At 42.0% G+C, this 143763-nt stretch overlaps 1 long non-coding RNA gene and 30 other non-coding genes across 34 annotated transcripts; all 31 read left to right on the forward strand.

Moving 5' to 3' along the window:
• Window positions 1-18144: 18144 nt before the first annotated feature.
• Window positions 18145-18222, forward strand: LOC111561134. Its single transcript, XR_002743493.1, has one exon. It is a non-coding gene; the product is annotated as a small nucleolar RNA SNORD115 (small nucleolar RNA).
• A 1682-nt stretch (window positions 18223-19904) lies between these two features.
• Window positions 19905-19985, forward strand: LOC111561132. The gene has a single exon (XR_002743491.1). It is a non-coding gene; the product is annotated as a small nucleolar RNA SNORD115 (small nucleolar RNA).
• Window positions 19986-23177: 3192 nt separating this feature from the next.
• LOC111561131 lies at window positions 23178-23258 on the forward strand. Its single transcript, XR_002743490.1, has one exon. It is a non-coding gene; the product is annotated as a small nucleolar RNA SNORD115 (small nucleolar RNA).
• Window positions 23259-25443: 2185 nt separating this feature from the next.
• LOC111561114 lies at window positions 25444-25524 on the forward strand. Its single transcript, XR_002743473.1, has one exon. It is a non-coding gene; the product is annotated as a small nucleolar RNA SNORD115 (small nucleolar RNA).
• Window positions 25525-27232: 1708 nt separating this feature from the next.
• On the forward strand, window positions 27233-27313 carry LOC111561122. Its single transcript, XR_002743481.1, has one exon. It is a non-coding gene; the product is annotated as a small nucleolar RNA SNORD115 (small nucleolar RNA).
• Window positions 27314-29045: 1732 nt separating this feature from the next.
• Window positions 29046-29126, forward strand: LOC111561125. Its single transcript, XR_002743484.1, has one exon. It is a non-coding gene; the product is annotated as a small nucleolar RNA SNORD115 (small nucleolar RNA).
• Window positions 29127-30847: 1721 nt separating this feature from the next.
• Window positions 30848-30928, forward strand: LOC111561112. The gene has a single exon (XR_002743471.1). It is a non-coding gene; the product is annotated as a small nucleolar RNA SNORD115 (small nucleolar RNA).
• A 1726-nt stretch (window positions 30929-32654) lies between these two features.
• LOC111561127 lies at window positions 32655-32735 on the forward strand. Its single transcript, XR_002743486.2, has one exon. It is a non-coding gene; the product is annotated as a small nucleolar RNA SNORD115 (small nucleolar RNA).
• Window positions 32736-34486: 1751 nt separating this feature from the next.
• LOC111561111 lies at window positions 34487-34567 on the forward strand. The gene has a single exon (XR_002743470.1). It is a non-coding gene; the product is annotated as a small nucleolar RNA SNORD115 (small nucleolar RNA).
• Window positions 34568-36298: 1731 nt separating this feature from the next.
• On the forward strand, window positions 36299-36378 carry LOC111561126. The gene has a single exon (XR_002743485.2). It is a non-coding gene; the product is annotated as a small nucleolar RNA SNORD115 (small nucleolar RNA).
• Window positions 36379-38101: 1723 nt separating this feature from the next.
• On the forward strand, window positions 38102-38181 carry LOC111561118. Its single transcript, XR_002743477.1, has one exon. It is a non-coding gene; the product is annotated as a small nucleolar RNA SNORD115 (small nucleolar RNA).
• A 1621-nt stretch (window positions 38182-39802) lies between these two features.
• Window positions 39803-39883, forward strand: LOC111561099. The gene has a single exon (XR_002743458.1). It is a non-coding gene; the product is annotated as a small nucleolar RNA SNORD115 (small nucleolar RNA).
• A 1422-nt stretch (window positions 39884-41305) lies between these two features.
• Window positions 41306-85710, forward strand: LOC109501093. Of its 4 annotated transcripts, XR_006598976.1 has the most exons (18): window positions 41306-41709; window positions 42952-43069; window positions 44761-44878; window positions 46567-46684; window positions 50204-50321; window positions 50700-50764; window positions 52011-52128; window positions 52508-52574; window positions 53814-53932; window positions 54506-54753; window positions 57657-57774; window positions 61266-61383; window positions 61762-61828; window positions 63090-63206; window positions 70377-70492; window positions 70869-71215; window positions 84479-84542; window positions 85662-85710. It is a non-coding gene; the product is annotated as an uncharacterized LOC109501093 (long non-coding RNA). The 4 variants fall into 4 exon arrangements; XR_006598975.1 differs by lacking the exon at window positions 54506-54753; XR_006598977.1 differs by lacking the exons at window positions 54506-54753; window positions 61762-61828.
• Window positions 41321-41401, forward strand: LOC111561100. Its single transcript, XR_002743459.2, has one exon. It is a non-coding gene; the product is annotated as a small nucleolar RNA SNORD115 (small nucleolar RNA).
• On the forward strand, window positions 43126-43206 carry LOC123386372. Its single transcript, XR_006600161.1, has one exon. It is a non-coding gene; the product is annotated as a small nucleolar RNA SNORD115 (small nucleolar RNA).
• Window positions 44935-45015, forward strand: LOC111561101. Its single transcript, XR_002743460.1, has one exon. It is a non-coding gene; the product is annotated as a small nucleolar RNA SNORD115 (small nucleolar RNA).
• On the forward strand, window positions 46741-46821 carry LOC111561113. Its single transcript, XR_002743472.1, has one exon. It is a non-coding gene; the product is annotated as a small nucleolar RNA SNORD115 (small nucleolar RNA).
• On the forward strand, window positions 48553-48633 carry LOC111561102. Its single transcript, XR_002743461.2, has one exon. It is a non-coding gene; the product is annotated as a small nucleolar RNA SNORD115 (small nucleolar RNA).
• Window positions 50378-50458, forward strand: LOC111561116. Its single transcript, XR_002743475.1, has one exon. It is a non-coding gene; the product is annotated as a small nucleolar RNA SNORD115 (small nucleolar RNA).
• Window positions 52185-52265, forward strand: LOC111561108. Its single transcript, XR_002743467.1, has one exon. It is a non-coding gene; the product is annotated as a small nucleolar RNA SNORD115 (small nucleolar RNA).
• LOC111561103 lies at window positions 53989-54069 on the forward strand. The gene has a single exon (XR_002743462.1). It is a non-coding gene; the product is annotated as a small nucleolar RNA SNORD115 (small nucleolar RNA).
• On the forward strand, window positions 55786-55866 carry LOC111561109. Its single transcript, XR_002743468.1, has one exon. It is a non-coding gene; the product is annotated as a small nucleolar RNA SNORD115 (small nucleolar RNA).
• On the forward strand, window positions 57831-57911 carry LOC111561124. The gene has a single exon (XR_002743483.1). It is a non-coding gene; the product is annotated as a small nucleolar RNA SNORD115 (small nucleolar RNA).
• LOC111561120 lies at window positions 59644-59723 on the forward strand. Its single transcript, XR_002743479.2, has one exon. It is a non-coding gene; the product is annotated as a small nucleolar RNA SNORD115 (small nucleolar RNA).
• Window positions 61440-61520, forward strand: LOC111561123. Its single transcript, XR_002743482.1, has one exon. It is a non-coding gene; the product is annotated as a small nucleolar RNA SNORD115 (small nucleolar RNA).
• LOC111561110 lies at window positions 63263-63343 on the forward strand. Its single transcript, XR_002743469.1, has one exon. It is a non-coding gene; the product is annotated as a small nucleolar RNA SNORD115 (small nucleolar RNA).
• Window positions 65069-65149, forward strand: LOC111561130. The gene has a single exon (XR_002743489.1). It is a non-coding gene; the product is annotated as a small nucleolar RNA SNORD115 (small nucleolar RNA).
• LOC111561115 lies at window positions 66804-66884 on the forward strand. The gene has a single exon (XR_002743474.1). It is a non-coding gene; the product is annotated as a small nucleolar RNA SNORD115 (small nucleolar RNA).
• On the forward strand, window positions 68621-68701 carry LOC111561129. The gene has a single exon (XR_002743488.1). It is a non-coding gene; the product is annotated as a small nucleolar RNA SNORD115 (small nucleolar RNA).
• LOC111561121 lies at window positions 70550-70629 on the forward strand. The gene has a single exon (XR_002743480.2). It is a non-coding gene; the product is annotated as a small nucleolar RNA SNORD115 (small nucleolar RNA).
• On the forward strand, window positions 85148-85214 carry LOC111561245. The gene has a single exon (XR_002743597.1). It is a non-coding gene; the product is annotated as a small nucleolar RNA SNORD109A (small nucleolar RNA).
• Window positions 85711-143763: the final 58053 nt, after the last annotated feature.

Here is a 143763-nt window from a genome sequence, read left to right on the forward strand (position 1 = left end):
TTTTTCCTCAAGATTTCCTCAACTTTCTGAGGAAATTTTCTGTTCTTTATGAACTTTAGAATTGTTTATGTGAAAAATGTAGTTGGAATTTTGTCATAAATTATATTCAATTTGTATATTTCCTTGGATCATCAGGAAATTTTAGCAATATTTATTCTTCTAATCCATGAACATAAAATAACATTTTCACAAAATATGTTTTCATTTAATTATGTTCTTCAATTTATTTAATCAATATTTTATATTTTTTAGTATACATAACTTTTACTCTTTTTGTTTAGGTTTATCTCTAATTATTTTATTATTTTTGGTGCTGTTGTAAAGAAGATTGTTTTCTTATTGAGAGTTCATTGTGTAGAAAAAAACTATTTTTATATGTTGATTTTGTATCCTTCAACTTTACTGAATTCTCTTATTAGTTCTAACAGTATTATGGTGGAGTCCTTAGAGACTTCTATGTATGGATCATGTCATCTGTAAACAGAGTCAATATTACTCCCTCCTTTGTAATTTGATTGTGCTTTTTCTTCTCTTGGCTAATTTCTCTGTCTAGAAATCCAGGAGTATGTTGAATAGAAGTGGAATTGTCATCCTTGTCTAGCTCCTGATGTGAGAGGAAAAGTTTCCAACTTTCCATCTTTGAGTATGATGTTAACTGTGAGTTTGTCATATCTGACCTTAATAATGTTGAGATAATTTCCTTTTAGACAGAATGTGTTGAGTGTGTTTGTTATGAAAGGGTGTTTAATACTTTCAAATGCCTTATCTGCATCTAAAATAGTCAAATATATATTTTTAAATTTTTGATTCCCTTAATATGATGTATCACATTAATTGATTTGCATAAATCAAAAAAAGTTGTCCATCCCAGAGATAAAGTCAGTTTGGTCATAGTGTATGATACATTTAATGTGATATTAAATTTGATTTACTGGTACTTTGTTGAGGATATTTGCATCTGTGTTCATCAGATATAGTATTTTTAATTTTTTTAATATCTTTGTCTGGCTTTGATATCAGGGTGATGCTGGCTTCATAAAATAAGTTCGGGAGTCTTCCCTCCTCTTAAATTGTTAGAAGAGTTTAAGAAAAATGACATTTATTCTTCTCTAAATGTTGCTACAGTGACCAATTCTGTCATTTTTCCTTGGGCTGTTCTTTCTGAGAGGGTTTGAGATTATCATTTCAATCTTCTTATTTACTATTGATCTGTACAGATTTTCTATTTTTTCATGATTAATTCTTGATGGGTTGTATGTTTATAAAAATCAATCCATATTTTCTAGGTGTCTAGTTTATTTTGTTTAAGTTTTTATAGCAGTCTCTGAATTTCTTGTATTTGGTGTCAGTTGTAATGTCTCATTTTTTAATTTATAATTTTTTTGTTTAAAAGTTTTCCCTTTTTCTTAATCAATCTAGCTAAAGGTCTGCCAGTGTGTTTATATTCTCCAAAAACAACTCTTATTTTTAAAAATTGCTTTCTATTTTTTTTTCTAGTCTCTATTTCATGTATTTTTGGCTCTCAGCTTTATAATTACTCCCTTTAACTAACTTGAGATTAGTTTGTTCTTTTTCTCATTCTTTCTTTTTTTCTTAAAGTAAGCATTTATTGCTATAAACTTCTTTCTTAGAACTGCTTTTGCTGCATCTCAAGATTTAGTATGTTGTGTTTCTATTTTCATTTGTCTTAAGGTTATATATATATGTTATATATATACACATAGGTTATATATATGTTATATATATATATAGGTTATGTATATATAGGTTATATATATATATATAGGTTATATATATACAGGTTATATATATATATATATATATATATATATATATATATATATATTTCTTTTAACTTCTTTGTTGCCCCATTGGTTGTTCAAGAATGTGTTCTAATTTCCACATATTTTGGAGTTTTCTAACAATCCTCCTATTATTGATTTCTTGTTTCATACCACTGTATTTGAAAAAGAAACATGATAATCTTAGTAATCTCAAATTTGTTAAAATGTGCTTTGTGGCCTAACATATGATGCACTTTAAGATTTTCCATGTGTGCTTGAAAAGAATGTGTATTCTGAGTTTGTTGGATAGAATGTCCTGTATATATTTGTTAACCCATCTGGTACTAAATCTTATGTTTTCTTACTGATTTTCTGTCTCGATTTTCTATCCCTTATTGAAAGTTGATTATTAAAGTTGACTACTATTATTGAATTATATATTGCACCTTTTAGTTCTATCAAAGTTTACTTTATCTAGGTGTTTTGATGTTGTACACATATATATTTATGATTATTATATCTTTTGTTGAATTTCTCCTTTTCATTGGTCCTTTTTTTTGAATAATCATTTTGCCTTTATTTATTTTATAAGACAAATTGCACCCAACACGTTGGCTTAACATATAATTTACCTTATTGATTAAGTGTAATGTGAGTTAGTATCTTAACAATTAAATCCATTTAGTGGTAAGTTTTTGTGGCCTCTTTGAGTTCATGGACCAGCAATTAGGAAATGCTGGTTTATCTGAACAGAAAATGGTATAACAAGAACAAATAGAAGAATAGCTAAACTTTATAAGTACAAATAATGTGTTAGGCACTATTCTAAGTCTTTGACACAAATTACGCCATGGCTTGCTGGCTTGCTTGCATTTATTTATTTATCTATTTATTTATCTATCTCTTATTACACTTTTTTTCTTGTTGTCTAAAAGTCCATCTTGTCTGATATAAATATAGCCATTCCTATTCTCTTTGGTTATCATTTCCATAAAATATCTTTTATCATTTCTTCACTTTCATCTTATGTATATTATTAAATCTAAGGTGAATCTCTTGTGGACAACATCTGTTTGGGTCTTGTTATTTTATTCATTCAGGTAGTCTATTCTTTTTTATGAGGTTTTTTTGATTTTAATTCCATTTAGTCAACACACAAATTTATATTAGTTTCAGTTGTACAATATACTAATTCAACCCTTTCATACATCATCCTGTGCTCATAACAAGTGTCTTCCTTAATCCTCATCACTTATTTAACCCATCCCCAAACACACCTCCCTCTTGTAATCATCAGTCTGTTCTCTATAATTAAGAGTTGTTTTTTTTTTCTTAACCTGTCTTTCTCATATTTTCCCTTTGTTTGTTTGTTTTGTTTTTTAAATTCCATGTATGAGTGAAATCATATGGGACTCATATTTCTGACCAACTTATCTTTTAACATACTCTCTAGTTCCATCCATGTTATTGCAAATAGCAAGATTTCATTTTTATGACTAATATATAGATAGGTAGATAAAGATATAGATAGATATAGATATAGATATAGATATAGATGATATAGATATAGGTATATAGATACATAGATATGGATATGGATATAGATATAGATATAGATATAGATATAGATATAGATATAGATGATATAGATATAGATATATAGATATACCACATCTTCTTTATCCATTCATCAATAGATGAGCACTTGGACTATCCATATCTTAGCTATTGTAAATAATGTGGCTATAAACAGAAGTGTGCATGTATCCCTTTGAATTAGCCTTTTTGTGTTCTTTGTGAAAATATACAGTAGTGCAATTCCTGGACCAGAAGGAATTTTATTTTTAACTTTTTGAGGAGCTTCCATATTGTTTTCTGCAGTGGATGCACCTGTTTGCATTCCTATCAACAGTACGAGTGTTTCTTTTTCCCCACATCCTTGCCAACACCTGTGGCAAGGTGGTATTGGCAAGGTGATTATCGTGGTATTGTGGTATTGATTTTAGCCATTCTGACTGGTGTGTGATATCTCATTGTAGTTGTGATTTGCATTTCCTTAATGATAAGTGGTCATTAGCATATCTTCATGTGTCAGTTGACCATCTTTATGTCTTTTTTGGAGAAATGTATTTTCATATCGTCTTCCCATTTTTAATTGGATTATTTGGTTTTTAGGTATTGAGTTTAATAAGGTATTTATATAGTTTATAAAGTAACCATTTATTAGATATATCATTTGATGGACCATTTGATAGACCTTCTCTCGGTCCATCGGTTCCCTCTTAGTTTTGTTGATATTTCCTTCATTGTGCAGAAGCTTTTTGTTTTGATGTGGTCCCAATAATTTATTTTTGCTTTTGTTTCCCTTACTTCAGGAGGCATATTTAGAAAGAACTTGATATGGCTTCTGTCAAAGAGGTTACCGCCCGTGTTATCTTCTAGGACATTTATGGTTTCACATTTAGGTCTTTAATCCATTTTGAATTTATTTTATGTGTATGGTGTAAGAAAGTGGTCCAGATTCACTCTTCTGCATGCCACTGTCCAGTTTTCCCAACATTATTGGTTGAAGAAACTGTTATTTTATCCATTGTATATTCTTTCCTGCATTGTCAAAGATTAATGGATCATATATTGTGGGTTTGTTTCTGGATTTTCTATTCTGTTCTATTGATCTATGTGTCTATTTTTGTGGTACTATCACACTGTTTTGACCACAGTAGCTTTACAATATAATGTGAAATCTGGAATTGTGATGTCTCCACTTTTGATTTTCTTTTTCAAAATTGCTTTGGTTATTTGGGATCCTTTGTAGTTCCATACCAATTTTACTATTCTTTGTTCTAGTTCTGTGAAAAATATTCCTGGTATTTTGATAAGAATTGCATTAAATGTGTAAATTGCTTTGGGGAAATATAGACATTTTAACATTATTTGTTAATCCAATTAATGATCATGGAAGGTTTCTCCATTTCTTTGTGTCATCCTCAATTTCTTTAATCTGTGTTTTTATAATTTTCAGAATTATGGATCTTTTATCTCTTTGGTAAGGTTTATTCCTAGGTATCTTATGATTTCTGATGCAATTGTAAATGGGATTGATTCCTTGATTTCCCTTTATGTTGCCCCATCATTGGTATATAGAAATACAACAGATTTCTGTACACGGATTTTTTATCCTGCAACTTTACTGAATTTGGTATCATATGATATGGTCAATTAATCTTTGACAAAGCGGGAAATAATATCCAATAAATATACTGTCTTTTCAACAAGTTGTGTTGGGAAAAGTGGGTAGAAGCATGCAAAAGAATGAATCTGGACCATTTTCTTACACCATACACAAAAACAAATAAAAATGGATTAAAGAACTAAATGTGATACAGGAAACCATTAAAATCCTAGAGAAGAACATAGGCAATAATCTCTTCGACAGAGGACATAGTAACTTCTTTCTAGATATGTCTCCTAAGGCAAGGAACACAAAAGCAAAAAAAAAAAAAAAAAGCAAAACAAAAAAAAAACACAACTATTGGGACTACATCAGAATAAAATTCTTCTGCACAGCAAAGGAAACAATCAACAGAACTAATAGAGAACCTTCTGAAGGGGATATTTGCAAATATTTGCAAATGACATATCCTATAAAGGGTTAGTATCCAAATCTATAAAGAACTTATAAAATTCAACATCCAAAAAACAAACAATCCAGTTTAAAAATGGGCAAAAGACATGAACAGATATTTTTCCAAACATACAGATGGTCAACAGACACATGAAAAGATGCTTATGATCACTCACTATCAGGAAAATACAAATTGCAGCCATAAGGAGGTATCACTTAACACTAGTTAGAATGGCTAAAATTAACAACATAAGAAACAACAAGTGTTGATGAGGATGTAGAGAAAGGGGAATTCCCTTACACTGTTGTTGGGAATGTAAAATGGTGCAGCCAATGTGGAAAGCAGTATGGAGGTTCCTCAAGAAGTTAAAAATAGAACTACCCTATTATCCATCAATTGCCGTATTAGGCACTTACCCAAAGAATACAAAAATACTAATTCAAAGAATACATGTACCTTGATGCATCATTATCTACAATCACAGCATTATCTACAATCTACAATCACCAAATTATGGAAATAGCCCAAACGTCCATTGACTGATGAATTAATAAAGAAGATAAAGAAGTGGTATTATATATATATCTACTATACAATACTATGTATAGTATGAATATATATATATACTATATATATATACATATACTATATTATATACATATACTACACTACATATACTGTATATATATGATGTGTACCATATATATATATATATATATATATAGTGTGTGTGTGTGTGTGTGTATGTATAAACTCCCTTTTCTTGTTTGCTTTCTTTCTTAAATTCCAAGCTAAAGTGTATTATACTAAGTGAAATAAATCAGTCAGACAATGACAAATACCATATGATTTCACTCATATGTGGAATTTAAGATACAAAACAAATGATGATAAAGGATCATAAATGAAAAAAAGAGAGAGGAAAACCAAGAAACAGCTGGTTATCAGTCTGCTCAATTTTTCTATTTCTTCCTTTTTCAGTTTTGGTAGTGTACATGTTTCTAGGTACTTATGCATTTCTTCCAAGTTGTTCTTCCAAGTTATTATTTTTCAAAATATTCTCTTATAATTGTTTGTATTTATGTGCTGTTGGTTATTTCTACTCTAATATTTATGAATTTATTTATTTGAGTTTTTTTCTTTTTTCTTTTTGATAAGTCTGCCTAGGAGTTTATCAATGTTAGAAATTTTTTCAAAGAACCACATCCTGGTTCCCTTGATTTATTCTTTTTTTGTTTGTTTGTTTGTTTCTATATCATTTACTTCTCCTCTAATCTTTATTATTTCCTATATTCTTCTGGCTTTGGGCCTTGTTTGTTCTTTTTCTAGTCCTTTAGGTGAAAGATTAGGTTGTTTATTTGAGATTTTTCTTGCTTCTGGAAGTAGACCTGTATTGCTATAAACTTCTGTCTTGGAACTGCTTTTGTGCCTCCCAGAGGTTTTGGACCATTGTGTTTCCACTTTAATTTGTTTCCATGTACTTTTAAAAAATTGTTTTAATTTTTACTATTTAGTTTTAATAGAGAGATAGAGTGAAAGTGGGGGAGAGTTAGAGAGAGAAGGAAATACAGAATCTGAAGCAGGCTCCAGGCTCTGAGCTGTCCACACAGAGTCTGATGCGGGACCCAAACTCACGAATCATGAGATCATGACCTGAGCTGAAGTTGGACGCTTAAGCAACTGAGCCACCCTGGCACGCCTGCTTTCATGCACTTTTTAGTTTCTTTTTTTATTTCCTGGTTAAAAATCATTCATTATTTAGTAGCATGTCACTTAACCTCCATGTATTTGTGGTCCTTCAAGATTTTTTCTTCATATCATTATAGTCAGAAAAGACGCATGGTTTGACTCTGATTGTCTCGAGATTTTGAGGCTGGTATTGTTGGCTAATATGTGATCTATTCTTTAGAATTTTGCATGTGCAATTGAAAAGATCTATTCTGCTGTTTTAGGATGAAATGTTCTGAATATATCTGTTAAATCTATCTCTTCCAGTGTGCCACTCAAAGTTGTTTCCTTATTTATTTTCTGTTTAGATGATCTACCCATTGATATAAGTGGGGATTTAAAGTCCCCAACTATTATTGTATTGTTAGCAATTAGTTCCTTCATGTTTGTTATGAACTGCTTTATATATTTGGGTGTTCTAGGTTGGGTATATAAATATTTACAATTATTATATTTTCTTGTTGGATTGTCTTCTTTGTTATTATTTAATGTCCTTCTTTGTCTCCTATTATATAAAAATTTTAAAGTTTATTTTGTCTAAAATAAGTACTGCTACTCCAGCTTTCTTTCGACAAATATTTGCATGACAGATGTTTCTCCATTCCCTCGCTTTCAATTTTCAGGTGTCTTTGGGTCTCAAATGAGTCTCTTGTAGGCAACTTATAGATGGGTGTTTTTTAAATCTATTCTGTCATTCTATGTTTCTTTTTTAAGTTTATTTTGAGAGAGAGAGCAGGGGAGGAACAGAGAGAAATAGAAGGGAGAAAATCCAAAGCAGGCTCTGCACTGTCAGCCCAAAGCCCAGTGCAGGGCTTGAAATCACAAACCATGAGATCATGACCTGAGCTAACACCAAGAGTAAGACACTTACCTGACTGAGCCACCCAGGTGCCACAGTCACCCTATGTCTTTTGATTGGAGCATTTAGCCTACTTACATTCAAACTAATTATTGATAGATATATATTTATTGCCATTTTATTATTTGTTTCATGATTGTTTCTGAAGATTTTTTTTATATCCTTTTAGTGTTTTCTGTCGTTCATGTTTTCCTGATTTTCTTTAGTGATATATTTTGATTTTTTTCTCTTTACTCTTTGCATGTTTATAAGTGGTTTTAATATATGGTTACCATTATGTTTGTATATAATGTGAATGTAGAAGTCTATATTAAGTTGATTGTCATTTAAGTTTGAACTCATTCTTTTCACCTCTACTCCCCACATTTTAGGTATATGTTATTATATTTTATATCTTTTTTTAGTTCCTTAACCTATTTTTAACAGAAATATTCATTTCCACTGGTTTTGTTTCCTACCTTCACACTGTCACTTTTGTTCTCTCCTTTCCATTCCAAGAGTCACCTTTAGTATTTCTTGCAGGCTGGTTTAGTGCTCACAAACTACTTTAGCTTTTGTTTAAGAAACTCTTTATCTCTCCTTCTATTCTGAATGACAGCGTTGCTGGATAATATATTCCTGGATGCAGCTTTTTCCCATTTAAATACATCATGTTAATCCCTTCTTGCTTGAAAATTTTCTGATGAAAATATCCTGCTAGTCTTATAAGTTTCCCCTTGTAAGTTAATGACATATTTAATCTTGTTGCTTTTGAGGTTTTTTGTTTATCACTATATTTTGCGAGTTTAATTACAATATGTCTTGGTGTGGGTCTGCTTTGGTTGATTTTGATGGAAGTTCTCTGTATCTCCTGGATCTGGATACCTGTTTCCTTCACTATATTCAAAAAGTTTTCTGCTATTAGTTCTTCAAATAAATTTTCTGCTCCTTTTTCTCTCTATTCTTCCTCTGGAACTCATACAATACAAATGTTATTACATTTGATGGAGTCACTGAGTTCCCTGAATCTATTCTTGTTTTGCGCAACTATTTTTTTTCTCTCTTTTGTTCAGCTTGGTTACTTTCCATTACTTTCTTATCCTCTGCTTCTTCCATATTGCTATCCATTTCATCAAGTGTGTTTCTCATTTTATTTACTTAACCTTTTATCTCTGCTATGTTATTCCTTATCTGTGTTAGGGTCATCACTGACGCATTCTACTCCTTCCTCAAGTCCAGTGAGTATCTTTGTTATCATTACTTTAAATTGTCTATCAGGAATGTTACTTATATCTGTTTTACCCAGATCTCTGGCTGTGGCCTTGTTCTGTTCTTTCATTTGTAAAACATTTTTCTATCTCCTCATTTTGTCTTCCTCTCTGTGTCTGTTTCTGTGTGTTAAGAAAGTCAGCTATGTCTTTTGCTTGTGAAAATAGTGACTTTATGAAGAAGAGGTCTTGGGGTGCCATGCACTACAATGTCTCCTCCTCACCACATGTTGGAACTTCAGGAGGTTACCTAAGTGTGTTGCTTACATCCTGCTGTTGTGTCTGGGTCGCTTTTACTTTCAGTGAGTGTAGTCATCTGCACTTCCTCTCCTCCTATTTTAAGCTGTGATTTCTCTCTGTGGTGTTAGTAGGACCCAATCAGGCCAGGGCTGAGGGGGTGTGCCCACTGGGGAACTTGGGGGTGACTTGGTGGTATTAGCAAAATTTGTTGTTGTTGTGGGCCACTAATCCTATGCCAGATCCCTAGAATTGCTTTGGGAGCTCCACAGCTTCCAGGGTTCACAGCTGGGCATGAAGCAATGGCTGGTCTCAGTGAGGTGGCCAGGTGCCACATGCAGTGGCAGCTGTGCAGCTGGTGGCTGGGCACAACACATGACGGCTGCTGGGGCCCATGTCTTAGTGCAGCCTGGTGTATGTGTGTAGCAAGTGTGGCAGCTGTGTGGCTGAACAGAGTGCATACATGGCTTTTACAAACATTTTCACAGCAAGAACAGCCGGCTTGGAGTGGCCTAGTCCTCAGGAGAACTCAGGGAAATGGTGCACTGCCACTGAATCAGGCAGCAAATGTCTGTGTATCCCTGCCTCTGGCAGGTGGCTCTGTGTTTATGTTGCGGGAAAGGGAGGAAAATGGCATCCGCCAACTCCCTTGTTTTCATAAAAGTTCTTCAACATGCTCCAAAATCTGTATGAGTAGATCTGTCTTCTGTTTTTCCTCAGCATTGTGCAAACTGCCATTTTTTGGTTGCCTCTCCATGCAGGCTGCTGTCTCATTAAAGGCAGTGACCCAGCTATAACTCACCCTCCCTGTTCACCCAGTGCTGAGTCAGCAAACTTTTAAGGCTCTAGGCTCCAAGTATCACTGGTTTTATGAACTCATGGAATTTATAAAACGTTCTGGTTTTTAAAGCAAAGCATTATGAGAATTTGTCTTCCCTGTGTGAACTGCCTGGTGCAAAGGCCCATTTCTCTTCCCCCTCAACATGCACAGCTCCCTCTTTCCTGTGGTCAGCCTCCTTCTACCTTTCTGATCTTCCTAAATTTTAAGCTTCAGCTTCCTGTCTATATTTAGTTGTGAAGTTTGTTCTTCCAGCCCTCAGATTGCTCTCTGGTTTGTTGACTTGGATGTGGATGATATCTAGTTGAAAATGTGGGATGTGATGGGCTCAGGGACCTCCTATTCTGACATCTTCCCAGGAGTTTTTCACTCTATGTCTTTTAACTCATTAGTTTAATTAATTCACATTGAAGGTAATTATTGACAGGTAAGCAATTAATATTGCCATTTTGTTAATTATTCTGTTTTATTTGTAGTTCTTTTGTTCTTGTAACCTTTCTTTGTGGTTTCATGATTTTTTGTCGATATATGGTTTATTTACTCTTCAGTTTTTGTATATTTACCATAAGCTTTCTTTGTGGTCACCATGGGATTCACATTAAACTACTTATAGTTATAATGGTCTGATTTAATCTGATAACAACCTCAATTGTACACTAAATATCTACACTTTTATTACTAGGGTTAAAGTAATATATGTGCCATTGTACAGTATTATAATATTCTATTTGTCTATATACTTACCTTCACTAGTGAGACTTGTATTTTCATATGCTTTTTTGTTTCTGTTGAGTGTTCAGTTTTTAACTTGAAGATTAAGTTGAATCCACCACTTGAAGTGGTGACAAATTCCCTCATTGTTTTGTTTAATTGGGAAAGTATCTCTTCTTTATTAAAAACAATGTTTTATAGGAGATACAGGCTACCAGTTAGGAAGTAAATAAGCCATGGGAATAAAAGTAGAGCAAGAGGAATATAGTCCATTAAATTATAATACTGTTGTATGAAGACAAATTGTAGCTACACTTATGGTAAGAATAGCATAATATATAGAGATGTGGTAGCATTCTGTTGTATAACTGAAACTAACTGTGTGCCAACTATACCCAAATTAAAAAGGGAAAAAAAGTTTATTCTTTTTAAATAAATCTTGCAAATGATACATGTTAAAATGTAAACAAATTTAAAATATTAAAAATTTAAAATTTTTTTCCAGGATTAATATTCTTGGTTAGCAATTTTTTTCTTTTAGTCTTTTAAATACACCATCCCTTTATCTCCTGGCATGCTTGGTTTCTACTGAGAAACTACTTATAGTCTTATGGGAGTTCCCTTGTATATGCTAGGTTGCTTACATATTGCTGCTTTTGAAACTCTGTCTTTGAACTTGACAATTTAATTATGATGTGTTCTAGTATATGCTTATTTGGTCAAATCTGTTTGGTGACTTTTGGGCTTCATTAATTTCTTTTTTAATGTTTATTTATTTTTGAGAGGAGGGGAGACAGAGAGAGGGAGACACAGAATCCAAAGCAGCCTCCAGGCTCCAAGTTGTCAGCACAGATTTTGATATGGGGCTCAAACTCACGAATGGTGAGATCATGACCTGAGTTAAAGTCGGACACTTACCTGACCGAGCCACACAGGCACCCCCATTAATTTCATTTCCCTTCCCAAATTTGGGAATTTTCAGCGAATATTTCTTTAAATAGAATTTCTGCCCCTTTTTTGTCTCTCTTCTTCTGGGACTCCCATAATGTAAATATTGTGTTACTTCATAGAATTCCATACTTCTGTAGGCTTTATTTACCCAGTTTAATTCTTTTATATTTTTGTCCCTCTGACTGGGTAATCTCAAGTGACTAGTCTTCAAGTTCATTAAATCTTTCTTCTGTTAGATTGAATATGCTGTTGAAGTTGTCTATTAAAAATTTTTACTGTGTTATTGTATTATTTATTTCTAAGATTTCTGTTTGATTTTTTATGGCTTTAATTTTTTTGGTTAAATTTTTTTGGTTCATGTATCATTCTCCTGATTTCATTCAGCTGCCTATGTATGTTCTTTTCTAGTTCCCTGAGCTTCTTTTAGACAAGTTTTTTGTGTTCTTTATCAAGCTGTTTGTAGATTTGTTTATTTAAAAATGGTTATTGTAGCTTTATTGGTTTCCCTTGATAGTGTTATATTTCCCTAATCTCCTCTAGTCCTTGTATCCTTGTATTGGTATCTGCACACTTGAGAAAGTAGTCACATCTTATAGTATTTACAGCTTGGCTTAAGAATGAAAAGTCCTTTACCAATAAGTCCAGCCTAAGATTCTGGGTAGACCAGCTCTTAGCATACATGGACCAGCCGGGAAAGCTACCAGTGCTGTTAGTTTCAGTGGGAACATTAGCTGTGCCCTGAAATTGCAGGTGCCCTTGGATGGACTTTGTCTTCAGGTAGGGACATTGAATGGACTGTTCATTAAGATGGTGATCTGGCTGAACTTCTTCATTAGTTGGGTCCCCTCGATGGGCTCTGCAATTTGACATGACTACTGGTTGGGCTCTAAGTTTCACTGGGGTTTCCTGCATAGGCATTACTGCTGGTTGGGTTGCTAGCTTACTTCTACAGGTAGGCAGAGGATCTGGTTGGGCTCTATAGCTGGGATGCAGGTTGGACTCCCTGGTAGGGTAGGGCTGGTTGGAGGCATTCCTTGTTGTAGCAATGTTACTGGCAAGATATCCGATTTTCCAAACTGCTAGTGGGAGCACAGGCCTTCTGCTAAGATTTGCATCACTCATGAACCCATTTCCCTGTGGACCCATGTCCCTTTTCCCTGTTTCTAACAGTCCCCATGTGGTCTGCCAATTCTAATTCCTCCTGTTCCATGTAAGACAAGAGAAGTGGGCATCTCAGTATCCCAAAACACTGGAGAAGTTGGATGTATTCTCCACTTTCCCCCAGTGGAGAAATCATGGGCCAAGGAGATAGTTCCTGAGGAAGATCTGGTACTGTGCCAGCGTGGGGGAAGGTGACAAGAATAAAATGAAACCTTTACTCTGACCCTTTTTAATTTTTTTAATCAATTTTTGTACTCCCAAGTCTGCTAAAACATTACCTGTGAGGCCTGTGATTCTCAGAAAGGCATTTTTTTGTATATTTGCTAAATTGATTTTCCTGTGAGGGAATTAGGGCCAGAGACCTCCTTTTCTGTCATCTTGCTGATGTCACTCCACATTAGCCTTAAGTCTTAAATATGTATACTGATAACAAATTTGTGTTTGTGATCGGTTATGCAACCATCCGACTTTGAAAGAATAGAGGCTTGTGAACACTAATAACAACTAAAATATGACATGCTGATTAACAAGAATCATGGAAATTTCTCTAAAAGATTTATATTATTTATTATAAAATTATACTGGAAGACAAGATAAAATATTTTTTAAAAGGGAATTTTTAGACCAAGCTGTGAAAAGAGTTACTAAGTTTTGGACTGATAAAGTGAAATGTCCATTACTCATATCCAGGAACTTCTAACCATGACTTTAGAAATATTTACCTCTTTAAGAATTAGAAAATTAGATATCAAGAGGAGCTAAGAAGAATACCATTGGAAAATGTGAATTATATTATAGGACTTTTCTTTTACCTCAATCACATATGTTGTGGGTGGCTTTTTCAAACAAGCAGCAAACTCATTCATACAGAAGGAATATGAGGAAAATTTGGGAATTGTGTAACATTTGTATAGGATTAAATAATTTAGGAAATTACACAAATATGTGTTGTTTGACAGGAAAAAAATCTTTATAAGAAACATATAAGTCTAAGGTCAATGTTACCTGAGATATGATGGCAATTGGACTTTATTTAGATTCAAACTTTAGAAAGTTTTACATATTTTTAGTAAAGTTGTATATGATGTCTATATGACCACACATATGTCTGTAAGCTAAAGCTGATGCTTACATTGTGAACAGTGCCTGACTAAATTATACCATCTCAACTTTTGGAATTCCTAAACATGTATAATTCAATAAAAGAAGTCATTTTGTATCTGTGGTAATTCACAGGCTCTGTAATATCTTATAAGGACTCAAAATTTGGTAACTGTTAGTCGTGTGTAATCTGATAGGCAAGTGGAATGAATAAACCATTCCATAAGAAAGTATTTGACTAAATTAAATCAAGCCGCTGACTTGATTCCACTGATTTTATTCAGTGGAATAAACTCCACTGTGACCCAAATTCCACTGATTTTATTAAAAATAATATTAACTCTCTGTTGTAAGTATGTACTTCTTTCTTTGAATTTGGAAAACTTATAAATTTAGGGTTTAAGCCTAACCCTTTATCTGGTACAATGAAAAAATAGTCATAATCAAATATAATAAAGAGTTTGTGGGTTTCCCTGGGCTAATTATGCCATTATGTGACCAGGTGCTGAAAAATATCCCCCTGAGGAAGTGTATTATCATTATGGAACAGGAGGCTTGGTCTGCATTAAAGTATAACAATGACAGACTGGTGATCATCACACTAGACAGAATCCTACCAGGTGATGTTGATAATGTACTACCATCAAGGTAAAGAAGAACCCAAGTGAATGCATGCTTCACATATGAGACCAACACCTACGATTGAGCAAGTTTTAATTATTAAGGATAATTAAGACATTTTAAGGATAAATTATTTAGATAGTTACTTATAATAACATGAAAGCTGAAGAGAAATCTCAGCTTTCTGAAATCAAGAACTTTAAGGATAAATTCTTTACTTACTTACAATAACATGAAAGCTGAAGAGAAATATTTAATAGACAGGATAGATAAGTTGCTTTGTTAATGTCTTCTTATATTATCTTGACCATTATAATTTTGATATTTATTCTAGTTAATATTACTTGTGCATGAAACTTAGAGTATTAACCTTTTAGTTTTGAAATTGTGTCGCTTAAACTTCAAGGAATTTTAAATTATCAGTTGTCTCGAATATGGGTTGAGCACTTCAAGAATCCTCTATTTTTGTCATAGTACATCAGATCCACGAATTTTATCATTTAAATTTATAATAAACAGAAAATTTAAAGTGTCATAAAGTGATCAATATTACCAAAAAAAGCAATCTTAAAAAATAATCTTCAATGTTATTGAATATACTGACAATTCCTGAGCAATGACACAAAATCCAACTTCTTTCTGTCTTATATAGCCATAGGGGGCCCATTTAACCATACTGAAATAGATGTGCAAATGAGGAAGAAACATTCCTACCCAAATATTAAGAGTTAGTTACTTTGGAAGCCCCCAAATATATCATTACATAAAAATGAACCTACAGCGTTTAGGACTTAGCAATCCCCAGTTTCCATACTTTAGATTTATATGATTATTAAATTATGGGGCACCTGGGTGGTTCAGTTGATTGAGCATTGGCTCAGGTCATGATCTCAGTTTGTGAGTTCCAGCCCTGTGTCAGGCTCTGTGCTGACAGCTCAGACCTGGAGCCTGTTTCAGATTCTGTGTCTCCCTCTCTCTGCTCTTTCCCCACTCGTGATCTCTCTCTTTCTCTCTGTCTCAAATAAGTAAACATTAAAAATTTTATATGATTATTAAATGAATACCTTCAAATATTACTAGTGAAAATGTGGATTAATTCAATTCTATTTCTATGCCTTAGGTTTTACCATTATAAAAAGTTCTTATGTGAAGATTAAAATGGTGCCATTATGAAACTAAAAGAGATTTATTAAATACTATATTTGTAAGTAAATATAAAATTGACCAAATTGCAAACCTTATTTGTATAGAAATGATAAAATGCTGAAGAACATATTTAGTGCTTTGGGACAATTGCAGAAACATGTAATTAAGATGCAAACAAGATGAAATAAAAACCTAATGCAGGATACAGCAATAGAGAAAATGGAGAATGGAGTTGGGAAAGAATTTGGAACTGGCCATCCAGAAATGAAATCCTGCTTCAAAAAAATAGCTAAGGAATTTTCATAAACCTTCACTTGTATAACTGAACAACTAGTTATTCAATAACTGCAGTATATACTTAATAGTACTGAACTACAAGATTTTAGCTACTTAGGAAAACCAGATGTTTGGCATGATACTACCTCTGGATTGATAAATAGTGTTGTAAAAAGAGTAATCATATTATAGAAAAAGGTGAAATTTGGCGACTAAAGATTGAAACTCCTAAAAACCAAACTAATAAAATTAATTTTACAAAGAAACATAAATTTCTTCTATATGTATGTGAATCTGATATGCTAGATGGGTGCTTAAACTTCAAATGAAGCAATGAAACATTGAAATCAACTTATTTGGCTGAAACAGTCTACGTGCTTATAAGTGGGTAATGATTTATTTAAATTACCAATAATTCCAGAGATGCCTTGGTGGCTGAGTCTGTTAAGCTTCCGACTTCAGCTCAGGTCATGATCTCCCAGTCCGTGTATTCAAGCCTCACATCAGGCTCTGTGCTGACAGCTCAGAGCCTGCAGCCTACTTCAGATTGTGTGTCTCCCTCTCTTTCTGTCCCTCCCCGACTCATATTCTGTCTCTCTCTCTCTAAAAAATAAACATCAAAAAACTAAATATATAAATATATATTTATATAAATATTATATAAATATATAAATATAATTCCTAATAGTTTCACACATTTGGGTTCCATGCTTGGCTTTTTTGGTGTCTTATAGCAAGACATACTTCTAAGAGTTAGATCTTTGTATTATAAGAGGTGAATGGCATACTTTGGTGACAGATTAATTCCACATAAGCCACTGGACTAGTAAAGATTCATCCTCAAGCAGGGTTTATTCATTAGTCAATCTGGATATTGGGGTGTTCTTATTGAATTACTGGTCTACTTAATGTGATCCTATGACAAAGTTTTTACTTATTACCTGAATTTGATGTGATTAATAGTGAAGAAAATTTTGACTCATTGGTATCCGGATCTATATTTGATACTTATCTGGGTGTCTATGTGACTAAAGCAATATATTTTTAAGCTTAAATGATATTCTAATAGTGGCATGCTGTTTTAAAGTCACTGACGAACTTTTAATAAAGGATCCTGTCAACAATGATAACGAGGTGAAATTAAGTAATTTTCTATCTGTATTAAACCTAAAATTGATTCTACTAATGAGAAACATAGATGAATTTCAGCTCTTAAATATTATGTTAATGTCATATTTTCAGTATAGTAAGTCGTATGCTATGAATTATGGAAACTTCTTGGAAATGAGTACTATTCCCAGTGACCTAATACTTTTTTGTAAATACTGTTTCATGTGGCTTCAAGTGTGTCATTTTAGAAGAGTTCATGTGCAATGGACCATGCCAAATGATATTGTTATAACATCCTTTGAATTTATATATGTATATATATTAAATTACATATATATGTATATATATGTAATGATAAGTGGAATGCTGTGTTTTTCTGACACTATCTGAGTGGCTTTCCAAAAAAACCTGTATTGTGTAATTCATATGTAAGGTGATCAGTAGTCTACAACCTCTGTAATAGGTCATTATTTTGAATACTGACCAAATTGTATCATTAAGGAAAAGCTTTCAAGAACCATACTCCAAGAGAGACTTAGGTTTATGTGTTGATACCTGTCCTGTTCCTGTACACCTAAAATCATCATTGCAGAGAAAGAGCACAGTTTGGCCTTAAACTTGGGGGAATTAATATAAGTCAGGTGCCTAGCACTGAATATATCAAAACTCCTGTCTGAATCAGTACCACAATTGTCTGGTAAACATCTTCAGGTATGAGTGTATGTATGCATTTGGAATGTCATAGCTAGGGTCAAAAGTGAGAACTTATTGTCTTCAAGAGTGATGATGACTGAAAGTCATGATCAAGAGGATTATGATAAAGACAAACTCATCATAGGTGAAGGTAAAATTCTGGGGTAGGATTGTCGGAACATGTTGGAACTCATTACTTTTCTCTAGGCATTTTATTTGGGGCTTGAGACAAGGAATTCTTGAAAGAAACTCATGTTACCCAATCCTGTCTATGGGCTCAAAAGTGAAAAATAAATTTTCTTTCTATAAACTTTGTTTCAGGGATTTATAATTCTTAAGAGCTGGGAACATTCAAGATTCAGTCCTTCCCTGTTTTTCTCTTAATGTGTCTTTGAGTAAGACATCTTACCAAGGGTTGAAACACTGCATTGATAGTATATTTCTGGTTTTCTTTGGTCACAGATATATGTCAAAAAGCAATTGACTGGAGAAGATGCTCTTTTAGGGCATACAAGTTTACACATTAGGTAACTTGGATAGAGATATGGATTTTTTCTGAATAAGTGACTGATAAATGCAATGTGATTCTATTACAAAATCTTTTGTTTGAACTTGAAATTTATATTGAAATTGAGAAAAAAATAGATCCACTGGTTCTCAGTACAATGTTTAATATTCTCATTCTACATACAAGATAAAATCAGTCTCTGTAATTTTATGGGATTTTAACTGCTTTGGGTTACTTTGGAGTCATTGAAAATTTTTCTATATCTAAACTACTATTAAGTAGTTCTACTGGTTATAGGACTAAAATATGAAACTTAAAATTGTGTGTATTCATGAAGAAACACATATAAGAATTCCAGATCCTGATATGATTCCATTATTACATACAATAAGGATATGCAACAAATGATGCTTAAAGTTCTAATTTACACTCTGAATTGGCTAGTGTCACCAAACCAGCATTATGAATTATTATTCTCAATTTAGTGACTATATTACTTGAAGCACTCTCAGGAAAAAAACTACTTTTTTACTGAAAATTTATTGAAAGGATATGAGACTTTTTTGTGCTCTGGTTCTCACTCCATTTTGCAATTTTCTTTGGCCTAAATATACAAGTAAACATATGTACACTAATTATTGTATTTTCCTTGTTCTGCTTTTGTCAAAATTGTGACATTTAAGAGAACTAACAACATAATACAATGGCTTATTGGTCATGATCTGAAAACTCACTTATATAGTTCCAAAGAATTCATAAAATGGTCACAATTTCAATCATCCTGACCTCTTATTAGGTTTTCATGTGGCTGAAAGAGTATGATTTTATGTGAATTTATATGCAATGAACCATGGCAAATACTCTGACATGAACTCTTGACTGGATAGAATATTATTGGCCAATGGATATCTTCCATGTTCACAACCACCACATGAAAGTTTATCCCAAATTAAGAAACCTGTATATATTGTCTTTTTTATGCTTGGTAAATGAAAGATGCATGAAATCTGTAAGAGGTCATTTTTGCAGATATGGTCATAAGACTTCCTTAACATAGAGCATGGATAAATCACAAGCCCAGGACAGATGTAACAATATGTTTTGCAATCCATCTTACAACTAACTACACAGATAATGACTTTGAAAAAGAGCACTGTTTGCTGCCACAGAATGAAGCTATGTGAGTCAGGTGTCCATGATGGTATATGACAAAAGTCATATCTATTTTGGCATCACAAATTACAAAATCTATATCTGATAAACATATACAGGTCAAAGCATATACATGGGTAGGTAATGCCATAGCTAGATCAAAGTTGAGAATTCATATTGTCTTGAAGAGAAATTATGACCTAAAAATCATGCTCCATAAAATTACAATGAAGCCCAATGTAGTCAATAATGCCAAAGCAAAACGTTGAAGTTCCATATTTCCCTTGTAGAGTAATGCGATTTTGTTCTTCAGGCAACCAGTCCCTTCAGGGAATCTCTTATATAGGCTTCATGTCAACAACACATCCTCAAGTTTAAGCTATATTTGGTGAGCTATATTTCATCACAAAAAACTGTTCTTCAGAGCATCCCTTATATTTTTATCATTGTGTTATTCAGTTAGAAATTTTGGAAAGAATTGTGCTGTTTCATTAAAATCTGAAGTGATTGAATATGTTTGGTCATAGATATAGGTGACACAGAAAATTGGATGATACAAAAAGCCTGACTTAAGGAGATAAATAAGTGACTCTTTTCAAAAATGTAAATACTGTAGAGGGTTGATTTATGCCTGGAAATCAGCCCATTGGAATAGTACCCCTGCAAACCTTTTAGTTATACCTAAAATGGGTAAGATTCCAAATGGATGAAATATTTCCTCCACTACCCCTCCACCACAGAAACATTACCATCTGTCTGTGCACAGATTGAAAACTAACCGTAATACATTGATACACTGAAGAGATAATAACTTCTGGGATCTTCACTGCATACTCAAAAGAAAGTCCTAAAAGGAAGGATCATGGCCATGACATCCAAAGAGTGAAATGCAAGAATTAATCTGCCAATTGGTATTGGCTAAAAAAAAACTGTTAAGTATTGAGATAACTACATCGTGACCCCTGAGTATTATTAGGGCTTTAAAATTTCAATTTAAGGAATTGTGGGTTATTGGTGATGACAGTTTTTCCTAATTGGCCCTTTAATCTGTTTGATTTTGCCAAATGAAACACGAGCTTCACATTTGACATTCTTCTCAAGACACAAATCCTTTAGAAGCTGGCACCATAAAGGAAAAAGATTAAAAAAAATTAGGAAGAAAAATTTATCATATATATATACGATATTGAGATCTTTGAAGCTTTGTTCAAAGAAGAGAAATAAAGATATATATTACAAAGAAAACCTTTTGCATTACTGATTGGAAGATCTTGATAACAACATGAAAGAGGAGTCTGAACAAAAAGAATATGTTATTCAGATCATGGCCTAAAAAGCCTTATGCAAGGGTTTGTCTCAGTGATGGGTATTGAGGACATTTTCAAGCCACTGGCTATCTGTCTCAATAAAACTAATTCTACATGATTTTACAGGGTCATTTTATGGGTGTTCATGGCCAATAGTCACGCCCAATTATCCACATACGAGTACTGCTGTCTAGACAAAAAAAGAGCCATAAACTTGATTTTATCAGACATGTCCTGAACTCTTTTCCAATCTAGAAACTTATTTACAAGGACTTCTCTTCGATGTTGAATCAATGGTGCTTAGCATTTTCATAAGCTAAATTTAAATGTATTTCTTAGATATTAATTAATTAACAACTTTATTTTGTATTGATTCATTCATTATTTTATCCATTAATACTAGGTGAATCATGGAATTTCAGACTTAAGATAACAATCCCCTCAAGGCAATCCCTTGTGGTGTACAATGTGTATAAGATTCCATGTACCTCACACTTGCTCATATTTTAAGCTTTGTTTCATGATCCATGATCCATGATACAAAGGAGCCTTTATCTGGGATAATTCTATAGCTTTTTCCCTCCTTGCGTCTTCAGGTGAACGTTTTGTCAATGGTTAACTTAATGATATGAGGTGAGATGATGCCTTTGATGATAGATACAGGCCACAAAGAACATGGACAAAAGGAGAGGCTCACCTAAAGGCAATAAATGTTTGACTCATTTTGGAAAACTAAATAGTAGAGAGTTGATTTTCTTCCTGAATGAAACCCTACAGGATAGAATCTCTAGAAAGCATAACTTTGTCATTTTCAAAGAAATAGGTAACGTGGCAGTGGGGGATATCATTCTTTCATGGCCACTGGGAAACATGGCACAAGTAAGTAGGTGTTCAGGTTGAAGAAAATATCTCAAATACACTTCAAAGATGATAACAGTTGGAGTATGCATTTGAATCTCAGAACACTTCCCCTAGAAAAGGTTCCAAGCATGGTGTTCAGAGGGTAAGATGCAAAACTTTACCACACCCATGGATCTTAGTTGCAGGATACTGAAGAGGATTCAGATAGCTAACTTGTGACTCCATAGATTGATAAAACTTCCAATGACAATTTAACAAATTGTGGGTTATTGTTATTGCTAGCTGTTCATGATGAGAACTCTGACCAGCTAAGTTTCACCCAAGAGGGCACTAGTTTTCATACCATTTGAAGAATTTATTTGGGGAAAAGTTATGTCTTAAAGAACGGACAATCAAGAATACAAAAACTCTGTCAAAAATACTTTCATAGATATAAATTAGAAAAATTCTTCAGAATCATTAAATCAACTCCTTCATGAGATCATGTTTCTTTTATAAAATAACTGGAACCATACACCTGGATTATGAAGTGTAAGCATCGCACTTTAAACAGTGTTAGCAGGATATGGAAGACAATATAAACGAAACATACATGGCTTTTGAAACATGAACTGGAAGTTCTAGTGCAGGGATCTCCCTAGATGATAGGGAGCAAGTATCTTTTAAAGACTTCAGATGTAGGTTTTTCAGAAAACCAATTCCATATCAATTAATATCATCATTTCAAGAGTGTTCCTGAAAAATATTAAATTACTGCTCCAAGAAAATCAAATATAAGCAAGAAAAATTAATGAGCCATAAAAGTAAAATTATGAAAAACATAGAGAGTTTACAAATAAAGAATTCAAAGTCTGGGCCTTTGAATGAGTGTAAATCTATATATATATAAATGAAGACTATTTTCATATTTAACATTTATTTATGAATGAAGATACATATGGATTTGCTAAAGCATTATAATTATACATGAATTTATTGATTTAGTCTAAATACATCATTTATTATGTAATTAATGAAAGTGTAAGAAATATAAAACAAAAATGGCACATATGGGAAGGTGGCTTTGACAACTGTTCTACTTCTCTCTACACAGAACACATCCTCAGATGAAGATTCCCCGCCCCCACATGCACATATGTCAGCTTGGCTCCAGGAATAGGCACAAACTCATGTGGCACCCGGGTTTCCTGCTTTCCAGAAACCATCTCTGGTAAGCATGTTCAGGTGGGAGCACATGGACATGTGGGGAGTGCCTTGGTCAGGTCGATGATAAGAACTTATATTGTCTTTAAGACAGATGATGACCTAAAAATCATATGCAATAAAATCACACTGAGGCTCAGTAGAGAGCACAATCATGGGTAAGAATCCCAGGATGCCATGTAGCACTCAGAGAGTGATAGAATTTGAGGCTTGAGATTACCAATGCCCAGAGGTATCCCCCTGTGTCCATCCACTGTCAGTGGGATTCCACATTCCCAAGATATGCTCATGCTGTAGGCTTTGTATGCAAACACATAGTTCCTCCCAAGATACCTCATTTGGAGCTATTCCTTAGCACCATTGGTCTTCTTGTGTCTTTCAGCGGGATTTCATGACCAGGATCTCATCGTTGACTCCACCATGTGAGGTGAGTGAATGCATCTGACCAGAGACAGAGGCTGCAGAGGATATAGGGTGCATGGGGAGGCTCTCTTCAAGGCAATGCTTGACTTTTAGTCAGGATGGAGACATTCATAGCCTTTGTCATTCTTTGTGACCATCAGCCCTACACAGTAGGAGGTCAAGAAAGTGAAACATTATCATTGCACCTGAAAGGGATCTTAATGTCCAGGGAGGACAATTCTCCTCCATTGGAACACAGGCCACATTAATTTGTATCAGTTTGTACTCAGCGTGAGGCCAATATTGCTAATGCACTTCAGGGACACTAAGTACTAGGTGGGCATTGAAGCCTCATGCAGCATCCAGCAGGGCAAGGGACCAGCCCAGGGCATCCAGAGACAGTGGTGCAGGAATATAACTGGGGGGGGGGGGTCTTCTTAGCTGGACATTAGACAGAATTCTAATAGCAGAAAGATGGCACCTGAGAAGTGCTTAATTCTTCCCCAGGTCTAGAGACATAGCTGTATAGACTAGGTCCTGTGTGGTGTTCCCCATCTGCTCACTGGTGGTGGCTTCTAGGCATAATGGGTCCACTGGTCTCTTACCAATTGATGTGGAGCAGTTCCTGAAGATGCCATCTATGTGGGTAGCCGGACGCCACGGCCGGCAAGGGATTGCGTGGTCCTCCAAGGGATCCTCTTTCCTGCCAGCCTGTAAGCTGTGTTCTCCACTGTAGGAAGGCTGTCAGGTTGATGTCAGAATCACTGAGGCCCTTGGAGGAATGCAAGGTATGGCAGTGGGCATTGGAGCCCCCCACCCATGACCTCCTATGGGGAAAAGTTCCCACCAAAATTTCATGCAATGGGCGATGGAGGAAGATGCTGGGACTGGGGCTACCTGGCTGGACACTAGATAGCTTTGACATAGCGCATAGATGGTGTCCAAAAATTGCTGGAAACATGGACTGGACCTCGGGTGGCATTCGGGCTCCTGACTCCTAGATCTTCACCATTGGCCATGACTTATGGATTCATGTCCTTATGGGGCCTGTGGGAATTCCCCAAACTGGATGGCACTTGGCCTGATGATAGCCTTTTGGTTGGTACCATGAGCCAGGGCATGCTGGGGTTCTTGACTTGTGGCCCAATTCCCAATGAGGTTGAAGTCGCTGGGGAACCATGGTAGCCCCTCTCCTAGCAATAACCTTAAGTGCAAAGACAGGAAAGGATGAGGTGTCCAAATGGGAGACATGGAGGAGCGCTGGTTGGGGATGGTGATGGACACTGGCGGGATGCATGCCATGCCCCAGGACACCCAACTAATTTTTGTGTTGGGTCCCCCGGGCAGCATCTGTGACCTGTTCCAGGACACCATGCCTGCCCATCCGTGGCAAAGCCCAAGGCTGGCCCCGCCAGTGATGTCCCAGGATTCTGCAAGCCCTAGGCCCACAAAGGGGTGTCCCAATTGCACTGTGAGGGTTCATGTGTGGCTGCCCATGTGCCTGATGCTGCAGCCTCCATGATCAGTTTCCTGTGGGGCTCTGATTTCCCTGGTGTCCAGTGGAGCCACTGGACTGAGGCTGAGGGACTTGGCGCCACGCTGGAGCCTTCCTTCCTGCCATCCCAGGATTTTTGCTGGTGTCATGAATTCAGTCCACCACCACCCTTTCTGAGCTCTCTCCCAATGGCAAAAGGTGAAGTACGATGGGGAAGTGCATCCTCATGGCTGAATTGCATCTTTCAGCACAGAGCCCATGACAGGACATAGAACCCACCTGGTTCAGGGAGGGTAGATTGGCCCAGCTTCAGGAATAGGTTGCAAGCCAGAAGAAAAATTGCCAACCTGCGCTTCACAAACAAGCTGTGTTAACCATGTTGAGCCAGAGGGCTGAAGACAGAGGCATGTAGGGACTGCCTTAGTTGGGTCAATAATGAGAATTCATATGGTCATGAACAGAGATGATGACTTAAAAATTATGCTCAATAGGATTCTGCAGAAGCCCAATGGAGGCCATTGCACTGAGGTATGATCCTGGAGAATCCTGTGGCCCTGGATTACCACTGGAACCAGGGGCTCGAGGTGACAAATCCCTCCAGGTTACCGAGGGGGTTCTCCTTGGTCTATGGACCTCCACATGCCTAAGACCTGTTCTGGCCCTGGGGTGTTGTGTGTCCATCACTAGTGATTCTCGACTCATCCCTGGGAACCCAACTAAGCTCCCTCAGCGTCCTTGTGTCTTTCAGTGGGACATCGCTTTGTGACCACTTTCTCACCATTGACCCCACCATGGGAGGAGAGTGGATGCCTGTGTGAGTACCCGGAGACCCAGTGCACATGGGCATTTGGTGAAGCTGACCTCAGGGCAAGGCGAGCCATCTTGTGGGACTGGGGCTCAAACATCGCCCCAGAGAGGTGGCGTGTCCTTGAAACTCTACCCTGGACAGTAGGCTGTCTGGAAAAAACTGGTCACCTGCAACACCTGAAAGGGATGCCACAGTCCCCCGTGGGATCCTCTTAATTGACAGACCATAGGCTATGTTTTCCAGTGTGGGATGGCTCTCAGGTTAATGTCAGAATCACTGTCTCCCTGGGAGGCACCAGAGTTGCTGTGGTGGGCATTGCAGACAGCCAAGGCAACCGACTGTGGGGATTCCGCCGATTTTCCTCACAATGGGCATTGGAGGAAGGGACCGGGCCCAGGGGTTCATGGCTGGACACTAGAACTTTTGGAATAAGGGGTAGAATGTATCTGGAAAATGCTGACAGCTTGCCCGGACCCAGAGTGTCACGTAGGCTTCTGGCTCCGGGTTCTTCACCATTGGCCCAGTCCAATGGTCGTGTGTCCTTAAGGGGCCCATGGGTCATCTCGCAGCTGGATGGGGCTTTGCTTGACAATGGCCCTTGGGTCAGTACCACGAGTCAGGGCAGGCTGGATATCTGGACTGGTGCCCCCGAGTCCCAGTGAGGTTGAAGTCGCTGGGGAAACGTGCTGGCCCCTCACCCTTCCCTCACTGTAATCTCAAAGACAGGAAGGGATGGGGTTTCCACACAGAAGTCATGGAGGAGTGCTGATGGAGACAGTGTTGGACGCTAGTGGGATGCCCATCAGGCCCTGATGCCCCAAGGGATGTTGGCACTGCGTTTGCGTGGTAGCGTTGGTGGGCCCTTCTGGGGCCCCATGCCCGCCCATTCCTGGCAAAACTCAGGGCCACTCCATGAAAGGAAGGCCCAGGTTTCTGCCTGCCACCTACTCGCCAAGGTCTGTCCCAACCACGTTGCAGGAGGACCTGTGCCTGCTGTAGCAGCCTCCATGCTCAGATTCCTGTGGGGTTCTGAATTACCTTTTTTCCAGTGGAGCCACAGACTCTGAGGGCCTTGTGGACACGCTGCAGCCTTCTTTCCTGCCAGGCCAGGATTGCAGAATTGTGTCATGAATGCAATTCCAGCCCCGCACATTCTGAGATCCCTCCCATTGCCACAGGTGAGGTCTGAGGGGGAAGGCGTTTGTCATTGCTGACCTGCCTCTCTCTGCACAGATCCCACACCCCGACCGAGATCCCACCTGGCGCATGGAGGGGAATTTGGCCAATCATCTGGAACAGACCCTGAGCCAGGGGCTCTCATGGCCACCAAGGACATCACAATCCATTTCTGGTAAGCATGTTGAGCTGGTGGGTAGAAAGCAGAGGCGGGTGGGGACTGCCTTGGTTGGGTCAATGATGAGAACTCATAAAGTCTCAAAGACAGATGATTACCTACAAATTATGCTCAATAGGATTAAGCTGAGGCCCAATGGAGGGCAATGCACTGAGGCGGGATCCTGGGGAACCCTGTGGCCCTGGCGTAGCACTGGCACCTGGGGCTCGAGGCGACTGATCCCTCGAGGTTCCTCAGTGCTGCACACCCAGGACTCTGAAACTCGGCACACCTAAGACGTGCTCCCGCCCTGGGGCATTGTGTGCCCATTACTAGTGCTTCCCAGGACTCATCCCTGAGAACCCAACTAAGCTCCTTCGGTGTCCTGGTGTCTTTCAGTGGGACATCATCTTGGCGACCAGGGTCTCACCATTGAGCCCACCATGGGAGGAAAGTGGATGCCTGTGTGAGTACCCAGAGACCCAGTGCCCTTTGGCGGATTGGCGACGCTGCCCTCAGGGCAACTCCAGCCATCTTGTGGGACTGGGGCTTTGTCCTCGCCCCGGAGGGCTGGTGTGTCCCTGAAAGTCTGCCCTGTGCTGTGGGCTGTCTGGAAAACACAGGTCACCAGCGACACCTGCAAGGGATGCCATGATCCCCCATGGGATACTCTTACTTGACAGCCCATGGGCCACATTTCTCAGTGTGGGTGGTGCTTCGGTTGATGTCAGAATCACTAATGCCTTAGTAGGCATGCAAGGTGATGCGGTGGGCAATGCATACGGCCAATGTGACAACCTGTGGGTAAGTGATGCACCCAAATTTCACATTACGGGCTTTGGAGGAAGGGGCCGGGTCCGGGGCTACCTGGCTGGACACTAGACAGCTTTGGCATAAAGGTTAGACGGTATATGAAAAATGCTGGCAGCATGGCCCAGACACCAAGTAGCATGCGGGCTTCTGCCTCTGGATTGTTCAACATTGGCACCGTCTGGTGGTTGCGTGTCCTTATGGGGCCCATGAATCATCCCACAACTGGATGGGGTTTTGCCTGACAATGGCCCTTTGGTTGGTGCCACAAGCCAAGGCACGCTGGGGTTCTTGACTTGTGACCCCGTTTGCCAGTGACTTTGTGGTCGCTGGGGAACCGTGCTGGCCCATCACCCTTACCTCACCATAATCTCAAAGATGGGAAGGGATGAGGTGTCCCCACAGGAGCCATGGAGCAGCGCTGATGAAGACAGTCTTGGATGCTAGTGGGATGCTGGACAAGGCCCTGATCCCCCAAGGGATCTTGTCATTGCATTTGCGTGGTAGCGTTCGTGGGACATTCCGGCGCCTCATGCCTGCCCATTCCTGGCAAAACGCAGGGCTGGTCCCTGCCACCCAAGACCCAGGATTCTGCCTACCAAAGAACCACCAAGGTCTATCCCAATCACACTACGGGAGGACCTGTGCGTGTGGCCTGGTGACTGCTGTGGAGGCCTCCATGCTCAGATTCCTGTTGGGCCCTGAATTCCCTTGTTTCCAGTGGAGCCACAGAGGCTGAAAGCTTTGTGGACTCACTGCAGCCTTTCTTCACAACAGACCAGGATTTTTCTGGCATCATGAATGCAGACCCAGCCCCACCCATTCTGATATCCCTCCAATTGCCACAAGGTGAGGTCTGATGGGGAAGGCTGTTGTCATTGCTGACTTGCCTCTCTCTGCACAGATCCCACAGCCCAACCAAGAACCCACATGGCGCACAGAGGGGATTTTGGCCCACCTTTGGGAACAGGCCCTGAGCCAGGGGTCCTCATGGCCACCCTGCTCATCACAGACCCTCTCTAGTAAGCATGTTGAGCTGCGGGTAGAAGGCAGAAGCGGGAGGGGACTACCTTGGTTGGGTCAATGATGAGAACTCATATGGTCCCAAAGACAAATGATGACCTAAAAATTATGCTCAATAGGATTATCCTAAGGCCCAGTGGAGGGCACTGCACTGAGGCAGGATCCTGGGACCCTGTGGCCCTGGCATAGTGATGGAACCTGGGGCTTGAGGCCACCGATATCTCGAGGCTCCCCGTGGGGCTCTCCTGGGTCACTGGGCCTCCACGCACCTAAGATGTGCTCCCGCCCTGGGGCGTTGTATGCCCATTACTAGTGCTTCCCGGGACTCATCTCTGGGAACCCAACTAAGCTCCCTTCCTTTTTCAGGTGACTTTCAGTGGGACATTGTCTTGGTGATCATGGATTCGCCATTGAGCCCACCATGGGAGGAGAGTGGATGCCTGTGTGAGTGCCTGGAGACCCAGTGACCTTGGGCCAATTGGCGAGGATGCCCTCTGGGCAACACCACCCATGTTGTGGGACCTGGGCTACGTCACTACAGCAGAGGGCTGACATGTCCCTGAAAGTCTGCCTTGTGCAGTAGGCTGCCTAGAAAAAACTAGTCACCCAGACACCTGAAAGGGATGCCATGTTCCCCAGCGGGATCCTCTTCTTGAGGGACCATGGACCACATTTCCCAGTGTGGGAGGGTGCTCTGGTTGATGTCAGAATCACTAATGCATTAGTAGGCACGCGAGGTGTTGTGGTGGGCATTGCAGATGGCCAATGTGACCTCCTGCATGGAAGCGGTACGCCCAAATTTCATGCAATGGGCTTTGGAGGAAGGGGATGGGTCTGGGGCTACCTGCCTGGACACTAAACAGCATTGGCATAACAGGTAGATTGTATCTGAAAAATGTTGGCTAAGGGTCCCAGACCCCGAGTGGCATGCAGGCTCCTGCCTCCGGGATCTTCAACATTGGCACCGTCTGGTGGTTGCGTGTCCTTATGGGGTCTGTGGGTCGTTCCACAGCTGAATGGGGCTTTGCCTGATAATGGCCCTTTGGTTCGTGCCACTAGCCAGGGCACGTTTTGTTATTTGATTTGTGACCCCGACTCCCAGTGACTTTGAAGTCGATGGGGAACCAGGCTTGCCCCTCACCGTTCCCTCACCATAATCTCAAAGACAGGGAGGGTTGAGGTGTCCCCCCGGGAGCCATGGAGCAGCGCTGATGGAGACAGCTTTGGATGCTGGTGGGATACCCATCAGGGTCCTGATCCCCCAAGGGATTCTTTCTGCGTGGTAGCATCCTTGGGCCCTTCTGGCACCCCATGCCCGCCCATTCCTGGCAAAATGCAGGACCGGTCCCTGCCAACCAAGGCCCGGGATTCTGCCTGCAACCGACCAGCCAAGGTCTGTCCCAATCCCACTGCGGGAGGACCTGTGTGTGTGGCCTGATGCCTGCTATAGCAGCCGCCATGCTCAGATTCCTGTGGGTCCTGAATTCCCTTGTTTCCAGTTGAGTCACAGAGGCTGAGGGACTTGTGGACACGCTGCAGCCTTCCTTCCTGCTAGGCCAGGATTTTTGCTGGCATCATGAATGCAGTTCCAGTTCCACACATTCTGAGATCCCACCTAATGTCACAAGGTGAGGTCGGATGGGGAAGAGGTTTGTCATTGCTGAGCTACCTCTTTCTGTGCAGATCAGCGCCCCTACCGAGATTGCACCTGGCGCACCAAGGGGAGTTTGGCTCAGCATCAGGAACAGGCCCCGAGCCAGGGACCATCATGGCCACCCTGCACATCACAAACCCTCTCTGGTAAGAATGTTGAGCTTGTGAATAGAAGGCAGAGACGGGTGGAGACTGCCTTGGTTGGGTCAATGATGAGAACTTATATGGTCTTGAAGACAGATGATGACCTAAAAATTATGCTCAACAGGATTACCCTGAGTCCCAGTGGAGGGCACAGCACTTAGGCGGCATCCTGGGGACCCTAGTGGCCCTGGCATAGCGCTGGCACCTGGGGCACATAGCAACCCACCCCTCGAGTCTCCCCAGTGGGGCTCTCCCGTGTCTCTGGGCCTCCGTGCGCCTAACACGTGCTCCCGCCCTGGGGCGTGGTGTGCCCATTACTAGTGCTTCCCGGGACTCATCCTTGGGTACCCAACTAAGCTCCCTCGGTGTCCTGGTGTCTTTCAGTGGGATGTCATCTTGGTGACCAGGGTCTCCCCATTGAGCCCAACATGGGAGGAGAGTGGATGCTTGTGTGAAAACCCAGAGACCCAGTGTCCTTGGGCCGGTTGGCGAGGCTGCACTTAGGTCAACGCCAGCCATCTTGTGGTACTGGGGCTTCATCCTCAACCCAGAGGGCTGGTGTGTCCCTGAATGTGTGCACTGTACACTAAGCTGTCTGGAAAAAAAAGGTCAACCACGACACCTGCAAGAGATGCCACGGTCCTCTGTGTGATCCTCTTACTTGACGGTACATGGGCCACGTTTCCCAGTGTGGGAGGGCACTCTGGGTGATGTCAGAATCACTGATGCCTTAGTAGGCACGCGATATGCTGTGGTGGGCATTGCAGACGGCCAATGTGACCGCCTTCATGGAAGCAGTGTGTCCAAATTTCATGCAATGGGCTTTGGAGGCAAGGGCTGGACCCAGGGTTACCTGGAAGGGCACTAGACAGCTCTGGCATAACGGGTAGATGGTATCTGAAAAATGCTGGCAGTGTGGCCCAGACCTGAGTGCCATCCACTCTCCTGCCCCTGGGTTCTTCACCATTGGCACGGTCTGGTGGTCTCATGTCCTTATGGGCCTCAGGGGTAGTCCCGCAACTGGATGGGGCTTTGCCTGACAATGGCCCTTTGGTCGGTGCCACCAGTCAGAGCACGCTGTGGTTCTTGATTTTGACCCCGAGTCCCAGTGAGTTTGAAGGCACTGAAGAACTGTGCTGGCCCCTCACCCTTCCCTCACCGTAATCTCAATGACAGGAAAGGATGAGGTGTCCCCATGGGAGCCATGGAGCAGCGCTGATGGAGACAGAGTTGGATACTGATGGGATGTCCATCAGGGTCTGATCCCCAAAGAGATCTTGGCATTCCATCTGCGTGGTAGAGTTCGTGTGATCTTCCAGCACCCCATGCCCACCCATTCCTGGCAAAACACAGGGCCATTCCCTGCCAATGACTGGGATGCTGTCTGCCATCGACCCACCAAGGTCTGTCCCAATCACACTGTGGGAGGACCTGTGCATGTGGCCTGGTGCCTGCTGTGGAGGCCTCCATGCTCATATTCCTGTTGGGCCCAAATTCCCTTGTTTCCAATGGATCCACAGAGGCTAAGGGCCTTGTGGACATGCTGCTGCCTTCCTTCCTGCCAGGCCAGGATTGCAGGATTATGTCATGAATGCAGTCTCAGACCCACACATTCTGAGATCCCTCCCATTGCCACAGGTGAGGTCTGATGGGGAAGGCATGTGTCATTGCTGAACTGCCTGTTTCTGTGCAGATCCCCCGCCCCAACCAAGATCCCACCTGGCACCAGGAGGGGAGTTTGGCCCATCTTCTGGAACAGACCCTGAGCCAGGAGCCCTCAGGCCACACTGTGAATCACAAACCCTCCCTGGTAAGCATGTTGAGCTGATGGATAGAAGGCAGAGGCGGTAGGGGACTGCCTTGGTTGAGTAAATGATGAGAAATCATATGGTCTCGAAGACAGATGATGACCTAAAAATTATGTTCAATAGGATTATGCTGTGGCCCAATGGAGGCCACCTCACTGAGGCGGGATCCTGGGGACCCCTATGGCCCTGGCTTACTGCTGACACATGGGGCTCAACTCGACCAATCCCTCAAGTCTCCCCAGTGGCGCTCTCCCCAGTCTCTGACCCTCTGTGCACCGAAGACATGCTCCTGCCCTGGGACATTGTGTGTCCATTACTAGTGCTTCCCGGAATTCATCCCTGGGAACCCAACTAAGATCCCTAGGTTTTGGGTGTCGTTCAGTCTTGGTGACCAGGGACTTGCCACTGTGCCCACCATGGGAGGAGAGTGGATGCCTGTGTGAGTACCCGGAGACCCAGTGCCCTTGGGCCTATTGGTGAGGATGCCCTCAGGGCAACTCCAGCCATCTTGTGGGACTGGGGATTCATCGTTGCCCCAGAGGGCTGACGTCTCCCTGAACATCTGCCTTTTGCAGTAGACTGTCTGGAAAATACAGGTCACCCATGACACCAGCAAGGGAAGCCATGGTCCCCCACAGGATCCTCTTTATTGATGGCCCATGGGCCTGTTTTCCCAGTGTGGGAGGGCATACTGGTTGATGTCAGAATCACTGATGCCTTAGTAGGCATGCAAGGTGCTGAGCTGGGCATTGCAGACGGCCACTGTGACTTCCTATGTGGAAGCGGTGCAACCAAATTTCACTCAATTGGCTATGGAGGAAGCGGCTAGGCCCGGAGCTCCCTGGCTGGACACAAGACAGCTTTGGTATAACGGGGAGACAGTGTCTGAAAAATTCTGGCAGTGTGGCCCAGACCTCGAGTGGCATGTGGGCTCCTGCCTCTGGATTGTTCACCATTGGCACCGTCTGGTGGTCACGAGTCATTATGGGGCCCGCGGGTCGTCCCGCAGCTGGATGGGGCTTTTCCTGACAATAGCCCTTTGGTCAGTGCCACGAACCAGGCAACCTGGTGTTCTTCACTTGTGATCCCGAGTCCCAGTGACTTAGAAGGGGCTGGGGAACCGTGCTGGACCCTCACCCTTCCCTCACCATAATTTCAAAGACGGGAAGTGATGAGGGGTCCCCATAGGAGCCATGGAGCAGTGCTGATGGAGACAGTGTTGAGTGCTGGAGGGATGCCCAACAGCGCCCTGATGCCCCAAGGGGTCTTGGTGTTGCATGTGCATGCTAGCATTCGTGGGCCCTTCCTGGACCCCATGCCCACCCATTCATGGCAAAACACAGGGCCAGTCCCTGCCAGCCAAGGCCTGGGATGGTGCCTGCCACCGACCAGTTAAGGTATGTCCCAATCACACTGCAAGAGGACCTGTGCATGTCCTGGTGCCTGTGTAGGCCTGGTGTGCAGGCCTGGTGCCTGCTGGGGGAGCCTCCATGCTCAGAATCATTTGAGGCTGAAATTCCCTTGTTTCCAGTGGAGCCACAGAGGGTGAGGGCCTAGTGGACACACTGCAGCCTTCCTTCCTGCCAGGCCAGCATTGCAGGATTCCAACATGAATGCAGTCCCAGTCCCCCACATTCTGAGATCCCTCCCATTGCCACAAGGTGAGGTCTGATGGGGAGGGTGTGTGTCAATCTTGAGCTGCCTCTCTCTGCACAGATCCTGCGCCTCAACCGAGATCCCACCTGGCACCTGGAAGGGAGTTTGGCCCATCTTCGGGAACAGGCCCTGAGCCAGGGGCCTCCATGGCCACCCTGTGCATCACAAACCCTCTCTGTTAAGCAGATTGACCTGGCAGGTAGAAGGCAGAGGCGGGTGGGGACTGCCTTGCTTGGGTCAATGATGAGAACTCATATGGTCTCGAAGACAGATGATGACCTAAAAATTATGCTCAACATGATTATGCTGAGGCCCACTGGAGGGCACCAAACTGAGGCGGGATCCTGGGGACCACTGTGGCCATGGCGTAGTGCTGGCACCTGGGCTAGAGGCGACCGATCCCTCGAGGCTCCCCAGTGGGGTTCTCCCTGGTCTCTGGGCCTCCACACGCCTAAGACGTGCTACTGCCCTAGGGAGTTGTGTGCCCATTACTAGGGCTTCCCGGGACTCATTCCTGGGAACCCAACTAAGATCCCTCAGTGTCCTGGTGTCTTTCAGTGGGACATCGTCTTTGTGACCAGGGTCTCGCCATTGAGCCCACCATGGGAGGAGAGTGGATGCCTGTGTGAGTACCCAGAGATCCAGTGACCTTGGGCCAATTGGCGAGGGAGCCCTCAGGGCAACGCCAGCCATCTTCTGGGACTGGGGCTTCGTCCTCACCCGGAGTGCTGGAATGTCTCTGAACGTCTCCCCTGTGCACTAGGGTGTCTGGAAAAAACAGATCACCCGCAACACCTGCAAGGGATGCCACGATCCCCCCCAAGATCCTATTACTTGATGGCCCATGGGCCACGTTTCCCAGTGTGGGAGGGTGCTCTGGTTGATATCAGAATCACTGATACCTAAGTAGGCACGTGACGTGCTGCAGTGGGCATTGCAGACGGTCAATGTGACCTCCTGCCTGGATGCAGTGTGCCCAAATTTCACACAATGGGCTTTGGAAGCAAGGGCCGGACTCAGGGTTGCATGGATGGACAATAGACAGCTTTGACATAACGGGTAGATGATATTTGAAAAATGCTGGCAGCGTGGCCAGACCCAAGTGGCATACGGGCTCCTGCCCCTGGGTTCTTCATGATTGGCACCCTCAGGTGTTTGCCTGTCCTTATGGAGCCTGTGGGTGGTCCTGCAGCTCGATGGTGTTTTGTCTGACTATGGCCCTTTGATTGGTGCAACGAGCCAAGGCACGCTGTGGTTCTTGACTTGTGACCCCGAATCCTACTGAGTTTGGAGGCACTGGGGAACCGTGTTGGGCCATCACCCTTCCCTCACCGTAATCTCAAAGATGGGAAGGGATGAGGTGTCCCCACGGGAGCCATGGAGCAGTGCTGATGGAGAAAGTGTTGGATGCTGATGGGATGCCCGTCAGGGCCCTGTTCCTCCAAGGGATCTTGGCGTTGCATCTGCGTGGTAGGGTTCATGGGACATTCCAGGGCCCCATGCCCACCCATTCCTGGCAAAATTCAGGGCCGGTCCCTGCCAGCCAAGGCCCAGGATTCTGCCTGCCACTGACCTGCCAAGGTCTGTCCCAATCACGCTGCGGGAAGACCTGTGCATGTGGCCTGGTGCCTAATGTGGCAGTCTCCATGCTCAGACTCCTGTGGGGCTTGAATTCCTTTGTTTCCAGTGGTGCCACAGAGCCTGAGAGCCTTGTGGACATGCTTCAGCCTTCCTTCCCGCCAAGCCAGGATTGCAGGATTTCATCATAAATGCACTCCCAGCCCCACAGATTCTGAGATCCCTCCCATTGCCACAAGGTGAGGTCTGATGGGGAAGGCATTTGTCATTGCTGAGCTGCCTCTCTCTGCGCAGATCCCACACCCCGACCAAGATCCCACCTGTCGCATGGAGGAGAGTTTGGCCCATCTTCAGGAACACACCCTGAGCCAGGGGCCATCATGGACACCCTGCACATCACAAACCCTCTCTGGTAAGCATGTTGAGTTGGTGGGTAGGAGGCATAGGAGGGAGGGGACTGCCTTGTTTGGGTCAATGATGAGAACTCATGTGGTCTCGAAGACAGATGATGACCTAAAAATTATGCTCAATACGATTACCTAAGGCCCAGTGGAGGGCACCAAACTGAGGTGGGATCCTGGGAATTCCTGTGGTCCTGGCGAAGCTCTGGCAACTGGGGCTCGAGGCCACCGATCCCTCGAGGCTCCCCAGTGGGGCTCTCCCATGTCTCTGGGCCTCCGCACACCTAAGACCTGCTCCCGCCCTGGGGCGTTGTGTGCCCATTACTAGTGCTTCCTGGGACTCATCCCTGGAACCCAACTAAGCTCCCTTGGTGTCCTGATGTCTTTCAGTGGGACGTCGTCTTGGTGACCAGGGTCTCGCCATTGAGACCACCATGGGAGGAGAGTGGATGCCTGTGTGAGTACCTGGAGATCCAGTGCCCTTGAGCCGATTGACGAGGCAGCCCTCAGTGCAATGCCAGCCATCTTCTGGGACTGGGGCTTCATCCTTGCCCCAGAGGGCTGGCATGTCCCTGAATGTCTGACCTGTGAACTTGGCTGTCTGGAAAAAACAGGTCACCCACAACACATGTAAGGGATGCCACAGTCCTCCGCAGGATCTCTTACTTGACGGCCCATGGGACACTTTTCCCAGTGTGGGAGAGCGCTCCAGTTGATGTCAGAATCACTGATGACTTAGTAGACACTCGACCTGCTAGAGTGGGCATTGCAGATGGCCAATGTGACCTCCTGCGTGGAAGTGGTGTGCCCAAATTTCACGCAATGGGCTTTGAGGCAGGGGCCGGACTCGGGGATACCTGGATGGACACTAGAGCTTTGGCATAACTGGTAGACAGTATCTGAAAAATGCTGGCAGCGTGGCCCAGACCCAAGTGGCATGCAGGCTCCTGCACCCAGGTTCTTCACCATTGACACCCTCTGGTGGTGGCATGTCCATATGGGGCCCGTGGGTGGTCCCGTAGCTAGATGGGGTTTTGTCTGACAATGGCCCTTTGGGTGATGCCACAAAGGCACGCTGTGGTTCTTGACTTCTGACCCCGAATCCTACTGAGTTTGAAGGCGCTGGGGAACCGTGCAGGCCCCTCACCCTACCCACACCATGCTCTCAAAGATGGGAAGGGATGAGGTGTCCCCACAGGAGCCATGGAGCAGTGGTGATGGAGACAGTGTTGGATGCTGGTGGGCTGCCCGTCAGGGCCCTGTTCCCCAAAGGGATCTTGGTATTGCGTCTGTGTGGTAGCATTCATGGGCCCTTCTGGGGCCCCATGCCCACACATTCATGGGGAACACATGGCCGGGCCCTGCCAGCCAAGGCCCGGGTTTCTGCCTGCAACCGACCCACCAAGGATCTGTCCCAATCACGCTGTGGGAAGACCTGTGCGTGTAGCCTGGTGCCTGCTGTGGCAGCCTCCATTTTCAGATGCCTGTGGGGCTTGAATTCCCTTGTTTCCAGTGGAGCCACAGGTATTGAAGGCCTTGTGGACACGCTGCAGCCTTCCTTCTCGCCAGACCAGGATTGCAGGTTTGAGTCATGAATGCAGTCCCAGCCCCGCCCATTCTGAGATCCCTCCCATTGCCACAGGGAGGTCTGATGGGGAAGGCATTTGTCATTGCTGAGCTGCCTCTCTCTGTGCACATCCCGGGCCCCAACTGAGATCCCACCTGGCACACTGAGAGGAGTTTGGCCTATCTTCAGGAACAGGCCCCGAGCCAGGGGCCCTAATGGCCACCCAGAGCATCACAAACACTCTCTGGTAATCATGTTGAGCTCACGGGTAGAAGGCAGAGGCGGGAGGGGACTGCTTCTGTTGGGTCAATGATGAGAACTCATATGGTCTGGAAGACAGATGATGACCTAAAGATTATGCTCAATAGGATTACCTGAGGCCCATTGGAGGGCATCTCACTGAGGCAGAATCCTGTGGACCCCTGTGGCTCTCGTGTAGTGCCAGTACCTGGGGCTTGAGGCAACCGATCACTCGAGGCTCCCCAGTGGGCTCTCCCTAGTCTCTGAGCCTCTGTACACGTAGAATGTGCTCCCGCCCGGGAGTGTTGTGTGCCCATTACTAGTCCTTCCCGGGATTCATCCCTGGGAACCCAACTAAGCTCCCTTGGTGTCCTGATGTCTTTCAGTGGAATGTCGTCTTGGTGACGAGGGTCACCATCTTGTGGGACTGGGGCTTCGTCCTCTCCCCAGAGGGTTGGCATGTCCCTGAACATCTCCCCTCTGCACTAGGCTGTCTGGAAAACACAGGACACCCTCGAAACCTGCAAGGGATGCCATGAACCCCGGGAGATCCTATTACTTGAAGGACCATGGGCCACATTTCCCATCAACTCTGGTTGATGTCACAATCACTGATGCCTTAGCAGGCACATGACGTGCTGCGGTGGGCATTGCTGACAGCCAATGTGACCTCCTGCCTGGAAGCGGTGCACTAAATTTCACGCAATGAGCTTTGGAGGCAGGGACCAGACCTGGGGTTACCAAAAGGGACACTAGACAGCTTTGGTATAATGGGTAGATGGTATCTGAAAAAACCTGGCAGCATGGCCCGGACCCCAAGTGGCATGCTGGCTCCTGCCCCCGGTTTCTTCACAATTGGCACCGTCTGGTGGTCACGTGTCTTTATGGGGCCCATGGGTCATTCCGCAGCTCAATGGGGTTTTGTCTGACATTGGCCCTTTGGTTGGTGCCACATGCCAAGACACGCTGTGCTTCTTGACTTGTGACCCCGAGTCCCAGTGAGTGTGAAGGCACTAAGGAACTGTGCTGGCTCCTCACCCTTCCCTCACCATAATCTCAAAGACGAGTAGGGATGAGGTGCCCCCACAGGAGACATGGAGCAGTGGTGATGGAGACAGTGTTAGATGCTGGTGGGATGCCCATCAGGGCCCCGTTCCCCCAAGGGATCTTGGCATTGCGTCTGCGTGGTAGCGTTCGTGGGCCCTTCTGGGGCCTATGCCTGCCTATTCCTGGCAAAACACAGGGCAGGTCCCTGCCAGCAAAGTCCCGGGATTGTGCCTGCCACAGACCCGCCAAGGTCTGTCCCAATCACACTGCAGGAAGACCTGTGCATATGGCCTGGTGCCTGCTGTGGCAGCCTCCATGCTCAGACTTCTGTGGATCTTGAATTCCCTTGTTTTCTGTGGAGCCACAGAGGCTGAGAACCTTGTGGACACACTGCAGCCTTCCTTCCTGCCAGGCCAGGATTGCAGGATTGTGTTATGAATGCACTCCCAGCCCCACAGATTCTGAGATCTCTCCCATTGCCACAAAGTAAGGTCTGATGGGGAAGGTGTTGGTCACTGTTGAGCTGCCTCTCTCTGCGCAGATCCCAAGCCCCGACCAAGATCCCACCTATGCACGGAGGGGAGTTTGGCCCATACTCAGGAAGTTGCCCCGAACCAAGGGGCACCCCCATGGCCACCCTACACATCACAAATGCTCTCTGGTAAGCATGTTGAGCTGGCGAGTAGAAGGCACAGGTGGGTGCGGACTGCCTTGTTTGGGTCAATGATGAGAACTCATATGGTCTCGAAGACAGATGATGACCTAAAAATTATGCTCAATAGGATTACGCTGAGGCCCAGTGGAGGGCACCACACTGAGGCAGGATGCTGGGGACTGCTGTGGCCCTGGCAAAGTGCTGGCTCCTGGGGCTCAAGGCCACCGATCCCTCGAGGCTCTCCAGGGGGGCTCTCCCTGGTCTCTGGGGCTCTACGCGCCTAAGACGTGCTCCTGCCCTAGGGCGTTGTGTGCCCATTACTAGTGCTTCCCGGGACTTATTTCTGGGAACCCAACTAAGATGCCATGGTGTCCTGGTGTCATTCAGTAGGACGTTGCATTAGTGACCAGTATCTCGCCATTGAGCCCACCATGGGAGGAGAATGGATGCCTGTGATACCCGAGACCAAATGCCCTTGGGCGATTGGCGAGGCATGTTCTAGGACTGGGACTTCAACCTCGTCCCGGAGAGCTGGCGTGTCCCTGAATGTCTGACCTGTGCACTAGGCTGTCTGGAAAAACAGGACACCCGTGACACCTGCAAGGAATGACACAGTCCCCCAAGGGATCTTACTTGACAGCCCATGGGCCACATTTCCCAGTGTGGGAGGGCACTCTGGTTGATGTCAGAATCACTGATGCCTTAGTAGGCAAGCAACATGCTGCGGTGGGCATTGCAGATGGCCAATGTGACCACCTGCATGGAAGCAGTGAGCCCAAATTTCACGCAATGTGCTTCGGAGGCAGAGGCTGTGCCCGGGGTTACCTGGATGGACATTTGACAGCTTTGGCATAACGGGTAGACGGTACATGAAAAATGCTGGTAGCGTGGCCCAGACCCCGAGTGGCATGCAGGCTCCTGCCTCTGGGTTCTTCACCGTTAGCCCCATCTGGTGGTCGCATGTCCTATGGGCCCCAGGGGTCGTCCTGCAGCTGTATGGGGCTTTGTCTGACAATGGCCCTTTGGTCGGTGCCATGAGGCTGGACAGACTGGGGTTCATGACTTGTGACCCCGAGTCCCAGTGAGTTTGACCCGCCAATGACCAATGACCCGCCAGGGTCTGTCATATCATGCTGCAGGAAGACCTGTGCATGTGGCCTGGTGCCTGCTGTGGCAGCCTCCATGCTCAGAGACCTGTGGGGCTTGAATTCCCTTGTTTCCAGCCGAGACACAGAGGCTGAGGGCCTTGTGGAAGCAGTGCAGACTTCCTTCCCGCCAGGCCAGGATTTTTCTGGCATCATGAATGCAGTCCCAGCCTCGTGCATTCTGAGATCCCTTCCACTGCCACAAGGTGAGGTCTGATGGGGAAAGCGTTTTGTCATTCCTCAGCTGCCTCTTTCTGCAAAGATCCCGCGCCCCCACTGAGATCCCACATGGCACACGGAGGGGAGTTTGGCCCATCTTTGGGATCAACCCCAAGCCAGGGGCCCTCATGGCCATGCCACACATCACAACACCTCTCTGGTAAGGATGTTGAGCTAGAGGGTAAAAGGCAGAGGCGGGTGGGGACTGCCTTGGTTGGGTCAATGATGAGAACTCATATAATCCCGAAGACAGATGAAGACCTAAAAATTATGCTCAATAGGATTACACTGAGGCCCAGTGAAGGGCACCGCACTGAGGCGGGATCCTGGTGACCCATGTGACCTGGCATAGCGCTGGCACCTGGGGATCAAGGCCACTGATCCCTCGAGATTCCCCAGTGAGATTCTCCCTGGCCTCTGTGCCTCTGTGTGCCTAAGATGTGCTCCCACCCTAGGGCATTGTGCGCCTATTACTAGGGCTTCCCGGGACTCATTCCTGGGAACCCAACTAAGCTCCCTTGGTGTCCTGGTGTCTTTCAGTGGGACATCGTCTTGGTGACCAGGGTCTCGTCATTGAGCCCACCATGGGAGGAGAATGGATGCCTGTGAGTACCCGGAGATTAGGGCCCTTGGGCCTATTGGTGAGGGAGCCCTCAGGGCAACACCAGCCATCTTTTGGACTTAGGCTTCGTCTTCGCCCCAGAGGGCTGCTGTATCCCTGAAGGTCTCTCCTGTGCACTAGGCTGTCTGAAAAACACAGGTCACCCACAACACCTGCAAGGGATGCCACAATCCCCTGCGAGATCCTCTTCCTTGTCAGCCCATGGGCCACATTTCTCAGTTTGGGAGGGCACTCCTGTTGATGTCAGAATCACTGATGCCTTAGTAGGCACGCGACATGCTGCTGTGGGCATTGCAGACGGCCAAGGTGACCACCTGTGTGGAAGCGGTGTGCCTAAATTTCACGCAATGGCCTTTGGAGACAGTGGCCTGGCCCGGGGTTACCTGGCTGGACACTAGACAGCTTTGGCATGGCAGGTAGACGGTACCTGAAAAATGTTGGCAGGGTGGCCCAGACTCTGAAGGCATGTGGGCTCCTGTCTCCAGGTTCTTCACAATTGGCACCGTCTGGTGGTCACGTGTCCTTATGGGACCCTTGGGTCGTCCCACAGCTTGATGGGGTTTTGTCTGACAAAGGCCCTTTGGCGGGTACACAAGCCAGGGCACAATGTGGTTCTTGACTTGTGACCCCGAGTCCCAGTGAGTTTGAAGGTGCTGGGAACCATGCTAGACCCTCACCCTTCTCTTACCATACTCTCAAAGACGGGAAGGGATGAGGTGTCCCCACGGGAGCCATGGAGCAGTGCTATGGAGACGTGTTGGATCCTGGTGGGATGCATGTCAGGGCCCTGATCCCACAAGAGATCTTGGTGTTACGTCTGTGTGGTAGCACTCATGGGCCCTTCCGGGGCCCCGTGCCCACATATTCCTGGCAAAATTCAGGGCCAGTCCCTGCCAGCCAAGGCCGAGATTCTGCCTGCCAGTAACCCACCAAGATCTGTCCCAATCATGCTGCGGGAGGACCTGTGCATGTGGCCTGGTGCCTGCTGTGGCAGCCTCCATGCCAAGACGCCTGTGGGGCTTGAATTTCCTTGTTTCCTGTGGAGCCACAGAGGCTAAGGGCCTTGTGGACACACTGCAGCCTTCCTTCCCGCCAGGCCAGGATTGCAGGATTGCATCATGAATGCAGTTCCAGCCCTGTGCATTCTGAGATCCCTCCCATTGCCACAAGGTGACGTCTGATGGGAAAGGTGTTTGTCATTGCTGAGCTGCCTCTCTCTGTGCAGATCCTGCGCCCCGTTCGATATCCCACCTGGTGCACGGAGGGGAGTTTGGCCTATCTTCGGGAATTGGCCCCAAGCCAGGGGCCCTAATGGCCACCCTGCACATCACAATCCCTCTCTGGTAAGCATGTTGAGTGGGCAGGTAGAACACAGAGGCGTGTGGGGACTGCCTTGGTTGGGTCAATGATGAGAACTCATATGGTCTCAAAGACAGATGATGACCTAAAAATTATGCTCAATAGGATTACACTGAGGCCCAGTGGAGGGCACCACACTGAGCCGGGATCCTGGTGACCCCTGTGGCCTTGGCATAGTGCTGGCATCTGGGGCTCAATGCGACCAATCCCTTGAGTGTCCCCAGTGGGGCTCTCCCCGGTCTCTAGGTCTCCATGCACCTAAGATGTGCTTCCGTCCTGGGGCATTTGTGCCCATTAGTAGTGCTTCCCGGGACTCATCCCTGGGAACCCAACTCAGCTCCCTTGGTGTCCTGGTGTCTTTCAGTGGGATGTCGTCTTGGTGACCAGGGTCATGCCATTGACCCACCATGGGAGGAGAGTAGATGTCTATGAGTACCCAAAGATCCAGTACCCTTGGGCCAATTGGTGAGGAAGCCCACAGGGAAATGCCAGCCATCTTGTGGGATTGGGGCTTCATCCTGGCACCAGAGGGCTGGAGTATCCCTGAACATCTCCATTGTGCACTGGGGTGTCTGCAAAAAAACAGGTCACCCACAACACCTGCAAGGGTACCATGGTCACCCACAGTATCCTCTTACTTGTCAGCCCATGGGCCATGTTTCCCAGTGTAGGAAGGCATTCCAGTTGATGTAAGAATGACTGATGCCTTAGTAGGCAAGCGACGTGCTGCCGTGGGCATTGCAGACAGCCAATGTGACCTCTTGCTTGGAAGTGGTGCATCCAAATTTCATGCAATGGGCTTTGGAGGCAGGGGCTGGGCCCGGAGTTACCTGGATGGACACTAGACAGTTTTGGCATAACGGGTAGATGATGCCCAAAAAATTCAGGTAGCGTGGCCCAGACCCCGAGTGGCATGTGGGCTCCTGCCTCCGTGTTCTTCACCGTTGGCACCTTCTGGTGGTTGCATGTCCTTATGGGCCCGAGTCGTCCCGCAGCTGTATGGGGCTTTGTCTGACAATGGCCCTTTAGTCGGTGCCATGAGGCTGGGCACGCTGAGGTTCTTGACTTGTGACCCTGAGTCTCAGTGTGTTTGAGGGTGCTGGAGAACCGTGCTGGCCTCTCACCCTTCCCTCACTGTAATCTCAAACACGGGAAGGGATGAGGTATCCCCACAGGAGCCATGGAGCAGTGGTGATGGAGACAGTGTTGGATGATGGTTGGGTGCCCATCAGGGCCATGTTCCCCCAAGGGATCTTGGTGTTGTGTCTGCATGGTAGCATTCATGGGCCCTTCTGGGGCCCCATGCCTGCCCATTCCTGGCAAAATGCAGGGCTGCCTCCCTGCCAGCCAAGGCCCGGGATTCTGCCTGCCACCGACCTGCCAAGGTCTGTCCCAATCATGCTGCAGGAAGACCTGTGCATGTGGCCTGGTGCATGATGTGGCAGCCTCCATGCTCAGACGCCAGTGGGTCTTGAATTTCCTTGTTTCCAGTGGAGCCACAGAGGCAGAGAGTCTTGTGGACACACTGCAGGCTTCCTTCCTGCCAGGCCAGGATTGCAGGATTGTGTCATGAATGCAGTCCCAGCCCCGCGCATTCTGAGATCCCTCCCACTGCCACAGGTGAGGTCTGATGGGGAAGGCGTTCGTCATTGCTTACCTGCCTCACTCTGCGCAGATCACGCACCCCGACTGAGATCCCACCTGGCACACGGAGGGGAGTTTGGCCCATCTTCGGGAACAGGCCCCAAGCCACGGGCCCTCAAGGCCACCCTGCGCATCACAACCCCTCTCTGGTAAGCATGTTGAGCAGGCAGGTAGAACACAGAGGCGTGTGGGGACTGCCTTGGCTGGGTCAATGATGAGAACTCATATGGTCTCGAAGACAGATGATGACCTAAAAATTATGCTCAATAGGATTACACTGAGGCCCAGTGGGGGGCGCCAAACAGAGGCGGTATCCTAGGGACCCCTGTGGCCCTGGCGTAACACTGGCACCTGGGGCTCGAGGCCACTGATCCCTCGAGGCTCCCCATTGGGACTCTTCCCAGTCTCTGGGCCTCCTTGTGTCTAAGATGTGCTCCCGCCCTGGGGCATTGTGTGCCCATTACTAGTGCTTCCCAGGACTCATCCCTGGGAACCCAACTAAGCTCCCTTGGTGTCCCAGTGTCTTTCAGTGGGACGTCGTCTTGGTGACCAGGGTCTCGCCATTGGGTCCTCTGTGGTAGGAGAGTGGATGCCTGTGTGAGTACCCAGAGATATAGTGTCCTTGGGCAGATTGTCGAAGGAGCCCTCAGGACAATGCCAGCCATCTTGTGGGACTGGGGCTTCCTCCTCACCCAGAGGGCAGGCGTGTCCTTGAATATCTCCCCTGGGGGATATCTGGAAAAAAAGGTCACCCGCGACACCTGCAAGAGATGCCATAAACCCCCGCGAGATCCTCATACTTGACTGCCCATGGGCCCCTTTCTGAGTGTGGGTGGGAACTCTGGTTGATGTCAGAATCACTGATGCCTTAGTAGGCACGCAACATGCTGTGGTGGGCATTAAAGACGGCCAATGTGATCTCCTGCCTGAAAGCGATGCGCCCAACTCTCACACAATGGCCTTTGGAGACAGGGACCGGACCCGGGGTTACCTGGATGGACACTAGACAGCTTTGGCATAATGGGTAGACGGTATCTGAAAAATGCTGGCAGGGTGGTCCCAACTCCGAGTGGCATGTGGGCTCCTGCGTCCGGGTTCTTCACCATTGTCACTGCCTGATAGTCACGTGTCCTTATGGGCCCCAGGGGTCGTCCTGCAGCTGTATGGGGCTTTGTCTGACAATGGCCCTTTGAACGGTGCCACAAGCCAGGGCACGCGGGGTTCTTGACTTGTGACACCAGGACCCAGTGAGTTTGAAGGCCCTGGGGAACTGTGCTTGCCCCTCACCATTCCCTCACCATAATCTCAAAGACGGGAAGGGATGAGGTGTCCCCACCGGAACCATGGTGCAGTGGTGATGGAGACAGTGTTCGATGCTGGTGGGATACCCATCAGGGACTTGTTCCCCAAGGGATCTTGCTATTGTGTCTGCGTGACAGCATTTGTGGGACCTTCTGGGGCCCCATGCACGCCCATTCCTGGCAAAACTCAGGGCTGCTCCCTGCCACCCAAGGCCTGGATTCTGCCTACCACCAACCTGCCAAGGTCTGTCCCAATCACGCTGCAGGAAGACATGTGCGTGTGGCCTGGTGCCTGCTGTGGCAGCCTCCATGCTCAGATGCCTATGGTGCTTGAATTCCCTTGTTTCCAGTGGAGCCTCAGAGGCTAAGGGCCTTGTGGATATGCTGCTGTCTTCCTTCCCACCAGGCCAGGAATGCAGGATTGTGTCATGAATGCAGTCCCAGCCCCACGCATTCTGAGATCCCTCCCATTGCCACAAGGTGAGGTCAGAAGGGGAAGGAGTTTTGTCATTGCTGAGCTGCCTCTCTCCACGCAGATACTGTGCCCCCACCGAGATCCCACCTGGTGCATGGAGGGACATTTGGCCCACCGTCGAGAACAAGCCTCAAGCCAGGGGCCCCCATAGCCATGCCACACATCAAAAAACTTCTCTGGTAAGCATGTTTAGCTGGCGTGTAGAAGGCAGAGGCGGGTGGGGACTGCCTTGGTTGGGTCAATGATGAGAACTCATATGGTCTCGAAGACAGATGATGACCTAAAAATTATGCTCAATAGGATTATGCTGAGGACCAATGGAAGGCATGGCACTGAGGCGGGATCCTGGGGACCCCTTTGGGCCTTGTGGAGCACTGGCACCTGGGGCTCGAGGCAACAGATCCCTCAAGCCTCCCCAGTGGGGCTCTCCCCGGTTTCTGGGCCTCTGCACGCATAAGACGTGCTCCCACCCTGGGGAGCTGCGTGCCCATTACTAGTACTTCCCAGGACTCATCCCTGGGAACCTAAACTCCCTTGGTGTCCTGGTGTCTTTCAGTGGGATGTCGTCTTGGTGACCGTGGTCTTGCTATTGAGCTGACCAAGGGAGGAGAGTGGATGCCTATGTCAGACCCCAGAGACCCGCTGACCTTTGGCCTACAGGCGAGGCAGCCCTCAGGGAAACTCCAGCCATCTTGTGGGACTGGGGCTTCGTCCTCGCCCCAGAGGGCAGGTGTGTCCCTGAAAGTCTGACCTGTACACTTGGTTGTCTGGAAAAAACAGGTCACCCGCGACACTTGTAAGGGATGCCATGGTCCCCCATGGGATCCTCTTACTTGACGGACCATGGGACACGTTTCCCAGTGTGGGAGGGCATTCCAGTTGATGTCAGAATCACTGATGCCTTAGTAAGCACACAACATGCTGCGGTGGGCATTGCAGACGAACAGTGTGACCACCTGCATGGAAGCGGTGCTCCCAAATTTCACAAATGGGAGTTGGAGGCAGGGGCCTGGCGGGGGTTACCTGGATGGAGACTAGACAGCTTTGGCACAACGGGTAGACGGTATCCGAAAAATGCTGGCAATGTGGCCCAGACCCCGAGTTGTATACAGGCTCCTGCCGCCAGGTTCTTCACCATTGGCACCGTCTGGTTCTCACGTGTCCTTATGGGCCCCCGGGGTCGTCCCACAGCTGTATGGGGTTTTGTCTGACAATGGCCCTTTGGTTGGTGCCACGAGCCAGGGCAGGCCTGGGTTCTTGACTTGTAACCCTGAGACCTAGTGAGTTTGAAAGCACTGGGGAACTGTGCTTGCCCCTCACCATTCTCTCACCGTAATCTCAAAGATGGTAAGGGATTAGGTGTCCCCACCAGAACCATGTGTGCTGTGCTGATGGAGACAGTGTTGGATACTGGTGGGATGCCCGTCAGGGCCCTGTTCCCCCAAGGGATCTTGGCATTGCGTCTGCGTGGTAGCATTCATGGGCCCTTCTGGGGCCCTATGCCTGCCCATTCCTGCCAAAACACAGGGCCGGTCCCTGCCAGCCAAGGCCCAGGATTCTGCCTGCCACCGACCCACAAATGTCTGTCCCAATAACACTGCAGGAAGACCTGTGCATGTGGCCTCATCCTGCTGTGGCAGCCTCCATGCCTGAGCATTCCTGGGAGGCTTGATTTCCCTTGTTTCCAGTGGAGCCACAGAGGCTGAGGGCCTTGTGGACCAGCTGCAGTCTTCCTTCCAACCAGGCCAGGATTGCAAGATTGTGTCATGAATTCAGTCCCAGCCCTGCGAATTCTGAGATCCCTCCCATTGCCACAAGGTGACGTCTGATGGGAAGGCGTTTTGTCACTGCTGAGCTGCCTCTCTCTGTGCAAATCCCATGCAGCGACCGAGATCCCACCTGGAGCACAGATGGGAATTTGGCCCATCTTTGGGAGCAGTCCCTGAGCCAGGGGCCCGCCCCCATGGCCACCCTGTGCATAACCCTCACTGGTAAGCATGTTGAGCTGGAGGGTAGAAGGCAGAGGCGGGTGGGGACTGCCTTGGTTGGGTCAATGATGAGAACTCATATGGTTTCGAAGATAGATGATGACCTAAAAATTATGCTCAATAGGATTACACTGAGGCCCAGTGGAGGGCACCGCACAGAGGCGGGATCCTGAGGACGTCTGTGGCCCTAGCTAGAGCTGGATCCTGGTGTTCGAGGCAACTGATCCCTCGAGGCTCCCTATTGGGGCTTTCCCTGGTCTGGGCCTCTGAGCGCCTAAGACGTGCTCTCACCCTGGGCCATTGTGTGCCCATTACTAGTGCTTCCGGGATTCATCCCTGGGAAAACAACTAAGCTCCTTCAGTGTCCTGGTGTCTTTCAGTGGGACGTCGTCTTGATGACCAGGGTCTCACCATTGAGCCCACCATGGGAGGAGAATGGATGCCTGTGTGAGTATCCAAAGATCCAGTGCCCTTGGGCCGATTGACGAGAGTGCCCTCAGGGCAACGCCAGCCATCTTGTGGGACTGGGGCTTCTCCTCACACCAGAAGGCTGGTGTGTCCCTGAACGTCTCCCCTGTGCACTAGGCTGTCTGAAAAAATATATCACCCGTGACACCTGCAAGGGATGCCATGGTCCCCCATGGGATCCTCTTACTTGATGGATCATGGGCCACATTTCCATTATGGGAGGGCGCTCCAGTTGATATCAGAATCACTGATGCCTTATTAGGCACGCAACATGCTGAGGTGGGCATTGCAGATGGCCAATGTGACCTCCTGCGTGGAAGCGGTGCGCCGAAATTTCACACAATGGGCTTTAGAGGCAGGGGCCAGTCCCGGGGTAACCTGAGTGGACACTAGACAGCTTTGGCATAACGGGTAGGTGGTATCTGAAAGATGCTCGCAGAGTGGTCCAGACCCCGAGTGGCATCTGGGCTCCTGCCTCCGGGTTCTTCACCATTGGCACTGTCTGGTGGTCATGTGTCCTTATGGGGCCGGTAGGTCGTCCACAGATCGATGGGATTTTGTCTGACTATGGTCGTTTGGTCAGTGCCACGAGCCAGGGCATGCTTTGGTTCTTCACTTGTGACCCCGTGTCTGAGTGAGTTTGAAGGCACTGGGGAAGCATCCTGGCCCCTCACCCTTCCCTCACGGAAATCTCATAGATGGGAAGGGATGAGGTGTCCTCACGGGAGCCATGGAGCAGTGCTGATGGAGACAGTGTTGGATGCTGGTGGGATGCCATCAGGGCCCTCATCCCCCAAGGGATCTTGGCATTGCATCTGTGTGGTAGCGTTCGTGGGACCTTCCAGGGCCCAATGTCTGCCCATTGCAGACCTGTTCCTGCCAACCTGGCAAAACGCAGGACCTGTCCCTGCCAACCAATGCCTGGGATTCTGCCTGCCACCAACCCCCCAAGGTCTGTCCCAGTCATGCTGCAGGAAGACCTGTGCTTGTGTCCTGGTGCCTGCTGTGGCAGCCTCCATGCTCAGAGACCTGTTGGGCTTGAATTTCCTTGTTTCCAGTGGATCCACAGAGGCTGAGGGCCATGTGGACACGCTGCAGCCTCCCTTCCCACAGGCCAGGATTGCGGGATTACGTCATGATGCAGTCCCAGCCCCACGCATTCTGAGATCCCTCCCATTGTCACAAGGTGAAGTCTGATGGGGAAGGTGTTTTGTCATTGCTGAGCTGCCTCTGTCTGTGCAGATCCCGTGCTCTGACCAAGAACCCACCTGGGTCATGGAGGGGAGTTTGGCCCATCTTCAGGAACAAGCATCATGCCAGTGGCCCCCATGGCCATGCCGCATATCACAAAACCTCTCTGGTAAGCATGTTGAGCTGGAGGGTAGAAGGCAGAGGCGGGAGGGGACTGCCTTGGATGGATCAATGATGAGACCTCATATGGTCTCGAAGACAGATGATGACCTAAAAATTATGCTCAATAGGTTTATGCTGAGGCCCAGTGGAGGGCACAGCCCTGAGGTGGGATCCTGGGGACTCCTGTGGCCCTGGCATAGCGCTGGCACCTGGGCTCGAGGCGACCGATCCCTGTAGTTTCCCCAGTGGGGCTTTCCCAGGTCTGGGCCCCCACACGCCAAAGATATGCTCCCGCCCTTGGGCATTGTGTGCCCATTACTAATGCTTCCCGGGACTCATCCCTGCGAACCCAGCTAAGCTCCCTTGGTGTCCTGGTGTCTTTCAGGGGGATGTCGCCATGGTGACCAGGATCCCACTTGAGCCCACCATCGGACGATAGCGGACGCCTGTGTGAGTACCAGGAGATCCAGTGCCCTTGGGTCGATTGGCGAGGGAGCCCTCAGAGCAACGCCAGCCATCTTGTGGGACAGGGGCTTCATCCTCACCCCAGAGGGCTGGCATGTCCCTGAACAACTCCCGTGTGCACTAAGCTGTCTGGAAAAAACAGGTCACCCGTGACACCTGCAAGGGATGGAATGATCCCACGTGAGACCCTCTTATTTGATGGCCATGGGCCACGTTTCCCAGTGTGGGAGGGTGCTCCAGTTGATGTCAGAATCACTGATGTGTTAGTAAGCAAGTGACGTGTTGTGGTGGGCATTGTAGTTGGCCAATGTGACTTCCTGCATGGAAGCAGTGTACACAGATTTCGTGCAATGGGCTTTGGAGGTAGGGGCCAGACCAGGAATTACCGGGATGGACACTAGACAGCTTTGGCTTAATGGGTAGAAGGTATCTGAAAGATGCTGGTAGTGTGACCCTGACACGGATTGGCATGCAGGCTCCTGCCCCCAGATTCTTCACCATTGGCACCGTCTGGTGGTTGCATGTCCTTATGGGGCCCGTGGGTCATCCCACAACTGGATGGGGTTTTGTCTGAAAATGGCCCTTGGTCGGTGCCATGAGCCAAGGCATGCTTGGGTTCTTGACTTGTGACCCCGAGTCCCAGTGAGTTTGAAGGCACTGGGGAACCATTCAGGTTCCTCACCCTTTCCTCACCGTAATCTCAAATACAGGAAGGGATGAGGTGTCCCCATGGGAGCCATGGAGCAGCACTGGTGGAAACAGTGTTGGATGCTGGTGGGATGACTTTCAGGGCCCTGTTCCCCTAAGGGATCTTGTGTTGCGTCTGCATGGTGGCATTCGTGGGCTCATCTGGGGCCCCTGCCCACCCATTCCTGACAAAACACAGGGCTAGTCCCTGCCAGCCAATGCCCAGGATTCTGCCTGCTACTGCCCTGCCAGCGTCTGTTGCAATAAAGATTTGGGAGGACCTGTGCTTGTGGCCTGGTGCCTGCTGTGACAGCCTCCATGCTCAGATTCCTGTGAAGCTTGAATTCCCTTGTTTCCACTGGAGCCACTGAAGCTGAGGGTCTTGTGGAAATGCTGCAGCCTTCCTTCCGACCAGGCCAGGATTGCAGGATTGCATCGTGAATGCACTCCCAGCACCATGCATTCTGAGATCTATCCCATTGCTACAAGGTGAGGTCTGATGGGAAGGCGTTTTGTTATTGCTGACTTGCCTCTCTCTGTGCAGATCCCACGCCATGACCGAGATCCCACCTGGAGCACGGTGGGGAGTTTGGCCCATCTTTGGGAACAGGTCATGACCCAGGAACCCCCATGGCCACTCTGCCCATAACAAAACTTCTCTGGTAAGCATGTTGAGCTGGCGCGTAGAAGGCAGAGGCGGGTGGGGACTGCCTTGATTGGGTCAATGATGAGAACTCATAAGGTCTCGAAGACAGCTGATGACCTAAAAATTATGCTCAATAGGATTACACTGAGGCCCAGTGGAGGGCACCACACAGAGGCAGGATCCTGGGGACCCCTGTGGCCCTGGCATAACGCTGGATCCTGGGGCTCGAGGTGACTGATCCCTTGAGGCTCCCCAGTGGGGCTCTCCCCAGTCTGGGCCTGTAAGCGCCTAAGATGTGCTCCCATCCTGGGGCATTGTGTGCCCATTACTAGTGCTTCCCGTGATTCATCCCTGGGAAAACAACTAAGCTCCTTCAGTGTCCTGGTGTCTTTCAGTGGGACATCGTCTTGGTGATCAGGGTCTCGCCATTGAGCCCGCCATGGGAGGAGAATGGATGCCTGTGTGAGTACCCGAATATCCAGAGCCATTGGGCCGATTGGTGAGAGTGCCCTCAGGGCAACCCCAGCCATCCTGCGGGACTGGGGCTTCGTCCTCACACCAGAGGGCTGTTGTGTCCCTGAACGTCTCCTCTGTACACTAGGCTGTCTGGAAAAAATAGGTCATCTGCGACACCAGTAAGGGATGCCACGGTCCCCCATGGGATACTCTTACTTGACTGACCATGGGCCACATTTCCCAGTGTGAGAGGGCGCTCTGGTAGATGTCAGAATCACTGATGCCTTACTAGGCATGCGATGTGCTGCCATGGGCATTGCAGACAGCCAATGTCACCTCCTGCATGTAAGCGGTGAAATTTCACGCAATGGGCTTTAGAGGCAGGGACCAGATCCTGGGTTACCTGAGTGGACAATAGACAGCTGTGGCATAAGGGGTAGACGGTATCTGAAAGATGCTTGCAGCGTGGTCCAGACCCCGAGTGGCATGCGGGCTCCTGCCCCCGGGTTCTTCACCGTTGGCTCCATCTGGTGGTCTTGTGTCCTTATGGGGCCCGTGGGTCGTCCCGCAGATCAATGGGGTTTTGTCTGACTATGGCCCTTTGGTTGGTGCCAAGAGCCAGGGCACACTGTGGTTCTTCACTTGTGACCCCACATCTGAGTGAGTTTGAAGGCACTGGGGAACTGTGCTGGGCCCTCACCCTTCCCTCATCGTATTCTCAAAGATGGGAAGGGATGGTGTCCCCACTGGAGCCATGGAGCAGCACTGGTGGAGACACTGTTGGATGCTGGTGGGATGCCTGTCAGGACCCTGTTCCCCCAAGGGAATTTGGCATCGCATCTGCATGGTAGCATTCATGGGTCCATCCGAGGACCCTGCCCACCCTTTCCTGGCAAAACACAGGGCCAGTCCCTGCCAGTCAATGTCCAGGATTCTGCCTACTACTGCCCCGCCGTCTGTCACAATAAGGATGTGGGAGGACCTGTGCATATGGCCTGGTGCCTGCTGTGGCAGCCTCCATGCTCAGATTCCTGTGAGGCTTGAATTCCCTTGTTTCCAGTGGAACCACAGGGGCTGAGGGCCTTGTGGACACGCTGCAGCCTTCCTTCCTGTCAGGCCAGGATTGCAGGATTGCATCATGAATGCACTCCCAGCGCTGTACATTCTGAGATCCTTGCCACTGCCACAAGGCGAGGTCTGATGGGGAAGGCATTTGTCATTGCTGAGTTGCCTCTCTCCTTGCAGATCCCGTGCACCCACCGAGATCCCACCTGGCACACGGAAGGGAGTTTGGCCCATCTTCAGGAACATGCCTCAAAGCTAGGGGCCCCCATGGCCATGCAGCACATCATAAAACATCCTTGGTAAGCATGTTGAGCTAGAGGGTAGAAGGCAGAGGCGGGTGGGGACTGCCTTGGTTGGGTCAATGATGAGAACTCATATGGTCTCGAAGACAGATGATGACCTAAAAATTATGCTCAATAGGATTATGCTGAGGCCCAGTGGAGGTCACCGTACTGAGGCGGGATCCTGGGAACTCCTGTGGCCCCAGAATAGCGCTGGCACCTGGAGCTCGAGTCGCCGATCCCTTGAGGCTCCCCAGTGGGGTTCTCCAGTAATCTGGGCCTCCACATTACTAAGATGTGCTCCCGCCCTGGGGTGTTGTGTGCCTATTATTAGTGCTTCCCAGGACTCATCCCTGGGAACCCAACTAAGCTCCCTCGGTGTCCTGGTGTCTTTCAGTGGGAAGTCGTCTTAGTGACCAGGGTCTCGCCATTGAGGCCACCATGGGAGGAGAGTGGATGCCTGTGTGAGTACCCAGAGACCCAGTGTCCTTGGTCCAATTGGTGAGGCAGCACTCAGGGCAATGCCAGACTGGGGTTTCGTCCTCATCCCAGAAGGCTGACGAGTCACTGATCGTCTTCCTTGTGCCTTAGGTTGTCTGGAAACAACACATCACCCGCAACACCTGCAAGGGATGCCACCGTCCCCCGCGGGATCCTCTACTTGATGGCCCATGGCCCCACTTCCCAGTCTGGAGGGCACTCCAGTTTTTGTCAGAATCACTGAAGCTTTACTAGGCACACGAGATGCTGTGGTGGGAATTGCACACCCTCAATGTGACCTCTTGCGTGGAAGCAGTGCAACCAAATTTCACAAAATGGGTTTTGGAGGCAGGGGCCAGGTATGGTGATAAACCTGAATGGACAATGCACAACTTTGGAATAACGGGTAGATGCTATCTGAAAAATGCTGGCAACGTGGCCCAACCCCGAGTGGCATGCGGGTTCCTGCCTCTTGGTTCTTCACCATTGGCACTGTCTGGTGGTCGTGTGTCCTTACGGGCCCCAGGGGTCATCCCACAGCTGTATGGGGCCTTCTCTGACCATGGTCCTTTGGTCGGTGCCTCAGGCCAGGGCACGCTGGGGTTCTCTACCTGTGACCCTGAGTCCCAGTGAGTTTGAAGGCGCCTGAAAACTGTGCTGGCCCCTCACCATTCCCTCACCATAAACTCAAAGACGGGAAGGGATGAGGTGTCCCCATGGGAGCCATGGAACAGCGTTGATGGAGACAGTGTTGGATGCAGGTGGGATGCCCATCAGGGCTCTGATCCCTCAAGGGATGTTGGATTTGCGTCTGTGTGGTAGCGTTCATGGGCCCTTCTGTGGACCCATGACAACCCATTCCTGGCAAAATGCAAGGCTGGTTCCTGCCAGCCCAGTCCGGGGATTCTGCCTGCCACCAACCCGCCAAGGTCTGTCCCAATCGCGCTGTGGGAGGACCTGTGCATGTGGCCTAGTGCCTGCTGTGGCAGCCTCCATGCTCAGACTCCTGTGGGGCTTGAATTCCCTTGTTTCCAGTGGAGCCACAGAGGCTGAGGGCCTTGTGGATATGCTGCAGCCTACCTTCTTGCCAGGCCAGGATTACAGGATTAAGTCATGAATGCAGTCCCAGACCCATGCATTCTGAGGTCCCTTCCATGGCAAAAGGTGAGGTCTGATGGGGAAGGCGTTTGTCATTGCTTACTTGCCTCACTCTGCGCAGATCACGCACCCCGACGGAGATCCCACCTGGCACACAGAGGGGAATTTGGCCCATCTTCGGAACAGGCCCAGAGCCAGGGCCCCCATGGCTTCCCTGCACATCACAACCCCTCTCTGATAAGCATGTTGAGCTGGCAGGTAGAAGGCAGAGGTGGGTGGGGACTGCCTTGGTTGGGTCAATGATGAGAACTCATATGGTCTCAAAGACAGATGATGACCTAAAAATTATGCTCAATAGGGTTACACTGAGGCCCAGTGGAAGGCACGGCACTGAGGTGGGATCCTGGGGACCCCTGTGGCACTTGCAGAGAATGGCACCTGGGGCTCGAGGCAACTGATCCCTTGAGGCTCCCTTGTGGGTTCTCCACAGTATCTAAGCCTCCACACGCGAAAGTCATGCTCCCACACTGAGGTGCTGTGTGCCCATTACTAGTACTTCCTGGGACTCATCCCTGAGAACTCAACTAAGCTCCCTTGGTGTCCTGGTGTCTTTTAGTGGACATTGTCTGGGTGACCGTGGTCTTTCTATTGAGCCCACCATGGGACCTGAGCGAATGCCTATGTGAGAACCCGGACATCCAGTGACCTTTGGCCAATAGGTGAGGCAGCCTTCAGTGCAACACCAGCCATCTTATGGGACTGGGGCTTCGTCCTCACCCCAGAGGGCTGGTGTGTCCCTGAAAGTCTGACCTGTGTAATTGGCTGTGTGAAAAAACAGGTCACCCATGACACCGGTGAGGGAGGCCATGGTCCCCACGGGATCCTCTTACTTGACGGACCATGGGACACATTTCCCAGTGTGGGAGGGCACTCCAGTTGATATCAGAATCACTGATGCATTAGTAGGCACACAACGTGCTGTGGTGGGCATTGCAGGCGACCAATGTGATCACCTGCTTGAAAGCAGTGCACCCAAATTTCACGAAATGGGCTTTGGAGGCAAGGGCTGGGCCCGGGATCACCTGGAAGGACAGTAGACAGCTTTGGCATAACGGGTAGACGGAATCTGAAAGATGCTCTCAGCATGGTCAAGATCCCGAGTGGCATGCGGGCTCCTGCCCCCGGGTTCTTCACCGTTGACACCATCTGGTGGCCGTGTGTCCTTATGGGCCTTAGGGGCCGCCCCACCGCTGAATGGCATTTTGTCTGACAATGGCCCTTTGGTCAGTGCCACAAGGCAAGGCATGGTGGAGTTCTTGATGTGACCCAGAGACCCAGTGATTTTTTTTAAATTTTTTTTTTCAACGTTTATTTATTTTTCAGACAGAGAGAGACAGAGCACGAACGGGGGAGGGGCAGAGAGAGAGGGAGACACAGAATCAGAAACAGGCTCCAGGCTCTGAGCCATCAGCCCAGAGCCCGACGCGGGGCTCAAACTCATGGACCGCGAGATCGTGACCTGGCTGAAGTCGGACGCTTAACCGACTGCGCCACCCAGGCGCCCCAGAGACCCAGTGATTTTGAAGGTGCTGGGGAACCATGCTGGTGCCTCACCCTTCCCTCAATGTAATTTCAAAGATGGGAAGGGATGAGGTGTCCCCACAGGAGCCATGGAGCAGTGCTGATGGAGACAATGTTGGATGCTGGTGGGATGCCCGTCAGGGCCCTGTTCTCCCAAGGAATTTGGTGTTGCGTCTGTGTGGTAGGGTTCATGGTTCCTTCCTTGTCTCCATGCCTGCCCATCCTGGCAAAACGCAGGGCCGGTCCATGCCAGCCAAAATCTGGGATTCTGCCTGCCACCGACCCACCAAGGTCTGTCCCAATCACACTGCAGGAGGACATGTGAGTGTGGCCTGGTGACTGCTGTTGCAGCTTCCATGCTCAGACTCCTCTGGGGCCCTGAATTCCCTTGTTTCTAGTTGAGCCACAGAGGCTGAGGGCCTTGTGGACACACTGCAGCCTTCCTTTCCTCCAGGCCAGGATTGCAGGATTGTGTCATGAATGCAGTCCCAGCCCCACGCATTCTGAGATCCCTCCCATTGCCACAAGGTGAGGTCTCATGGGGAAGGTGTTTGTCATTGCTGAGCTGCCTCTCTCCTTGCAGATCCTGCGCCCCGACTGAGATCCCACCTGGTGCACGGAGAGGAGTTTGGCCCATCATTGGAAACAAACCTCAAGCCAGGGGCCCCCATGTCCACCCTGCACATCACAAAACCTCTCTGGTAAGCATGTTGAGCTAGAGGGTAGAAGGCAGAGGTGGGAGGGGATTACCTTGGTTGAGTCAATGATGAGAACTCACATGGTCTCGAAGACAGACGATGACCTAAAAATTATGCTCATTAGGATTATGCTGAGTCCCAGTGGAGGGCACCGCACTGAGGCAGGATCCTGGGGCCCCCTGTGACCCTGGCATAGCACTGGATCCTGGGGCTCATGGCGACTGATCCCTCGAGGTTCCCCAGTGGTGCTCTCCCTGGTCTGGGCCTCCGAGCACCTAAGATGTGCTCCCACCCTGGGGCATTGTGTGCCCATTACTAGTGCTTCCCGAGACTCATCCCTGGGAAAACAAGTAAGCTCCTTTGGTGTCCTGGTTTCTTTCAGTGGGATGTCGTCTTGGTGACCAGGGTCTCGCCATGGAACCCACTGTTGGAGGAGAATGGGTAGCTGTGTGAGTACCCAGGATCCAGTGGGCCGATTGGCGAGGGAACACTCAGGGAAAAGCCAGCCATCTTGTGGGACTGGGGCTTCCTCCTGGCACCAGAGGGCTGGCGTGTCCCTGAACGTCTCCACTGTGCACTAGGCTGTCTGGAAAAATATATCACCCGCGACACCTGTAAGGGATATCATGGTTCCCTGCGGGTTCCTCTTACTTGATGGACCATGGGCCATGTTTCCCAGTGTGGGAGGGTGCTCCGGTTGATGTCAGAATCACTGATGCCTTAGTAGGCACGCGACATGCTGCGGTGGGCATTGCAGACAGCCACTGTGACCTCCTGCGTGGAAGCGGTGTGCCAAAATTTCATGCAATGGGCTTTAGAGGCAGGAGCCGAACCCAGGGTTACTTGAGTGGCACTAGACAACTTTGGCATAACGGGTAGGCGGAATCTGAAAGATGCTCTCAGCATGGTCAAGACCCCGAGTGGCATGCGAGCTCCTGCCCCCGGGTTCTTTACCATTGGCACCGTCTGGTGGTCATGTGTCCTTATGGGTTCTGTGGGTCGTCCCACTGATCGATGGTGTTTTGTCTGACTATGGCCCTTTGGTCGTACAAGCCAGGTGCTACAAGCCAGGGCACGCTGAGGTTTTTCACTTGTGACCCCACGTCCAAGTGAGTTTGAAGACGCTGGGGAACCGTGCTGGCCCCTCACCTTTCCCTCACCATAATCTCAAAGACGTGAAGGGATGAGGTGTCCCCATGGGAGCCATGCAGCAGCACTGATGGAGACAGTGTTGGATGCTGGTGGGATGCCTGTCAGGGCCCTGTTCCCCCAAGGGGTCTTGGTGTTGCGTCTGTGTGGTAGCGTTTGTGGGATCTTCCGGGGCCCCATGTCTGCCCATTCCTGGAAAAATGCAGGGCCGGTCCCTGCCAGCCAAGGCCCAGGATTCTGCCTGCTACCGACCCACAAATATCTGTCCCAATCATGCTGCGGGAAGACCTGTGATTGTGTCCTGGTGCCTGCTGTGGCAGCCTCCATGCTCAGATTCCTGTGGGGCTTGAATTCCCTTATTTCCAGTGGAGCCACAGAGGTCTAAGGCCTTGTGGATATGCTGCAGCCTTCTTTCCTGCCAGGCCAGGATTGCACGATTGCATCATGAATGCAGTCCCAGCCCTGTGCATTCTGAGATCCCTTCCCATTGCCTCAAGGTGAGGTCTGATGGGGAAGGCATTTGTCATTGCTGAGCTGCTTCTCTACGCAGATCCTGCGCCCTGACTGAGATCCCACCTGGTGCACGGAGGGAAGTTTAACCTGTCTTTTGGAAATGGCCCCGAGCCATGGGCCCTCATGGCCACCCTGCCCATCACAAACCCTCTCTAGTAAGCATGATGAGCTGTGGTTAGAAGGCAGAGGCATTTGGGGACTGCCTTGGTTGGGTCAATGATGAGAACTCATATGGCCTCAAAGACAGATAATGACCTAAAATTATGCTCAATAGGATTACACTAAGGCCCACTGGAGGGCACCCCACTTAGGCGGGATCCTGGGGACCCCTGTGGCCATGACCTAGCACTGCAATTGGGGCTTGAGGCTACCGATCCCTCGAGGCTCCCCAGTGGGGCTTTCCCTGGTCTCTGGGCTTCCATACGCCTAAGACGTGCTACCATACTGGGGCATTGTGTGCCAATTACCAGTGCTTCCTGGGACTCATCCCTGGGAACCCAACTAAGCTCCCTCGGTGTCCTGGTGTCTTTCAGTGGAACGTCGTCTTGGTGAGCAGGGTCTCGCCATTAAGGCCACCATGGGAGGAGAGTGGATGCCTGTGTGAGTACCTGGAGATCCAGTGCCCTTGGGCTGATTGGCGAGGCCACCCTGAGGGCTATACCAGCCAACTTGTGGGACTGGGGCTTTGTCCTTGCCCCAGAGGGTTGGCATGTCCCTGAATTTCTGCCCTGTGCACTAAGCTGTCTGGAGAAAACAGGTCACCCACGATACCTGCAAAGGATGCCACGGTCCCTGTGGGATCCTCTTACTTGAAGGCCCATGGGCCTCATTTCCCAGGGTGCTCTGGTTGATGTCAGAATCACTGATATCTTAGTAGGCATGCGTGGTTCTGCCGTGGGCATTGCAGTCTGCCAAAGCAACCTCCTGCATGGAAGTGGTGCACCCAAATTTCACACAATGGGCTTTGGAGGAAAAGACCAGGCCCGGGGCTATCAGGCTGGACACAAGACTGCTTTGGCGTAACGGGTAGATGGTATCTGAAAAATGTGTGCATCGTGGCCTGGAACCTGAGTGGCATGTGCGCTCCTGACACCGGGTTCTTCACCATTGACCCCCCCGGTGGTCATGTGTCCATATGGGGCTCATCGGTCGTCCTGTAGCTGGATGGGAATTGCCTGACAGTGGTCCTTTAGTTGGTGCCATGAGCAAGGGCACGCTGGGGTTCTTAACGTGTGACCCCAAGTACCAGTGAGTTTGAAGTCACTGGGGAAGCGTGCTGGCCCCTCACCTTTCCCTCATTGTAATCTCAAAGGCGGGAAGGGATGAGGTGTCCCCACAGGAGCCTTGGAGCAGCAATGGTGACATTGTTTGATGCTGGTGGGAGGCCCTTCAGGGCCCTGATCCCCCAAGGGATCTTGGCGTTGCATCTGCGTGGTAGCATTCGTGGGCCCTTCTGGGCCCCATGCCTGCCCATTGCTGGCAAAATGCAGGGCCAGTCCCTGCCAGCCAAGGCCCCGGATTGTTCCTGATACCAGCCCACCAAGCTGTTTCCCAATCACTTTGTGGGAGGACCTGTGCATGGGGCCTGTTGCCTGGTGTTGCAATCTCCATGCTCAGACTCCTGTGAGGCCCTGAATTCCCGGTGTCCCGTGGAACCACAGAGGCTGACAGCCTTGGGGACATGCTACAACCTTCCTTCCCACCAGGCCAGGATTTTTGCTGGCATCATGAATGCCGTCCCAATCCTGGGCATTCTAGGATCCCTCTCGTTGCCACAAAAGAGGTCTGATAGGAAGGCGCTTGTCATTGCTGAGCTGCCTTTCTCTGTGCAGATCCCACCCCACGACTGAGATCTCACCTGGTGCATGGAGGGGAGTGTGGCCAATCTTCGGAAACAGGCCCCAAGCCAAGGGCCCCTATGGCCACCCTGCATATCACAAACCCTCTCTGGTAAGCATGTTGAGCTGGCGGGTAGAAGGCAGAGGCTGGTAGGGACTGCCTTGGTTGGGGCAATGATGAGGACTCATATGGTCTCGAAGATAGTTGATGACCTAATACTTATGCTCAATAGGATTATGCTGAGGCCCAGTGGAGGGCACCGCACTGAGGCGGGATCCTGTTGACCCCTGAGGCCCTGGTGTAGCACTGGCCCCTGGGGCTTGAGGGGACTGATCCTTTGAGGCTCCCAGTGGGGCTTTCCCCTGTCTCTGGGCCTCCACATGCCTAAAATGTGCTCCTGCCCTGGGGCGTTTTGCCCATCACTACTACTTCCCGGGACGCATCTGTGGAAAGCAAACTAAGCTCCCTTGGTGTCCTGGTGTCTTTCAGTGGGACGTCGCCTTGGTGACCAGGGTCTCGCCACTGAGCTCACAATGGGAGGAGAGTGAATGTCTGTGTGAGTACCCAGAGACCCAGTGCCCTTTGGACAATTTGCGAAGGAGCCTCAGGGCAATGCCAGCCATCTTGTGGGACCAGGACTTCGTCCTTGCCCCAGAGGGCTGGCGTGTCCCTGAATGTCTGACCTGTGCATTAGGCTGTCTGCAAAAAACAGGTCACCCACAACACCTGCAAGGGAGGCCACAGTTCCTTGCGGGATCCTCTTACTTGACGGCCCATGGGCCATGTTTCCCAGTGTGGGAGGGCGCTCCAATTGATGTCAGAATCACTGATGCCTTAGTATGCACGCAACGTGCTGTGGTGGGCATTGCAGATGGCCAATGTGACCTCCTGTGTAGATGCAGTGAGCCCAGATTTCTGAAACCTCCAAAGCAATAGTCTTTGGAAGAAGGGGCCTGGCCCGGGGCTACCTTGCTGGACACTAGACAGCTTTGGCATAATGGGTAGACGGTATCTGAAAAATGTTGGCAGCATGGTCCAGACCCCGAGTGGCATGCAGGCTCCTGCCTCCGGGTTCTTCACCATTGGCACTGTCTGGTGGTTGCATGTTCTTATGGGGCCCATGGGTCATCCTGTAACTGGATGGGGCTTTGCCTGACAGTGGGCCCTTTATGTCGGTGCTATGAGCCAGGTCACGCTGGGGTTCTTGACTTGTGCCCCAAGTCCCAGGGAGTTTGATGTCTCTGGGGAACTGTGCTGGCCCCTCACCCTTCCCTCATCGTAATCTCAAAGATTGTAAGGTATGAGGTTCCCCCAAGGGATCCATGGAGCAGCGCTGCTTAGAAATGGTGGTGGATGCTAGTGGGATGCCTGTCAGGGCCTTGATCTTCCAAGGGATCTTGGCATTGCATCCACGTGGTAGTGTTCATGGGCCCTTCCATGACCCCATGCCCACCCCTTCCTGTCAAAATGCAGAGCCGGTCCCTTTGGGCCAAGGCCTGGGATTCTGCCTGTCACCGGCCTGCCAAAGTGTGTCCCATTCACATTGCAGGAGGACCTGTGCATGGGGCCTGGTGCCTGCTTTTGCAGCCTCCATGCTCAGTCCACTGTGGGGCCCTGAATTCCCATGTGTCCAGTGGAGCCACAGAGGCTGAGGACCTTGGGACACGCTGCCACCTTCCTTCCCACCAAGCCAGGATTTTTCCTGGTGTGATGAATGCAGTCCCAGCCCTGCGCGTTCAGAGATCCCTCCCTCTGCCACAAGGTGAGGTCTGATGGGGAAGGCGTTCGTCATTGCTGAGCTGCCTCTCTCTGCGCAGATTCTGCACCCTGACTGAGCTCTCACCTGGCACACGAGGGGAGTTTGGCCCATCTTTGGGAACAGGCCTCAAGCCAGGGGCCCTCATGTCCACCCAGTGCATCACAAACCCTCTCTGGTAAGCATATTGAGCTGGCGGGTAAGGGTCAGAGGCAGGTGGGGACTGCCTTGGTTGGGTCAATGATGAGAACTCATATGGTCTCAAAGACAGATGATGACCTAACAATTATGCTCAATAGGATTACACTGAGGCCCACTGGAGGGCACCCCACTTAGGCGGGATCCTGGGGACCTCTGTGGCCCTGGCATAGCACTGGAGCCTGGGGTTCGAGGTGACTGATTCCTCGAGGCTCCCCAGTGGGGCTCTCCCCGGTCTGGGCCTCCGTATTACTAAGACGTGCTCCCACCCTGGGGCGTTGTGTGCCCATTATTAGTGCTTCCCGGGACTCATCCCTGGGAACCCAACTAAGCCCCTTCGGTGTCCTGGTGTCTTTCAATGGGAAGTCTTCTTGGTGATTAGGGTCTCGCCATTGAGCCCACCATGGGAGGAGAGTGGATGCCTGTGTGAGTACCCAGAGACCCAGTGCCCTTCTGCCAATTCACGAGGCTGCCCTCAGGGCAATGCCAGCCATCTTGTGGGACTGGGGCTCTGTCATCGTCCCAGAGAGTGTGTCCCTGAATGTCTGCCCTGTGCAGTAGGCTGTCTGGAAAAAACAGGTCACCCGTGACACCTGCAAGGGATGCCACGGTTCCCTGCAGGATCCTCTTACTTGGCCTATGGGCCACGTTTTCCAGTGTGGGATGGCACTCTGGTGGATGGCAGAATCACTGAGGCGTTAGAAGGCACTGCGAGGTGCTGTGGTGTTCATTGCTGATGGCCAGTGTGATCTCCTGCATTGAAGCAGTCCGCCCAAATATCATGCAGTGGGCGTTGGAGGAAGGGGCCCTGGCTGGGGCTACTTGGCTGGACACTAGACAGCTTTGGCATAACGAGTGGATGGTATTAGAAAAATGCCTGCAGCTTGGTCCGGACCCCGAGTGGCATGGGGCTCTTGGCCCCAGGGTCTTCACCTTGGCCCCATCTTCTGAATTTCTATCCTTGTGAGGCCCTTAGGACTTCCCCCACTCTGTTGGGGCTTTGCATGACAGCCGCACTTCAATGGGTGCCTCAAAACATGTCAATGTCAGGTTGTTGTCTTGTGCATTTAATTCCCAATTATGTTGACATTGCTTGGGAACCGTGGTAGCCCCTTTCCCTGCACTAACCCTAAGCTCAAATACCGGAAGAGATTAGGTGTCCCAATGGGATATATGGAGCAGCGCTGTTTGGGGAAGGTGGTGGAGGGTTGTGGAATGCACGCCAGGCCCCTGAGCACCCAAGGAATCTATTTCCTGGGTCCATGGGGTAGTGGCCATGGCCCTTTCCAGGGCACTATGCCTGCCCATTCCTGGCAAAGCCCATGGCCAGTCTCTGCAATCCAATGCCCAGTATTATGCCTGCCAACAGCCCACCAAGTGGTGTCCCAATCATGCTTAGGAGTAGACCTGTGTGGCTGGCCTTGTGCCTGATGTTGCAGACTCTATGCTCAGACTCCTGTGTGGCCCTGATTTCCCTGGTGTCCAGTGGAACCACAGAGGCTGAGGGCCTTGGCCCCACTCTGCACCCTTCCCTACCGCCATTCCACAGTTTTGTCTGGCATCATGGATGCAGTCCCAGCCCCACGGATTCTGAGCTTGTCTGATTGCCACAAGGTGAGGTCTGATGGGGAAGGGGGTTGTCATTCTTGAGCTGCCACTCTCTGCACAGATCCTGTGCCCAGACTGAAATCCCACCTGGCACATGGAGGGAAGTTTTTCCAGCATCTGGAATAGGCCTGGAACTAGGGGTCCAAATGACCAATCCACACTTCACAAACCCTCTCTGGTAAGCATGTGGATTTGAAGGAGTGAAGACAGAGTCATGTGGGAACTGCCTTGGTTGGGCCAATGATTAGAACTCATATGGTCTCAAAGAGAGATGATGATCTAAGAATTACACTCAGTAGGATTATGCTGAGGTCCAATGTAGTGCACCGACCTGAGGCAGTATTCTGGCGACTCTGTGGCCCTGTCGAAGCCCTGGAACTTGGGGCTGGAGGCAACAGATCCCTCGAGGCTCCCCAGGGCAGCTCTCCCTGATCTGTGGGCCTCTACTTGCCCAGTCAGCCTCCCACCATGGTGCTTGTGTGCTCATTTCTAGTGCATCCTGGGACACCTCCCTGGAAGCCCAACTAAGTTTCCTCAGTGTCCTAGGGTCTTTCAGTGGGACGTTGTCATGTGGCCAGGGTCTCACCATTGCCCCAATCATGGGAGGAGAGTGGATGCCTGTGTGAGTAGTGAGAGGGCAAGTGCACTTGGGCCAATTGGGGAGCCTGGCCACAGGGCAATGCTAGCCATCTGTGGACTGGGGCTCCGTCATCGCCCCAAAAGGCTGGCATGTCCCTGATCGTCTGCCCTATGCAGTGGGCTGTCAGGAAAGGATAGGTCACCTGTGCTCTACAAGTGATTCCATGGTGCCCAGTGGGATCCTCTTTCTTGCTGGCTCATGGGCTGAATTCTCCAGTGTGGGAGGACACTCAGGGCGTTTTCAGAAACACTGAGGCCCTTGGAGGAGGTGTGGTGCTGCACTCAGCATTGGAACCCCCCTCAACCTCCCCCAGGTTAGAGTTTCCATTCAAATTTCCCACAATGGGCATTGGAGGAAGAGGGCAGACCCGGGACTACTTAGTTGGATACTAGACAGCTTTGTAATAGCAGATAGATGGTCCCTGAGGCATGCCCGCAGCTTGGCTGTGACCCCTAGTGTCCTGCTTGGCTGCTGACTCACAAGTCCTCTTGATGGGCCCACTTAGTGGACACGTGGCCTCATGGGGCCATGTAGTGTTCCCCAGACTGATTGGGGATTTGCCTGCCAATGGCCTTTTGGCCGGTGTCCCAGGACAGGACAGGGTTCTTGTCTTGTGCACCCTCCTGTGCTAAACCTAAGCACAAAGACAGAAAGGGACGAGTTGTCCCCATGGGAGACATGGGACAGCGCTGTTTGGGGATGGATGTGGATGCTGGTGGGATGCATGCCTAGCCCCTGAGCACCCCAGGAATCTTTGCAGAGGTCCACCAGTGCAGCATCCATGTCCTGTTCCAGGCCACCATGCCTGCCCATTCCTGGCAAAGCCCAAGGCCATGCCTTGCCAGCCATGGCTGGGATTCTGCATGCCACCAGATCAACAAGCGGTGTGCCAATCACACGGTGGGGGGACCTGTACGGCTGGCCTGCTGCTTGCTGTTGCAGCCTCTATGCTCAGCTCCTTATAGGGGCCCTGCTTTCCCTGGTGTACATTGTACCTGGCACCGGGCTGGACACATCCTTCCAGCCATCCCTGGATTTTTGCTGGCATCCTGAATGCGGGAATGGCCCCACACATTCAGGGCTCAGTCCCATGGCCACAAGGTGAGGTCCGATGAGGGAGAGTGTTTCATGCCTGAGCTGCCTCTCTCTGCACAGAGGCCATGCCCAGACTGAGATCCCACTTGTTGCATAGTGTACAGTTTGGCCCCACTTCAGAAATAGGCCCCAAGCCAGGAGTCTAAATGGCCATCCTGCACTTCACCCAACATCTCTGGTAAACATGTTGAGCCTGTGGGGCGAAGGCACAGGTGTGTGGGGACTGCCTGGGTTGGGTCAATGATGAGAACTCATATGGACTCAAAGAGAGATGATGACCTAAAAATTATGCTAAATAGGATTACGCTGAGGCCAAATGGAGAGCAACGTCCTGAGGTGGGACCTGTGGACCCTTGTGGCCCTGGCATAGTTCTGGCACCTGGGGCTCGAGGCTTCTGATCCCTTGTGGCTTCCCAGTGTGGCTCTCACTGGTCTATCAGCCTCCATGTGCCTAAAACTGCTCCCACTCTTGCACTTTGTGTGGCCATCCTTAGTGCATCCCAGGAGCCCACACTCAGAGGCCTGGCTAAGCTCCCTCAGTGTCCTTGTGTATTTCGGTGTGACATCACCTTTGTGATCAAGGTTTCCCCATTGACCCCACCATGTGAGGTGAGTGGATGCCTATGCAAGCAGACAGGAGCCCCAGGGCACATGGGCCCTATGGGGAGGCTGGCCTCAGGGCAATGCAAGCCAGCCTGTGGGACTGGGGCCCCATCATCCCCTCAGAGGGCTGGCATGCCCTGAAAGTCTGCCCTGTGCAGTGGGCTGCTGGGAAATAATAGGTCTCCTGTGACTCCTGCAAGTGTTTCCACGGCCCCAGAGGGATCCTCTTTCTTGTCTGACCATGGTCCACTTTCTGCAGTGTGGGAGGGAGCTCAGGTTGATATCAGAATCACCGAGGCCCTTGGAGGCACGCAAGGTGCTGTAGTGGGCATTGGGGGCCCCCATGACCTCCCACGGGAAAGAGTTCCCACCCAAATTTCCCAAAATGGGCATTGGAGGAAGAAGCCGGGCCAGGGGCTACATGGCTGGATCCTGGACAGCTTTGGCATAGAGGGTAGTGACAGTCCCTGAGGACTGCTGGGAGCTTGGCCGGGACCCCAGTTGGCAACGTGGGACTCCTGGCTGCCAGATCTTCATTATGGGCCCATTCCTGGTGGACACATGTCCTTATGGGGCTCCTGGGTCTTCCTCAACTGGATGGAGCTTTGCCTGACAATTGCCATTCAGTGGTGCCCTGAGGCAGGGCACGCCGACATTCTTGTCTTGTGCATGCTCTTCCCAATGAGGTTTAAGTCACTTGGGAATCATGCTAACCCCTCTCCCTGCACTAATCCTAAGTGCATAGATAAAAAAGGAACGAGTTGTCCCATGGAAGACATGAAGCAGTGATGTTTTGGGATGGAGGTGGACACTGGTGGGAGGTACGCCAGGGCCCTGATAACCCCAGGAATCTTTGTGTGCATCCTCTGGGTGCAGCATCCATGGCCCGTTCTAGGCCACCATGCCTGCCCATTTTGGGCAAAGCCCAGGGCCAAGGCCCTGTCAGACATGACCCGGGAATCTGCATGCCACTGGCTCACCGAGGGGTTTCCCAATCACACAGTGGGTGGACCCGTGTGGCTGGCCTGCTGACTTCCAGTGCAGCCTCCATGCTCAGCTTCCTGTGGGGGCCCTGCCTTCCCTGGTGTTCAGTGGAACCACACAGGCTGAGGGCTTTAGTGCCACACTGGAGCCTTCCTTCCTGCCATCGCTGGATTTTTGCTGGTGTCAATTATGGTGTCATGTCCTCATGCATTCGGGGCTTGTGCCCATGTCCACAAAGTGAAGTCCATTGGGAAAGTCATTCTCATGGTTGAGCTGCCTCTCTCTGCACAGAGCCCTTGCCCAGACCAAGATCCTGCTGGGCACATGGAGGGCTAATTTGACCCAGCTTGGGGAATAGGCCCTAAGCCATATGCCCAACTAGTCACCCTGCTCTTTGAAACCATCTCTGGTATGCATGTTGAGCTGGCAGGAGAAGGATGCAGGTGGGAGGGGACTGTTTGGTTTTGTCAATGATGAGAACTCATATGGTCTCGAAGAGAGATGATGACCTAAATATCATGCACAATGGGATTATGCTGAGGCTCACTGGAGTCCACCATCCTGAGGATTCTGCCTCAGGATCCCACCCCTGTAGCCCTGGAAAAGTGCTGTCACATGAGGCTCCAGACGACTGATCCCTTGAGGCTCCCCAGTGTGGCTCTCCCAGGTCTATGGGCCTACATGTGACTAAGTCGGGCTCCCACTCTGGGGCTTTGTGTGCCCATCCATATTGTGTCCCGGAATGCCTCACTTGGATCCCTGGATAAGCTCCCTAGGTGTCCTTGTGTCTTTCACTGGGATGATTTCTTTGTGGCCAGGGTCTTGCCATTGCCCCCATCATGTGAAGTGTGTGGATTACAGTATGAGTACATGGAATTCCCAAGGGATGTGGCAATTCCCTGATGGGGAGGCTTGCCTCAGGGCAACACCAGCCAGTGTGTGGTACCTGGGCCCCATCATTGACACAGAGGCCTGGCATGTCCCTGAATATCACGCCTGTGCCATGTGCTTTCCTGACACCATATGTAATCTGTGTCTCCTGCAATGATTCCAAGTTCCCTGGAAAGCTCCTCTTTCGCAAGGGCCTATGGTCTCCCTTCACTGGTTTAGCATGTTTTTCACCTTGATGTCAGAATTGCTAAGGTTTTGGGAGGGACGCAAGGTCCTGCCGTGGGCTTTGGAGCCTATGGCAAACTCCTGAAGGAAAGGGCTCCCGCCCACATTTTCTAGAACGGGCACAGGGGGAGGGTGGCAGGAACAGGACTTTCAGCTGGATGACTTTAGAGCACTCTGGGATAGTGGGGAGACCTTCCCTGAAGAGTGCTTGCTGCTCTCAGGGACCCCGAATGTAGGTATTCCCTCTTGGCTCCCAGGTCTTCCCAATCAGCCCTCTTATGTTGGATACATTGCCTTATGGGTCCAGGCATCTTCCCATACCTGGAATGGGCTTGCCTGCCATCGCCCCTTAGGATGGTGCTTCAACCCAGGGCATACTTGTTTTTCTGTTACCAATGATTTTGACATGGTTTTATAACTGTGCTGGACTCTCCCTTTTCTAGCCCAATGTGCAAAAATAGGAAAGGATGAGGTGTTTCTACAGAGGACTCATAGCAGCACTCTTTGGGAATGGATGTGGATGCTGGTGGGATGCACACCAGTCCCATGAGCACCCCAGGAATCTTTCCATAGGTCTCTGAGCAGCTGCATTCAGAGCAGGGATTTACCTGCCAGGTGGCCGTTGTGTAGCTCCTCAGGTCTCTATATACACTTTCTGCCAAGGAGGTATTCGTTTCCACTGATCAATGAGCTTGGACACCCATGTCTTCAATAGCCCTTGGCCCATCCCTGGCTTCCATCTCTGCCCACTCTTCCTGAAGCCAAGGGCAGGGCCCTACCAGCGATGGTCCATGATTCTGCCTGCCATGTTTTCTCCCAGTGTTGTCTCACTCACTTGGTGACCTGTGTTGCAGGCCTGCCTCTTGGTGGCTCTTTTCCCATTCTCATCTCCCTGTGGAGGCCTAGGTTTCCTTTGTGTCAGGTGGACACATATGCACTGAGGACCTTGCATGCTGCTCTAGAGCCTTCCTGCCATCCCTCAAGTCTTGCTTATGTCATAGGTGCAGTCATGGTGCTACAACTTCAGGGCCCATGCCCATTGCCCAGAAGGTCAGGAGCAATGGGGAAGGCCATTGTCAAATCTGTGTTACACTCTGTCCACAGATCCCCTGCCCAAATGAAGATCCCACCTGGCCCACATAATCAATTGGCCCAGCTTCTGGAATATGCCCACACTAAGGTGCCACCCCAGCCATCTCGCATTCAAGACACCCTCTTTGGTAAGCATGTTGTGCATGGGGTTGGGAAGCACAGGTGCGTGGGGACTGCCTTGGTTAGGTCAATGATGAGAACTCATATGGTCTCAAAGAGAGATGATGACATAAAAATCTTGCTCAATAGGATTACGCTGAGGACCAATGGAGGGGACCATTGTGGGGTGGAGTCTTGGGGACCTATTTAGCCATCTGGTTTCAGCCCTTGGGCTTGAATTTAATAAAACCTCGATGGTTCCACATGTGTCTCTCCTCTGTTTGTGGGTCTCCACGTGCCCTGGAAGGCTCTTGTCCTTGGGCTTTTTGCTTTCTTCCCAAATTCCCCTCCTGACGCCTCATGTGAATCTGTTGTTTAGCTTCTTGGTGTCCTTGTGTCTTTCAGTGGGACGTCATCTTGGCCAGGGTTTCACCATTTCCCCCACCATGCCAGGTGAAAGATGCCACTGCTTGTAGTGGAGGCCCTAGAGGACATGGTGTGGATTTTGAGGCCTGTCTCATGGCAATGCCGGCCTGTGTGTTGAACTGGGGCCTGTTATGGCCACAGAGGTCCATCCTTTCTGTGAACATCAGCCCTGTGCAATTGGCTGTCAGTAAAGCAACAGATCATCTTGGCATCTGGAAAGTATGTAAATGACAATGGATGGCCTTCTTCCTCGCTGGTCCATGGAACAGTTTTACTGGTGTGAGAGAATGCCCAACTGGAGGCTCAAACCACTGCAGTATGTGGAGGTATGCTAGGTGCTTGGGTCTTCGATTTGGCTTATTTTTGTGGTTTTTACTTGGATATCTCTAAACTGGGGTGGATGAGGAAGCTAGCTTTAGGGCAGCACATATCTTTAATGACATTGTTTAAAGGAGAATGTGGAAGCATGGTTCGAGTGTGGGACTTCTTACCTGGATGATTTTAGACAACATTCTGAAAACATAAGTGTAGTTCTTTAGGAGTGCTTATCGTTTCCTCTGGAACACGAATGCTGTGTTTTGGGAGCACACAATGCTTTTCTTCATTTGAAACACTTTTAGATATATCAAATAATTATATTTACCAAAAAAAATCTTTCAGAGTAAAACTTTCAGAGTAAATCTTTCAGATTTATCTCCACACTAGAGGTTGTGAACAAGCCAGTTTGAGAAAGGTAGAATATATGGAGTCATCATTGATGGAAAAACATTGACAATTGCTGTCAAGGGGAAGGAGCCCTGGTTATGGAGAAATTCAAGAGAGAATGGTGCACATATGGGAACACATATACAAACACATCACTCAAGCCATTGGTTGAGAAAACGAGAGCAGCTGATTTTGTGCAGTTTTGTAACAAGTGGGGCTTGAAGACTGGAGTTTTAACCTTTGCAAGCTTGCGTTGTGACTTTGCCCTATTTCTAGACAGAAGGCTTTCAAATAACCCAGGGTATTCATCAGGATCTCAGGATCTCCTGGGGCACACAATAAGATTATTTGCTTTCTTGGAGCATGCCATGAGAGGCAAGGTTTATAGAGAGGGCTCTCCAGGGACAAAGGATCCAGGGGACACATTTTTGTTTCCCACCCTTAGGCGTAAGTGCAGAGCTACCTGCCAAGGGCAGCTTGGCTCCAACATTGGCTGCCTAGTGTGCTTACTCCAAGTCCTACACCCCTGTGCCCTTATGAGACTATACTTCTTGGTAATATTTCCTGTTTCAGTGCAGTGATTCCCTCCCCCAGAAGACCATCACAGGTCCCTGCCCACACCTTGTGTCTAAATCCTGGAGTTTTAAAAGTCAGCAGGCATGGCTGGGATTGAATATGGAGAGCACTGTGCTGCTTCTGGAGAGAAGGCAGACAAACAACACACAGTCAGATAACGTGAAAACAGTGACTGAAAAAATACCTGATACACACAGGTTGGAGATTATTTACTTTTCTTAGAATGCCTCCCTGAGAACTGCAAGAATGGAGACCCTTTTCCAGGTACATGGGAGCTGGCTGGTGCCATTTCCCTTCCCTGCCCCTTAGCATAAACATAGTACCACCTTCTGTAAATAACACGGCACCAACACTAACTGCCTAACCTGCTTACACCAGGTCACCCACCCATGTGGTATGCCAGTACTGCACTTACAGGTAAAATTTGCCTCAGTCCCAGCATGGTGGGTCTCTTATTCAGAAGACCAACATAAACCTCTGTCCACATTACGTTTACTGACTAGAGAGTTCTGTGTGTTCTGTTCTAGTGGAGGTAGCATCAGGTCTTATTTAACATACAAAACAGAGCACACCTAGGGAAAACTCACCACACTCTGTTCATGGTCCAAACACTGCCCACTCCAGCCAAGGAGAGCCTCTGCAGCTGACTGGTCTGAAGGATAGAGAAGTCAAATGACAGCAGCAGAGTGCATACAGCATACATCAGAGACTCTCCTTGAAGTGCCAGGCCCTGGACAGTATGTGACCTCTTATTCATAAAGCCATTACATTAATGAGCAGGACTTAATAGGATTTCCTAACACAGAGAAGAAGACAGTGACATAGGCAAAATGCCAAGACAGAGGAATTCATCCCATAAGATAAAACAAGAGAAGGTGACAGCCAGAGATGTAATCAAAACAGATATAAAAAATATGTCTGATGGTGAATTTAAAGCAAAAACCATGGGTATACTCACTGGTCTTGAGAAAAGCATATGAGACATCAGGGAGACCCTTACTACAGATATAAAGAATTAAAAACCAAAAATGAAAAATGTGATAACTGACATTCAAAACTGACTAAATATAATGACCACAAGGATGGAAGAAGCAGAGGAATAGATAAGTGATAAAGAAGACAATATAATGAAAAATAATAAAGCTGAAAAAAAAAGAGAGAGAAAGAATGATTATGGAACACAAGAGTAGACTTAGTCAACTCAGTGACTCCATCAAACACAATAACATTTGTGTTATAGGAGTCTCAGAAGAAAAAGAAAGATAAAGAGGGCATAAAATTTATTTGAGAAAATAATAGCTGGAAACGTTCCTAATCTGAGGAACAAAAGAAAATCCAAATCCACGAGGCTCAGAGAACTCTTATTAAAATCAACAAAAGCAGGCCAACCTTAAGAAATATTATAATTAAATTTGCAAATTATAGTGATAAAGAAAAGTCTTAAAAGTGGCAAAACTTAAGAAGTTCCTGGATGAGGAGTTAAGATGGTGGAATAGTAAGGAAACCCTGGGATTTTCTCATCTGTTGAACAAAACTAGATCAACATCAAACCATTTTGAATACCTTGGGAATTGATCTGAAGATTAACAGAGCAATATGCAAAATTTGTGGGAGGGAACACAGCAGGTATATGGTGCAGAGAGGTGAATTGGAGGAGAGAAGAGCTGTGGTGGCACAGAGGGAAAAGAGTCATTTTCGTGGAGAGAAGAAATACAGAGGGGGAGGGAGAACAGCACATCATATTTGTGCATGAATGCATTCCCCCTGAAAGCAGTTAGAGAGAAAACACACACAGGGGACTGCACAAGAAAAATGTTCCCCCAAAAAATTGAAGGGGGAAAAAGGAAAAGGTTTCAATACCACCAGGTCTTTATAAATAGCAAAGCAGATACTGAAGTTTCAGAGGTCAGCTCCTGGTAGTGCTCTGGTGAGGAACCAGGGAGGACCCCTGAAGCAGACAGCATGGTCTGAATAACCCCTGGTCACGTGGGGAGAAGTGGTTCCCCTGATTGGAGTGAATCTGGTAGAGGTGATATGACCTCTCTGTAAGAAAAAGACCCAAATGTCCTCATCAAGCACGACCTTCACATTTATAGGAACAAAGATGCCAGCTGAAGTCATCAAACCCTGGTGGTGGTTGTGTGTTGCAATTTACCATAAACTCTGAGCCACTGTCACTACACAGTTGTGTGACTTTCTTAGGACAAGCCAGCCCTGGCCACAGCATGGTGAGACCCTTCCCCAGAAGATCACTGCTGGTCCGAACCATGGGGGGGGGGGGGAGTAGTATGAAGCATGGAGCTTTGAAACACAGCTGCACCTAAGATAAAACTCTGGATAGAGGCACCACCTTGTAGGCAGACAGCTCAGACACAGACAGGAGGTAGGTGGGGAGCTGATGGAAGTGAGAGACCCAGGAGGGGTGACTGTCAACGTGCAAACTTTCCACTCTGGAGACTAGAGTCCATTTTCACCAGTAGTCCACCAACGCTGATTGACCTTAGGGAGCTAACCAGCGCCACCAAGTGGAGAATGAGTCATTACACTAAACCCTGCCTGCCTTTGCCCTCCAGGCACATCTCCACTAGAATCAGAGCAGCAGACCCCTCACCCAAAAGACCAGCACAAATCCCTTCCATGAACTTCTACTATACATAGACTGCTGCAAAGTTTCAGCTTTAGGGGAAACTGGATCTAGCTTCATTTCAGTTTTTTTTGTTGTTCATGTGTTCATTTTATTGTTGCTTCTATTTCAATTTTTTCTTGTTTATTTTTCTTTTGTTTCTTGGATACAGAAAAGAGCAAATTTTACTTTATTTATTTATTATTTTATTTTTTAATTTTTTTAATTTTTAATTTTTCTCTCTTCCTCTTTTCTCTTTTTTTCTATTAAGTGTCTCTTAAGAAGCAGACCAAAACACACCTAAGATCTATCTTACTTTATTTGATTTAAACATTTTTTATTTCATTCTATTGTTATTATTTATTTTCTTCCTCCAAATTGACAAGATGGAAGGTTCACCTTCAAAGAAAGAACAGGAAGATATGATGGCCAGGGATTTAGTCAATGCAGATATAAGATGTCTGAACTAGAATTTAAAATAATAATTATATTGGGGCACCACGGTGGCTCAGCCAGTTGAGTGTCTGACTTCGGCTCAGGTCATGAACTTGCTGATCATGGGTTCAAACCCCATATTGGGCTGTGTGCTAACAGCTCAGAGCCTGTAGCCTGCTCCATATCCTGTGTTTCTTTCTCTCTTTTGCTCCCCACTTGCACTCTCTCTCTCTCATAAAAATAAATAAGGATTAAAATAATAATAATAAAATGAAATAAAATAATGATTATAAGGATATTAGCTGGCTTGAAAAAAGCTAGAAGACACCAGAGAATCCCTTTCTGCAGAGATAAAAGAAATAAAATCTAGTCAGGCCAAAATTAAAAATGTTATAGCCGAGATGAAAACCTAAATGAAGGTTGTAAAAAATGAGACTGGATAAGGGAGAGGAGCAAATTAGTGGTACAGAAGATAAAATTACGGAAAATAATGAAGCTGAAAACAAGAAGGAAACAAACATCAGAGATCATGAGGGCATACTTAGGGAACTCAGTGATCTATTACAAAGTAATAACATTCATATTATAGGGATCCCAGAAGTTGAAGACAGAAAAAAAGGGGCAGAAGGTTTATGTGAGCAAATTGTAGCTGAAAACTTCCTTAATCTGTGGGAAGGACACAACATCAAAATCCAAGAAACAGAGAACCCACATTAAATTCAAGAAAAGATGGCCATTGCCAACATATATCATAGTCAAATTCACAAAATACACAAATAAGGAAAGGATCTTGAAAGCAGCAAGGGAAAAGAGTCCTTAACCTACAAGGGAAGATACATCAAATTCATAGCAGATCAGTCCACAGAAACTTGGAAGACCATGAGTCAGGATATAATAAATGTGCTGAATGGGAAAGTTACACAAGCAAGAATACTCTATATAGAAAGCGTGTCATTCAAAATAGGAGATATAGTTTCCCATACAAACAAAACTTAAAGTGGTTGTGACCACTACACCATCTGTAACAAGAAATTTTAAGAAGAACTCTTTGAGTGGACGAAAAAAAGTCTAAAATCAACAAAGACTAGAAAGGAACAGAGATATCACCAGAAATGCCAACTGTACATGTAACACAATGGCACTAAATTCATATCTTTCAATAATCAGTCTGAAAGTAACAGGACTGAAGAAGATTATATATATGTGTGTATATATATATATATATATATATGAAATATATAATATAAATATATATTATATAAATATATATTATATAAATATATATGTAATATAAACATATATTTTATATATATATATATATATATATATATATATGAAAAGACGGCAGTCCAAAACCTTTGGGATGAAGCAAAGGCATTCCTAAGAGGGAAGTATATTGCAATTCAGGCCTACCTCAAGAGGAAAGAAAGGTCCCAAACACACAACCTAACCTTACATCTACAGTATCTAGGAAAGGAAGAGCAAATAAAGCCTAAAGCCAGCAGAAGAAGCGAAATAATAAATATTCAAGTAGAAATAACTGATATAGAAGCAGAAAAACCAGCAGAAAAGATTAACAAAACTAAGAACTGGTTCTTTGAAAGAATTAACAAAATTGATAACCCCCTAGCCAGACTTATCAAAAATAAAAGAGAAAGGATCCAAAAATCATGAATGAAAGAGGACAGATCACAAACAACACCACAGAAATACAATTATAAGAAAATATGATGAAAAATTATATGCCAACAAACTGAGAAATCTGGAGGAAATGGAGAAGTTACTAGAAACTCGCAAACTACATAAACACGCACACACTTCCAAAACTCAAACAGGAAGAAATAGAAAGCTTGAACAGACCCATAACCAGTGAAGAAATTGAATCAGTTATCAAAAATCTCCCAACAAATAAGAGTCCAGGACCAGATAGCTTCTCTGGGGAATTCTACCAGAAATTTAAAGCAGAGATAATACCTATCCTTCTCAAGCTGTTCCAATAAATAGAAAGGGAAGGAAAACGTCCTGACTCATTCTATGAAGCCAGCATTACTTTGATTCCTACACCAGACAGAGACTCAGTAAAAAAAGAGAACTACAGGCCAATATCCCTGATGAATATGGGTGCAAAAATTCTTAATACAATACTAGCAAATCGAATTCAACAGCATATAAAAGAATTATTCACCATGATCAAGTAGGATTCATTCCTGGGCTGCAGGCCTGGTTTAACATTCGCAAATCAATCAATGTGATACATCACATTAATACAAGAAAAGAAAAGAACCATATAATCCTGTCAATCGATGCAGAAAAAGCATTTGACAAATGCCTCGAGAAAGTCAAGATAGAAGGAACATACTTAAACATCATAAAAACCATTTTTGAAAAGCCCACAGCTAATATCATCCTCAATGGGGAAAAACTGAGAACTTTCTCTCTGAGATCAGGAACATGACAGGGGTGTCCACTCTCACCGCTGTTGTTTAACACAGTGTTGGAAATTCTAGCATCAGCAATCAGACAACAAAAGGAAATCAAAGGCATCAAAATTGGCAAAGATGAAGTCAAGCTTTCGCTTTTTGCAGATGACATGATATTATACATGGAAAATCCGATAGACTCCACCAAAAGTCTGCTAGAACTGATACATGAATTCAGCAGAGTCGCAGGATACAAAATGAATGTACAGAAATCAGTTGCATTCTTATACACTAATAACGAAGCAACAGAAAGACAAATAAAGAAACCGATCCCATTCACAATTGCACCAAGAGGCATAAAATACCTAGCAATAAACGTAACCAAACATGTACAAGATCTGTATGCTGAAAACTATAGAAAGCTTATGAAGCAAATTGAAGAAGATACAAAGAAATGGAAAAACATTCCATGCTCATGGATTGGAATAATAAATATTGTTAAAATGTCAATACTACCCAAAGCTATCTACACATTCAATGCAATCCCAATCAAAATTGCACCAGTATTCTTCTTGAAGCTAGAACAAGCAATCCTAAAATTTGTATGGAACCACAAAAGGCCCTGAATAGCCAAAGTAATTTTGAAAAAGAAGACCAAAGCGGGAGGCATCACAATCCCAGACTTTAGCCTCTACTACAAAGCTGTAATCATCAAGACAGCATGGTATTGGCACAAAAACAGACACATAGACCAATGGAATAGAATAGAAACCCCAGGACTAGACCCACAAAAGTATGGCAAACTCATCTTTGACAAAGCAGGAAAGAACAGCCAATGGAAAAAAGACAGTCTCTTTAACAAATGGTGCTGGGAGAACTGGACAGCAACATGCAGAAGGATGAAACTAGACCACTTTCTTACACCATTCACAAAAACAAACTCAAAATCAATGAAGGACCTGAATGTGAGACAGGAAACCATCAAAACCCTAGAGGAGAAAGCAGGGAAAAATCTCTCTGACCTCAGCCACAGCAATCTCTTACTCGACACATCCCCAAAGGCAAGGGAATTAAAAGCAAAAATGAATTACTGGGACCTTATGAAGATAAAAAGCTTCTGCACAGCCAAGGAAACAACCAACAAAACTAAAAGACAACCAATGGAATGGGTAAAGATATTTATTTGCAAATGACATATCGGACAAAGGGCTAGTATCCAAAATCTATAAAGAGCTCACCAAACTCCACACCCGAAAAACAAATAACCCAGTGAAGAAATGGGCAGAAAACATGAATAGACACTTCTCTAAAGAAGACATCCGGATGGCCAGCAGGCACATGAAAAGATGTTCAACGTCGCTCCTTATCAGGGAAATACAAATTAAAACCACACTCAGATATCATCGCCTCACGCCAGAGTAGCTAAAATGAACAAAACAGGAGACTATAGATGCTGGAGAGGATGTGGAGAAATGGGAACCCTCTTGCACTGTTGGTGGGAATGCAACTGGTGCAGCCGCTCTGGAAAACAGTGTGGAGGTTCCTCAAAAAATTAAAAATAGATCTACCCTATGACCCAACAATAACACTGCTAGGAATTTACCCAAGGGATACCTGGTGCTGATGCATAGGGGTACTTGTACTGCAATGTTTATAACAGCACTCTCAACAATAGCCAAATTATGGAAAGAGCCTAAATGTCCATCAACTGACGAATGGATAAAGAAATTGTGGTTTATATACACAATGGAATACTACGTGGCAATGAGAAAGAATGAAATATGGCCTTTTGTAGCAACGTGGATGGAACTGGAGAGTGTTATGCTAAGTGAAATAAGTCATACAGAGAATTACAGACTCCATATGTTTTCAGTCCTGTGTAGATCCTGAGAAACTTAACAGAAGACCATGGGGGAGAGGAAGGAAAAAAAATGGTTAGAGATGGAGGGAGCCAAAACATGAGACTCCTAAAAACTGAGAACGAACTGAGGGATGATGGGGGGTGGGAGGGGAGGGTGGGTGATGGGTATTGAGGAGGGCACCTGTTCGGATGAGCACTGGGTGTTGTATGGAAATCAATTTCACAATAAATTTCATATTAAAAAAAAGAAACTCACAAACTACAAAAACTGAAACAGGAAGAAATAGAAAATTTGAACAGACTCATAACCTGCAAAGAAATTGAATCAATAATAAAAAATTTCCCAACCACCAAGCATCCTGGGGCAGATGGATTCTCAAGGGAATTATACTAGACATTTAAAAAAGAGTTAATATCCGTTCCAAAAAATGGAAATAGAAAGAAAACCTCCAAACTCATTCTATGAAGCCATATTACCTTGATTCCAAAACCAAAGACCCCACTAAATATGAGACTTACAGGCCAATATCCCTGATGGCCCTGGATGCAAAAATTCTCAAGAAGATACTAGCAAATGTAATTCAACAGTACATTAAAAATATTATTCACCATTTTCAAGTGGGATTTATTCCTGGGCTGCATGACAGGTTCAATATTCACAAATCTGTCAATGTGATACATCACATTAATAAAAGAAGAGATAACAAGTATTTGATCCTGTCAATAAATGAAGAAAAAGCATTTGACAAAATACAGCATCCATTCTTGATAAAAACCCTCCACAAAATAAGGATAGATGTAACATATCTCAACATCATAAAAGCCATCTATGAAAGACCCATAGCTAATATGATCCTCAATGGGGAAAAAAAGAGTCTTTCTCCTATGGTCAGAAACAAGACGAGGATGCCCACTCTTACTGTCACAGATCAGTAATCCTAAGTTCTTTCTTATCTGACAAGAGAGAAAATGCAGAAATAAAAATGAGAGAGTCTAACTTCTGGGAGGAGACAAGAGCCCCAGACAGGGATTTCGTCCCCATATTTACCGAGCTTTCAAGATCTTACATACATGGTGAATGTGCAGAAGAAAACAATCAGGTAGTAGTCATTAACTCGTGTGTATAAGAAGCAAAGGGTCTGGGGGGCAAGTGGCCTTTGCAGTTGTGATCAAAGCATAATACCACACTGGTTCCAGATGGAAAGTAGTTTCCTGTAGGTGATACAACTAATTAGCTGTTTTCTTTAAATTTTAAAATTGATGGAGCATGCAGCTTTAAGTATAGCAAGTTACTCATTTTGCTATCTAACCTTGGGTGCTTTCACCCTGCCGCACTTTCTGCTCTATGCCTTGCTCTATTTAATGACAAAACTTGGGCGCTTTTGCCCTGTGGCAGCTTTTCACCCTAAGCCTTTTTAACCCATTTATGTAAGTGTAAGGAATTCTTGAACCTATTTCCCACGTCTTACCATTAGTATTTAACATAGTCCTGGAAGTCTTAGCCTCAGCAATCAGACAAGAAGAAATAAAAATCATCCAAATCAGCAAGAAAAAGTCAAACTTTCACTATTTGCAGGCGATATGATAAACTATGTAGAAAACCTGAAAGATCCCACTAAAAAATGGGTAGAAATAATACATGAATTCAGCAAAGTCACAGGGTATAAAATCAATGTACAGGGGCGCCTGGGTGGCTCAGTCAGTTGAGCATCTGACTTCTGCTCAGGTCATGACCTCACAGCTTGTGAGTTCGAGCTCCGCATCAGGCTCTGTGCTGACAGCTCAGAGCCTGGAGCCTGCTTCAGAATTCTGTGTCTCCTTCTCTCTCTCTCTCTGCCCCTCCTCCACTCACTCTCTCTCTCTCTCAAAAAAAAATAAACATTAAAAAAATTAAAATCAATGTACAGAAATCTGTTGAATTTCTATACACCAATAATGAAGCAGCAGAAAAAGAAAACAAGGAATCAATCCCATTTACAATCACACCAAGAACACGAAGATACCTAGGAATAAACTTAACTAAAGAGGTAAAAGACCTGTACTCTGAAAACAAAAGAATACTTATGAAAGAAATTGAAGATGACACAAAGAAATGGAAAAGCATTCCATGCTTATGGATTAGACAAACAAACATTTTTAAAATGTCTATACTACTCAAAGCACGGTATACAATTAATTCAATTCCAATAAAAACACCACTGGTATTTTTTGCAGAGATAGAAAAAAACAGTCCTAAAGTTTGTATGGAACCACAAAAGACCCTCAATAGCAAAAGCAATCCTGAAAAATAAAAATGAAACTGGAGGCATCACGATTCCAGTTTTCAATCTGTACTACAAAGCTGTAGTCATCTAGACAGTATATTACTGGCACAAAAATAGACACATAGTTCAATGCAACAGAATAAAAAAATGATAAATGGACCCACAAGTATATGATCAACTAATATTATCACAGGAAAGAATATCATATGGAAAGAATAGTGTCTTCAACAAATGGTGCTGGGAAAACTGGATGGCGACATGCAGAAGAATGAAACTGGACCACTTTCTTTCACCATACAAAAAATAAATTCCAAATGGATGAGAGGCCTAAATGTGAGACAGAAAACCATAAAAATCCCAGAAGAGAACATAGGCAGAAACCTTTTGACCTTGGCTGCAGCAACCTCTTACTAGACATGTCGTTGCCATGGGAAAGGGAAACAAAGGCAATCATGAAATATCATCAAGATAAAAAGCCTCTGCACAGTGAAAGAAACAATCAACAAATTAAAAGGCAGTCTACCCAATGAGAGAAAATATTTACAAATGACAAAACTGATTAAGGGTTAGTATCAAAAATCTATATCAAATTCAACAACCAAAAAAACAAGTAATCCAGTTAAGAATTGAGTAGAAGACATGAATAGATACTTTTCCAAAGAAGACATCCAGATGGCCAACAGACACATGAAAAGATGCTCAACATCACTTGTCATCAGGGAAATACAAATCAAAACCACAATGAGATAGCACCTTACACATAAGAATGGCTAAAATTAACAACACAAGAAACAACAGGTGTTGGTGAAGATATGGAGAAAGCACATCCTTCTTGCACTGTGGTGGGAATGCAAACTGGTGTAGCTATTCTAGAGAACAGTATGGAGGTTCCTCAAAAAACTAAAAATAGAACTGTACAATCCAGCAATTGCACTATTAGATATTCACTGAAAGGATACAAATTATAGATTCAAAGGGGTACATGCAGCCCAATATTAATAACAGTGGAATTAATAATTTCGCATACAGTGGAATATTACTAAGCCATCAAAAAGAACGTAATCTTGCCTTTTGCAGTGATGTGGATTGAGCTAAAATGTATTATGCTGAGCATAAGTCAGTCAGTGGAAGATAAATACCGTATGATTTCACTCATATGTGGAAGTTAAGAAATGAAATAGATGAATCCATGAGAAATATGGGAAGGGCAGAGAAGGAAACAAACCACAGAAGACTAATGATAGAGAACAAACTGAGGGTTGATGGAGGGAGGTGGGTGGGTGATGGGCTAGATGGGTAGTGGATACTGAGGAAGGCACGTGTTGTGATGAGCACTGGGTGTTGAATGTAAGTTATGAATCATTGAATTCTATTCCTGAAACCACTATTGTACTGTATGTTAAACAACCAAAAATTTAAAAATATATATCGTACATGTGTTAATCAGATATATTTATTATATCTATTTCTTATTTTCAGTTATTTGCTATTAATATTTGATGCTCTTGCAAATAATAGTGCATTAAACCTAATTCAGATGTTGGAAAATCAGCAATATCAGGAAAATGACAAAAATATCCTTCTTGTAGGATGTTTTCTGTGACTTCTGAAAGGAAATGTATATTGTACCTTAGTAAGGAGAACTGGATTTTGTGTTTAAAAATCCATATGTTTGGAAGCACTTCCAGATTAATGAGGGCAAGTCATGGAATACATTTGGCTTGTGTGTGTTGTGTACTGAAATATAGTTGCTCCTAGTGAAATAAAACAGAATGGTGTGGGGACAATGATACTATGCTTTCAATATGAACATGTATCTTCTCTGGCCAGGGACTATAGACCTATCAAATGAAAGTAGTATCACATTGTATACTGTTTTCAGGTCTTAACATAACTTAATAATATTTTAAGTGATATAATCCAACTTCACAGATAACTTTTGATTCTGGTTCTATCTTATTGAATAAATATATCAGAATTGAAAACTCACCCACTGCAATATCACTTTATGTATCACTCTAAAGAGAAGGATTCTGGGAAGCTTCTGGAATTGCCATTAAAACCAGATATACTAAAGCCAAGTTAAATGTCTACCTGTGCTGTTTTTCACTGTAAGGCAAATGCAAGTGTTAACTTGTTAAAAACATTAATGTGGTGTGAGGAAATTTTATTGGTTGGTACTTGTCCTGTCTGGATCATTAATAAGCATAAGTACTTGGGGTTGCTGAGGTCCAGCTGAGTGGTCTTCTGATAAGACAAGTAACAATTTTAGTATTGTTCAATTGATCAGGTCATCAATAATCTTCAGAATACCCCTTATAATACCCTGTCATAATACTCCTAAATAATCTCATAATACTCCTACTATGTGCTTTTAGTTTTTCACATCACAGGGCATTTTTAACATCACAATGTATTTTTAGTCTATATTGGGTGGAATACAGCTTTAGAATTTCCCATTTTAGAGAAACTGCTGTGTACATATTTGAATACCTCATTGAAGAAAATTATTGGCCATTTGGAAAGTAAATAACTCTGGAAGGAAATAAGTGAATAAATGATATGACGAAGTAACAAAGGACCAAGGAACTATGATGTTTGTGGCAAGGGGTGTCTGTATGATTAAAACAGAACAAATGTTATGTCTTATTTTTAATTAATTTAATGCATTGTCTCATCTTTTCTTTTTTGGTAATGTTTTTCAGGTCAAAAGCTAGAACAGGTTACTATTTTTTTTTCAAGCGAACAAGTTACTTTCAAGAAAGAAAGGTTAGTTGCTATCCTGGTACTTTTGAAATTCTTATGTGTTTTTGACCAGTGATATCAGTATTTCAAAATCTGTGAGTTAGTTCTTTCAAAAGTTCAAGGAAAAATATTTTAATGATAGATATTTTTCCCAATGAATATACCTATGTGGATCAAGGAATCCTCATTATTGTTTCTTCACTTTTTAATATATCTTTTCAAAATAACTTGAATAACTTTGGGGAATCATTTCCATATTTCTTTTTTCACAATTTTGTATTGAATAAAAATAATCTTGTAGTGAAATTCAACTGTGATAAATACTGATTTTTTATATTTATCTGAAATATTCATATATAGATGCTTCTACTTATATTTATACTATAATCATATTATTTTTGGTACCTCATTTGCTCCTTAAAATTTTAGCTGATTAAGGGGTTTTATATATCCCCAATATATCTTATCTAATTTATTAGAACAAAGGTAGCATTTTAATGGTATATATATGAATCATATTATTAAGATACTAAATAAAATGTCTACTACATGTTTACTGTTCTTTAATCAAACCTACACAAAATCAGCCTGTTTATGGAAATGATTATTTGTTGGGAGGGTGCCTACCTAGATCAATGATGAGCACAATTGTCTGAGGATCCTGAGGGATTGATTCCAGATGTCAATCTGAGGTCCAGATGAATTGCCCTTTACTAGAACAAAAAAGACTTTCAAGGCCTGGCTCTCTTTGGTGACCTCTCAGTGCCAACACAATACCACTGTTAGCATGATTTATATTTTTCTAAGAAAAGAGCATTTGTGTCCTATTTTATAAGGCACTATGCACATTTAGATATGATCAGTAATCCAAGACTTGCTCCATTTTCTCACTTTGAACACACAGTTGTAGAGAGATACTTGTATATAGAAAATATGTTCTTAAGTAACAAATAAGAGAATAAAAATGAATGAATTAATAAGGAGAGAAGCAATAGTAGTGGGTACTGAAATTCCCATTTGGACTAAAAGAAGAAAAAATGTATGCCTATATTAAATAATGACAATGGAACCAATTTTAGTTTTTTGTTAATTTTGCTTTTGAATATTTTTTGATACCTTGTTTTTGCTTTTCTTTCTGTCAAGTTTTGCTGAGATAGGATTGGAATCAGGTTTTCCACTTCAAGGAATAGAGGTGAGTAACAACAAAGATCTTTTGAAGTTCATATGTCATATTCTGTGTGCCAGGTCCTGAGGTCTCTGTGTTCATCTTTTAAGAAGCTTATTTATGAATATTTTTATAATGTGTCATTTTCCTCATTGAGACTCTTATCAGGGTTATCTACATTATTGTATCATTATAATTTGTTTTTTCATTGTAATTATTTTCTGCTTTGATGGAAACATGTAGAATTTAAGAGAATTTTTTTGGCAGTTTCAGATCAGATAAAAAATTGTTATAGTGAAATCCAAATATTATCAGATTTTCTGTATTTGCTTAATTATTGAAATTTCAGAAGAGAGACTCCATGATTCACAAAGCTTTTGTGGTCACACTGCATTACATTTCTGCTTCTACCTTAATTTTTGAGGATTGACTTGAATTATTTCTCAGTTTTACAACATGAGAAGCCGTATGTGAAATTTTGTTAGATCTCTTTAAGACCATAAAATTTTTATATGATTAAATTCTCAATAATTATTTTGAAACACAAAATGGTTCAATTTTCAATACTATTCTGTACTTAAAAAGATATGATGTTAAAAGCATCAAATGGAGAGATATGGAAATATCATATCATTATGATTTCTTACTAAAACTTGAAATATGCATCCTTAAGAAAAGTGGTTTCTATATTTCCTGGCATGCCTTGTTGAGGATTTTGTGTTACTTGGGACCTAGTGGTTAATGCTTTATGAATAGGCAATTTTTGGGGGGTGGGAGGGAGGGGTGGGTGCGTGATGGGTATTGAGGAGGGCACCTTTTGGGATGAGCACTGGGTGTTGTATGGAAACCAATTTGACAATAAATTTCATATATTGAAAAAAAATAGGCAATTTTTTCTTAACAAAGTTCTGTCACAACTCCTATCAAGTACTACTCATTTTTGTATTAATTTATTATGGATTTTTTATTTATATTTATTCTCTAGAACAATAGGAGGTAATTCTAAAGGACTCAGTCATAGATCAAAGAGGGAATTATTTCTGCCAGGTATTGAAATGACTCTAGAACCTCAATCATTAACAAACCTTTGAACAGGCATACAGATATCAGGACCAATAGGACATGTTTTTTTGTTTTTTTGTTTTTTTGTTTAATTTTTTTAACGTTTATTTATTTTTTGAGACAGAGAGAGACAAAGCATGAACGGGGGAGGGTGAGAGAGAGGGAGACACAGAATCTGAAACAGGCTCCAGGCTCTGAGCTGTCAGCACAGAGCCCGACGGGGGGGCCTGAACCCACGGACCGCGAAATCATGACCTGAGCCGAAGTCGGCCGCTTAACCGACTGAGCCACCCAGGCGCCCCAGGACATGTTTTTATTTAAAAAGCGTATTCTCGCAAGCCCCTACTTGTCTATTTGCTACCATTAGTAGATTCACAGGTTCATGGAATTGGTGCTACTATCTCAATCCAAACAGTATAATAGCATATTGATGCATAATATCTATGCAGTAAATTGTCCATATTAGTATGCTATAATAGTACAGAACTCAGACATACAAGAAAAATATAACGCAATAGAATCTTCCCTATGACCAGATCCAGCCTCATAGCCCCAAATGCAATTCTTCTAAAAATGTATTTCACTTTTTTTATTTTTTTGTTATTTTTTTGTTTATAAAAATGTGATTATATAATTTTGCTCCCTTTGTGACTGCATCATTTGCTCAAGATTCTTACTAGTTAGATGAACATTTTATTTGAAACATCAAATTCATTACTGTAAATTTTTTAGTAATATCTTCTTATTTTGTATTTCTTACAGACATTCATATCTGTTATCTATCATTCTTGATTAATCTTGCTAGGAGGATTTCAATCATATTAATTATTTCAAATTATTATTTTTTGCTATTTTTTCCTTTTATAAGCATGCTTTTTATTTTGCTTATTTCTGCTCTCAACCTCTTTAAGTTTTCCTTATACTCTTCTGGATTATTATTTATCTTTATCTAGATTCTTGTAAAATAGAATTGATCGATTTTTTAGCCTTCCCTGATTCTAATATATTTTTTCACTCTAAATTTCCCTGTAAGCACTTTCTAGTTTCATGAGCACAAGTTTAGCATTTACATCTTCACTATTACTCATATAAATATATTTTCTAGTTTCTATGTTGATTTATTTTTGAATTATGGATTATTTATAAAGGCATTGGTTAATTTCCAAGAAGTTAGGCTTTTTCTTTTGACTTTTATTACTCATTCCTAACCTAATTTCATATGATAAAAAACATACTTTGATGTTATTACTTTAGAATAATTTTTTATCTCTGTCATGGCCCCGGGTATGGCACAATTTAATAAATATTACAGTTATAATTACACTAGCATGTAATTATATCATTGTGGATCCAGTGTTCTCTACATGCCAGGTAGTTCTATTTTGAAATTATCTTATCTATATCTCTTGAATATTTACTAATCTATGATCTGAAAATGAGTTACTCATGGAAAGTCATATGGGAGATAGTCATGGAAATAAGATCACTGTGTGGTTTCTACAATGTTTGGAATATTTGTGATTTTTCTGTCTTGATTAATTGGTTTGGATGGTGCAAATTTTTATCTGTACAATTTTCATATATGCACTTTTCTACACATATATTATATTTTAATAGAAAGTTTAAAATATCTCAGGGGTACCTGGGTGGCTCAGTAGGTTAAGCATCCAACTCTTGATTTTTGGCTCAGAGCATTATCTCACGGTTTATGGGATCAAGTCCTGCATCAGGCTCTGTGCTAACAGTGCAGAAAATACTTGGTATTCTCTTCCCCTCTCTGTCTCCCTGCCCCTTCCCTGCTCTCTGTCTCTCTCAAAATGAATAAACATTTAAAAATGACATTTTTAAATTTTTTAAACTTCATTTAAAAATGAAAATAAAATGAAACAAAATAAAATGAAATATCTCATCAAACTAACCCAAATATTAGCTAACACATTTCTTAGGAATATCGTCTAATATTTGTAAATGTGTTACTTGGTACCTAAAGATTGATGTTTTTAGGATAGGTTGAGTGTTCTCTTTTAAACACATATATTTTCATCTATTTTTCCCCTTCGCTTCCCCCATGGTCTTCTAAACAGAGAGGGTGGGAGGCAAACCACAAGAGACTATTAAATACAAAAAACAAACTAAAGGTGGATGGAGGAGTGGGGGAGAGGGAAATTGGGTGATGGGCATTGAGGAGGACACTTGTTGGGATGAGCACTGGGTGTTGTATGTAAGCCAATTTGACAATAAATTATATTTATAAAAAGCCACATACATTTTCAGTAAATTGTAACATTACACTGACAGTTATACCAAGATAGACTTTCATTACTAATCACTTAAATATTATTATTAATTGCAAAGCAAAATTAGTATTCTAAGATTTAGATGTTCTGAAAAAGCCATTGAATAAATTACAGCTTTAATAAAATATTTATTTATAATAAGCTACATTCTGATAATATATGCAAGAATGACAATGGAGGACAAAATTTATTACACTGATAAAAAAGTGTTCCCATAAAAAATAATCAGGGTAGCTTCCTGATTATAGTAGGAATTTTTAAGATTCTGGCATTCTATTTGTTTCTTTCCAGATAAATTTGAGCAGATTTATGTTTGTTGTATGGATTTTTCTTTTCATGTGTTTGCCTTTAGTGCTGGCAATTCATAATTGAGAGTGAAAGAATAAGAAAATAAATATAAAGGTATAGTTATGTTACCTGAGTTAGGTGGTAAATTAATCACACAGGATATAGAGAATTTTAATCTAGCATGATGTTTACTTAGCTTTATAGAAGTCTGTAATATGCAAAATGGACTAATGTCATATCATTGAGAGATCTAATAGTTACTCATGCACAGTTTTATTTTGCACTAACCACCCTATAAATATTTTATGACTTAATTCATATAGAAGCCTAGGTGTGTGTGTGTGTGTGTGTGTGTGCGCACGTGCGCCTGATACGGAGAAACAAAAATATCTAGTTGTCAGTGCACTTTGTATATATACAGACAGAGTAATGTTAAGATTTACATATCAAACATGCCTTATTCAACTCGAGTGAGGCTACAGGTCATGCATTCCAAGTAGGGTTAGCAGGTTAAAGTCTCTTTGCACATAACATTTCACAATTATTTTCTGTCAGTATTTTCTAAATAGACTGTGTGAAAATAAATCCAAGGTCTTTTCTCCAGGCCAGCCTAAGTATGTGGTGAACTCATTACTTACTGTCTTATTTATAAAAAATTGTAATCACATTGAGAGATTATAACAAAGTTGGCATTATGGAATAGATACTGAAGTGTTAGTAATCATGCTGTTGGTTTGACTTAAGATGACTTAAGAGAAAATTGGAAAAACACATAGAGAAAGTGTTGATATGACTCCTTTATCTAGAGAATTTAGCTGTATGTGTGTGTGTGTGTGTGTGTGTGTGTAATAGAAATAATGTCGCTAAATAGAAAAATTTTAGTTTTTAGTATTAACGGAGACAAAAAATTAAAGAAGGAACTGTAAGTGCAGATCAGGTAAAAATATGAAGTTATATCTAGGGATTAAATCAGTAGATGAGAACTTAGTAGTAATATTATTGTTCTAATGTGGGAAAATGTTGCTTAGGATAGAGAAGGGAGACAAAGTTTCTGAAATCAAGTTTATATAAAGTGTTGTTTTGGTGTGGATTAATTCTTGCTTGAATAACCTAAATGGTAAATTTTGAAAATCAATTTTTGCAACATTATTTACTCTGTTATAATGTCTGTGTGTGTGTGTGTCAACATTGCCATATCCCTAGCTAAACCATCACCATACAGAAGTGGATATGAAGAAGCTTGTGAAATTACCATACTGTCAGCTTCAATAAACTAAAGCTGAAATGTTCACTGTCTTAATATAGTATAAATAACAACCCTGTAAGAAAGTAACTCAGTTATGAAGGAGGCATGGGAAGATGGCAAAGTAGGAAGACCTTAAACTCACGTCATTCCATGATTACAACTAGATATCACTCACATCTGAGTAAATAAACTAGAGAGTTATCCAAAGACTAGCAGAACAAACTCCACAACTAAAGGTGTGGAAAAAGGCACATCAGAGAAGTTAGAAAAGGTAGAAGTTAGAAGGGTAGAAAGGGCAGAAAAGAGTTGCTTGCAGAAAGGAGGGAGCCGCAATAGCAGACAGGGAAAAGCACCGGGGATCCCACATGGGGAAAACAAATCCCCATAATGTCTGGATTTGAAAACCAGAGGGGCTGAATTCCATGAGTTTGTATAGCCAATAGGACTTTGAGCCTGTAACTTTAAAAGTCAGCCAACTCAGCACTGGGTAAACTGGTAAGGCCATTGATAGCTTGGTCTCTATCTATCTATATCTATTAAAAAGACAATAATTCAAAGGGAGACAACATAGAAGTGACAGCTTGCTTAAAGTGAGGGAGGTCTGTTTATATTGATTTCAGAATGTGCTGGGGGACTGCTCTAGAAACAAAGGAGCTGGTGGATGCCTTTTCCTCCCCCACCCCCCAACATAAACATAGAGACACCTGCAGGATATAGCACTGCACAGACAATGGTTACATAATCTGCTAGCAGTGCACCCCACCCACAAGTTCTCCCAAGAACTCATCCACTCCAAGCCTATTTGCCTCAGCCTTTAGCTCAGCATGCATTTTATTAAGGCCACACACACCCTGCCTAGTCACTGACTCTCTGTGCCATGGCCAAGCAGCCAACATGCTTCTGAGGATCTGTTCAAGGACTATAGACTCAGTGCAAAATTTTCTAACACTAACACCACACCCCTGAGCCCTTCTGGTGTGACACCACCTCAGCTGGCCTCCCTGGTTCTCACTAACGTTAAAGACAGTAAGAAAAACCCACAACAGGCAAGAAGTCAGTATAGATGTCTGAAATGAAAGGAAAAGTGACTCAGACACGATATCAGGATGCAAGCAACATACATGGGTGCCAGGTTCTAGTGAACGGAAGACACTGCACTGCAGAGCACTACATGACCTTTTCTTCACAAAGTCACTACTTTCAAGAGTAGAAGATATAACAGACTTTCCTGACACAGAAAAACAAACACAGAGAGGTAGACAAAATGAGGAGAGAGAGGAATATGTGCCAAATGGAAGAACACGAGAAAAATCACAGCAAGAGATCTAAGTGAAGGAGAAATAAGTAATATGTCTGATACATAATTTAAAGTAACAATCATAAAGATACCCACTGGATTTCAGAAAAGGATGGAGGATATCAGTGAGAATTTGACAAACAGATAAAAATAACATCAGAGATAAAGAACTCAATAAATGAAATAAAAAAATACAACAGATGAATAAAGAATAGGCTACAGGAAGCAGAGGACAGTATCAGTGACCTGGAAGAGAGAATAGTAGAAAGCAATCAAGATGAATAGGTGAGAGACAAACAAATACTGCACAATGAGAATAGACCTAAAGAACTCATTTACCTCATCACGTGTAATAAAATTCACATTATAGGGACTCCAGGATAAGAGAGAGAAAGGAGGACACAAAATATATTTGAAGAAATAATGGCTGAAAATTTCCTGAATCGAGGGAGGGGAACAGATCCAGATTCAACACACATAAAGTTTCCCAACAAATTCAACCCTAGGAGGTCCACACCAAGACACATAGTAATTAAAATGGCAAAATATAATGATTCTGAAAGAATATTAAAAGTTGTAAGAGAAAAGAAGACAATTACATACAAAGGAAACCCCATAAATAAATCAGATGATTTTTCAACAAAAACTTTGCAGGCCCAAAGGAAATAGCATTATGCATTCAAAGTGTTGAAAGGGAAAAATCTATAGCCAAGAGTTCTTTTCCAGCAGGGCTATCATTCAGAATATAAGGAAAGCTGAATAGTTTCTTAGAAAACAAACGTTAAAAGAATTCATGACCACTAAACCAGCCCAACAAAAAAGATTAAAAACCTCTCAGTGGAAAACAAAAATCATAAGTAAGAGTAAGAAAAATAGAAAGTACAAAAGCAAAAAAAATATTAAGTATACTTATAAAAATCACTCAATACAAGCACAAAATAAAAGGATATAAAATATGATGCCAAATATCTGAAATGCGGATGGAGAGGAATAAATTAGTACAAAATTAAGCAGACATGAGTTTAACATAGGCTGCTATATGCAGAAAATGTTAGATATAAACAGAATGATAACTGCAAATCAAAAAACAATAATAGGAAAAAGAATAAATAGTTGGAAATCCAAGTATAATGCTAAAGATACACAGCAAACCATAAAAGAGCAAATGAAGAAAGGATAAGAGAAAAACTACAAAATAACCACAAAATAAGTAATAACATGGCAATAAGTGCATATTTATCAATAATTACTTTCAATGTAAATGAACCAAATACTAAAATCAAAAGACATAGGATAATAGAGTGAACATGAAAACAAGACCCATCTATATTCTGCCTACAAAAGATTCATTTTAGGCCTAAAGACACCCGCAGATAGAAAGTTAGGAAATGGAGAAACATTGATCATGCAAATGGATGTCAAAGGAAAGCCAAAGTAGCAAACATATGTCACACAAAATAGGCTTTAAAACAAAGTCTGTAACAAGAAACTAAGAAGGGCACTATGTAATATTAAAGGAGACGATCCAACCAGAAGATGTAACAATTGTAAATATCTATGCACCCAAAATAGGAGCAGTTAATACATAAACAATTAATAATAAACTAAAGGAAATAATATATAATAATATAATAATAGTAGGGGAAATTAACACGCACATTTACATCAATGGACAGAAAACCTGAACAGAAAATAAGGAGAAATATCTTTGAATTACAAACTGGACCAGATGGATTTAACAGATATATTCAGAACATTTCATTCTAAAACAGAAAAATACACATTCTTTTCAAGTTCACATGGAACATTCTCTAGAATAAATCACACAGTAGCCCACAAAACTAGCCTCAACAAATGCAAGTTCAAAGTCATACCATGTGTCTTTTCTGATCACAACACTATGAAACTAGAAACCAACTACAGGAAAAAGTCTGGAGAGACTACAAACACATTTAGGTTAAATAACATACTAATAAATGATGAATGGGTAAACGAAGAAATCAAGAAATAAATTAAAAATGCATGGAAAACAAGTGGTCCAGGTTCATTCTTCTGCATGTCACTGTCCAGTTTTCCCAGCACCACTTGCTGAAGAGACTGTCTTTATTCCATTGGATATTCTTTCCTGCTTTGTCAAAGATTCGTTGGTCATGCGTTTGTAGGTCCATTTCTGGGTTCTCTATTCTGTTCCATTGATCTGAGTGTCTGTTCTTGTGCCAGTACCATACTGTCTTGATGATTACAGCTTTGTAGTATAGCTTAAAGTTTCGGATTGTGATGCCTCCTGCTTTGGTTTTCTTTTTCACTCATATGAGGACTTTAAGAGACAAAACAGATGAACATAAGGGAAGGGAAACAAAAATAATATAAAAACAGGGAGGGGGACAAAACAGAAGAGACTCATAAATATGGAAAACAAACTGAGGGTTACTGGAGGGGTTGTGGGAGGGGGAAGGGGCTAAAAATGGGTAAGGGGCACTAAGCAATCTACTCCTGAAATCATTGTTGCACTATATGCTAACTAATTTAGATATAAATTTTTAAAAACATTTAAAAACATACATGGAAACAAATGAAAATGAAAACAAAACAGTCCATAACTTTTGGAATGTAGCAAAAGCAGTTCTAAGAGGGAAGTTTGCAACCACATTGGCCTAACTCAAGAAGCAAAAAGAAGTTCAGAAAATAACCTAAACTTACACCTAAGGAAGGTAGGAAAAGAAAAACAACACCCAAAGCCAGCAGAAGGAAAGAAATAATATTAGGGTAGAAATAAATTGTATAGAAACTAAAAACACAATACAGCAGATCAAGGAAACTAAGAACTAGTTCTTTGAAAAGATAAAAAACATGATAAATTCATCAAGGAGAAAGAAAAAGAGAATTAAAATAAACAATATCAAGAATAAAAGAGGAAAAAATAAAAACCACCACAACAAAAATGCAAACCATGGTAAGACAATATTATGAAAAACTATGCCAACAAATTTGACAACCGGGAAGAAATTAATAAATTCCTAGAAACACATAACCTACCAAAACTGAAGCAGAAAGGAATAGAAATTTGAACAGGCTCGTTACCATCAAGGAGATTGAATCGGTAATTTAAAAAAATCTCAACAAACAAAAGCCCAGGACCAGATGGCTTCACAGGGAAATTCCACAAAACATTTAAAGAAGAGCTAATACCTATTATTCTCAAACTCCCAAAAAATAGAAGGAGGAGGAAAACTTCCAAATTCATTCTCTAAGGTGAGTATCACTCTATACCAAAGTCAGATAGACATCATTAAAAAAAAGGTAACAGCAGACCAATAACTGATGAACTTTGATGCAAAACCAGCAAACAAAATCCAATACATTTAAAAAAAAAACATTCATCATGATCAAGTGGGGTTTATCCCTGGGCTGCAAGGGTGGTTCAAAATTCTCAAATCAATCAATGTGATACATCACATCAATAAGAGAAAGTATAAAAACATGATTATCTTAATATATTCAGGAAAAGCATTTGAAAAAATACAACCCTCAACAAAGTAAGTTTAGAGGGAACATACCTCAACATAATAAAGGCCACATACAAAAAAAAAACCCACAGCAAATATTACCCTCAATGGGGAAAAACTGAGAGTGTTCCCTGTAAGGTCAGGGACAAGACACACATGTTCACTCTCATCACCTTAATTCAACATAGTACTTGAATTCCTATTCACAGAAACTAGACAACAAAAGGAAATAAAGCACATTCAAAGTGGTAAGGAAAAAGTAAAAAATTTACTATTTGCAGATAACATAATACTCTATACAGAAAATGCTAAAGATTCCACCAAAAATATTAGAACTACTAAATGAATTCAATAAAGTCACAGGATAAAAAAATCAATGTGCATAAATTTGTTGCATTCCTATACACCAATAATGAAGCAGCATAAAGGGAAAACAAGGAATCAACCCCATTCACAATTGCACTAAAAACCATAAGATACCTAGGAGTAAACATAGCCCAAGAGATAAAAGATCTGTACTCTGAAAATGATACAACACTAATGAAAGAAGCTGATGAGGATACAAAAAAATGGAAAAACGTTCCATGGTCATGGGTTGGAAGAACAAACGTTGTTAAAATGACTATAATACAAAAGCAATCTACACCTTCGGTGTAATACCTATCAAACAAACATCAGCAGTTTTCACAGAGCTAGAACAAACAATCCTAAAATTTGCATAGAACCACAAAAGACCCAGAATAGCCAAAGAAACCTTGAAAAAGAAAAGCAAAGCTGAAGACATCACAATTCCAGCCTTCACGTTATATTACAAAGCTGTAGTAATCAAGACAGTATGGTACTGATACAAAAACAGATACATAGATCAATTGAACAGAACACCCAGAAATGGGCCCACAAGTATATGGTCAAATAATCTTTTGAAAAGCAGGAACAAATATCTAACGGAAAAAAGACAGTGTCTTCAATGAATGGTGCTGGGAAGACTGGACAGCAACATTAAGAAGAATGAAATTGGACCACTTTCGTACACCATACACAAAAATAAAGTCAAAATAGACAAAAGACCTAAATGTGATACAGGGAACCATCACAATCCTAGAAGATAAAACAGCAACTTCTTTGATTCAGGCTGCAGCAACTTATTACTTGATGTGTCTCTGGAGGCAAGAGAAATAAAAGCAAAAATGAACTATTGTGACCTCATCAAGATAAAATGCTTCTGGGGGCACCTGGGTGGCTCAGTCGGTTGAATGTCTGACTTCAGCTTAGGTCATGATCTCACAGTTCGTGGGTTCAGGCCCCACATCAGGCTCTGTGCTGACAGCTTGGAGCCTAGAGCCTGCTTCAGATTCTGTCTCCCTCTCTCTCTCTGCCCCTCCCCCACTAGTGCTCGCTCTCTCTCTCTCTCTCTCTCTCTCTCTCTCTCTCTCGAAAATAAATAAATGTTAAAAATATTTTTAAAAGAAGATAAAATGATCCTGCACAGCATGGGAAACAATCAACAAAACTATAAGGCAACTGACAGAATGGGAGAAGGTATTTGCAAAGTACATATCTATAAAGGGTTAGTATCCAAAATCTATAAAGAACTTGCCAAAGTCAACAAGCCCCGTCAAAAACAAAACAAAACAAATAATCCAGTGAAGAAATAGGCAAAAGACATGAATAGATATTTTTCCAAAGAAGACATCCAGATGGCTAACAGACACATGAAAAGATGCTAAACGTCACTCATCATCAGGGAAATACAAATCAAAACCGCAATGAGATACCACCTCACACCTGTCAGAATGGCTAAAATTATCAACTTAGGAAACGAGATGTTGGCAAAGATGTGGAGAAAGGAGCACCCTCTTACACTGTAGGTGTGAATACAAATTGGTGCAGTCACTCTGAAAAACAGCATGGATGTTTAAAAAGTTAAAAATAGAACTACCTTAGGATCCAGTAACTGCACTACTAACTACTTAACCAAACAATATAAATATACTGATTTGAAGGGGCACATGCTCCCCGATGTTTATAGCATCATTGTTATAGCATCCATAAGTTGAATATATATATACACACACACGCACACACACACACACACACACACAATGGAATATATAAAAAAAGAAAAATGAAATATTACCATTTGCAGTGATGTGGATGGATCTAAAAAGTATAATGTTAAGCAAAATAAATCAGAGAAAGACAAATACAGTATGATTTGACTCATATGTGGAAGTTAAGAAACAAAACAAAGAAAAGGAAAAGGTAAGAGAGAGAGAGAGAGAAGAAACAGTCCCTCAATTATAAGTAAAAAATCTGATGTTTACCAGTGAGGATGATTATAAATGGGGGGATGGTTAAATAGGTGATAAAGGTTAAGGAGTTCACTTGCAATGAGCACAGGGTGATGTATGGAAGTGCTGAATCACTATATTGTATACCTGAAACCAACATAACAGTGTATGTTAACTAATTGGAACTAAAATGAAAACTTTAAAAATTATAAGGAAAAAATACATTTACAATACTATACTGTAAAAAAAAAAAAGTCCATGTATAAGTGGACCTGCACAGTTACAACCCATGTTGTTCAAATGCCAACTGTACTATATAAATTTACTTATATATTAAATCTTAAAAAGTCAAATTCATAAAATCAGAGAACGGAATGGTAGTTTTCAGGGGCTAAGGGGTGAGGAAAGTGAGCAGATTTTGGTCACAGGGTAATAACTTCAGTTTTAAGATTAATAGTTTCTGAGAATCTAGGGGCGCCTGGGTGGCTCAGTCAGTTAAGCATCCGACTTCAGCTCAGGTCACGATCTCACGGTCTGTGAGTTCGAGCCCCGCGTCAGGCTCTGGGCTGATGGCTCAGAGCCTGGAGCCTGCTTCCGATTCTGTGTCTCCCTCTCTCTCTCTGCCCCTCCCCCGTTCATGCTCTGTCTCTCTCTGTCTCAAAAATAAATAAACGTTAAAAAAAATATTTTAAAAAAATAGTTTCTGAGAATCTAATGTAAAGCATAATGACTGTAGTTAATACTGTATTGTATACTCAAAATTTGCAAACAGATGTCTTAAATATTCTCACCATAGTAAAAAAAAAGGTAACTATATGAGGTGAGGGATGTATTAATTAACTTGATTGTGGTAATCATTTCACAGTGCATACTTCTATGAAATCATTGTGTTTTAAACCTTAAATATGTAAAATTTTTATTTGTCAATTTTACCTCCATAAACTCTTAAAAAATAGATCAATTAGGCAAGATTAATTAAGAAATAAAAAACTTAACACCTAACAGGCATCTGTAGAAATACAGATACAACAATAATAGAATATACATATTGCCCAAATGCCATGGAGCATTCTCCAGAAAGATTATTTGTTAAGCCATAAAATCCACATCACTATATTTAAAAGAATTGAAATCATTCAATTCATAATCTGTGACCACTAAGATATTGTATCATAAATGGATACAGAAAGAAATTTGGGGAATTCATAATGAGGTGGAAATTAAACAATACACTCCTAAAAACCTTACAAGTCAAAACTGAACTACTGGGACTTCATCAAAATGAAAAGCTTCTGCACAGTGAAGGAAACAATAAGCAAAACTAAAAGGCAAATGACAGAATGGGAGAAGATATTTGCAAATGACGTATCAGATAAAGGGTTAGTATCCAAAATCTATAAAGAACTTACCAAACTCAACACTCAAAAAAACAAATAATCCAGTGAAGAAATGGGCAAAAGACATAAATAGACACTTCTCCAAAGAAGACATCCAGATGGCCAACCAACACATGAAAAAATGCTCAACATCACTCATCATCGGGGAAATGCAAATCAAAACCACAATGAGATACCACCTGACACCTGGCAGAGTGGCTAACATTAACAACTCAGGCAACAACAGATGTTGGTGAGGATGCAGAAAAAGAGGATCTCTTTTGCACTGCTTGTGGGAATGCAAGCTGGTGCAGCCACTCTGGAAAACAGTATGAAGGTTCCTCAAAAAACTAAAAATAGAACTACACTACGACCCAGCAATTGCACTACTAGGTATTTATCCATGGGATACAAGTGTGCAGTTTCGAAGGGACACATGCACCCCCATGTTTATAGCAGCACTATCAACAATAGCCAAAGTATGGAAAGAGCCAAAATGTCCATTAATGGATGAATGAATAAAGAAGATGTGATATATATATATATATATATATATATATATATACACACACACACACACACACACATATATATATACACACATATATACACAATGGAGTATTACTCAGCAATCAAAAAGAATGAAATCTTGCCATTTGCAACTACATGGATGGAACTGGAGGGTATTATGCTAAGTGAAATTAGTCAGTCAGAGAAAGACAAAAATCCTATGACTTCACTCATATGAGGACTTTAAGAGACAAAACAGATGAACATAAGGGAAGGGAAACAAAAATAATATAAAAACAGGGATGGGAACAAAACAGAAGAGACTCACAAATATGGAGAACAAACTGAGGGTTATTGGAGGGGTTGTGGGAGGGGGGATGGGCTAAATGGGTAAGAGGCACTAAGGAACCTACTCCCGAAATCATTGTTGCCCGATATGCTAACTAATTTGGATTTAAATTAAAAACAAAAAACAAAAACAAAACCTATCTATATATACTGCCTGCAAGGGACTCATTTTAGACCTAAAGACACCTGTGTATTGAGAGTGAGGGGATGCAGAAACATTGCTCATGCATGCAAATGGATGTTAAAAGAAAGCCAGAGTAGCAATAGTTAAATTGGAAAAATAGACTTCAAAACAAAGATTGTAACAAGGAACAAAGAAGGACACTGTATATAATAAAGGAGATAATACATCAAGAAAATACAACAATTGCAAATATTTATGCACCCAACGTGAAAGTACCCAAATACATATAACAGTTAATATAAAACATAAAGTAACTAATTGATAGTAATACAATAATAGTAGGGGACTTTAATGCTACACTTACATCAGTGAACAGAACATCCAAATAAAAAATCAACAAGGATGAGCCTGGGTGGCTCAGTCAGCTAAGCTTCCCACTCTTGGTTTCAGCTCAAGTCATTATCTCATGGTTCATTAGTTCGACCCCACTGGGGCATGACAGGGCAGAGCATGCTTGGGATTCTCTCTCTCTCCCTCTCTCTGTATGGTCCTCCCCCACTTGTGCTCTTTCTCTCTCTCTCAAAATAAATAAATAAACTTAAAAAAAAAAGAAAATCAACAAGAAAACTACTTTGAATGACACATTGTACCAGGTGAATTTAACATATTTGTTCAGAATATTCCATCCAAAAAACCCAGCAGAATACATATTCTTTTCAAGTGTACATGGAACATTCTACAGAATAGATAACATGTTAGCCTACAAAAAAAGCCTCAATAGACCTGAAACCATAAAAATTCTAGCATATTCTACAGGCATAACAACTTATGATATAAGCCATAACAACTTTTTTTTCTAGATAAGTATCCTGAGGCAAGGAAACAAAATCAAAAATAAACTATTGGGACTTCATCAAGATTAAAAGCTCTGCACAGCAAAATAAAAAACTACAAGGCACCTACATAATGGGAGATTATATTTGTAAATAACATATCTGATAAAGGTTTCATCTCCACAATATATAAAAAACTTATAAAACTCAACACCCAAAAAACAAATAATTCAGTTTAAAAATAGGCAGAATGCATGAATAGACATTTTTCCAAAGAATACACCCAGATGACTAACAGATACATGAAAAGATGTTTAACAACACTCATCATCAGGGAAATGCAAATCAAAACTACACCTCACACCTGTCAGAATGGCTACAATTAATAACACAAGAAACAACAGGTGTTGGTGAGGATGTGGAGAAAAAGGAATACTCCTGCACTGTTGGTAGAATGCAAACTGGTGCAGCCTCTAGAAAAAAGTATAGATTTTCCCCAAAAAACTTAAAAATATAACTACCTGATTACCCATCTATCACACTCCTGGGTATTTACCTGAAGAATACAAAAACACTAATTCAAAGTGATACATGCACCCCTACATTTATTGGAGGATTATTTGCAATAGTCAAGATATGGAAGGAGCCCAAGTGTCCATTATTTGATGAATGTATAAAGAGGATGTGGTATATATATATAAAGTGGAATATATAAAAAATAAGAATGAAATCTTGCCATTTGTAATGACATTGATGGACCTAGAGAGCATTATGCTAAGTGAAATAAGTCACTCAGAGAAGGACAAATAGCATATGGTTTCACTCATATGTGGAATTAAGAAACAAAACAAACAGAGAAACAAAGCAAACAAGCAAAGAGAAAAATAAGAGAGTTAATCAAGAAGTAGACTCTTAATCATAGAGAACAAACCAAACAAAACAAATTGATGGTTTTCAGAGGGGAGGTGAGTGGACAGATGGGTGAAACAGGTGATGGGGATTAAGGAGTGCACTTGTGATGAGCACGTGATGTATAGAAATGTTCAATCACTACAAGTGTACACCTGAAACTAATATAATACCCTTTGTTAACTAAATGGAATTAAAATAAAAACTTAAAAGAAAGTAATCCTCTTTGGCTAAATTCTCTGTCTTCCAACTCATCATGGTGATTGCTCTGAGCTCCAAGTGTCAGCCTTGTTGATCATTCAGTCATTTGGGAGGTCATTCTCTTTTCTTGAAGAAAACTTCATATTCATAACTGGATAGTTCTATTGACCCATCCTGTCAAATCCCAGAAATCTAATAGCTTTCCTTGATTTTGCCCCATCCCTATTCCCTTTAATTCAACCTGGCAGTTTTTCTTCTGATATAATTCCATCTCTATTCTTGGCTTCTGCTAAGATGGCTGGTTAAGTCAATGAGTTATACCTGTAATCTCTTTATGCAGCGGTTTTCCAGCCACACTTTGGTATTCTTCCCAGAGCAAGCTTTCTTGTATTTCACAATATGGATAAATTAAGAATTTTCCAAATATTCAAGTTATGGTTCTTTTTCCCTTAACAATTTCTTCAACTTATTATTCTGCTCTCACATTTTACTATAAGCAACAAAGATAAACCAGGATGTGCTTTCAATACTTTGCTTAGAAATCTCCTTAATATCCATGACCATCACTACAATTTCAACTTTCCACAAGACACTACAACGCAATTTGGCCAAATTATTTCCCATGTTATAACAGAGAACACCTTGGAGCGCCTGGGTGGCTCAGTCAGTTGAGTTTCCAACTTCAGCTCAGGTCATGATATCCTGGTTTGTGGGTTTGAGCCCTGCGTCAGGCTCTGTGCTGACAGCTCAGAGCTTGGAGCCTGCTTCCGATTCTGTGTCTTCCTCTCTCTCTGCCCCTAACCCACTCGCATTCTGTCTCTGTCTCTCTCAAAAATAAATAAACAAAAAAAAAATAACAGAGAACACCTTTCTTCCTATTTTGAAATGTTATTGAATAATATATTCTTCATTTTTATTTGAGATCTCAGTATAATCACCTTTAGTGTCCATATTCCTACCAAGTCTTTTCAAGACAATCTAGGTTTTTTTTTTCTATCATGCATCTCAAAGCTCTTCCAGCTTCTATGCACAATCCAGTTCCAAAGTAACTTCTACATTTTTAAGTACTTGTTATAATAGCACCTCATTTAATTGCACCAAAATTTGTATTATTTTGATAGAGCTTCCATAACAAAATACCAGAAACTGAATAGCTTAACACAAATTTATTTTCTTACATTATGGAGGCTAGAAGTCCATGAACAAGGTATTGGAAGGTTTAGTTCCTCCCATTATTATTATTATTAGTTTTTATTCAAATTCCTGTTAGTGAACATACAGTGTTATATTAGTTTCAGGTGTACAATTTAGTGATTCAGCAATTCCATACGACACCTGGTGTTCATCACAATAAATGCCCTCCTTAATACCCATCACCTATTTAACCCATCCCACACACACACATGCCTCTCCTCTAATAACCATCAGTTTGTTCTCTATAGTTAAAATTCTCTTGCTTTGCCTCTATTTCCCTATGCTCATTTGTTTGGTTTCTTAAATTCCACATATGATTCAAATCATATGATATTTGTCTTTCTCTGACTGACTTATTTCACTTAGCATAATACTGTCTATCTCCATCCACGTCATTGCAAATGGCAAGATTTATGGCTGAGTAATATTCCATTGTACATATATACCACCTCTTCTTTGTTCATTCAATAGTCCGTGGACACTTGGGCTCTTTCCATAGTTTGGCTATTGTAGATAATGCTGCTATAAATATCACGGTGCATGTATCCCTTTGAATTACTTCTCATATTCTTTAGGTAAATACCTAGCAGTGCAATTACTGAATCATAGGGTAGTTCTATTTTTAACTTGTTGAGGAACCTCCATACTGCTTCCAGAATAGATGTGCCAGTTTGCATTCCCACCAACAGTATAAGGGAGTACCCCTTTCTCCACATCCTTGTCAACACCTTTTGTTTCCTGAGTTGTTAATTTTAGCTTTTCTGACTGCTGTGAAGTGATATCTCATTATAGTTTTGATTTGCATTTCCCTGATGATGAGCAATGTTGAGCATCTTTTCATGTATCTGTTTGCCATTTGTATATTTTCTTTGGAAAATGTCTATTCATGTCGTCTGCACATTTTTAAATTTGATTATTTGTTTTTTGAGTGTTAAGTTCTTTACATATTTTGAAAACTAGCTCTTTACCAGAAATTTCACCTGAAATATCTTCTCCCATTCCACAGGTTGTCTTTTAGTTTTGTTGAGTATTTCCTTCACTGTGCAGAAGATTTTTATTTTGAGGAAGTCCCAATAGTTTATTTTTGTTTCAGTTTCCCTTACCTCAGGAGACATATCTTGTAAAAGTTGCTACGGCTGATGTCAAAGAGGTTACTGCCTGTCTTCTCCACTAGGATATTTATAGTTTCAGGTCTCACATTTAGGTCTTTCATCCACTTTGAGTTAATTTTTGGGTAAGGTAAAAGAAAGTGGTTCAGGGGCGCCTGGGTGGCGCAGTCGGTTAAGCGTCCGACTTCAGCCAGGTCACGATCTCGCGGTCCGTGAGTTCGAGCCCCGCGTCGGGCTCTGGGCTGATGGCTCGGAGCCTGGAGCCTGTTTCTGATTCTGTGTCTCCCTCTCTCTCTGCCCCTCCCCTGTTCACGCTCTGTCTCTCTCTGTCCCAAAAATAAATAAATGTTGAAAAAAAAATTAAAAAAAAAAAAAAGAAAGTGGTTCAGTTTCATTCTTTTGCACGTTGCTGTCCAGTTTTCCCAACACCATTTGCTGAAAAGACTGTCTTATTTTCCACTGGATACTCTTTCCTGCTTCATCAAAGATTAATTGACCATAAAGTTGTGCGTTTATTTCTGGCTTTTCTATTCTGATCCATTGACCTATGTGTCTGTTTTCGTGCCAGTACCATACTGTCTTTATCACTACAGCTGTGTAATATGACTTGAAGTTCAGAATTGTGATGCCTCCAGCTTTGCTTTTCTTTTTTAAGATTGCTTTGGTTATTTGGAGTCTTTTGTGGTCTCATACAATTTTAGGATTGCTTGTTCTACTTCTTGAAAACCACTGTTGGCATTTTGATAGGGATTGCATTAAATGTGTTGGTTTCTTTGGATAGTATAGACACTTTAACAATATTTGTTCTTCCAATCCATAAGCACAGAAAGTCTTTCTGTTTCTTTGTATCATCTCAATTTCTTTCATCACTGTTTTATAGTTTTCAGGGTACAGGTCTTTCACCACTTCAGTTAGGTTTATTCCCAAGTATCTTACATTTTTTTTTGCCATTGTATATGAGGTTGATTCCTTAGTTTCTCTTTCAGCTGTTTTATTATAGGTGTATAGAAATGCAACAGATCTCTGTACGTTTATTTTCTATACTGTGACTTTCCTGAATTCATGTATCAATTCTAGCAATATAATACTATGTCATCTGCAATAGTGAAATCCACAGTTAATGCCATCCTCAATGGGGAAAAACTGAGTGCTTTTCTTCTATGGTCAGGAACAAGACAGCGATGTCCACTCTTATCACTGTTATTTAACATAATATTGGAAGTTCTAGCCACAGCAGACAACAAAAAGTAATAAAAGGCATTCAGGTCAGCAAGGAAGTGGCTAGGTTTCTTTTGAGAAATCTCCCCTTGGCTTGCAGATGGTCACCTTCTTACCGTGGTCTCACATGGCTATTTCTCTGCGTGTGCACATCCCTGGTGTTTTTTATATGTCCAAATTTCCTCTTCTTACATGGATACAAGTCATATTGGATCAGGGGCCATCCATATTACTTCATTTAACTCTAATTGCATATTTGAAAGCTATATGCAAATAAAGTCACATTCTGAGGAACTGGGGCTTAGAGCTTCAACATATTTTGGGAAAATTCAGTCCATAACAGCACTAAAAGTCTGGCATAATGTTATAATGATATATAGGCAAATGAAATTTCATGACACTCTTTCTCCCCAAAGCAGTTATTTCATCTTCAACAAGACTTCTCCTGAGTGTTCTGTTTTTTACTGAAATCCAGATTTCCACTCAAGTTGATTATGACCATTTTTAATTTAAAAACTTTATTTTTAAATCATAAAGACTAAATGGAGGGGCATCTGGCTCAGTCAGTTGAGTTTCCAACTTCGGCTCAGGTCATGATCTCCTGGTTTGTGGGTTTGAGCCCTGCGTCGGGCTCTGTGCTGACAGCTCAGAGCCTGGAGCCTGTTTTGGATTCTGTGTCTCTTTCTCTCTTTGCCCCTCCCCTGTTCGTGCTTTGTCTCTGTGTCTCTCAAAAATAAATAAATATTTTAAAAAATAAAAAAAAAAAACTAAATGGAAAGTAGAGGAGTTTCCCATATATCCCCTGTTTCCATACATGCACAACCTTCCCTACTATCAACATCCTTTACCAGAGTAGTACATTTCTTAAAATGAACCTATATTGACATCATTACCACTCAAAGTCCATAGTTTATATTCACCCTTGGTTTGTATATCTTATTGGTTTTGACAAATGTACAATGACAAATATGTCCCATTGTATATTACATAAAACTTTCACTTCCCTAAAAATTCTCCATACCCTGCCTATTCATTCCTATGTCCCCACCTAACCCCTGACAACTACCAATCTTTTTACTAACTCCATAGTTTTGCTTTTTCCAAAATATCATATGGTTTGAATCGATAATCCTCTGACCATGCATTTAACTTTCTCACATTTGTTTCTTTCACTTAGTGATATGTATTTAATTTTCCTACAGGTCTACTCACGGTTTTATGATTCCTTTTGTTAGTCATAAATAATATTGCATTTTCTAGAGGCACCACTGCTTATTAATTCACCTACTAAAGGACATATTAATTGCTTCAAAATGTGCAATTATGAATAAGCTTCTATAAAAGCATTCATGTGGACATAAGTTTTCAAATCATCTGATTAAATATCAAGGAGTACAATACCTGAATTGTATGGTAGGAGCATGTTCAGTATTATAAGAAGCTGCCAAACTGTCTCCCAAGGTGGCTGTTCATTTTTCATTCCCACTAGCAATGAATGAGAGTCCTATTGTTCCACATTCTCACCAATATCAATAGCTAATTTGATATTGCCAGTGATCTAGATTTTGGCTGCTCAAATAGGTGTGTAGTGGTAATTCACTTATGGTTTAATTTGCAATTCCCTGATAAAATATGATCTTTTCATATGCTTATTTTTCATTTGTATATATGTTTTGTGAGATGTCTGTTAAGGTCTTTGACCCATTTTTTTAAATTGGGTTGTTCATTTTCTTTTCTTGATTTTTAAGTGTTTGTATGTTTTGGATAACAGTCCTTTACTAGAGGTGGTTTTTGAAATGCTGTTTCCCAGCCTGTGGATTGTGTCCTTCCTCTCTTGACATTGTCCTTTTTAAAGGAGAAGTTTTTAATTTTAATGAAGCACATCAATGGTCTCTTTCATCAGTTGTACACTTGGTGTTGTTTCAAAAGTTTTTGCCATATTTTCTCCTATATTATCCGGAAGGAATTTTACAGCTTTGAATTTCACACTTAGATCTTTAACTCAAGGATTAATTTTTATGAAAGGTGTAAGGTCTGTGTATAGATTCATTTTTTTGCATATGGATGTCCATGTCCGGTTGTTCCAGAATTATTTGTTGCAGGTAATATCTTTGCTGTATTATATTGCTTTTTCTCTTTTATCAAATATCAGTTGTCTGTATTTATTTGGGTTTATCTCTGGGCTCCCTATTCTGTCCCATGGCTCTATTCCTTTATTGTTTCACTGATACCTTGATTATTGTAGCTTTGTAGTCTTTTTTTAAAGTTTATTTATTCATTTTGAGGGAAGGGGGGGAACCAGAGAGAGGGAGAGACAATCCCCAGCAGGCTCCATGTTGCCAGCACAAAGCCTGATATGGGGTTTGATCTCACAAACCATGAGATCATGACCTGAGTTGAAATCAAGAGTTGGATGCTTAACCTACTGAGCCACCCAGGCACCCTGTATTAAGTCTTGATACAGTTAATATGAAACCTTCTATGGTATTCTTCTCCTTCAATATTGACTTTGCTATTCTGGGTCTTTTGCCTCTACGTAAAAACTGTATGTAGTTATATTCACAAAATAACTGGCTGGTATTTGGGCCGGATTACACTGAATCTATAGATCAAGTTGGGAAGAACTGACATCTTGACAATGTTGAATCTTCCTATCAATGAACATAAAATATCTCTCCATTTATTTAATTCCTTTTTCAATATTTTAGAATTTCACAGTTTTCTTCATACAGAACTTTTACATATTTTATTAGAATTATGTTGGGGCGCCTGGGTGGCTCAGTCGGTTGAGCGGCCGACTTCGGCTCAGGTCATGATCTCACGGTCCGTGAGTTCAAGCCCCGCGTCGGGCTCTGTACTGACAGCTCGGAGCCTGGAGCCTGTTTCAGATTCTGTGTCTCCCTCTCTCTGACCCTCCCCCATTCATGCTCTGTCTCTCTCTGTCTCAAAAATAAATAAACGTTAAAAAAAAATTAAAAAAAGAATTATATCTAGATATTTAATTTTAGGAGGATACTCTTGTAAATGCTGATGAGTTTTTAATTAAATATTCCACATGTTCATTGCTGGTATGCTGGGAATTAATTGACTTTGTATATTAATTTTGTATCCTTCAATTTTCCTGTAATTTAGTAATTTTTTATCAATTCTTTCATATTATTTACATAGAAAATCATGTTACCTATGAACAAAGACAGTTTCGTTTCTTCCTTAAAAATATGTATACCTTTTATTTACTTTTCTGGTTTTCTTGCATTACATAGTACATCTTGTATACATCCTTTCCTTGTATCCAGTCTTACTGGGAAACCAGGTTTCTCACCATTAAGTATGATGCTTGCTGTAGATTTTTTGTATTCTTTATCAAGTTGAGAAAGTTCTCCACTAGCCATAGTTTGTTGAGTTTTTGGTATGAATAAATATTGGATTTTGTCATATGTTTTTTTCTTCTGCATCTATTGATACAATCATGAATTTTTTCTTTTTTGTTGACTTGATGAATTACATTTGCTAATTTTTAAATATTGAACTAGCCTTGCATATGTGGAATACATTCCTCTAGGCTGTGATATGCAATTACTTTTAAACATTTTTAATTCAATTTGCTAGTATGTTGTTGAGGATTTTTTTCATTTATGTTTATGAGAGATTTGGGGTTTTAGTTTTATTCTCTTTGTAATAACTTTGTCTGGTGTTAGTGTTAGGATGAGCCTAGCCTTTTAGAATGAATTAGGAAGTATTAAGTATTTTCTCTATTTCTATCTTCTTAAGATGATAGAGAACTGACATAATTTCTTTCTTAAATGTCTGGTAGAATTCACCAGTAAACCCATCTGGTTCTAGTGCTTTCTTTTTTGGAAAGTTATTATCTATTGATTCAATTTCTTTAATAAATAGATCTATATCTATTAATTATTAAAGATTAATTTAAAGACAGGCATATTCTGTATTTCATAGAATTAGTTAATTATATCTAAGTTTTCATATGTGTAGATATAGAGATGTTCATATCTTTATTATCCTTTGAATGCCCATGGGATCTGTGGTGATGCCCTCCCTTTCATTTCTGATGTTAGTAAATTGTGTCCTCTCTTTTGTTAGTTTGCCTGAAGATTTTCAAGTTTATTGATATTTTTAATGAAAGAGCACTTTATTCCAGTTTTATTGGAAAACAATTGATATTTGTCACTGCGTAAGTTTAAGGTGCACAGCATATGGTTTAGTTTACATATGTTTTGAAATAAGTATTGCAGTAGTCAAACAACCGGTTTTTTATTTTGTTGATTTTTTAATTGATTTTCTTTTTCCAATTTTATTGATTTCTGCTTTAGTTATTACTACTTTATTTCTGCTGACTTTGTACTTAATTTGGTCTTCTTTTTCTATTTTTCTTTTTTTAATGTTTATTTATTTTTGAGAGACAGCCGGGGAGAGGCAGAGATAGAGAGAGAGAGACACAGAATCTGAAACAGGCTCCAGGCTCTGAGCTGTCAGCACAGAGCCTGACATGGGGCTCGAACTCAGGAGCCGTGAGATCATGACAAGCTGAAATCTAACACTCAACCAACTGGGCCACTCAAGTGCTCCCATCTTTTTCTACTTTTCTGAAGTGGAATCTTTGATTACTGATTTTAGATCTTTCTTCTTATGTGATATATGCATTCAAGACTCTAAACTTCCCTCTAAGCAAATCTTTCACTGTGTTTCACAAGTTTTGATATGTTGTATTTTATTTTCATTTAGTTTAAAATATTTTGAAATATTTAAAAAAATTTCTTCTTTGAGCTATGTGTTGCTTGTATGTTGTTAAATCCATGTATTTTTTCAGCTATCTTTCTGTAATTGATTTCAAGTTAAATCCATTGTAATTTCACAGCAGATGCTGTATTATTTCTACTTATAAAAATTTATTAAGTTGGGACTCTTGGGTGGATCAGTCAGTTAAGCCTCAGACTCTGGTTCAGTTCATGATCTCACAGTTTGTGAGTCTGAGCCCCACATTGGGCTGTCTGCTGTCAATGCAGAGCTTGCTTCAGATCCTCTGCCACCCCCCCCCCGCCCCTCCCCTGATCTCTCTCTCTCTCTCTCTCTGTCTCTCAAAAATAAAAAATAAAAGCTTTTCAAATAAAAATAATAAAATTTTATTAAGTTGTGTTTTATGGCCCAGAATATGGTCTATCTTGATGAGTGTTTTATGTGACTTGAGAAGACTCTGTCATTTTCTGTTGTTGGATGAAGCAGTCTATGTCAAAAATACCCAGTTAGTTGATGGTTCTGTTGAGGTCCATTAGATGCTTTCTGACTTTCTGCCTACTGGATCTGTCCTTTTCCATTACATGAATGTAAAATCTACTATGATAGTAGATTCATGTATTTTTAATTGCAATTCTGATCATTTTTGCCTAACACATTAGTGTCCTCTAACTTTAGGTACATGCACATTAAGACTTGTTATGTCTTTAGGATGCCTGGATGACTCAGTCAGTTAAGGTCTGAGTTTGGCTCAGGTCATGATCTTGCAGTTCGTGAGTTCAAGCCCCACATCAGGCTCTGTGCTGACAGCTCAGAGCCTGGAGCCTGTTTCGGATTCTGTGTCTCCCTCTCTCTCTCTCTCTGCCCCTCCCCTGCTCACACTTTGTCTCTCTCTCTCTCTTTTTCTCTCTCTCTCTTAAAAATAAATAAACATTAAAAAATAGTTGTTATGTCTTCTAGCAATATTGATATATTTATCATTCTGTAATGCCATTCTTTATCTCTGATCATTTTTCTTGATCTAAAATCTGATTTGATGAAATTAACATAAGCACACCTTTGTTTTGATTAGTGTTGGTTTGGTACACCCTTCTCTATTTTGTTTGCTTGTTTGTTTATAAGTAGGCTTCATGCACAGCATGGAGCCAAATGCAAGGCTTGAGCTCACAACCCCAAGATCAAGATATGAGCTAAGATCAAGAGTCAGATGCTTAAGTAACTGAGCCACCCAGGCACTCCTGTTTCTTTACTTTTAATCTATATGTATATTTAGAGTTGCATGGGTTTCTATAAAGAACACATTATTGGTCATTTTTTCTTTTTTATCTACTCTGAAAATAGCTCTCTTTTTAATTTAAATTTTAGTTAACATAACATACAGTGTAATATGGGTTTCAGGACTAGAATTCAGTGAGTCATCACTTACATACAGCACCCAGTGCTCATCTCAACAAGTGGCCTTTTTAATACTCATCACCCATCTAGCTCATCTCCCACCCACCTCACTCCACCAACCCTGAGTTTGTTCTCTGTGTTAAGAGTCTCCTGTGGTTTGTTTTCCTCTTTTCTCTTTCCCCCATTCCCATATATTTATCTGTCTTGTTTCTTAATTTCCACATATGTGTGACATCATATGGTATTTGTCTTTCTTTGGTTGACTTATTTCACTTGGCTCCCACCATAGTTTGACTATTGTTGATAATAGCCATAACTGCTATAAACATTAGGGTGCATGGACACCTTCAAATCTGTATTTGTGTATCCTTTGGGTAAATATCTAATAGTGCAATTGCTGGATTGTAAGGTAGTTATATTTTTAAGTTTTTTAAGAAAATTCCATACTGTTGTCCAGAGTGGCTGCACCAGTTTGCATTTCCATCAGCAGTGCAAAAAACTTCTCCTTTCTCTGCATCCTTGCCAACACCTGTTGTTGCTTGTGTTGTTAATTTTATCCATTCTAAAAGGTATTAGGGGATATTTCATCGTTTTTATTTGCATTTCCCTGATAAGGAGTGTTGAGCACTTTTCATGTGTCTATTAGTCATCTGGATGTCTTCTTTGGAAAAGTGTTTATTCATGTCTTCTGCCCGTTTCCTAACTAGGCTATTTGTTTTTTGGGTGTTGAGTTTGGTAAGTTAATTATAGATTTTGGATACTAATTCTTTATCAGATATGTCATTTATGAATATCTTCTCTCATTCCATAGGCTATCTGCTAGTTTTGTTGTTTCCTTTGCTGTGCAGAAGCTTTTTACCTTGATGAATTCCCAGTAGTTCATGTTTGCCTTTGTTTTCCTTGTCTGTGGTGACATGTCAAGAAAGAAGTTGCTGTCGCCAAGGTCAAAGAGGTTTCTGCCTGTGTTCTCCTCTAGAACTTTGATGGATTTCTGTCTGACATTTAGGTTTTTCATACATTTTGAATTTATTTTTATGTATGGAGTAAGACAGTGGTCCAGTTTCATTGTTCCACATGTTACAGTCCAGTTTTCTCAACACCATTTGTTGAAGAGGCTGTCTTTTTTCCATTGGATATTCTTTTCTGCTTTGTCAAAGATGAGTTGACCATATACTTGTGGGTCCACTTCTGGGTTTTCTATTCTGTTCCATTGATTTATGTGTTTGTTTTCATGCCAGTACCATGCTGTCTTGATTACTACAGCTTTATAATACAGTTTAAAATCAGGAATTGTGATGCCTCCAGTTTTGTTTTTCTTTTTCCAGATTCCTTTAGCTTTTCTGGGTCTTTTGTGATCCCAGACAAATATTAGGATTGTTTGTTCTAGCTCATAAAGAATGCTGGCGGTATTTTAAAAGGGACTGCATTAACTGCGTAGATTGCAGTATAGGCATTTTAACAATATTTGTTCTTCCAATCCATGAATATGGAATGCTTTTCCATTTCTTTGTGTCATCTTCAATATTTTTCATAAATCGTCTGTAGTTTACAGATCTTTTACCTCTTTAGTTAGGTTTATTCCTAAGCACCTTATTGTTTTTGGTACAATTGTAAATGGGATTCATTTCTTGATTTCCTTTTCTACTGCTTCCTTATTGGTGTATAAAAATTCAACAGATTTCTACACATTAATTATATATCCTGAGAATTTGATGAATTCATGTATTATTTCTAACAACTTTTTGGTGGAGTCTTTTTGGTTTTCTACATAGGGTATCAAGTCATCTGCAAATAGTGGAAGTTTGACCTTTCCTTGCCAAGTTGGATGCCCTTTATTTCCTTTTGTTGTCTGATTGCTGAGGTTAAGACTTTCAGTACTATATTAAATAGTAATGGTGACAGTGGACATCCTTGTCTTGTTCCTGACTATAAAGGAAAGGCTCTCAGTTTTTCCCCATTGAGGATGATATTAGCTGTGTGTATATAACCATCCCTAATTTGTGGAGGATTTTACTCAAGAATGGATGCTGTATTTTGTCAAATGCTTTTTCTGCATCTATTGACAGGATCGTATGTTTCTTATACTTTATTTTATTAATGTGGCATATCATGTTGATTTTCAAATATTGAACCTGCCCTTCAGCCCAGGAATAAATCCCACTTGATAATGGTGAGTAATTATTTTAATGTACTGTTGATTTCAATTTGCTAGTATCTTGTTGAGAATTTTTGCATCCCAGCTCATCAGGCATATTGGCCTGTAATTCTCCTCTTTAGTAGGGTCTTTGTCTGGTTTTGGAATCAAGGTAATGCTGGTTCTTAGAATGAGTTTTGAAGTTTTCTTTCCATTTCTATTTTTGGAAAAAGTTTGAGAAGATTAGGTGTTAACTTTCTTTGAATCACTGGTAGAATTCCCCTGGTAAGCCATCTGGCCCAAGGCTCTTTTTTCTGGGAGATTTGTAATTACTGAGTCAATTTCTTTATTGCTTATTGGTCTGTTCAAATTTTCTATTTCTTCCTGTTTTAGTTTTGGTAGTTTGTGAGTTTCTAGAAATTTGTCCATTTATTCCAGATTGCCCAATTTGATGGCATATAATTATGCCTGTGGTGTTGGCTGTAATCTCTCCTCTTTCATTTGTGATTTTATATATTTGGGTCCTTTCTATTTTCTTTTTGATAGGTCCTGCTAAGGGTCTATCAATTTTGTTTATTCTTTCACAGAACCAGCTCTTAGTTTCAATGATATGTTTTACTGTGGGTTTTTTTTTGCTTCTATATCATTTATTTATGCTCTAGTAGTTATTATTTCCCTTCTTCTGCCTATATGTTGTAGACTCTGGGTCTGGAGTTGTCTCTTGTCCAGTAAGAGAGCAGACGCAGAATTAAAAGCGAGAGAGACTAATGTCCAGGAGGAGACAAGAGCCCCGAGTGGATCTTGCTCCATTTTTATTAGGACCAGACGGCTTACAAGCATGATGGATGTGCAGAAAGAGACAATGGAACCATGAACATTAACTCATGTATGTGAGAGAAAGGGGGTTTTGAAGATATGTGGTGTTAGGGAGTTGGGTCAATACAAAACAAAATCCTGGCACCAGGCAGATGATGTGGCAAGCAGGAGGCACCACGTCTGTTTATCTCAGCTTACCTAGGAGATAAGACAGATAGAGCATGATACCTCAGGGTCAACAAGACACCTTTATTTTGCTAATTAGCTCCACTCTGGGCAACTTCACCCTGCTGTGGTGTATAGCCCTGTTTACCAGTTGACCTATTCTGGTCCTCCCCTCCTGTGAAAGCAGCTTTCTGCTATTGTACTATGTTGGGGCACTCCCACCCTGAATATCTAATCTTGGATGTTTTCATCCTGTGGCTTCCTATTCCTCTATGCCTTTGTTCTATACTAGCGGACGTTTTCACCTTGTGTACCTAATCCCAGATGCTTTCATCCTAAACCTTGTTAACTCATCAGTGCAAGCTCAGGGAATTCCTAAGCTTATTCCCCACACCTATAGATTTTATTTGTTGTTCCTTTTCTAGCTCCTCTAGGTATAAGTTTAGGTTGTGTATTTGGGACCTTTCTTGCCTCTTGAGATTGGCCTGAATTGCAATATACTTTCATCTTAGGACTGCCTTTCCTGCATCCCAAAGGTTTTGGACTGTTGTGTTTTCATTTTCATTGCCTTCCATGTATTTTTGAATTTCTTCTTTAATTTCCTGGTTAACCCATTCATTCTTTAGTAGGATATTCTTTAACCCTCTGTATTTGAGGGCTTTCCAATTTTTTTTTGTGGTTGACTTCCAGTTTCATAGCATTGTGATCTGAAAATATGCACGGTATGTTCTCAATCTTTTTGTACCTGCTGAGACATGATTTGTGACCTAATATGTGATCTATTCTGGAGAATATTCCATATGAACTTGAGAATAATGTGTATTCTCCTGATTTAGGATGAAATGTTCTGAATATATCTGTTAAGTCCATCTGTGTATTCAAAGACATTGTTTCCTTGTTGATTTTCTGCTTTATATGATTTGTCTCTTGCTGTAAGTGGGGTGTTAAAGTCACCTACTATTATTGTATCATTATCAGTAAGTTTCTTTCTGTTGGTTATTAATTGATTTATATATTTGGGGACCCCCAAGTTGGCAGAATAAGTATTTACAGTTGTTAGATCTTCTTGACGGATAGACCCCTTAATTATAATGTCATGTCCTTCTTCATCCCTTGTTACAGTCTTTATTTTAAAGTCTAGATTGTCTGATATAAGTATGGCTACTCCAGTTTTCTTTTGTTGACCTCATAGACCATGATAGATGGTTCTCCATAACTTCACTTTCAATCTTCAGATGTCTTTAAGTCTAAAATGAGTCTCTCATAGGCAGAATGTAGATGGATCTTTTTTTTTTAACCATTCTGTTATGTTATGTCTTTTGACTGGAACATTTAATCTATTTACATTCAGAGTGATTATCAGCATATATGAATTTAGTGCCATCATGTTGCCTGTAGAGTTGGTGTTTCTGGTAATGTTTTCTTGCCCTTTCTAGTCTTTGTTGCCTTTGGTCCTGTCTTGTTTTTTTTTTTCCCTCCCCTCAGAAAGTCCCCTTTAAAATTTCTTTTTTTTTTTAGTGTTTATTTCTTTTTGAGAGACAGAGAGAGTGCAAGCAGGGGAGTGACAGAGAAAGAGGGAGACAAAGGATCTTAAGTGGGCTCTGCACTGACAGCAGACAGCCTGATGTGGGGCTCAAACTCACAAACTGTGAGATCATGACCTGAGCCAAAGTCAGATGCTTAACTGACTGAGCCACCTAGACACACGTCCCCTTAAAAATTCTTGTAAGGCTGGTTTAGTGGTCACCAACTCCTTTAGTTTTTGTTTGTTTTGGAATCTATTTATCTCTCCTATTCTGAATGACAGCCTTTTTGGATAAAGAATTATTGCCTGCATATTTTCCCCATTCAGTACATTGAAAATATCTTGCAACTCCTTTCTGGACTGCCAAGTTTCTGTGGACAGATCTGCTGAAACCTGGTATGTTTTCCCTTGTAGTTTAAGGACTTTTTTTCTTGCTGCTTTCAAGATTCTTCCTTTGCCTGAGTATTTTGTGAATTTCACTATGATATGCCTTGGTGATGGTCAGCTCCTTTTAAATTTAATGAAAGCTTTCTGTGCTTCTTGGGTTTTCATGTCTGTGACCCTTCTCACATTAGGAAAGTTTTCAGCTATAATTTGTTCACTTCAACTTTCTTCCCCTTTTTCTCTCTTTATCTCTGGGACTTTTATGATACAAATGTTATTCTTCTTTAATAGGTCACTGAATTCTTTAAGTCTTTTACCATCATCTTTGGACTTTGTATCCATCTTCTTTTCAGCTTCATTATTTTCCATAATTTTATCTTCTACATCACAGATTCACTGCTCCACTTCATCCATCCTTGCCATCATGGCATCCATTCGAGATTACATATCAGTTGTAGCATTTTTAATTTTGATTTGACTAAACTTTAGTTCTTTTATCCCTGCGGAAAGGGATTCTCTGGTGTCTTCTATTATTTTTCAACCCCAGATAGTATTCTTATAATCATGGAGGTTTTAATTAAATTTATTTTTTATGTTTATTTATTTACACTGAGAGAGAGAGAGAGAGAGAGAGAGAACAAAAGAAAGAGAGCATGAGTGGGAGAGGGGCATAGGAGAGAGAGAGAGAGAGAGAGAGAGAGAGAAAGAGAGAGAGACAGAGAGAGTCCCAAGCAAGCTCTGCACTGTCAGCACAGAGCCCAATGAGGGGCTCAATCCTACAAACTGTGAGATCATGACTAGAGTGGAAATCAAGAGCTGGATGCTTAACTGACTGAGTCACCCAGGCACCCCTATAATTGTGGTTTTAAAGTCTGGTTCAGATATCTTACTTATATTTGTGTCGATTAAATCCATGAATGAGTTCTATTGCCTGTTCTTTCTTTGGGGATGAGTTTCTCTATCTCATTTTTTTTTCCAAAAAGAAAAGAGGAAAGAAAGAAAAGAAAAGAAAAGAAAACACACAAAGAGAGAAACAAAAATCAAAAAAGCAAACAAAACACAACAACAACAAAAAAGATCTTGGGTATATTTTGATCTGTTTGATAAAAGTATCGAGATCCAAAAATAAATAAAATAAAATAAAATAAAATAATGAAATAAAACCCCAAAATCAATAAAATAAAAAATTAAAAATAAAAGAAGGGACATGGGGATGGCTCAGTAGGTTAAATGTCTTCAGCTCAGGTCATGATCTCGAAGTTCATAGGTTTGAGCCACCCATCAGCCTCTGTGTTGACAGCTCAGAGCCTGAAGCTTACTCAGATTCCATGTCTCCTTTTCTCTCTGCCTCTCCCCTGCTCATGCTTGTCTCTCTCACTTTCTCAAAACAAAAAAAATAAAATAAAAACATTAAAAAAATAAAAGGATATGTATATATAAAAACAAAATGTAGTAAAAAGTAAAAAAAAGGAATTAAAAAATGAGAAAATAAATAAAAGAAAAAAATAACGAATTAAATAAAACTGAAGTTAGAGCCTAATTCTCCTAGAGCTGGAACTTTGCAGCACCAAAATTATTAACTTGGTGCAAAGGAGTTGTGTTGGTCTTCTTGGGTGAGGGACCTGCTGCCCTGACTTGTTTCAGTGGAAGTGCACCTGAAGTGTGCAGAGGGGCAGAGCTTGTTGTAAGTGGCTCCAGCCTCCACTAGGTGGTGCTATTTTGCACTCTGAACACTTTCAGCCGTAAAGGGTAGAATGCACCCTGCTCTATAGCCCGGGACCTGAAAGTTCCTGCCCTCCACTCTTCATGGAAACCTCACAGGACAATTAATCACTTCTCTTGTGTCTCTAGTTTCTGTTAGAACCCCACATTCACTCAGCTTGTGTCCAAGCTTTATTTCAGGTACACGACTGAATTTCAAACCTCCAAATTTTAGGGATTCCCACTGTGAGAACCCATGCTGTTCCCCTGGGGGAGGATCTCACTGTACTTTTGCCAGCCCATGTTTAAAAAGGCAGTGGTAAGACTCTGGTGCTGTTCAGAATTTATGTCAAAACAGAGCAGAAAGCAGGCACACCTCCTTGCAGCCCTCAGCTGGGATGAGTCCTCTCTCTTATGCCTGGAAAGAGCACAGAACTTTTGTGTGACCTCTATTTCAACCCAAGGGATCCTCTGACCATGCTGTCATTCCCTGTATTCTTACCCACTTCACCACTTGAGCATCTTTCAGCTATGCTCTTTATCCATGGTAGGGGACTGCTACAAGTTCAGATTTTTTGCTCTGCTACTTGTACTACTTTGCAGTAGCCTCTTTAAGCCAGCTTCCCCGCCCCCCGCCCCAGTGTGGGCCCAGAGAAATATCTCTCCTGGTAAATTCTCTGCACCTCCTACCTTCCAAAGAATGGTTCCTTTTCTACATGTAGTCTTGCAGCTTTTGTTCATTCATACCTCCACTTTATTTCTTTGGTGTTCAGAATGATTTGATAACTCTCTAGCTATGTTCAAGGGATGAGACAAGATTAGGATCTCCCTACTTCTCTGACTGCTTCTTCTCCAGTCAGAGAAGAAAGTTCTTATTATTTTTATTTTTAAAGAAAGATATAAGGGCATCGGGGGGGCTCAGTCAGTGAAATATCTGACTCTTGATCTTGGCTCAGGTCATGATCTCACGATTCCTGGAATCAAGCTCTGCATTAAGCCCCACATCAGGCTCCATGCTGACATCTCTGAGATTGCTTGGGATTGTCTCTATCACTCTCTCTCTCTCTGCCCTCCCCCTGCTCCGATAATCTCTGCCTTTTAATTGGTGTATTGAAATCATTGATTTTTTGTAGTGTAGTTGACACAAAATATTACATTAGTTTCAGGTGTACAACATAGTAATTCAACAATTTTATACATTATTCTATGTTCACCACTAATGGAGCTACCATCTATCCCCATACATTCTTTATTACAATATTGTTCAGTGTATTCCTTATGCTGTGCCATTTATTCCCATGATTTACTTATTCCATAACTGAAGACCTGTACTTCACACTTTCCTCTCCCTTTTACTTATTTTGTGTAACCCTCCACCCTCCTCACCTGTGGCAACCATCATTTTGTTATCTGTATGTATAGGTCGAATTCTGCTTGTTAATTTTTTTTTCTATTTTGCAATAAGTAAAATCATATGATATTTGTCCTTCTATTCTTTTTTACAAGTTTTTATTTAAATTTCACTTAGTTTACATACTGTGTAATAATTAGTTTTAGGTGTAGAATTTAGTAATTCACTATTTACATACAACACCCAGTGCTCATCACAAGAAGTGCCCTCCTTAATACCCTTCATCAATTTAACCTATCCTCCAACCCACCTTCCCTCCAGCAACCCTCAGTTTGTTCTCTTAATAAGAGTCTGTTTTAAGGTTTGCTTCTCTCTCTTTTTTCTTTCCCTTATGGCTCATCTCTCTTGTTTATTAAATTCCACATGTGAGTGAAATCATATGGTATTTGTCTTTCTCTGACTGACTTGTTTAACTTAGCATAATACTCTCTAGTTACAATAACATCATTGCAAATGGCAAGATTTCATTATTTTTGATGGCTGAGTAATATTCTGTTGTATATACATACAACATCTTTAACCATTCATCAGTTGATGGACATCTGGGCTTTTTTCATAATTTGACTATTGAAATACTACTGCTATAAACATCAGGGTGCATGTATCCCTTCAAATCAGTATTTTTGTATCCTGTAGGTAAATACCTAGTAGTGCAATTTCTGGGTCATAGTTCTATTTTTAACTTTTTGAGGAACCTCCATACTGTTGTCCAGAGTGGATACACCAGTTTGCATTCCCACCAATAGTGAAAGAGGATTCCAATTTCTCCACATTGTCACCAACTTCTGTTGCTCACTGGTTGTTAATTTTAGGCATTCCAACAGGTGTGAGATGATATCTCATTGTAGTTTTGATTTGTATTTCCCTGATGATGAGTGATGTTAAACATCTTTTCATGTGTCTTTTAGCCATCTGTATGTCTTCCTTTAAAAATATCTATATTTCCCTTCTGCCCGTTTTTTAACTGGATTATTCCTTTTTTGGGTGCTGAGATTGATAAGTTTTTTATAGATTTTGGATAATAATCCTTTATCAGATATATCATTTGCAAACATCTTCTCTCATTCTGTAGGTTGTCTTTTAGTTTTATTGATTGTTTCCTTTGCTGTATAAAAGCTTTTTATTTTGATGGAGTCCCAATAGTTTATTTTTGCTTTTGTTTCCCTTATCTGAGGAAACAGAGTAAGAAATTCCTACAGCCGATGTCAAAGAGGTTATTGCCTGTGTTCTCCTCTAAGATATTTATGGTTTCCCGTCTCAAATTTAGGTCTTTCATCCATTTTGAATTTATTTTAAAAATATTTATGGTGTAAGAAAGTGGTTCAGTTTCATTCTTTTGCATGTTACTGCCCAGTGTTCTCAACATCATTTTTTAATGTTCATTTATTTTGCGGGGGGAGAGAGAGACAGACTGTGAGTGAGTGAGGGGCCAAGAGAGAGGGAGAAATAGAATCTGAAGCAGGCTTCAGGCTCTGAGCTGTCAGCACAGAGCCAAATGCAGGGCTCAAATTCACAAATGATGAGATTATGACCTGAACCAAAGTCGAATGCTCAACCAACTGAGCCACCCAGACATCTCTCAACACCATTTTTTGAAGAAAAATTTTCCCACTGGATATCCTTTCCTGATTTTTTGAATATTAGTTCACCACATAGGTGTGGGTTCATTTCTGGGTTTTCTCTTCTGTTCCACTGATCTATGTGTTTGTTTTTTGTGCCAGTACCATATAGTTTTGATCACTACAGCTTTGAAATATATTTGAAGTCCAGAATTGTTATGCCTCCAGTTTTGCTTTTCTTTTTCATGGTTTCTTTGACTCTTCAGAGTCTTTTGGGATTTTAAGATTGTTCTAGCTCTGTGAAAACAGCTGTTGGTATTTTGATGCACTAAATGTATAGATTTCTTTGAGTGATGTAGACATTTTAACAATATTTACTCTTCCAATCCCTTAGCATAGAATATTTTTCCATTTCTTCTTCAATTTCTTCCATCAGTGGTTTACCGTTTTCAGAGTTTAGATCTTTTACCTCTTTGACTCGGTTTACTCCTAGATATCTTATGTTTTTGATGCAGTTGTGAATGGGATCCAATCCTTGATTTCTCTTTATGCTGCTTCATTATTGGTGTATAGAAGTGCAACATATTTCTGTATGTTGATTTTGTATCCCATAACTTTACTGGATTCATATATCAATTCTAACAGTTTTTTGGTGGCATTTTTCAGGTTTTTAAATATAGTATATCATATCATCTGCAAATAGTGAAAGTGACTTCTTCCTTGCTGATTTGGGTACCTTTTATTTCTTTTCGTTGTCTAATTGCTGAGGCTAAGATTTATGGTACTATGTTAGATAACAGTGGTGAGAGTGGACATTTCTGTCTTATTCCTGACCATAGAGGGAAAGCTCTAGTTTTTTCCCACTGAGGATGATATTAGCTGTGTTTTTTAAATATGGCCTTTATCATGTTGAAGTATATTCCTTCTATCCCTACTTCCTGGGTCATTGCCACATCAGGTCCCTGAAGTTTGGAATTTTAAAAGTCATCAGGCTTCACTGGGATAGAGCTCAAGGTTTGCTGCTCCAGGCAGGCAGGCAACATGAAGATAGTGTGAAAATAGCAATATGAAAAGTGTCTGGGATTCATGAGGGAAATCATTCACTTCTCTGAAAGTGCTTCCCTGAGAGTAGCAAACAGGGACTCCCCTTTCTGGATACAAAGGAATGGCCTGATGCCATTTCCCTTTCCACTCCTCAGCATAAACCAACTTCAGTAAACAACACAGCGCTGACACTGCCTGCCTAACCTGCTTACACCAAGTCTTGTCTCCCTGCATTCTGCTGTTACCGCTTTTCTTGGGCAAGTGTACCTAAGGGCAAGCACAGCAGGCCCCTTCCCCAGTTAAGGTTCACAACCACCCACATGCACCACATCTACTGACCATAGAGTTCTGCAAAACTTCAGTTCTCAGTCTCTTAAAAAGCAGACCAGAACACAGCTACTTAAAACTTGCCACACTCTGGCCATTGTCCAAACACTGCCCACTCAGGCAAGGAATACCTCTGTCAGATGACTGACCTGGGGGATAAAACCACCAAAATATAGCAGCAGAGTGCACAAGAACACACAAGAGACATTCCGTTAAGCTCCACGTCCTGGACATTATATGACCTCTTCTTAATAAAGCCATTACTCTCAGGAGCAAGAAATATAACAGGCTTTTCTAACAGAGAAGAAGACAGATATCTAGACAATATGCCAACACAAGAAGAATTCATCCCAAAATAAAGAACAAGAAAAGGCCATGGCCAGTGTTCTAATCATAATAGATATAAGTAATATACCTAATCCAGAATTTAAAGCAACAATCGTAAGCATACTAGCTGGGCTTAAGAAAAGCATGGAAGACATAAGGGATATCCTTACCACAGGGATAAAAGAGCTAAAAAACAATCAAGCTGAAGTGAAAAATGCAATAACTGAGATTGAAAATTGAGTGGATGTAATGACTACAAGGAGGAAGCAAAGGAACAAATAAATGATATAGAACACAATTATGTAAAATAATGAAGCTAAACAAAAGAGAGAAAGAAAAAATGTGGATCATGAGAGTAGAATTAGTTAACTCAGTGACTCCATGAAATGTAATGACATTCATATCATAGGAATTCCAGAAGAAGAGAGAATAGGAGGCAGGTTTATTTGAGGAAATTATAGCTGAAAATTTCCCTAACTGGGGAAGGAAACAGACATCTTGGTTGAGAAGGCACAGGGAACTCCCATTAAAAATTTAAAAAGAATGCCAACACCAAGACACCAAGACACCAAGACACCAAGACACCAAGACATATTGTAATTAAATTTGCAAAATGTAGTGATAAGGAAAAATTCTAAAAGCAGCAAGATAAAAGAAATCCCTAACTTACAAGGAGAGACCCGTAAGGCTATAAGCAGATTTCTCAACAGAAACGAGGCAAGCCAGAAGGAAGTGGTATGATGTATTCAAAGTATTGAATGGGAAAAATAGGCAACCAAGAATACTCTATCCAGGAAGGCTATCATTCAGAATAGAAGGAGAGATAGTTTCCCAAACAAAAATTAAACATGTTCATAACCACTAAACCAGCCCTTCAAGAAATATTAAAGAGGACCCTTTAACTGGGAAGGAAAGACCAAAGTGACAAACACAAGAAAAGAACAAAGACAATCTCCAGAAACAACAATAAAACAAGTAATAAAATGGCATTAAATACATATCTATCAATAATCACTTTGATGTATGTGGACGAAAAGCTCCAATCAAGACATTGGGTGTCAGAATGGATAAAAAAACAAGACCTATTTATATGCTGCCAACAAGACACTCATTTTAGACCTAAAGACACCTGCAGGTAGAAAGTGAGGGGGTGGAGAAATATTTATCATGCAAATGGACGTCAAAAGAAAGCCAGAGTAGCAATACTTACGCTAAATTTTAAAACCAGACTGTAACAAGAGATGAAGAAGGGTGATATATCAAAATAAAGGGGATTATCCAACAGAAGATTTAACAATTGTAAATATTTATGCCCCCAACTTGAAACACCCAAATATATAAAACAATTACTAACAAACTTAAAGAAACTCAATGATAATAATACAATAATAGTAGGGAACCTTAACACACCATTTATTGCAATGGACATATCGTCTAAGCAGAAAATCAACAAGACAACAATGCCTTTGACTGACAGACTGGACCAAATGAACTTAACAGATATATTCAGAACATTTCATCCTAAAGCAACAGAATACACATTCTTTTCAAGTGCACGTGGGACATCCTCCAAAATAGATTACATAGTAGGTCACAAATAGGGTCTCAACAGGTTCAAAAAGATTGAGATCATACCATGCATATTTTCTGACCACAATGGTATGAAACTTGAAATCAACCACAAGAAATAATTTGGAGAGACCACAAATACGTGGAGTTTAAACATCACACTACTAAATAGTGAATGGATCCACCAGGAAATCAAAGAAGAAATAAAAAATACATGGAAACTAATGAAAATGACAACATGACTGTCCAAAACCTTTGGGATGCAGCAAAAATGGTCATAGGAGGGAAGTGTACAGCAATACAGGCCTACTTCAATAAATAAGAAAAATGTCAACTAACCTAAGCTTCTATCTACATAAGAAAAAAAAAAAGAACTTCAAATGAAGCCTATAGGCAACAGAAGAAGGGAAATAATAAAGCTTGGAGTATAAATAAGGTGGCCCCTCTGAGAATTTGGGGTCAGGCTGTGGCTTGGCCATTGCTGCTTCCAAGTCACCAAGTCACCTCACCCTGAAAATTCCCTTCTCAGATACCCTCCTTCCACAGCGGCTTGTCCCTGGGGGTGAAGGTCTAGCTGAAGTAACCCTACCCTGGCAGCCCTGTCCCCAGGCACCGGGACCTCATGTCTTCTCCAACCCCTTCCTCCGCCCCACAACCTCTGTCCCCTTCCTAAGGCAGGGGCTTCAGACCCATGGGACATACGGTGGTGGCTGGTGCTCAGGGCCTCCTTGGTACCCACCAACCAGACTCTCCAATGCCTCACTAACCTTCTGCCACCTCATTCTGTGTTCAGATGTTCTCCTCTAGTGCCTTGGGTTTTTCTCAATCATCATTCCCAGATATTGTACTGAAAATATTATGCAAACTGGTTAAGCTTTACTAATCAATAAATGATTTAAAGCCAAAAAAAAATAAATGATGCTAAGTGAAATAGGTCAGAGAAACACAAATACTATATGGAATTTGGAAACATATGGAACTCGTATGGAATTTAAGAAACAAAACAGGTTAGTATAGGGAGAAAAAAGAGAGAAGCAAACCATAAAACAGACTCAACTATAGAGAACAAACTGAGGGTTGTTAGAGGTGGGGTGGGCATGGGGATGAATTAAATGGGTGATAGACACTTCTTGTGATGAGCACTGGGTGTTTTGTGTAAGTGATAAATCAGTAAATTCTACTCCTGAAACTAATATTACATTGCATGTTAACTAACTGAAATTTACTTTATTTAATTTATTTTTAACAACTTTTTTTTTAAAGTTTATTTATTTATTTTGAGAGAGAAAGAGAGAGAGCATGGAAGGGGTAGAGAGACAGAATTCCAAGCAGACTCCATGCTGTCAGTGCAGAGCTCAAGGCAGGGCTCAAACTCATGAACCACGAGATCATGACCTGAGCCAAAATCAAGAGTCAGACACTTAACTGGCTGAACCACGTAGGCACCCCCTAACTGAAATTTAAATAAAAACTTGAAACAACAAGAAAAAAAGAATATATCATGATTTGTCTTTTCATGTGTCTGTTGGCTATCTGTATGTCTTCTTTGGAGAAATGTCTATTTAGGTCCTCTGCCCATTTTTTAAAAATCAGATTGTTGTTGTTCTGGTGTTGAGTGGTGTATGCTCTTTGTATATTTTGGATATTAACCACTCATTAGCTACATCACTTGTAAATATTCTCTCCCATTCAGTGGGTGTCTTTTTGTTTTGTTGATGGTTTTCTTTGATGTGCAAGTCTTTTTAGTTTGATGTAGTCCCAAAAAAATAATTTTTTCTCTTGTTTCCCTTGCCTTAGGAGACATAGGTAGACAAATACTGCTGTATCCAATGCCAGAGAAATTACTGCCCATGTTCTCTTCTAGGATTTTTATGTTTTCAGGTCCCATATTTAGGTCTTTAATCCATTTTGAGTTTATTTTTTGTGTATGCTGTTAAAAGGTGGTTCCATTTTATTTTTTTAACCTGTAGCTGTCCAATTTTCCCAACATCTTTTATTGAAGAGATTGTCTTTTTCTCCACTCTATATTCATGTTTCCTTTGTCATAGATTAATTGACCACATGGATCAATTTCTGGGCTTTCTATTCTGTTCCATTGATCTATGTGTCATTTTGTGCCAGAACCATACAGTTTGATTACTACAGCTTTGTAGTGTATCTTGAAATTTGGAATTGTGATACTTCCACATTTATTCTTCTTTCTCAAGATTGTTTTGGCTATTTGGAGCCTTTTGTTTTCCATGCAAATTTTAGTATTATTTGTTCTCGTTTCATGAAAAATGTAGGTATTTTGATAGGGATTGCATTGAATCTTTAGATTGGGGTAATATGGACACTTTAACAATATTAATTCTTTCAATCCATGAGCATAGAAAAGCTTTCCATTTCTTCGTGTTATCTTCTATTTCTTTCATCAATGTTTCATAGTTTTCAGAGTACAGAGTTTTCACCTCTTTGGTTAAGTTTATTCCTAGGTATTTTTTTCTTTTTGGTGAAATTGTAAATGATGTTGTTTTCTCAATTTCTCTTTCTTCAACTTTATTATTAGCTCATGGAAATGCTACTGATTTCTGGTGTTAATTTGGTATCCTGCGACTATACTGAATCATTTATTACTTCTAGCAGTTTTTGGTGGAATCTTGAGGATTTTCTCTATATGATTATATAATTTATGTTTAAAGTGATTTACAAAGATGTGTTAATATCTACCATACTTGTTACTGATTTTTACTTTTTGCCCTTGTTATTTGTTTCTATCCTTGCCTTCCACAATTTTTATGCCTTTTATTGTTTTAACTGAGCATTTTATATAATTATTTTTCTCCTTTTGGCATTTAACCTATTCTTAAACATTTTTTTAGTGATTGCCCTAGAGTTTGTAATATATATTTAGAATTGATCTAAGTCCACTTTCAAATAACACTATACTACTTTACAGATATTCTAAGTACTTTATATTTCTTTTTTTTTTAATTTTTTTTAACGTTTATTTATTTTTGAGACAGAGAGAGACAGAGCATGAACGGGGGAGGGTCAGAGAGAGGGAGACACAGAATCTGAAACAGGCTCCAGGATCTGAGCTGTCAGCCCAGAGCCCGATGCGGGGCTCGAACTCATGGACCACGAGATCATGACCTGAGCCGAAGTCGGCCGCCCAACCGACTGAGCCACCCAGGCGCCCCAGTATTTTATATTTCTAATTCCTCCTTCCTGTACCTTATATAATTACTGCTATTAATTTTACTTATACATAAGCACAGACACACACAAACACATAAGCATAGCATGCATAATCAAATACCTTGTTGCTACTACTATTTTGAACAAACTGCAATCTTTAGATCAATTAAGGATAAGAAAAATGAAAGTGTTTGTTTTACGTTCACTTATTCATTCTCCAGTGTTCTTACTTTCTTTTTTGTTTGTTTGTTTTTAGAGAGCAAAAGAGTGTGTGCTTGTGCAAGCTGGGGAGAGGGGTTGGAGGAGAGAGAGAAAGAGAGAGAGATAGAGAGAGAGACAGAGAGAGAGAGAGAAGTTGAGAGAGAGAGAGAGAGAGAGAGAGAGAGAGAGAGAGAGAGAGAATCTTAAGCAGGCTCCATGCTAAGCATGACGTGGGACTCGATCTCAGGACCCTGAGATCATGACCTGAGCTGAAATCAAGAGACTGACACTCAACCTACTCAGCCACTCAGGTGCCCATTTCCTTTCTTTAGCTGACTTATTTCACTTAGGATAATACTCCCCAGCCCCATCCCTGTCATTGCAAATGGCAAGATTTTATTCTAAGACTGCGTAATATTTCATTATATATATGCCATCTCTTCTTTATCCATTCATTGGTTGATGGAAATTTGGGCTCTTCCTATAATTTGGCTATTAATGATAATGCTGCTATAAATATGTATCTCTCTTAATTAGTATTTTTTTATCCTTTTGGCAAATAGTAGTGAAGTTGCTGGATCATAAGGTAGTTCTATTTTTAATTTTTTGAGGAACCTCCATGCTGTTTTGCAGAGTGGCCGCACCAGTTTGCATTCCTACCAATGGTGTGAGACTGTTCCCTTTTCTCCACATCCTTGCCAGCATTTGTTGTTTCCTATGTTATTATTTTTAGCCTTTTTGACTGCCATGAGGTAATATCTCTTTGTGATTTTGATTTGTATTTCCTTGATGATGAGTGACATTGAGCACCCTTTTATGTGTCTTCTTGCCATCTGGATGTCTTCTTTAGAAAAATGTCTATTAATGTCTTCTGCCCATTTTTAAATGAGATTATTTGATTGTTCAGGTTTTTTGCTTTTGGTTTTTGTTTTATTTCTTTTTTTTTAATTTTTTTAACGTTTATTTATTTTTGAGACAGTGAGAGACAGAGCATGAATGGGGGAGGGTCAGAGAGAGAGGGAGACACAGAATCTGAAACAGACTCCAGGCTCTGAGCTGTCAGCACAGACCCCGACGTGGGGCTCAAACTCACGGACCACAAAATCATGACCTGAGCCAAAGTCGGACACTTCACTGACTGAGCCACCAGGTGCCCCTATTTATTTATTTATTTATTTATTTATTTATTTATTTATAGAAACAGCACATGAGAAGGGGAGGGTCAGAGGGAGAGAAATAATCCTAGGCAGGCTCCATGCCCAGCATGAAGCCTGACACAAAGCTCAATCCCACCAACTGTGAGATCATGACCTGAGCCAAAATCAAGAGTGGGATGCCTAAGTCTTCCAGTTGCCCGGGTATTGAGTTTTATAAGTTCTTTATATACTTTGGAAATCCTTTATCAGATATGACATTTGCAAATATCTTCTCCCATTTTATAGGTTATCTTTTAGTTTTGCTGATTGTTTCCTTCACTGTGTAGAAGCTTATTTGGTGAAGCCTCAATAGTTTATTTTTGCTTTTGTTTCCCTTGCTTCAGGAGACATATCTAGTAAGAAGTTGTTACAGTTGATGCCAAAGAAGTTACTGCCTGTGTTCTCCTCTAGAATAGTTCTTTAATCAGGGGCGCCTGGGTGGCGCAGTCGGTTAAGCGTCCGACTTCAGCCAGGTCACGATCTCGCGGTCCCTGAGTTCGAGCCCCGCGTCAGGCTCTGGGCTGATGGCTCGGAGCCTGGAGCCTGTTTCCGATTCTGTGTCTCCCCCTCTCTCTGCCCCTCCCCCGTTCATGCTCTGTCTCTCTCTGTCCCAAAAATAAATAAACGTTAAAAAAAAATTTAAAAAAGAATAGTTCTTTAATCAATTTTGAGGGTTTTTTTCCTTTTCTCTTCTTCTTTTTTTTTTAATAAAGTGTAAGAAAGTGATCCAGTTTCATTCTTTTGCACCTTGCTATCCAGTTTTCCCAACAGCATTTGTTGAAGAGACTGCCTTTTTTCCATTGTATATTATTACCTGCTTTGTCAAAGATTAATTAACCATATAGTTGTGGGTTCATTTATAGGATTTCTATTTTGTTCCATTGATCTGTGTGTGTCTGCTTTTTGCCAGTACCATACTGTCTTGATGACTATAGCTTTGTAATACAGCTTGAAGTCTGGAATTGTGATACCTCCAGCTTTTCTTTTTCAAGATTGCTTTGGGGGGCGGTGGGGCATCTGAGTGTCTCAGTTCGGTTAAGGCTCCAACTTCAGCTCAGGTCATGATCTCACAGTTAATGGGTTCAAGCCCTACATCCGGCTCTGTGCTGACAGCTCAGAGCCTGGAGCCTGCTTCGAATTTTGTTTCTTTCTCTCTATGCTCCTCCCCTGCTCGTGCTCTCTCTCTCTCTCTCTGTCACTCAAAACTAAATAAACGTTATAAAATAAAGAGAAGAAAGAAAGAAAGAAAGAAAGAAAGAAAGAAAGATTGCTGAAAGAAAGATTGCTGAAAGAAAGATTGCTTTATTTGATTATTCTGGGTCTTTTATTGTTACATACACATTTTAGAATTGTTTGTTCTAGCTCTGTGAAAACTGCTGTTGGCATTTTGATAGGGATTGAATTAAATGTATAGATTGATTTGGATAGTATAGACATTTTAACAATATTTCTTCTTTCAATCCATGAGCATGGAATGTCTTTTCATTTCTTTGTGTCCTTTTCAACTTTTTTCATCAATATTTTATAGTTTTCAGAGTACAGGTCTTTCACCTCTTTAGTTAGTTTTATTCTTAAGTATCTTATGGGTTTTGGTGCAAATGTAAATGTGATCGATTTCTTAATTTCTCAGCATGCAAATTTACTGAATTGGGGTTTAAGTACTAGCAGGGTTTTTTTGGTGACATTTTTAAGCTTTTCTATATAGATGAAATGATTTTCATCTGCAAATAGTAAAAATTTTACTTCTCCCTTGGTGATTTGGATGCCTTTTGTTTCTTTTTGTTGTCTGATTTCTGAGGCTAGGACTTCCAGGGATATGTTAAATAACAGTGGTGAGAGTGGACATCTTTGTCTTGCTCCTGACTATAGAGAAAAAGCTCTCAGTTTTTCCCAGTGAGGATATTACCTGAAATCTTCAAGAATCAGAATATTTCATAATGGAGAAATAATGGAGACTGGCAGAGATGAGATTAGAGAAAAGTGACAAAGGGAGAGAAAATCATGGGGAATTTTCCAGAGTGAAAAGAAGAAAAAATGATGATAAAATCTTATAGAAGTGGAATGGGAAAGAGTTAAAGTGGAAAAAGTAGGGAGAAAAATTTGGAAACTTGACTTTCGAAAAAAATTTAGAGAATTGGCATGGTTTAGAAAAGGGAGATGGATGTGAAATGCCAGAGATAGTTATGGAGAATTGTGAGGCATCAAATATAGAATTAGGGTGAAGAGGAAAAAGATAAAAATTTTGGAAAATCACAGGTATAAGGGGAAGGAAGTGGTAAGAACTTGAGAGAAAATGAATAATTGGCAGATGTCAGAATGGGGAACTGGGGATGGAAAAGAGAAGAATATCCAAAATACAGACCCGATTTCAGGTTGAAGATCCAAGGTCCAGGTCCCTGTCAGGAGTCCAAGTAAAAGGTCTAAGAAAAATCTGGTTGAAAGTTTTAAATCCAATGTCCAAAACCAGGTACAATGTCTGGGTCCAAGTGTAGGTTTAGGGCCAGGGTCAAGATCCATAAATCAAGGCCAAGGACCAGGTCCATGTCTGAGACCCAGAACTTATAAGTCAAGTCCCAACATTATTGTCTAGATATGAAGTCCAAGAACAACTCCCAGGGCCAATGTCATGTTGAGGTTCAGCTCTATGTTCTAGGTCCCAAGCCTGGACCTGAATTTTAATAAAGAGGTAAAACATGGACCTTCTTTCTGAACATGAACCTTGGACTTGAACCTTACACTTAGATTTGCCCAATTCCTTGGACATATCTTTAACATGAAACTTGGACCAGGATATGGAACTTAGATTTAAGCTTAGATCTTTGATGTGGATCTGGATTGTAAAAATAAAGTTTGGACCATAGACCTTGGAAATTGAAACCTTGGAATTAAGCTTTGGTCTTGGCCTTGGAACTTACACCTGGGCATTGGACCTGGGCCTTGGATTTGGCTCTCTAGGTCTCTCTAAATCTTTACTTATGTACTGCCAAAATGCCCATTTCTTATCATATTTTTTTTTCAGTGCAGATGAATTATATCATTTCAGAGCACAGTAAAAAGGACACTTCAATGAAGGACCAAACACAAAACTCTATTGGTCTAGTTTTATCTAAGGATAAACTTAGGATACTGGTGGAGTGACTGGACTATGTTCTCTTCTTCAAAAAATCTTAACTACCATCCCCCAAATTAAGATTTAGTAAAACAGACACCAGATAAAGTAATATTATACTACTGGTAAAATAAACTGGCAAACCAAACCAAACCAAACAACAAAAAGCACAGCTGTTCTTTGTTGCTAATCAATGGTCAAGTTTTATGCTTCCTTATTCACTGGGGCAGAAGTTAGATTCCAGCAAATAGTTTCTCATGAAAAATTAAAAGGTTTGAATGGATGCCCACACAACAGAAGTGGAGAAATTGTTTTCATTTTGCATTTTGCACAGATTTAAATTTTCCTTTTCCCCAACAAGTTTGAATTAATGAGATAATTCAGTTTAACAACACTTAACATTCATATAACACTCTTCAGTTCACAGAGCATATTTCTACCCCAGTAAAAGTGCTTTGATTCTCAGCTTCATCATGTCTCACTGGAGTTATTACAAAAGCATTTTCTCTGGTCTCCTGCCTCTAGCCCAACGAATATTAGCTGGTAGGACACTGTAGGGTCTAATGGAGGCTCCAGATGCTCTCTCAGAAAACTGTGCTTATAAACATTCACAAGAAACTTTTCTTAGAATTTCAAGGGTTCCCCTCTACCCCATCCTCTGATCCCTGATTCCATCTCTGCATTCCTGATGTAGTCCCACGTGTTGTAACCAGGGTAATGAATAAAACATTTTGTGATTCTTCATTGCTTCAAATAAAATATGAATCCTGCAGAATGATATATGAAGCCGCTCACAATTGGTCTCTGTGTACCTCTCATACACCATACCTCCTGACATACGCATCTTTTCCGGACCCTTGAACCAATTGCTCTTCTAAGATCATCTATGCAGATCTCTACTGAAGTAACTTTTCTCCAGTTCCTTTGATTCTATCAGAGCTAGGGCAGATATTGCTTCCCCTGAACATCCACTACCTGAGGCAGATTTGAACACCCCTTTTATGTTTTTATTGTCCCACATATACACACCTTCTGAATCACTTTGACACATTCAAGTGTAATTCTAAACTGACATATTTGTCTTCAACTTCAAACCTAAGCTCCTTGAAGACAAATATACTTTGCCTACAGCATCTAGCCCAATGAGGCAATGGTAAGAGGTCAATAAATATTTGCTAAAAATTCATCTGCCGAATAAAATGTACTTTATGGATGATATATGTTAGGCTCTGTAAATTCTATAAGTAACTTTACAGAGGCCATGCCAAACTGAAAAGTGGAGCTGGAATTAAAATATAAATATAATTCTTGACCCCACTTCCCATGACCACATGATGTTCATGTGTCATTATTGTGTAAATGTTCCTCAGAGCCATTCTCGGGATAGATCATCAAGGTCAGGGCCTCTGGTTACAAGGTGGAAAGAGGGGCATCCTGAGAAAAAGGCACAGAATTTCCAAGGACAGCCACCATCCCTCCTCCCCTAATTTTTATGCTTCTCGTTGCCAAGAGAGAGAGATGCCACTGAAGGCCCTATGTGGGAGAACTGACCGTGTTCTCATTCATTTTCAGACACTGAACCTGCCTCCAAAAGTGATATAATCAACCACGTTCTGGAGGATGGGGACTTTAGGAAATGGAGATAAAGCTGAGCTCCAGAAATAATCATGACTTATTAATGCCATTCATTTATTTTGCTAGAGGCCAAGCAAGGCATTAAACATCCCTGAAAAACTTTCTAAATGGAGAAATATTCATAGGCAAAACAATTCTCAAACTCATACCTCACTGAGTTATGTATACTAACATAAAATTTGATATACATGGTCAATACGCAAACAGATTCTCTAATGGGAATGTAAGTAATCTCTGATTGTGACTTAATCAAAAGTCATCTATAATTGAATAAAAAGAGCTTCTGGTGTCTTTGGCTCAAGGATTATCCAGTCCAGTTCACCTACAAGACTGAACATTAAAACAGGGAGCATTTGTGATGTATATAGTATATATAATAAATATATATAATATATATAAATATATATATTTATATATATATGTATATATATGTATATATATGTATATATATATGTGATGTATATAGTATATATAATAAATATATATAATATATATAAATATATATAAATATATATAATAAATAGTAAATACAGTATATAGAGAATGCACTCCATGCCATGTAGCAGTGGGTCCATAGCTTCTAGATGGAATGGGTGTGGTGAAGGATATGCTGCTGCCTCTGATATGTTCTGTGCCTCTTCTTGATCTCCAAATATAGTTATTTTGTTGTATATAGGTGTGTACCAGAATTAAAGTGGAAAACCTATGTTCACAGCCTTAAGAAGTGAATTTAGAAGGCTATTTAGCTTCCTCATTGCAGTGGACATGATAATTGGTGTAGAGATAGGCATAGAACACAAAGTATACCATTTGTTGTTTTCATTGGGATTTTTTCTCAAAACCATTAGGGAAGAAACTCTTTCTCCTGGGGTAAAATGTGGGTTACTGGTAGCCATCTTACCTACTATTTGGGGGGAAAAACTGGGGGATAAAGTTCTGAGGGCCTCATAAGAGTACTACATGCAGATGTTCCATAGTGCAAGGTATACCTCTGTATTTTTTTAATTGAAGCATGATTGACAGATCATAAACTACCCATATTTAATTCTGGGCACATCCATCACTACTACATTTTTTCAACTTTTTTCTTCCACTAAGTTTTCTCTTCCCTCTGCTTCCAAGAAAACCGCTGGCTTTCTTTCTGTCTCTATATTTTAAGATAGAATATTATATAATTGGAACCACACAGTGTATTCTATCATTTATCTATCTATATCTATATCTATCATCTATATCTATCTATCTATCCATCATCTATCTATCTGAGTTTCAGTATAATTCACATAGTGTTATATTAGTTTCAGGAGTACTATATAGTGATTCAACAATTCCATACATCACCCAGTGCTCATCATCCATCACAAGTGTACTCAATCCCCATTACTTATTATGCCCACCAAACTTCCCTCTGGTACCAATTTGTTCACTGTAGTTAAGAGTCTGTTTCTTGGTTTGTCTGTCTCTTTTTTCCTTAACTTGTTTGTTTTGTTTCTTAAATTACTCATATGAGTGAAATCATAAGGTACTTGTCTTTCTCTGACTAGCTTATTTCACTTAGCATTATACTCTCAAGCTTCATCCATGTCGTTGCAAACGGCAAGATTTCATTCCTTTTTTATGACTTAATTCTATAAATGTTGCCCTAATTATTGCTTTGGTGACATCCAACACATTTTTTATGTTTGCTTTTATTTTCATTTAGTTCAAAATTCATCCTAATTTAACTTTTGTGCTCTGTGTGTGTGTGGTAATTAATTTCAAATATCAATGGTTTTCCAGAGATTTTTTATATTATTGATATCTAATTTAATTCCATTTTGGTCTGGGAACATGCTTTGACTTGAGTGTCATTTTTTATTTCTGCAGTAAAATTCACATTAACCTACAATTAACCAACTTAAAATGTATAATTGGTTATACATTTATACATTATAAATTCAGTGGAATTTAGTATATTCACAAAATTGTGCAACATTACCTCTATCTAGTTTCCAAAAATTTTTATCACTCCAAAAGAAAACCCCGTAACCATTAAACAGACAATCCTCATTCCTCTTTCTCACAGCATATGATAACCAGTAATCTTCTTTCTGTCTCTGTAGATTTACCAATTCAGGCTATTTCATAGAAATGGATTAATATAAAATGGCCTTTTATATATGGCTTCTTTCATGTTGCATGTTTTCAAGGTCCATTCATATTGTAGCATGTATTCATACTTCATTCTTTTTCATGATTTAATATCACATTGTATGGATAATGTTTTGTATAACCATTCAAAATTGATAAACATTTAGGTTTTTTCTATAGTTTGACTATTGGGAATAGCGCTGCTATAAACATTGGTGTGCAAGTTTTTGCTTGAATACTTCAATGTTTTTGTGTATATACCTATTAGAGGAAATGTTGGGTCATATGGTAATTCTATATTTAGTTTAAGAACTGACAAACTGTTTTCCACAGTGACTGTATCATTTTACATTCCCACCCATAATGAATGAGGGTTCCAATTTCTCCAAATTTTCACCAACAATATTTGTCAATTTCCATTTTTTCAATTATAGCCATCTTGTGGGTGTGAAGTGGAATATTGTGGTTTTGATTTGCATTCCCCTAATGAAAATGATGGTGAGCATCCATTCATGTGGCTATTGGCCATTTGTATACTTTGTTTGGAGAAATCTACTTAAATACTTTGGTCATTATTTGAGTTGTCATTATTACAGAATTATTAAATTTTTTTAAATATTCTGAATAGACATTTTTATATTTGTGCATGTATTTACCTTTACCAGAAATATTTTATCTTCATAAAAGTTTAAAATACGGTCTTGTGTCCTTCTATTTCAACCTGACATACTCCTTTTAGCAGTTATTACAGGACAAGTTGAGTAATAATAAAATCTCTGAGCTTTTGTTTATTTGGGAATGCTTTAATCTCTTTAATTTTTGAAGGGCAGTTTTGCTGGTTATAGAAATATTAGTTGACAGATATTTTTCTTTCAAATTTATAAATACATCATCCCACTGCCATCTAGTTACCAAGATTTTTGTTGAAAGAATTCAGTTTATAATCTCACTGAAGATCCGTTGTATATGATAAGTTGCTTCTCTCTTGCTGCTTTCAAAATTCTGTCTGCTTTTTGACAGATTATAATGTGCCTTAATGTTGGTCTCTTTCTTTGGATGCAGCTTGCTTACAGTTTGTTGAGTTTTTTAGATTTTATACATTCATGTCTTTCAACAAATTTGGATAATTTTCAGACATTATCTTTTAATAATATTTCCCTTCTCCATCGGGGTCCCTACAATGCCTATATTGGTTTACATGATAATGGCTCATATGTCCTTTAGGCTCTCTTCACTTTTTTTCAATCTTTTTCTCTCAGTTTGATCATTTAACTTGTCCTCTCTTCATTTTTTTCTAATTTATTATGCTTGCTCAAATCTGCTGTTGAACCCTCTATTAAAATTTTTAATTCACTTATTTTATTTTTCAGCTCCAGAATTTCTGTTTAGTCCCTATTTATAATTTCTATCCCTGTTGATACTCTCACTTTGTTCATATATAATGTTCTTGATTTCTTTTATTTGTTTATTTTTTGGTCTGTGTTTTCCTTGAACTATTTGAACATATTTAAGATAATTCTTTTAAAATCTTTATTTAGCATGTCCATTGTCTGTGCTGCTTCAGAGATAGTTTCTGCCAAATTTACTTTCTTCTGTTTAATTGTCCATATTTTGCTGTTTCTTTGTATGTATGTCTTGTGATTTTGTTGTTGCTGAAAATTGGCAATTGCAAAAACACTCAGCATTCCCAGTCTTTGTAGACTGTTTCTATGTCAGAGAAGTCATTTATTGAGTCATTTACTGAGATGCTCTGAGTTTAGGGGTTAGCTGAGGTAAAACAAGATCTTTCCGGAGCGTGTTTCTTGACTCTGCCTGTGTGTGACCAAATGAAGTTGAAAGCAGAAGAATAGGGGAAATTATAACATTAGAGCAGAAATAAATGATATAGATACAAAAAGCACTAGGACAGATCAATGAAACTAAGAGCTGGTTTTTTGAAAGAATTAATATAAATGATAAAAATCTAGCCAGACTAATCAAAAAGAAAAGAGAAAGGAACCAAATAAATAACAAATGAAAGAGGAGAAATCACAACCAACACCACATAAATAAAAACAATTATAAGAGAATATTATGAAAAATTATATGCTAACAAACTGGGCAATCTAGAAGAAATGAACAAATCCCTAGAAACATACAAACTACCAAAACTGAAACAGGAAGAAATAGATAATTGACACAGACTCATAACCAGTAAAGAAATTGAATCTGTAATTAAAAATATCCCAACAAACGAAAGTCCAGGGCCAGATAGCTTCCCAGGGGAATTCTGCCAGACATTTAAAGAAGAGTTAAAACCTGTTCTTAAACTCTTCCAAAAAATAACAATGGAAGGAAAACTTCCAAACTCATTCTACAAGGCCAGCATTACCCTGATTCCAAAATCAGACAAAGTTCCCGTCAAAAAGGAGAATTACAGGCCAATATCCCTGGTGAACATGGATGAAAACTTCTCAACAAGATACTAGCAAATTGAATCCAACAATACATTAAAAGAATTATTCACCATGATCGAGTGGGATTTATTCCTGGGCTGCAAAGGTGGCTCAGTATTCACAGATCAATCAACATGATACAACACATTAATAAAAGAAAGGATAAGAACAATATGATCCTGTCAACAGAGCAGAAAAAGCATCTGAAAAATAAACCATAAATTCTTGATAAAAACCCTCAAGAAAGTAGGAACAGATGGAACATACCTCATACACCATAAAGGCCATATATGAAAGACCCATAGTTAATATCACCCTCAATGGAAAAAAAAAAAAACTGAAAGCTTTTCCTCTATGGTCTGGAACAAGACAGGGATGTCCACTCTCATCATTACTATTTAACATAGTCCTGGAAGTCCTAGCCTAAGCAATCAGACAACAAAAAGAAATAAAAGGCATCCAAATCAGCAAGGAAGTCAAACTTTCACTATTTGCATATGACATGACACTCTATGTAGAAAACCCAAAGAACATCACAAAAAGAAATGATAGAACTATATATGAATTCAGCAAAGTCACAGGATATAAAAATCAATGTACAGAAATCTGTTGCATTTCTATACACCAATAATGAAGCAACAGAAAAAGAAATCAAGAAATCAATCCCATTTACAACTGTACCAAAACCCATAAGATACTTAGAAATAAACCTAACCAAAAAGGTAAAAAATCAGTACTATGAAAACTATAAAACAATGATGAAAAACTTGAAGATGATACAAAGAAATGGAAAAACAGTCCATTCTCATGGATTGAAGAACAAATATTGTTAAAATATCTATACTACCCAAAGCAATCCACACATTTAATGCAATACCACTAGTTTTTCACAGTGCTAGGACAAACAATCCTAAACTTTGCATGGAACCACAAAAGACCCTAAATAGCCAAAGCAATCCTGAGAATGAAAAGTAAATCTGGAGGCATCACAATCCTGGGTTACAAAGCTGTAATCATCAAGAGAGTATGGTACTGATACAAAAACAGATACACAGATCAATGGAACAAAATAGAAAACCCAGAAATGGACCCACAAGTATATGGTGAACTCATCTTCAACAATGAAGAAAGAATATCCAATGAAAATAAGACAGTTACTTCAACAAATGGTGTTGAGAAAACTGGACTGCAACATGAGGAAGAATGAAACTAGGCCACTGTCTTACTCCATACATAAAAATAAATTCAAAATGGATGAAAGACATAAATGTGAGACAGAAAAATACCAAAATCCAGGCAGTAACCTCTTTGACATTGGCCATAGCAACTTGCTACTAGATATGTCTCCTGAGGCAAGGGAAACAAAATAAAAAATGAGCTATTGGGACTCCAGCAAGATAAAAAGCTTCTGCACGGTTGAAGAAAACAATCAACAAAACTAAAAGATAAGCTATGGAATAGGAGAAAATATTTGCAAATGACATAGCTGATAAAGGGTATCCAAAATCTATAAAAACTTATCAAACTCAACACCCAAAGCCCAAATACTCCAGTTAAGAAATGGGCCAAAGACATGAATAGACACTTTTCCAAAGAATACATGCAGATGACTAAGACACACATGAAAAAAATGCTCAACATCACTCACCATCAGGTAAATACAAATCAAAACTACAAGATACCACCACACACCTGTCAGAATGGCTAAAATTAACAACACAAGAAACAAAAAGTGTCAGCAAGGATGCAGAGAAAGGGGAACCCTCTTGTGCTCTTGGTGGGATGCAGCCACTCTGGAAAACAGTATGGAGGTTCCTTAAAAAGTGAAAAATAGAACTACCCTACAATGCAGCAGTTGCAGTACTAGGTATTTACCCAAAGGATACAAAAATACAGATTCGAAAGGGTACATGCACCCCAATGGGTACAGCAGCATTATTAACAGTATCCAAACTATGGAAAGAACCTAAATGTTCATTGGCTAATGAATGCAATGAATATACACATACACATACAATGGAATATTACTCAGCCATCAAAAGGAATGAAATCTTACTAGTTGCAATGATGTGAATGGAGCTAGAGTATATTATGTTAAGTGAAATAAATCAGTCAGAGAAAGATAAATAACCTATTATTTCACTCATGTGGGATTTAAGAAACAAAACAGATGAAAATAGGGGAAGGGGAAAAAGAGAAGGAAGTAAATCATAAAAGACTCTTACCTATAGAGAACAAACTGAGGGTTACTGGAAGGGGAGGTGGGTGGAGAATGGGCTAAATGGGTGATGGGTATTAAGGAGGGCACTTGTGTTAAACACGGGGTGTTACATGTAAGTGATGAATCACTAAATTCTACTCCTGAAAACAATTTTACACTATATGTTAACTAACTAGAATTTAAATTTAAAAATTAAAAAAAAATAAATTATGTGTATTCTGCTGATGTTGTATGAAGTGTTTTAGGAATTTAACTTAATAAAGGTGATTAATAGTATTGTTCAATTGCTGATTTTATGCCCATTTAGTCTATCAATAATTGAAAGAGATTTATTAAAATCTCTGACTTTAAATGTGGATTTGTATTTTTCCTTGTATTTCTATCAATTTTCACTTCAAATATTTCGAAGATCAGTTTGGTGAAAAAGCACTTCAGATTGTTAGGCCACATGTTAAATTGGTTCCTTTACATTTCCAAGGTAAACTTTATTATCTTTACTAATATTTTTTGCTCTGAAACATACTTTGTGGGTATTAAAATAGTCATTCTAGATTTCTTTGATTGGTGTTAAGTATGGTATATCTGTTTCCATCTTTTTACTTTTAACCTATTTGTGTCTTTAGATTTAAAGTTCATTTCTTGTTGAATGCATATGGTTGGTTGGGTCTTTTTTTTGTAATCTAATCTGATCTTCTCTGTCTTTTCACTGTAGTTTTTATATGATTTATATTTAATATGATTATTGTCATGTCTAATATTAAATCAATCCTCCAATTATTTGGTTTCCACTTGTCTCATCAGTTGTTTTTCCCCTTTCTCACTTTCTTTTGGATTGCTTATTAGTTTCCTAGAGCTGTGGTAAGAAAATACTGCAAGCAGAATAGCTTAAAACAATAGAAATTCATTGTCTCATAGTTTTGGAGGCTAGTCATATGAAATAAAAATGTCAGCAAAGCCATGTTCTCTCTGAAACCTATAGGAGAGAATTTTCCTTTTCTCTTCTAGCTTCTGATGTTTTTCAGGAATCCATGGCATTCTTTGGCTTTTAGATGTATTTCTCCAATCTCTGCCTTCATCATTACATGGCCATCTTCTCATTGTGTGTCTCTGTTTTCTTCTTCTAATAAGGATACCAGTCATATTGAATTCAGTTCCAACTTAATGAATCTCACTTTAAGTTGATTACATCTGCAAAGATCTTATTTCCCCCAAAATCACTTTCACAATTATCAGGGATTAAGACTTCAACATATCCTTTTGGGGAATACAATTCAACCTGTAATAAATGATTTATACAACTCTATTTTATGTCCTTTGTTGGCTTATTAGTTCCAACTCTGTTTTGTTAATTTAATGGTTGCTTTAGGGTTTATAGTATATATCTTTATCACAGTATGGTTTAAGAACATGTACAGTTTAAGAACCTTATAATACTATATTCCATTTCTTCTGTCTGGCCTTTAGTTTATAATTTGCATAATTTGATTTACACTTATGTTATAAACTCCTCAATACATCAGTTATGTTTCAAAAGTCAGTAGTCATTTAAAGAGATTTAAATAAGAAAAAATCTTATTTTGTCAGTTTTGATGCTCTTAATTCTGTTGTATATCCATATTCCTACCTGATATGTACTTTCTGCCTGAAAGCTATGCATAAGATTTTTTTCTCTTTGTCACTGTTTTTGAGCCATTTCATTATTATGTGTTTTGGTATTATTTCCTTCTTATATGTAGAGTTCAGTGATATTTTTGATTCTGTGAATTTAGGGGCTTTTAAAAATCAGATTTGGAAATCTCTGGCTATTATTTCTTTAAATATTTTTTTTTCTTTTCCCTTTGCCTTTCCTGTCCTTAGGGAACTCTAATTTACATCTACCCATACTAGGCTGATTGAAGTTATTCCATAGCTCACTCTTTCTTTCTTTCTTTTTTTCTTTCTTTTTCTTTCTTTCTTTCTTTCTTTCTTTCTTTCTTTCTTTCTTTCATTTTGGATAATTTCTACTGCTACAACTTCAAATTTATCAATATTTTATTTTGCTATATCTAATATCCTGTTAATCACATTTTTCATTTCAAACATTATTGTTTTAATCTCTAGAAGTTTCAAGTCCTTTTAAAAATATCTTCCATGTCTTTACTTTTGAACATATGAAATACAGGTATAATAACTGTTTTTAATGTTCTTGTATGCTAATTCTTACATCACTTTTTTATACTAATGAAAAATAAGTACATAAAATGATGCTTGACATTATTAGGCACCTGGGAAATTAAAATTGAAGCCATGAGATACCACTTGGCTCTTACTATCATCAAAAAGGCAGATAATAATAAGTGTTGGTGAGGATGTATGTGGAGAAATCAGACATTCATATACCACTGGTGGGACTCTAAAATGGTGCAGCACTTTGGAAAACATAAGTTTTCCAACTTCAGTAAGGCTGAACATAGTTATCATATGTCATACAATCCACTCCTAGGCATACTCCAGAGAAATGGAGTGGGGGGGGGGACCCACATTGTATCTTGTGAAAAGAAAGCCCCATAAGCAATGACCCTTCCGTCTTGACCTGTGCATTGCTGCAGGTCTCATTTACAGCCTCAGACACAGGACTTGCCTGTGTCTTTGAAATGGCTTTCAAACAAACTTTGATTTGGCTTATGCTCTAAAAGTGGTTTGAAATAAAGGGCTCTACTTGTCCATCAAGAGAAGGGGTAGCAGGGGAGAAGCCCACTCCCCTCTACAGTAGGCAACACCTGTGCAAATGGTGAAAGGGAAAAAACATGCCCATTCAGTTTGAATGAAGGGGACATGAACGCTCTCTGCTGCTGTGTTCACAAAGAGCACTCCTCAGACTTGCCCTTTGTTAGCTATCACCCACCAAGGTTATAGACAGAGGCAACCCAGTGTAGTACAAAGAGTCCTGGAATGGGTGTCCCAGTTTTGATACCTGGGTTTAGCTCTCTATGAAAACTTGACAATTCCCATATCGTCTCTGGCATTCAGACTCCTCATCATTTGGGCTCTGTGACACCCAGAAGCCTTTCCTATT

The sequence above is a fragment of the Felis catus genome, chromosome B3, assembly GCF_018350175.1.
Source record: "Felis catus isolate Fca126 chromosome B3, F.catus_Fca126_mat1.0, whole genome shotgun sequence".
Lineage (NCBI taxonomy): Eukaryota > Metazoa > Chordata > Mammalia > Carnivora > Felidae > Felis > Felis catus.